The 137,044-nt window shown below is 41.0% G+C and overlaps 3 protein-coding genes across 7 annotated transcripts; 2 read left to right on the top strand and 1 right to left on the bottom strand.

The window, feature by feature from the left end:
• Positions 1-39,701: 39,701 nt before the first annotated feature.
• On the top strand, positions 39,702-49,657 carry ANKRD1 (ankyrin repeat domain 1). Of its 5 annotated transcripts, none has more exons than XM_084210098.1 (11): positions 39,702-39,805; positions 40,972-41,151; positions 42,855-42,992; positions 43,082-43,189; positions 43,820-43,918; positions 45,006-45,104; positions 45,246-45,344; positions 45,605-45,703; positions 46,911-47,010; positions 49,048-49,084; positions 49,442-49,657. In XM_084210098.1, exons 1-11 carry the CDS (start codon positions 39,776-39,778, stop codon positions 49,542-49,544), a joined length of 1,092 nt encoding a protein of 363 aa, XP_084066224.1. In that variant the 5' UTR covers positions 39,702-39,775; the 3' UTR covers positions 49,545-49,657. The 5 variants fall into 5 exon arrangements, with proteins under 5 accessions (XP_084066224.1, XP_084066222.1, XP_084066223.1 ...); XM_084210096.1 differs by having other exon boundaries at positions 48,976-49,084; XM_084210097.1 differs by lacking the exon at positions 49,442-49,657 and adding an exon at positions 49,173-49,314.
• Positions 49,658-49,848: 191 nt separating this feature from the next.
• Positions 49,849-66,051, bottom strand: RPP30 (ribonuclease P/MRP subunit p30). The gene is made up of 11 exons (XM_084210100.1): positions 65,943-66,051; positions 64,947-65,002; positions 64,693-64,749; positions 63,914-63,988; positions 63,319-63,390; positions 58,701-58,790; positions 56,498-56,614; positions 53,014-53,043; positions 52,551-52,588; positions 51,346-51,425; positions 49,849-49,984 (listed from the first exon to the last, which is right to left on the bottom strand). Exons 1-11 carry the CDS (start codon positions 66,022-66,024, stop codon positions 49,875-49,877), a joined length of 807 nt encoding a protein of 268 aa, XP_084066226.1. The 5' UTR covers positions 66,025-66,051; the 3' UTR covers positions 49,849-49,874.
• Positions 66,052-72,599: 6,548 nt separating this feature from the next.
• Positions 72,600-92,908, top strand: HTR7 (5-hydroxytryptamine receptor 7; the record flags this gene model as incomplete). Its single annotated transcript, XM_084210010.1, has 2 exons — positions 72,600-73,126; positions 92,158-92,908. The coding sequence occupies 2 exons, from the start codon at positions 72,600-72,602 to the stop codon at positions 92,906-92,908; spliced, it is 1,278 nt and encodes a 425-aa protein (XP_084066136.1).
• Between the last annotated feature and the right edge of the window lie 44,136 nt (positions 92,909-137,044).

Below are 137,044 nucleotides of genomic sequence, written 5' to 3'. Positions count from 1 at the left end.
TGCGGCCACGACTAAGGCCAGGGAGAATAACAGATGATAACACAATGATCCTGCATGATGTTCCAATTCTTCAGGCAGTAGAACTCTAGTGGGACAAACCCTTATGCTGAACACAAAGAAGGATGAGACAGAAAGCAGAAATCCATTTGCTTATGTCCCAGCAGGGCTGGTAGCAAACAAAGACCAAAACACAAACAACTCACCTTCTATGGTAAAATGGAAGCTTGTGACATATGGCTATGTACTGAGTGTGCAGACAGAAATGTGTATTTAGAGGCCCTAATATAGCCCCTAAAAGCACCCCATGTGGAAGGTGTATTTTACCCAAATCTGCACAAGTGAGGATTTGGTTTGAAACATCTACCACCCCGATCCTGATTAAAAATACCCCAGTACCCACAGATAGAGCAGGCAGGTTTAATCCCTCACTGTAAATCACACTGTACTTTTCCAGGAGCTTCATGTCCTCCAAGTATCTCTCACAAAATACTGCTGGGACTTGTCAGTAAGCTAACCATTATTAGGGAAGTGAAGCCAGAAGATGGACAAACTGTAGACTATGGATCATACTTCTTTCAAAAACCCAGCTGAACTCCAGTTAGATCTGGACTTCAGAAACGTAATACTAACCAAACAGTCTCCTATAACAATGGTTAAAAATCCAAACTGTGTCTTCTGTAAGCTGATGGTAAACATAGTGGTGGATATAATTGAAAGTCAAAGTTTTGAGAAAGAGCTTTAAGCAACCAAATTTACAAACAGCCTTAGTGACAAATAAGTAGAAGCAGGTGGACATCTAAGCTTAACATTTAATCTGTTTTCCCACAGCTAAAGCTGTAAATAGGAAGAATCTACAAGATGAATTGGTGATACTAAAAAAAATTTACGCCCCCAAATTTTATGTAATGAAACTTTCAATATCTCATCTAAATTCCTGCCAAATTCAGGATCCATATGCACTGCTATAGAGTTAATTTGAATTTTGGATGTAAGGTGTTACTTCTTTACTGGTGTATAGCATATTTGATAAAGACTGATTTATAGATGAAGAGATGAAACGAGGAAGAACAGCAGAACATGAGGAAACCGACTGGAAAAATAAAAGCCATAGAAAGAGGTTTCACTCAGGTGTCTGTGTAAGTTGTCAGCTGCACTGGCAGCTGCTCTGCCCATCAGAGGGTTAACTGCAGGTACCATGGCAGTGTCAGGCTTTTGCACCCTCATTGGTGTTTTCATTCACAAAATCTGCAGGGGGAAGTAAAGAGGCAATGCCACTTTTTTTCCCATCTCGTTGCCCACAGGATCACGTGAATGAAATATGCCAGTGATGTTAATGGCTTACCAGGCTGGATGACTGTAACCACTGCAATTTTGTTCTTCCTCCCTCAGTGTTCAGCTTATATTTTCTCAGCTACAACCTGCTCAGCCCCACATATCTTTAGTTACTGATAGAAGTCACTAATTTTAAATATATTAAGTAAATGCATTAGAGACTTGTGTAGGCCAACCAAAGGGGAAGAGAAGATTCCACAATTGCTTAGATATAGACATCATAGTGGAAGAGCAAATAAAAACATGGATGCACAACCAGCTGGTGAATCACAGATATGGATAGATTTTGTCTACCTGGGATGATGTCCTCGTTTACAATCTTGTATCTCTATTGTGATCCTGTGATTCAAGGATGCATTTAGGAAAGGCAAGAAGGAAGGGCACCAGTGGCACCAGTCAAGTATAAATCATAATTCACAAAAGGCATTCCTTCTTTAAAACACTATCTAGGTATTTTCCTAAAATCAGAGAGCAGTTAGTAAATACCCTTGAAACTTATTTAAAAAGCCCTCACACATTGGGTCTAAGATAGGAAACGTCTGGTTCCTGACTGAATTTATTTCCTGCTTGGAATGAAATAATTTTAATAATCCTATTCCACCACACAAAATTAACTGGTCAGACCTGGTTTAGAAACTGACACAAAAGAAAAGCTTTATCAACTCCATCTATGCAAATGCAAAAATAAAAACAATTAAAACCCCCCACCTTTTTAAAAATAAATGTCAAAATGTGGATATTTGAGTATTTCTATTAAATAGTGAACTATTTTCACTTTCAATAGTTTTACAAATATTTTAAGACTTTCTTTGACAGATAGAGCTGAGTATATTTAATTTTGCTGTGACTGCAGGACTTTGAACTTTGGGTCTTAAAAGACCAAATACAACTAGCTGGGCATTCTAAATGAAAATCCTGTGTGATAGAGGCAAATTCTAGTTTCTGTTGGAGATTAATTTTTTTCAGTTGTTAAGTACCAGGCTCAAAAATGAGTCACAGTATTTGTGAATCAGTGGAACAAATAATGAAAGGTTATCTGTCTAAATAAGAGCACACCCTGGCAGGGATAGTCTTTAGTGTTTCAATGTCTCTTAAGCCTCAGAAACCTGAGTAGGGCTAGCCCGAGACCCCTGTTACTTGTTTCACTTGGCACAAGAGTTCTTAAACCATTAGATGGAGCCCCTCCTCTCCCTGTATGGATGAGCCCCTCAGTGTTGTACAGACACCTCCAGTGTGGCCCCAGCCACACCACAAGAGGGGCTGGGAGAACCTGGGAGACTTTCAATGCAAAATACACCTTCTCCCTTATAAAAACAAGTGCTGATCTTCTATTTATCATCACTTGGACTCAGGAGCTTGGCTGAACAGCAAAGCCACTGAAGAGGGACAAGTGGAGCTGGGGCATCCCTGTGCATTATCAGATGTGCCTCACTCGCTGAGCTGAAGGAAGAAGCACACTGGTGTGACAGGAGCCACTTACACTGGCATTAGCTACGCTAAACCTGCCTGATAGATAGAAAACTTCTGTCTTCAGAACAGATTTTAGGCATATTTCATCAGCCCAAGTTTAATCCTGCTAACAGCATGGCTACTTTAATGCTATCTTTCTTTTCAGAAAATTTCACCCATCTTTTCCCAACAGCTTTTACCACAGGGTTCCTAAGGGTGTGAAGGGTGAGGAATTGTTAGCAAGGGGTCACATTCCTTTACCCAAGAGATTTTATGCAAGCCCTAGACTAAAGGTTAAATTATTAAAGTTAAATTACTCAGCTTCAGGATTAGGTAACACAGTTCACATGTTCTTAATGCTTAGCCAGACTTGAGGCCAGTAGTAACTCCTAGTAGTTGTTACAGATAATTTGTCTTCTGAGAACATCCATCCACTGCCAAACATTTTCCAGTTGTGAGGCACAAAATAAGGACCTTTTTTTTTCATTTAGCTGTAAAATGCCATATAGCTAACAGCTTAGAGTTGTTTTTGAGGGTTTGGGGTTTTTTTTGGCTGTGTTTTTCAGAGCTTTTCTGGTTGTGTGGTTTTTTTTCCTTTTTTGTTGTAATGACTTATATAATAGCTCCAGCAATTTCAGTAAGCTGCAGCATCTTGCCTTCTCTCACAATCTCTGAATAAGCATCACTGCTAGTAGCCCACACCTCTCCTTTTCCACCCCTGCAGCAGCTTCCGATTTATTCATCTTTGCTCTCTGCAGGGAAGGTACCTCAGCTGCCTTGCATTCATTCTTCATTCAGCAGAATGTGGAACAAATGTTCAGTGACAGCCTGTTGCACACCAGTTTAATAGTGCATGAAACAGAGCGGCTACCGCAAGCAGCTTTTGGAAATTCAGCATTTTGTATTTAAAGCTATTTGGCTTTGTACTAATGGGATGGTTCACTCTGCAGCTAGATTTCCAGAGATGTGTGGTTTATGTTAAGTAGTACTGATGTATTTTTAAGACACTTTTGGATTTTGAGTAGAATCCTTTGTAAACTACTATGAACATATGTTCCAGATATTCTGAGAGGAGGGGACAATAATGCAAATATCCCACTAACCTCAGCAGAGTACTTCATGTTCCATGTTCTCCAAGAAATCAGCAAGGAATTTTTGAAGATACCAAAAAAAATCACATCAAATTCAATCAATAATGATATGTTTCTCTGTTGAATATGTGTTTCTACCTAATGGAAAAGTCTTAAGTGCTCTTTAAGCACTTCCTTACCAGACCATATATCTTCTGACCACTAGTGAGGCTCTTTTGTTCAAGGGGAGAGGAGTTTGTATGTGAGAGGAAAACAGCAACCAATTTTTCTGACTTGAAATACAGACTTGGAGATACGTTGTTCCAAATTTCCTTTTTTCTTCCCAGCATCTCCCTCTGTTCTTGGTTTATTTTCCCCTTTAGAACTCTAAGCAGCCCCATTTTTTTCAGATTTCTCTCTCCCCAACACAGGTCATGCCTCACTGTCAATTCCTTTCTCCTTATATTTCTATCCCTCTGCCATACCTTGGAGGGGTTATACACTTTCCCTTTGTAGCACCTGCTACCTGTGGCTGCATGGAGGAAATCTCTCCATCTCTTCCTGTGTGACTGGCAAGCGGGCTCAGTGGGGTATGAAGAGGAGCAGAAGCACCTTTCCTATGAGCATCTCTGGCATCCCTGTGCCTGGGTTTCTGCCCTGGCTGCTAGAAGCAGGCTGTGGGAATCCCTCTTTAGCCACGTGTTCTGCCTACTACTTAAAAGACTCCATTTTTTCCGAGGGCTGAAGATGGCAGTGCAAACCTGTTTGTATCCTTTCCTCTTAGAGGGTTGTACTTATTTTGTCTATCACAGGATAACTGCTTTCCCAGCAAACTTTGCTGAAGGCAAAGCAATGGAGGCTCCTTTCACTGCTTAAAGAGCATCTCTGGGGTTGCAGAAGAACTTACTGGATCTTTCCAGTTGTTCTCCTTCCTGTTGCACAGGCTTCCCATTGCCAGCCAGCTCTTCTGAGCCAAGCCAGGAGATATTTTGCAAAAGAACACAGGGGAAGTAGCTGCTGGAGCCAAGAGCATCCTTTTACACATAATACTAAGTTTTATAAAAGCATTTGGTGGTCAAGCATCATTCTCTGCCTGCATTCAATCCCTGTGAATATTTTTAAGCATCTTTGCTCTTAGCAGAGCCTTCCTTTTCAAGCTGTACATTGAACATAAGAAATGACATTTGAAGAAATACTTTTGTGTGTGGTTAGTATTTAAGACTAATCTTCTAAGAATAAGCCAATCAAATGCAAATCTATTTCCCAACACCATATAACATGTCATCTTAATATAGATATCTTTCCAGGCACTATGGTTTCCCTAACAGCAAAAAATAGAAAGCTGTCCTCATGGAGGGGATTGGAAATAGTACAACACTGATGAAATAATTCTATTGCAACATAGTCAAGGAGCTTCCAGATTGTCACTTGCCACAAATCCTGATTGTTTGCAGCTGGTAACAAAGCTAACAGTGCACCTCTGAAAAGCATGCCACTTCACTGGTTTGCCTCCATTTACCCCTGGCACACCAGCAATGTTGTTAGAGGGATGCAAGCTGCACCACCACCAGTCCTTTATGAACGTGAAGTAACTACACAGAAAAAAAAAGCAGTCTCAGCTCACCTGGCATCCCTGCCTGGATTTTAGTGAGGCAAGAAAAGGTGACATCTTTAAAGAGTCACAACCTGCTAAAGAAAACCAGAAAAATCTGGGTGACTCCTAGCTAAATGTTGTTGCCTTCCATCAGTACTGGAACTGGGGGTGAACTGAAAGGGAAACATTTTCTGTGTGTGAGCTTTCTTACAGCAATAGGTGAAACCAGCACTTTTGTTTCAGGTATAAAATATTGAAACAAAAATTGAGCCTGTTTTCAGTTTTCCCTTTTTTCCTCAACAAGGAAATGATTGTAGAAACACTAACTTTTGAGTATAGAAAATTGTAGGAAAACTTTACAATTATAAGCTCTGTAATACCCTATGACATTAAAAATGTTTAGGAAGAAATACCATCTTTTTATAAGAAATATTATCTTGATTTCTGTAATGAAAATAGATTTAACATCTCAGAATAATAAAACTCACTTGCTCTACACAAAACTGGGGGATCACTGGGGTTGATTTTTCTGAGAATGACTGAAGTACTGAACAACAAAATGAGAATTCAAACAGCAGTAATGTGCCAAAAGGATGATTTCATTCACTGTTTCATATACGCAAAAATGGAGTGACAAATCACCTCCATCGAGACAAAAGAGAATGCAGCAAGGAGTCTGTATTTTTACCTTTGTTCTTACAAGAAGAACAATGGAAGGTTTGCAAAGTGCTTTCTGGTCTGTCAAAGGCACTCAGTGTTTGAGTCACCACAATGCCTGTGACCTGGAACGCCTACCACTTTTTCTGTGTTGATTAAACTTCATTAGAGGTGAAAGAACTATGCATGCTGTTGCAGGAGAGGGAAGGAGGCAGCACTAACAGGCCACTTTCCAAGCAGATTTCCCAGAAATAGAGCAATTAATAAAGGGCCCTAGCAATGCTTTTCATGCACTTCTATTTATTATGTCATGAAGTGCAAACTAAAAGCTTAATTAATCATAAAATGCAGCATTTTTATGATTATTTCTTCATGCCTAATCCAGATCTGTCTAAATAAACAAGGATAGTAATGTATAGGCAGAATTTGGATCTAGCTTACCCTTGGTCAAGGTCACATACACAAAATGAAGGGCTCTGTGAAGAGAGCTTACAGAGCCTGATTTGCCATAGATCTTGTCTGGGAACTCAGTTCGCTAGGAGCAAACTGTGTGTGCATTTTAAGTGAAGTTTTATCTGGATTTAGAATACTCATGACATAGTTCTTCATGTGGAATCTTTTGTATCTTGTAGGAGCTGAATCCTCAGTAGAGGCACTCTCCCTTGTCAGGGGCACTCTTAAAGCCTCTCTCTCCCCTTGGTAACGGGGTCCTGATTTTCATAAATATATAAGAATGTAAATTGTTTGGACACTGCTGCTGTTCTCCAATTTGGTTAATTTACTAGTGGGTTAAAAAGCTGCCACAGCAGGACAGACAGATGCAAACCACTTCCAAATCACATGATTGCATAAGCCCATTTCCTCAGAAAACCAGAAGAGAAATTCCAAGACCCACAAAAAGGAAATCACAAAGAAGGAAAAGAGCAATTTAAGCAATATATTGACAATACCTAAAAAGCACTCCCTATTCCTGTCCACAGGAACTCTACACACATAAAAGAAAGTTGTTGAGGCAAATATTGTTCACAGATTAAAAACATCTTAAAAACATTAGTTTTACCCATTTACCACGCTAGTTTTGATTTTCCTTGCAGCAAATATCACTGAACCTCACTGAGCTAACTACCAAAGAATGCATGCTTCATCACCCTAATATCAATAAAGCAATATAGTGCATCAAAGAAATGTTACCTAGTGAATGACATTTCTTACTGTAGAAGCAAAGAAACATCAATATAATTAATTTCTTAGGTTTTTCTCATAGACAAGAAGTCAGGTACAAGTCTCTGTTCAGATAAGTAGGTAAATGAGGATTTAATCCCTTTAAAGGTTTTGGGGTTTTTTTTATCCTGTAAACCGTACAGTTTTTGTTTTACACAGTACTTTTCACTATAAACAGGATCAAAGCAAACTTTCAGAAAACACCTCCTTGGTGTTTGCTCTGGAAAATTGTCTCCTTTGTTTCCTTTTCCCTCCCCATGAGCTGTTTTCAGTGTTTCCACCAAGTTGTTAGTCATACAAAGTTACCAAACCTGGAGGGTGTTGCCTTTGCAATGAAGCAGAAACAAGTCATGCATGAGGTTCTCTCCTAATAGCTTTATCTTAAGAACGACACAGAAATTGTAGCACCCTGGGCATACTGATGCAACCTACTTTGAATCCACAATTTGATCATATTTTAGAAGAAATTATTTCTGACAAATAGCCAAAATGGGCCTCCCTTACGCAAGAGAAGACAAATTTCTCTTGCACAGGTGATAGGGGACAGGGCTGCATGGCACAAGGAAGACACCTCGGCCCTAAACTGAGAGCGGTATTGTGTATTTGATGGAACCACGGCAGCGCTTGTAGCCCTCTCCCAGCTTTACGCGCACCTCCCATCCTGTTTTGCCGGTCCTCCCGGCTGTAGCCCTTGCTCGGTTCCCTCCCGCAGCGGAGGCCGCAGGTGCTGCATCGGCCGTGCCGGGGGTCGCACACCGTGTGTGCCCGCACGGAGGGACAGAGGGGAACACGGCCCGTGGGTGTGTGTGTGCCTGCACAGAGCGGGACACGGCCCGTGGGTGTGTGTGTGTGCCCGCACAGAGCGGGACACGGCCTGTGGGTGTGTGTGCCCACACAGAGGAGAACACGGCCCGTGGGTGTGTGTGCCCACACAGAGCGGGACACGGCCCGTGGGTGTGTGTGTGTGCCTGCACAGAGCGGGACACGGCCCGTGGGTGTGTGTGCCCACACAGAGGAGAACACGGCCCGTGGGTGTGTGTGCCCACACAGAGCGGGACACGGCCTGTGGGTGTGTGTGCCCGCACAGAGGGGAACACGGCCCGTGGGTGTGTGTGTGTGTGTGTGTGCCTGCACAGAGCGGGACACGGCCCGTGGGTGTGTGTGCCCGCACAGAGGGGAACACGGCCCGTGGGTGTGTGTGTGCCTGCATAGAGGGACAGAGCGGGACACGGCCCGTGGGTGTGTGTGTGCCCGCACAGAGGGGAACACGGCCCATAGGGGTGTGTGTGCCCGCACAGAGGGGAACACGGCCCGTGGGTGTGTGTGTGCCCGCACAGAGGGACAGAGCGGGACACGGCCCGTGGGTGTGTGTGTGCCCGCACAGAGCAGGACACGGCCCGTGGGTGTGTGTGTGTGCCCGCACAGAGGGACAGAGCGGGACACGGCCCGTGGGTGTGCGTGTGCCTGCACAGAAGGAAACACGGCCTCCGCTGCCAGTCTGCAGACTGGAAAGAGCTCGCTGGAGTTTCCACTGAAGTGCACTTGGGTGGGTGATGCTCAAGGTAAACAAATCTTCAGCTGGGGAGCTCATCCACAACAACTTTTACCATTTTTTCACTGCGGCTGCTGACATCAGTGCAGGAGCATCACTCATGGGTGCAGCACTGCTCCAGGGGCTCATTCAGGAAGGCAATGCTAATCTCTAGTACTTAACAAAGAGGATGTCTTTGTGAATACTTAGATTGGTAGGTAGATTACATTTGATACCGTGAGAAGGGTTTATAAAGCCAAAGATTTTATGAAACCTATCATCACTCAAAGGAGCAAATTACATCGTTTCCTTGCTTCTGAATTGGCTGCAGTCTCTATACTAATTTTTAATTCTCAAATTTGCTCCTAGCAATATATGCTGGTGAAATTCAAGACTTTAGTGATTCTTGTGTTTAATGGAGCACTCTTGCACTACAGACATTGTCTAACAAACATACTTGGAGTCTTGTTTTTCCTTGATGTGGGGTAACAGCAGAATTTTTCTTACTAATTATTCAGGTACACTTAAATAGCTGGTTGGGAAGTTTGTGTACAGAGACAAGCTAGCAAAGTGCCAAGTTCCAAGAGTAGCCCAATCGCTCGTTATGGAGGTAGCCTTTCTCATGACAATCATGCTTTGTCTTTTTAGCAGACAAGCTGTACCAGTTGCCACGTGGTTGTTTTTCTGATGGCCTCCTCTCCCAGGGCAACAAAATCCCCAGCAAGCAGCAGTGACTGCTACAATTTCTGAGAGCAGAAATAAATGCACATTCAGGACTGATCTGCTAAGAGCCTTTACTTTCCTAGCCCCAGCCCTTTATCTGTGTTTTGCATCAGTTACACAGCGCCCCAGAAGTATCTAAACAATTCTGAAACCCAAGCAGCTGAAATTGTTTCAGTCCCTCCCCACCACCAAGGAGCTTTATCTACCTCTGGCAATTACACTATGGCTTAAAAGTGAAGCTTTTTCATTCAACTGAACATGTATGTTTTTCAAAATACACACACTCTGGACTTGGAGTAACCCAGAAATAACAAGGAATTAATCCATACGAGAACTTTAATGCTCTCATACACATAGCATTTGTAAATTTCTTATCACTGTTGAATTGTTTTCTCATCTGTAAATGGCAGCTTGCCAGTGGCTTCTACCTCCTGAACTTCTCCTCAGGTCTGGCTCTCACTCCTCCTCCCCTTTCAGACAGCCCCACCTATATCAGAGTTCCTGCTTTTTCTTTTGAAGGAGACATAAGGAAGGGACTCTTTTGGCTGATATTGGGCAGGCAGGCATCTGATCCGTGCAAGTTCTAGAGCAGAAATGCAAGAAAATATTTTTTCGCACCAGCAAGACCTGTAACTTCACTGTTTTTTCAGAAAGAGAAGAGCATAACTTTTGGACATGTCCCATATCCAGAATATGTTCCACTGCCCTCTGCAGGAGTATCAAAACATGACTCAGCTACAGTGCCAGAACCTCTCAGTCACTTTATTGCTTCTCACTAAAATTTGAAGGGTGGCAATTGTGGCCCTGATTTCAAGGTGAGGACAGAAAATGTTACCAGTCCAGAGACCTGCAGTCACAGTTGCACTAGAGAGAAGCTCAGCCTTTAGTCAGCTGAAAGAGCTGCTATTCATAAATCATTTATTTGCCAGGTATCTCAGATCATTTCCTGCTGGGTAAGGAACTGTTCTCTCTATGGAGCAAGGGTAACTGTAGCACTGGAAAAGTGACAGGTTGAGATTACACTAATGGTCTGCTACCAAAGCTTCTTTCTAAGTCCCACCTTATTCCCTAGTAGGACCATTGTCCTTTCTTTTTCATCACAATTGGTCACTCTGGGGATTTGGTTTTTGGTGACTTCATGAGTGGAAGCTTCTGCTGACTTCAATAGGAGTTGGGCCAATACAGATATTTTTCAGAACTAGTGTCTGAAATACACCTCAAAGTTAAAAATAAAGTTTTCAAACTAAGGCAAATGAGGAAAAAACCATAGGAGTGTCTCTATCCCATGAAACTGGAAGGCTCACAGGAAGCCTTGAAGCATAGTATCAGTTACGATCTGGCTTTGTATTGGGGTTTTTAGCTTAAAGTCTCCTTTTCATGCAATGAGGCTGAGTCCAAGTCCCATTCACAATTTTCTCCTAGCATCAAGATTTTAGTTACCTTAGAATCTGAGAACAGGGGGAAAAAAAATCTAAGCTCTCACCTATTAACTTTTTTGGGAACTCGAAAGTACTGAACTTGCTGATAAATATTAAGAAGCTCTTCACTGTCATGATAAGTTAGAAACAAAACTCTAATTAATTTCAGGAGAGCACAGACAGTCAAGTCTGATAATTCTTCTACAGGTTCAAAAGAGACTGAAAAAGGCTTTGACTCATCTGTCATTTATGCTGCCCTAATATACACAGGCTACAGAACTACTTCTGAGAGCAAGCTCAGACTAAAGAAGAATTCTCAAAGCTCATTATACGGTACTTGCAAATGAGTTGAAGTGCTAAGTCTTTGATTTCTGGAGTCACCAAACACTGGCTGAAATACTGACCCCCTAGCACACAGCCTACATAACTAGGACATGCATGCACTGAGGAAATCAAGTGGGAGACTTTTTTCCTCCTTAAGAGTTTGAGGCAACAATAAAGCCAATTCTGTCTTTAACAGCTCCCAGACATATCTTTTCTCCACTGCAATGGCAAACATATCTCAGTGCCCCAGAGTGTTCTTTTGCTGGCCCTGGGGACACTCAAGCAGTTCCCTCCAGGCTGTGTAGTGTTGGTCTCCCTGTACAACAGACCCAGTGCCTGCCTGGCTCTGCCTGGTTGTTCAGAAAGAGTTGGGAAGCTGTACAACATATTGCACCTATCTGCAGAGATTACCTTGTAGACAAAGACAAGGCTGTGAAATGTTAAAGAGTCCCCAAACTCTCAGCTCCCTGCTGCAGCCCTCTCCCCATTACCATTTGTTACAACACTGTCCAGAGCAGGGCAGGAGCATTTGAACAGGAACATGTTCTCTAGCCAGGCTAAGGAGTGGGTAAGCACAAAAACTGCATCACAGGATTAGTTTAGAGGCAGCATTATGCACCTTGAATTCTGAGGCAGGGCTGTGCTGTGGGGTAAGCCAGCTAACATTGCCATTTCATTCTTATGGCTATTTGCAGTGGGTGGGGAGAAGGGAGAGCAAAGAAGCACTTTCTTAGAAGTGCTTTTCCAAAGTGGTGTCATCTGAATGCAGAGGAATAAGCCCTCTACTGACATAGACTGACATAAATCAATTGCCTTTAAGTACTGCAGCTGCATTAGATCTGGCCAAAAGCTTCTTCAAGTCATCAGAAAATGATCTTAGTTACTTCCAGCATCACTAGGACTCATTCATTTCATTCCCAGGAGGTAAAAACTGATACAGAGTTACATGACTGAAAATATCCTTCAAGTGGTTAACTTCTTTGTGATCACTGAAAACTCAAGGTATGAGCTCTGTACCTTTGTTATCTTTGTCAGATTGAGCTGCTGTACAATTCAAAAGCTGAGTCAAATTTTATAATAATGCAATTAAAATCCTGAGGAAAACCTTCTGCAGTCTCAACAGAAGACAGTCTGAGGTAATGGTTTGGGTGTTTTTCTTTATATCTTGACTACATGGTTCTGCTGTTTGGGTTTGACTACTTTTTTTTCCAGCTAAATAGACCCATACTGTGTGGGCTGTTTACAGAGTGCTGGTAACATCATCAAGGCTATGTGTGATCACTGTGCCAGGAGCATGCTAGATGGAACAGGATTTATGAATGTCAAAACACTTCAGAGAAACAGGCAGCTTACAGCCCAAGGGGGCAGAAATCATCCTTTTAGTTGATCTCTGCAGTGGGTTTTGTAGACACCACGTAGGACATCGATCACCAGGGGTTTCCAAGAGGAAAGGAAGACAGCGGGAGTGTGTAAGCAGTTGCATCAGTAGGGCTTAAAAATATAGGCCCTTCCACTTTGGGAAGGACAAATGGCCTAGATTCCATGTGATCCTTTCTGTCTCACTGGTTTTTGGGGGTTTTTTTGGTTTGTTTTTTTGGTTTTTTGGTTTGTTTTTTTTTTTTAACTCTTGTGGCCTAATATATTCCTTTAATCCATAGCAGACAAGCTGCAGGCTCCTCAAAGGTAAATCACAATCCATTTAGTAGTGGTTTTCTGCATTACATGAAAGACAAACTAGTCTCAGGAATTATACATAGCTATTGGTTTGATTTCAAAAGCTCTTAAAATTGAGGGTGTAAGTTATTTAATTAGTCTTTTGTGCAACAAACCTTTCCTTTCTTCTAATGAGGATAATGTGTCTTAATTATTGTCAAAACTGAAGGAAGAAGCTGTGTTTGTTTTGGGTTTGGTGCATTGGGAAGACTGTGGGAGACTCCCAGACACTCCAGATCACAGCTTAGCATGCACCTGGGAGGGCTGGGAGCAGCTGACCTAAGGACACAGCTGATGATGTAGTCAGTTTAAGTTACCCAAGGCAGTGAAGTTATTTCCTTTGATTCTATCCCTGCTGCTTTGCAATAGTCCCATATGGCAGCTTAACCTCCCTTTAGCATCGGTGGTAAGACACTGCTGAACAGCCTTTCTTATAATATTGAGTGCATTTAGAAGTTTAAAGGATAAATTTAAACAAACAGGACACCTGCATGCAAAGCTCTTCCTTTTGGGCTTTGTAGAACAGAAAATCTATTCAAAACCTTTCTTTTTCTGCTTCAGCAATTTTTTTTAATAAGTAGTGAAGTACTCTGACGGGATGGTATAATTCATATTATTCTTGACTAAAATTCTGTGCCAGCCCAAGTTGTGATTTTAACCTTCCTCATGAATGGGCTTCCACATCTACAGTCCAACATTGAAAGAAGTCTGTAGTTTTTTCCATATCGTCTTGTCTTACAGTAATCATCAGAATAGAAGCAATATTATTGAATCACTCAGTTTACAAATTTGGCAGCCACACCAGTAAATCTATAAAGCCTTGCTGTTAAATAAAAGCTAGCAGTAATTAAAGCAAACAACCCTTTCATCACTAAGAACTGCATGTGCATGAAGGCTTACACACAGAGCAAGAAGAGTCCTGTAGGAAGAATAGAATTCTTAAACAAATGAAAACCAACACTTCAAATGGATAACCCAACACTTCTATTTCTATCTCTTACAAAATACTTTTACTTGTGCATCTAGTGTGTGGTTGTGTGGAAGAGAGAAAGAAATCTGGGTTTGGAAAAATAATGCTGGCAAATCTCAGATCTAAAAGAAAACTTGAGTGACCATGACTGAAGTTTCCACTTGAAATCTTCCCCTTCCTAACAGAGAAATTCACTTCACACAGCCTTATGCCCTGTAGCTCTTCTTCTCTTGGCTGTATCAGCTGGTGCTTAGGAGAGCAAACCTGTTATTCTGAGGTGGCAGCATTCCTGATAGCTTCTGAAATTAGCAGGACTTGAACACACTGCCCTTCCCTCTGCAGCCTTTGTCTTTGGGGGATGAAGAGAAGGAAGTGAACATAATTTGGGCTGCTGTAAATTGACCTAAGAAGTTGCCTGAAGTATTGCCTCCTCTCACCTCCTTTCTCTATTTTTGCCTAAGGTTCAAAGATGATGTTAAAAAGTAGAAGACATGGCAAAACAAGCTATATTCTGTACTAGATGTTACCAACAGATGAACTATCAACTATCACAAACAAATAACACTTGGCATCATCTTTTTCAAAGACCTCATTATTTCAGCTTTAATATTTGTTTTCTAAGCAGATTCTGAAACACTTGTTTAATAGTCACTCTATTGGTGACCATTCCTGGCATAAAGCTTAGATGCAAGGACAGCTACATAAAACCAGCAACAACGTAAATGTAGACCTGAGTTTTTGCAACAGGAAATTTTAGAAATTGAATGAGCTGTCACAAAAGTCTGTAATGCATCTTCCTTATTGCTTCATTTTCACAGGGTGTCAGCACAAGCCTGCAATGCTGTGATGAACTTGAGAATGATTTTACAGCCATGATATTTTTAGGGAATTATGGCTGGGTATTAAATGAATTCTCCACTCCAGCCAGTCCTGGTTGCATTATTTAAGAGAAGGAGCTGCTATAAGCTTCAGGTCCAATTCTCTGCCTTGCTGTCCCACTGACACCCCCATCTCCTGTTCCCTGTTTTATACCCTGTAACTTCTTTATGAATTTGAGATCTACCTAATTATTCTGAAGTATTCAATAAGAAGTTTGCATACCTGTCACAACAGATGCAGTCAGAAGAGTTTTGAAATGAAAAAGCACAATGAAGCATGAAAGTGCCATTGGAGGGCACTAATTTTTTTTTTTTTCTGTAAAGCCACCACTTGAGAAACAGGAACCGTGTTTTTTCTAGCACTGTTTTCCTTCATATAGCTACAGATGCCATTTGTGAAGTTTTATCTCACACAGAACTGGAAGAGAAACTCAGTCTGTACTGTCAGCATGGGCCATGGCCCTGCAAACACGTGAGTACTCACACTGCCAGAGCAGCCAGTGCAGATGGAGCCAGGCAAAGCCACTGACCCTCCATGACTCACTAGCACTGCTGCACTTCATGCCACGATGGAGGGCCTGGCACAAATCAGCAGTTTGCTTCTGGCATCTTTTACAATTCAACCATCACAGGTAGAAGGCAGAGTAAAGACTGATTAACTAGAATTCAGGGTGTGTAATGATAACACAATCCAGTCTCTTGCCTAAAGGGCTGTGTTGTCTATGGGTAGCTGCATGATCATTATTTTGAGACTGCTGCAATGACTGTGCTTTGTGCACTGGAAGTCAATCACTCCCCTTACTGAAGGACAAGCCCTTTGCTCTCATCTTTTTGCAATGGCCAAACAACTACATGAGAACAGTAAGCAGAGATCATCAGCACAAATACATTACAACAAGCTTAAATCTAGAATTTATTCTTCCCTTGTGGGCTAATGGAAAAGGCTGACTTCTAAAACAATGCACAGATCACTATGATAATGTGCCGTTACTTCTTCACATGACTTTTGTACCCGAGAGCTGCAGCCAAGAATTCATGTTGCAGTGGCCCAGGCCTTGTGTGAGGGACTCAGCCAGTGCCAGCTGAGTGCTTTTCCTCAGTGCAGGCTGTCGTGTGCAGCAGGCTCAGGTGAGTAATTCAGCAGCCTGGGAATGTGTGGGTGCAGATGCACTACTGGACTGCTACAGCAGATGATTGTGAAATCACACAGGTAAAAGGTGTCTACAGGGAGCAAAAGGCAGAGGCCAGGGAGTCATCACAGCACTGAAATGAGCTTTCATTACTTTGAAAAAACTTGCATTTTAGATTGCTCTAGTTTACACTTGTCTCCATAAAATAGTATGAGGTAGTTGTATGGTGCAGTCACAGCAGGAGAAGATACAGAAAAATATTTCATTGTCAGGACTATGTCAAACCTAATTTTTAGTTGTCCATTTCTTTTCACTTTCCACTGTGATCATTTTCATTCGTGCTTGCTCATTTCCACAAGTTTTTAAAGTATGCTAAGTGGAACATCTGCTTATCACTCATTACTTTTCTGCTCATTTATGCAGGGTTCATTCCGTGTGATGGATGGGGTAAAACCAACAAGAAAATAGATTTAGTTTTAATTTATGGAAAGAATATACTCAGCTGGGAACATCTTACTTTGCTAAGAATGGACCTCTTTGGAACACACTACCTCAGCAGACAGCCAAGCATGCATCAGTAGAATAAACTGCCTTCCTCACAGTTATCTGTTCTTGCTGGGATCTTGTATCAACACTTAAAGAATGAGTGTCAAACAGCACATGTCAATATTATTAAATGCTCTACATTTCTTATCTCTTTAGAAATATTTTCAATTGATAGATGTACTTCCAATTATTCGTGTTTTTTATTTTATGTTTATTGCAATACTTTTCCTTGGCAGGAAAACAACTGTTATGTGCACATAAAAGAAAGCTATTAGAAGCAATTTAGCCCCATGAGCACTTATCTAGGTATTTGTGTGGCCCCTGGCTATATGAATGTGCTCTTATGCAATAGGATTTAGTAATCTGCAAACAGATTTAACAAGTGCCAACCAAGAGCTCCCTAAGCAAACCTCCACCCATGACAAATCAAATATACAATTCAAAAATAGAAACTCAGCATAAGGTTAGAATTTTATAGAAACATTATTGCACTGTTTTATTACATAAATCCCTGAAGAGTGAAGAAACAGAGGAAACTGCTTGGTGAACAGGCATAACAATTCTATCCTGGAATAATTCAGTGACTGAGGAACTTATCTGAGATACCATGTACCTGAGTTCACAACCTTACCATGTCCTACTCTGACAAGAGTTTTGCACCTGTTTCTCTTTGTCCAGGGGAAACCTCCAAATCATTATCTATTTGCTGCTCTGCTTTTGCATTCTTATGGTGACAAAAACTTAAGAACAAGTCTCCATTAAAAAATGAGATGAGTTGGTTTTAGTGAATCAATGTCTTTGTTTGGAAATATGGTATGTCAAAAAACCCAAAAAACCCCAAACCCTTTATCAGTTCTACTGCCAGAGACACTAAAGGACTTTGGAGCCAGAGTGTGCAGCTCTGCTTCCCAAGGGATCCTGCACCTCCCTGCATGTGGAGGTCCCTGAGGTTGGCCAAGGAGCTTCTGGCCAAGGTTCCAGCTTAGAAATTATGGGAGGAGCAAGCCAAAGAGAAACTTCTTAGGAAGACCTCAACAACAAAACAGAGTGAAATCAAGACAACCAGCAGAATCCATCTTAGTGGATACTTAAGATCTGAGCGCTGGAAGAAGAGAAAAAGCACATCATTCTTTATTTACAAACTCAGGTTACTTGATATTGTGTGATTTGAATTTAGGTTTGAGAGGTGGGGGGGGAGAGAAGTTAATGTTAAGACTATATTGCAGCAGAGAAAGGATCAAACAGTGGTGAATAGCTGGGTGGCTGCTATATGAAATTTGCTCTAGGCAGATGAGAAAATGAAAAGCAATCAAATTGAAACTGCCACATGTGCAGCAGCAGAACCTAAAATATGAGCAATAGAGCTACAAGGAGAAAAATGAGCTTAAGCTGGGAGAACTTGGAATTATGGAAAGTTGGAAAACTAGAATCTTATCCTCAGGATTTTAAAATGAGGGTGAAAGAAAATGAAATTATTTGAAATAGGAGAGAAATTGCAGCACGGTGTCTGTTATAGTTAAGAAATAAACAAGAAAAGCATGGAGAAGGGAAAGAGAATGAGTCACTCATGTTTACTTTCATGATAACTTTATCTTAAAGAAAAAAGATCATCAAGACCTGGTAGGAGTGCCCTGCAGATCATATTCTGTGAATTTCCTAAAGCCTTACATGAGCTCCCACTCAGCTTTAGACTAAAGGTTGTCTGTGAGCTGCTGACTGTGTTGAATTTGGTTTTGATCACTTCACGTCATTACCATAAAAATTACCTTCAACTTGACCTGAAAACAAACAAGACTGGCTTTTACTGCATGAGGAAATACTGGGGTTGGTCTTGTACTGATTCAGGCTTTGACAGAAGTTTTATTCCATTTTACCCAGGGGACAGCTTGAGACAAGAACATGAAAGTTTTTATGATCACTCTGATGAGTGCCACAATTTTAATATCACAGCTTATTCACACAATAGTACCAAGAGAGTTTTAGTACAAAATCACCAATTATTGTTGGAGTCAAAGCAGAGACTCCACATTCCACAGAGCAGTGTCCACTTGAAGCCTGGTGTTGGCTGCTCCAAGCTCCACTGAATTGAAGGAGTCAGGCTGCCATGTCACTGCAGCCTTCTGCAAAAGCACCAGCTGAGCTAGAGCAATGATATTTGTCCCATGGATATTTACTATGAATCTGGGAACACATAACCTGGAATCATGAGAAGACTGAAGGCATCTGGAGTGACTGAAGCAATGCCACAGGAAGAATTCCACTCTGAAAATGTGAGTGCTCAGAGCAATAAGCAGGTGAGCATCACACTTGTTCAGATTTATGATAGAAAAAACCCCATCTGCTTTTGATATGTTTGTTGTACAGTAAGTATAAAAGCACAGATATGGTTTATTATGGAATGATGCTGATGTAAGACAAGCAATATTAAAATATTTTCTTCTAGAGAAAATTGCCACAATGTTTCTCCACTGCAAATCCTTGGATCTGAGCTCTGAAACCTGTCTCTTGAAAATGAGAAAAATTCCCAGAGACGTTTGTCCCAAGAAACAGATCAGCATGAGAAGTTTTATCCCAAAGACTTACCTAAAGTTTTCTTATAATAAACTTTAACAGACACAGTAAAGAAGTGTTGAACTTATGCAAACAGCCCCATGAAGAATTAGTGGGGAAATGTCATTTATGAGGTATCTCTACTACCCTCAGAGAGCACCTCAATGACATTCCTATTTCTCCTACCTCATCTGGTCTATGCCAGATTATCAAAACCCCTGTAATATCATGAGATTAAAAAACAGAAAGAACAACAGAAGTTGTTGCAACTAAAGAAATATGGACAGGCCAAATTTGTGATGAAGACTGAAGTATTTCCATAGCCAGTTTTCACTGCTTCAAATGACCCATCCTTAAGAAGATGGATCAGTAGGTCTTAAAAACATGTTGAGGGGAGCCCAAAAATATTTTTGCATCATGAGTAACAGCCTCCTTTCTGACACCTACTCTGCCTCCTCTCTTCTTCCCTTCCACTTTAGACATCTGCTCACCATAGTTTTCACAGACAAGTTTTCTTTCTACTTTTTTCTCTTTTACCACACTCAAGCCTCATTTAAAAAGAGTGTGGGTGAGGGCATTCTTTCAGGAATCAGTGCCACATAGCAAATCACATTGTTCATCCTGAGGTAATGCTTGGAGCTGGGCCTTGAACAGCTAACGCCCTTGACCCAGATCTTCTCCATGTCCATCCAAGAAGATCAAGGCAACCTTGAGAAATCTCATTTAGCTTTCAGAGTTGAATCAATTGTTCTATCCTTCTTAAAACTAAATTTCTAAAAGGACTGAAGTAGACTGCTTAATGCCCTAGTAACCAAAGCAGAGTGATCCCTGGAAATCTCTTCAGCATTGCTCTGACTGGGTTCCTACACCCAGCCAACCAGCTGAGCACCTTCCAGCCAGCATTAGAAAACACAGCCAAGGTTTGTCACATGCTGCTTGTTCCAATCTCTGCTCCTCATTCTCACCTCCCACCCCCACTTTCCCCCAGGCTTGTGCAGCAGAGTCCCTTGTTTTGGAAGCTTTTTTTCCCCCTGAGAACATAAATCCTACTGTATGTTTGTGCTATAGTTTGGAGGATGTGTGACTTGTTCTTGGGATATTTCTTGTTGAAAGCTACAGCAGCCTCTAGCTTGCAGGAGAAAGTTTCACTGTCTTGAAGACTGTCCCAGAAAGATTCCTCTCCTTTCCAGGCTGCACGTGGAAGTGCACTTACTGACCTGCAGATTTGGCTGACAGCTCACCAGGACACAAAGCAGAGCAGTGGGAAATAGGTTAATTGAGAGTGAAGGACTTTTTAGACTGAGTGTAAATCCCTGTCCAGTGATACTTTTGCTAAAGGTGCTACGGGTGCAGCTGCTCTTGGCAAAGTCTCAGAAGTCCCTCTGTGCCCTGCTGGTGCAGGAGCACAGTCAGGTGAGCTTCCCCACAGAAGCAGCTCCTACATGGGGCAATGGTCAGGGCATCCAGAGTGCTGCTTGCAGCCCTCCTCACAGCTCCACTGCTGCTGGAGCCCAGGGCAATGGTCCTGCTGCAGCAGACTGCCCCACACTGGGTGCAGACAACGTCAGCAGCTGCTAAGTGTGCGTGGAGGAGTTTGCTGTGCACTGTTGCATAAAACAAATATATCCTTTGAGAGCAAAATAAGGGTATCTGCATCTGTTCCCAACACAAGACATGACCCCAGTCAATTTCCCAAACACTCAGAGGAGGAGCTACTAGGATTTTGCATGTTAAAAATGAGGGTCTGCAGAACCTTATAGAAGCAGCAGCAGATAGAATGTGGGTGTGACACAAGGACCACTCCTGCCCCCCAAGAGCAGGAGAGGTCTTTTCTCTGCAGTGCATTGAGGCATTTTGTTCACAAAAGAACACCCATTGCTGTACCAGATGCCAAGGTTGAATAACTTCTCACCCCCAGAGGCTGCTAACCAAGCTCTGTTACAGTTTAGTGCTGCTCTGGGAAAACCTGAGGCATTTTCTCTAGCACACTATTAAACAGAAGTCTCTGTCCATTTTGCTGCTGGCTGGGATGCAGGACCTTCCTGCTCATGCTTTTCTCTACCAAGAAGTTCTGCAGAGTCTAGCAGGGGTAGGGCCTCAGTTTTTCTGCCTTGGGAAGATAATACCGGCATACTTCTCCCCCCCTGCCATGTTGAGACACAAGGACTTTCAGCACAATAGCTAAAATCTATTTTGCTCCTCAACAGCATTCTTTCAGCACATTTTTTTCTTGCCTAGAGTAGTGAAGTTTTTGCTTGTAAAGTGTTTCCAAGTTAAACAGATCTAGCTCCTCCCTCCCAAGGCCGTCCATGATGTTTTTCTGCTTTGCACAGAAGTCCCACGGGGCACCAACTCAACTCTGCTCTTCTAAGATATCCTTTAAGGCATCTTCCCACAGATGATTGAATCTGAACTCCAGATGTCTGCAGGCACAACCTGCAGCAGCAGATAATTAAAGTACAAGCAACACTGTGTGGGTTTGAGTAAGGACCTGCAGAATTTCCTGGCTCATAGCCAGAGCTTAGTAGGCCCTGTCAAAGATGAAAGCAGTGTTTTATGCTCTCAGTGGTCAAAGCTGAGGACTGATTCAGAGACTGTTTAAAAAGTAAAAAATCAGTTTCTGGTAGGGAAATAAGAGGAGGAATAGTACCAGTCTGTTGCCATGAAATGAGAAGATCCCATAGGCACAGTCACAATGTGAGTACTTCCATGAGACACAGCCCATAACAGTCCCATAACACCTCAGCTAAACCCTTTTCAGAAGGGAATCACCAATATCCTACAAGCCTCCAAGGGGTACAACCAGTTGCACCAAGAGAAGTTCCCTTTCCCAGAGCCTCTGGGCAAGTTTACATAAGAAGTAAAACCAAGAACATATCCCCTTCCATCTCTTCCTCTGCTCCTGGCTATAACATTGCACATGGAGCACAAGAGCGTCTCCAAAGTGCCTTCACCTGCAAGTCCAGAGTGTGGGTCATGCTTCAATGAAGTCTCATGAGGATCACAGATCTGCAGCCAAGCTCCTGCCTAGGGAGCTACCAAAAATGCCATGCAGGATGCAAGTTTGTGTGTAGCCCCATCTTCCCATTTCTGCCACAGCCTCACCCTCCAGCCTCTGGCAAGACTCTGAATTTCCTTGTTTGCTTGTTCAGCTCCACCCTACGTGTGCCTCTCCAGAAAGATGGCAGAGGGGCAGAGAATGATTTCATTTCAAGGCAATGGCTTAGCATGAGCCTTAAAGGAAGACCCTCTTCCTCATACTTATTTCAGGAGCTAATATCAATCCTGATAAATCCAAGGCTATGTTTAATATATATTTCCTCTAACAAAACAACTCTAAAGCCATCTACTCCTTGTTAACAGTGCTGGTAAGCTGAGGCACTTTCTCAAAGGGTAGGTGGAAGATCACAGGGATATTTACTGCTTCAATAAAAGGAATTTTATCACAAGCTGCTCTTTCCTTTTTGTTCTCCATTCAGCATAAATGGCAATGTCACCTTATGCATTCACAATTAATTTCTGGAAAAGAGGTATCTCATTTTATAGCCTTGACAAAGACACATCGCATTGCCGTGTGCAGAAAACAGATGCATGGGATAAAACAAAAACATCTTGCAGCAATGGTCTTCTACAGTCATTGATTTTAGCTGGAACTCACTTCCACAGAGCTGCCTTCAGAGGAGGAGATCTCCACCCTGGAAGTGCACATGCTCTTCCTCCACAATACTGGCTGGCCAGGCACTGAAATGAGGGTCCACAGGTCCCATATATGAGACTTGCCAGAGAGCTGGCATGTGGGCAGAGGAGATGTAGCTAGTGGGAGAAGAAAGTATATGAAAAGAGGCTGTATTTTTTTTGCTGAGAAGGAGGAGTGAGGAGATGGTACTCAGGTCTTGTTTCATGAGACCCGCTTCTCCCAGAGGGAAAATTGCTGCTTACACCCAATGTCAACCACCTTTGGCTGCCATCCCACTCTGCTTCAGACTCTGAACCCCCTTTGCATCACATCAGCCTGGAATAAGCAACCCTATAAACTAGGACACTCTCAGATGGTCACACTGAGTTAGCCATTAAATGTCTCTATATGGCCAAGTCATAAACAAGGAGAACAAAAGACAGAAAAAGAGAAGGGAAAGATTCCTGCAGAAGTAGATGGCTACTAAAGGCTCCAGCCCAATTCTCCTTAGAGAGAAGTGCACCTCTCACTACAATGTTTACATCAGTACATGCAGTAACCCAGCTCATCTTTTGCCTTTTTAAAATCCATGTTGCCAGCTCAATACATGCACACAGGGCATTAAGCTGCTGCCAGACAAAGGCAGTGTGTTTCAGGGCTGGATTCAGCCACACCACACCTGCCAGGGTGCCCACAGAGCCACACTCCTCACATGGCAGCATCAAAGGGATGAGTCTAGGCTCCCCTGCCCCAGGGTACGTGCAACCTTGCCAAGGCCATGCCGAGACTGTTTAATCCTATTAAAGCATAAGCTGGAAGTACACGATACTCATTAAAAGAGAATGGCTTGCTTTGTTCCTGAGCTCTAAGCCCCACAGCAGCAGACACTGTGGGATAACCCACCATTATTGACCTCTGCAGGCAGGGCTTGCCATTCCCAGCTCCACTGCCAGCAGAAATCTCACAGCCCTGCTCCTTGCTCCCATATGAAAACACAGATTTAGGATCTCTACTCAGGACAGGTGCCAGAGCTATAGCACACATTTCCAAAGGGAAATTGCAAATATAAGGGTCCAGCTAATCCTTTGGGTGCTGCTTTACAGTCACACAGGGTCCATACAAAACCACAGCCAGTTGTCATTGTCCCCACACCACCCTTCTCACTGAAAAAGTACCAGGTGGGCAAAATCAACAGGTAAATCTTTTAAGTCAACAGGTAAATCTTTTAAGAACAGTAATTATTTAGCAAAAGGTTAAAAAAAGATCTAAGTAGATGGGCTGTGCAAACTCATCCACATCTCTTAATGCATGGAAGGAGCAGGAATTCAATAGCATGTGGAGCATGTCTGCAGCATCCAGCTTAAGTACAAATTCAAGATTTCCAATGGCTTTAGCTGTTTCCAACATTTGATTTAATCTGTTAAGCTTCTGAAATGTGAAGAAGTTTTCCCCCTTCCAAAACTGTTTCTTTTTAAGACACTTGTGCTGCAGTGCAGCACACACTGTTGATTACATACCACCTTGCTAAGGAAGTGATGACATCAGCCTTGCTGCTTTTATTCATTCCACCTATAATGGGCTGAAGCAATTCCTTCCAGTCTCGTGCCATTTGGAAAGACAGAGCTGTTTGTATCCAGGTAACCAGTGCTGGCACCACAGAGCTGGCTGCAGGTGTGTGCCCAGGGACTCATCTCCTCTGAGGTGAAAGGGCCAAGGGAGGGGCAAACCCAAACCTCTCAAAGCAGTGACACACCTGACCCTACAGAATCCAATTCACTTGTCTGCCTCATGCCCCAGAGAAGCCTGGTGGGGGTGTCCAGGTACTGGGCTGCTTTGTGGGTACAGAGAGCTGTGCAACAACCCCCCCACTCAAAAAAACCCCAAAAAAAAACAAACCAAAGAGGCAAAGAAGCAGAGCAGCAGCAAGGGGAAGACATGGTTACATGCATGTAACCAAAAGTTAAATGGCTTTCATTCCTTCATGCATATTTCCCATCTTGTTTCTCTGCATGTCCAAGTACTAGAGCATTACCTCCTTGCCTTCTGATAACAGAAAGTCCACCCCACAGTAATGACCACAAAACCTGTTACTTAAAGGGACTGCCAGCTGATCCTGCTTCCCTGCCCCTCAGTCCATGGAGCAGTCATTCTTCCCCTCCCCTTGGTGCTTGACTCAGGTAACTCTCTATCAGGTCTTCACTCAGGGTATTAAATTCTCTCTGTTGCTGAAGAATCACCACAGATTTTTCCATGCTCTCTGCATCCACTAACAGTTTGTTTAAAGCAGAAATCCCTCATTCTCTTTACCCAATAATGTTTATTTTTTTAAATGATATCTAAAAAAATCCATTAATATAATTTTTTTTACCATAAAAAACAAAACCAAAAAAATTCTCTACCCTCCCTTCACATAGTCAACTGTGGGTGGTTGGGATTCTTTTTTCTGAGCCCATGTAGTCAGTTATTTCTTAAGCAGGTGCTTTCCATGCTCTCTAAGGCAGCATTCATCCTATCCCACATATCCTGGCTGTTGCTATGGAAATCATTCCTCCATAAGCTGATGTGTGAATGCAGGTCTCATTGCTGCTCAGCAGAGAGGCTAAAGGTGTGCATGAGTCAAACTATTTGTTGTGCATTATTCCTCTGCAGCCTCGCTGCTGCCAGGGACAGGAAAGGAACAATTAGTGTCTGCACAGAGGGTGCCTGTAACAAGGAGCTGGACTGTCCCAGGAAGGCTCTGGCTGTTACCTGCAGCCAAGCACGACTCAGTTTTCCAGCTGGTCTGCCCTGGGTGCCAGAGGATACAGCTACAGGAGGTACAAAACAATTCCTGATGTTTTTAAGCGTACGGGGGAAGGTAAGTCAGCGTGTGCCATCACAGGTGCAAGGCACACAAGGCACAAGGTACCCCTGCCCTGTGGTCCCTCAGAGAGGTCAGTGATGAAATCAGGCTTTTGGCAAAGCCCTGCTGCTGGCTACAGAGAGGCAGAGACTGAAAAGTGCTGGAGATCCCTCTGACTCCGGTAAAGCAGCAAGACCAAAAGGGAAAAACCATTGACAGAAATCGAACTTCTTCACATATGCTGTTTGGCAACTTGACTAAACACGGTTTTTGAGCTCCTGACTACCTATGAATAGGGATTAAGGCAGATATTGGAGTACTCCCAGTCAAAACACAGCTTGATGCCAGCAGGCACTTTACAGAAACAACTGCTGGCCTCTCCCAGAGTAGCAGAAACAGAGGAAGCTGCTGCCTCCAGGACTCAGCCCCTGGCCACGAGTGCAGACACAGCCCTTGGAGCAGAGGGCACGTGGGGGCAGCTGCAGAGCTCCCCTCTGCCCCACCCCAGCCAAACACTTCTCTGCATGGGGGAGGCTGGGAGCATTTCAAGACAAGCATCCCACCCCCCTTTTTTTTCCCCTCTCCCCTGGCATACTTGGCAATAACTTCCATAGATACATTGCAACAAGTAGGAGGTCTCAGGGCAGCCCCCATGCCCCAGGGGTTTCTTAGTTCATCTCTTCTGCAGCCTGAGAGGAGGAACTGGGATCAAAGAGGGGACAAGGGGTGTCAGAACTCAGATTTACAGCAGGTTTGTAAGGGGGGAGAGGGCAGGGGTTTCTTTGGCAAACATTAGATTGGCCATCTGAATATTCAAGGGGTTTTTTCTTTCAAATGAGGAACTAAAAGGTTGTAGCAGGCAAAGGCAGAGCCATCAAAAAAGCAAACAGGATTTTTTGCCTTCATCCTCCTGAAGAAATTGCTCCTGCAGAAGAGCAACAAGTGGTCCATCACACAAACCTCAGGTTTCTATTCACATCTTAACTCTCTCACTGCTCTACAGGAAACAGGTGCTATACCCAGCCTGTCCTCTGAATTATCTTCTGTCTTAAACATTAGGGAACTCTTAGAAGCCAAGCCAACAGCTTCAATTACAGAATCACAGAAGTTGGTGAAGTTTTTACACCACCTTTTTTTTTTTGTCAGCTACCCTGGGGAAAGGCAGCTAGTTAAAGCACAGATTCCAAACACTCAAACAGAAGTCTAAACTTCTACAAAACATCTCAGAGCACAAAGACAATAATCTCAAAGCACAGCTCCTGTGGGGCACATTATAAATGACAATTAAACACGGTAAACAGACTGCAGCATATCAGGGTAAACAAAGCAAGCATATCTCCCTCAACAGTCACCCAAAATAAAGGGAGCACTTACCTCATTCCAGGGCTGAAAAGGAGCCTGCTGGCACCTAAAGCTGCTCCACTCCTGCTTGCCTTCTCAGTGGAGATGGTCTGCTCTCCTCTGCTCTCCTATGAGCTACCTGCCAGAAGGTCAGCTGGTCCCTGCTCCTTTGGAGAAACACCTGGCTCAGCACAGCTTGCTAACAGAGCACAGGGGTGGCTGGGATTTAAAACAAAGGATTTCAACAATCAGTTAATGAGTCTTTATAAAGATTGTTGTATTTTTAACTATCTGTGAGCCGTGATGGGCATTTTTCTGGTTAAAAACAGCTTATTTGGTCAATGCCTCCTAATATTCTAATAAACTCTTACACCATTTATTGAAAATACAATGATAAGCAAATAGAAATGTTTTCAATAGCTTCAAGAAGATATGGTACGAATGTGAATAAATTATGTTAAATCATACTACCATAGAGAAGTATCTTATGATTTATAAGTTCCTACCTTATGTAAATTATTGCCCCACAATTCTGCAGCCTGTGGATAGCTTTCTTTTGTGTTGTGAACACACATACTATGCCTCAAAAGCTTCCAATTATGTGGGTGGGATTTGGAGAATACAAATGACATAAAAAACTAGAGGGGTTTATTTCAGGAACAGCTCAATATGACAGAATATAGTATCAAGATTAGAGGTTATGAATGAGAGATTCACTTTCACTTTCTTGTTAGAAAGGGTATAAAAGAAACACTGAAGGAATAGCAGAGATATAGAAAACAGGAATGTGTACATATGCATTTAATACAGTTCATAATTCTTCCCTTTTTTAGCATAATGGCATCTCTGGTGAATCATATTGTGATTGTAATTTTATGTGATTTTTATGTGATTTTTAATGTGATTTTTAAAGATTTTTGGTATGACCTGCTTATGACATTCCTAGGTGCAGACACAATGCCACCATTAGAGGGACTGGGAAGGATTCTTCCCATGTACATGAAAGCCAAAACCTGTGTATTTAGATTCTGAACAAGTTCCTGAATTTGCTAATCATTAGGGTTATTTCTCCCTTTTCAGCTGCATCATTTCATGTAAACTGTTTATTTCTTGGCAGCTCAGAGCATGAATTTGAGCTAAAATTCTTAAAATATTTGGTGCTGTTCTGTAACAGATGTAAGTGAATTTAGAAATCCAGATCAATGAAGTGATAGATTGAATCCAATAGTTTTTTAAGATTGTTTTCTTCAACAAAACCCAAGTCAAACACAGAGACAAGATTCTTGCAAATGTTAAAAAACATAATGTTTTCAGGGATTGCTTCATGATGAAGTGAAGGATTAGGTTAGTACATGTCAAGAGGGAGGATGCACAACAGAGAAAGGGGAAGAGGTGCTACTGACTCAAAGTTCTGCTAACTTTTGGTTTTCCTGTGGGACAGACACTATTTTTCTGCTTTTGCTTTGCATGAGAAAAAGTTCTCTTAGCTGTGGCAAAACTCCTCAAAACAGGACTTTTACCCCTCATCTCTCTAAGAATTCCACTCTAATTTATGTGTGTGGTGACAAAAGAAGACACAAAACACACATCAGTGCCAAATCCTAAAATTAAACTGGAGTGGAGAAGGAGGGTTTGTCAGCAGGATCCTGTACATCACACTCTGGATGAGGCAGATCCCAAGACATCCCAAGCTCCCAGCTCTGATTAGCTCCTGCAGGAGTGACTCAGCACCAGGCAGGGGATCCGAGTGCATTTCAGGGTGAGGCCATTTACCTACAGGATAGCAAAGATTGCAGTGCTTCTTTAAACTGATTCTATACACATAAATATGGTGTAATAAATCTCATCCTCAGCACCTCATCAGGCCAGATTTGGTGCTCTCTTGGCTGGACATTATGCGACTTGGCTTCACTTGACCAGCAACACACCCTGAGGGTCAGATATAGGGGGGATATTTTCATCTGACTAGACTGTTAGTGAAACCAAATACTATCCATCTTTCCCTGCCACTCCCCTTTGTTGCTGGATTTATTTTGTGAGAACAGTTGTCCTGTAAACAAGAAAGAACTAATCTGGTTGTTTTTGTCATTTCAAAAATAATCCCAGAACCTGTTAAAGGATGATAGCATCTAATGCAATGTGTCCTGTCCTTCCACAGGAAAGGCACTGGGCTCTGATGTTATTTTCTCTTAACAAAGCAAAGAAAGTGAGTGATATTTCCAGAAGTGTCTGAGCCTTTGGCACTGAGTTCAAATCTCTGTCTGTCAAATCTAGATTTAGAGCTGGAAAAAGACAAATAATCACATATGATTATCAGATGCACCAATTCCACTGATTCAGAATGGCAATATGCAATTTACCACTTCAAGAGGAAACCTCTGGTTATTTGGCTATTGAACACAGGCAAACTGTTGTTGTGCACACAACAGAACTGTTCCAGGTATTTTCCCTGAGCCCAGCATATCCAGGATGTGTCTGAACGGGACATATCATCAGCTGTGTCAGAGCGAAGTGCCCTGAAGGCACTGGAGCCCACATGGAGCTGCTGCAGAGTGTCCTTACCAGCTCTGAGGTGCATTGTGCTTTGGGTCACTGGCTGCCACTGCACCCCTACACATTGCAGGAGTTTCTCTGTGCTTTCCATCCCCTCAGGCTGTTTGTGGCATCTCATTGTATCCTAACAAAAAGATTTTCCTAAGGTTGTGAGATCCTGGGGGTCGGAAAATTGATTGATTTATGGAAACACTATTTCTGGTTAGTTCTACAGTGTAAACCTGTAGAAGGGCATGCTCTTCCCAGAAGACTGACTCCAGATGACCTGAAGCTCAGCTGGTTGGAGCATGGTGCCAATAATGCCAACATCATGGTTCAATCCCTGTGTGGGCCATTCACCTGAGAGTTGTGATCCTTGTGGGTCCCTTCCAACTCAGAGTATGCAGGGATTCTGTGATTCTGCAGAAAGTTGTTTCAGAACAATCCAGCAGAAACTTCATGTTGGTCAGCAGCAGTTCATCCACCTTTGTTCATGAACAGAATAAATCCTCCTTGTGTTCCCTCCTGGTGATCCCCAATATCAGCACAAAAGGCACTTGGCCTTTGGAAGCGCAAGCCTGCGTCTGGAACGGGATGCGCATGTCCCTTGTCCTGCTCTAACCCGGAATGGAACCTGATTCACATGTAATTCAGAGACAGGGCTGCTACAGTTACACTTTCCCTCTTGCAGGGAGACACAGTGGCAGCAACTCAGTTCTGCTATATGTACAATGTTAGAAAACAGTAACTTGATACAAAGAAAACATCAGCAGGGGTCTGAATTTACTGCTCAGTGGCAGCAGTTCCTGCTCTGGGAGTACAGCTCCAGATGATGTTGGGATGACACATCCCAGCCATAGTGGAGACTACACAATTGTCCCCATATGACATGAAAGGTGACACTGTCCGCAGCACACAGTTTTAGCCATTAGACATTTGTTATGAATATCTAGCAGCTGCAGCTGGGAATCATTTCTAGTGTGAAGGTCTTGCCTTCCCTGTGCAGACACAGTAGAAGGGGCAGTCAACAGCTGCTGAGGTTTGGTCTTCAACCAAAACCCTGCAAACTTTTGACCCTACATGTTTTCCCTGGACTTAGGGGCTCCATGAACCTGCAGCTCCAGAGGCCGTGGAGGTGGTGTTGCACTTGCTGTGATCAAGAAGTGTGTTTGTAGCTCCATGTTCAGATCCTTGCTGTAGCTGAGTTTGTCCACTACTGACTGGTGCTTCTGACAGTTACTTGGCTCCTCTTTCTCACAACTATTATCACTAATAAATACATCCTGTCATTTCCTGAAAGATTCTCTTTAATCCCTTGTGCTGAAGCCATCTTAAGGAGGGAGGAAGTATGCAAAGATTGAAGCGAACTCTGCACTAGTTCAGCCCAGCAGAAATCTCACAGACAACTGTCCTTGCAAGACAGGAAGAGATGATGGTGGAAACTCACCTATGCTTAGAGCAAGAAGAAAAAAAGGATAAAATAAAACAATGCAATACACTAGAACAACGCTGACAGAGTGACAGAGTCAGAACTCAACCTGACACCCTGTTGGTCAGGGTGTTGGTATCAGTCTAGTTGAAGTGTGGCTGCAGTCCTCCTGGAGTGTCAGGCGCGGTTCTGTTGGAGCAGGGGCGTCCTGTAGAAAAAGGGTGTGTTCTTCCTCCGAAGATCTGTGGAGGAAGAGGCAGCTGCTGTTCCTCTGGAGAATCCAGTGGAGAAGCTGTGTTGGTGTTTCAGAACCTCCAGATTATATCTGGGCAGCAATTCTTGGCTCCTCCCTCTGGGTGGAGCATCTCACAATGGGATGTTATAGTTCTTATCAGCCATGCAGTGCCATTCAGTAACCTGTTATCAGCAGATGTCTCCTGCCAGGGGAGGAGTGATTATGATCACTCAGAGGGATAAGGAGAATTGCCCACTTGACAAAAGACAACTGCCATACAGATGGTAATAGGATACACCTCACCTCGCAATCTGGAACACAGAGGCACCATTTTACAGGTTCAAAACTTTCCATTTTACTTTTTCTTTACATAAAAATGTCATAAGGGTGCCAGTGAAACTCTATCCCTTGGTGATAGAGGGCTGCTTTATCTAGGAAAGCTCCTGCATGTCCCTGCCATTATTCCTAGGCAGTAACAAACAAGAAAATGTTTGAGATTTTTTTCCCCATATTTTAAAGGCTCCCTTAATATAGATAACTGAGATCTCCCTGAGTGGCAAATAATCATATTAATTAATGATCATGTGAAACAAAATACAAAGAAAACAAATACTTCAAAGGACTATTCATTTGTATGTGAGTGCCTCTAACCTCAATGGAGACAAATGGAAGATGCACATATAAACAAAAGGGAGAATAGGTTCACCATGATGGACAGAAAAAGGCCAGCCTGGAAGAAAGTGAAATGCATAGAGGGATTTTGAGAAGGATTACAGATGCTGGTGGCAACCACACTCAATAAATTCTAGTTAGATCAAAGAAAAATAGAATGCTTTGATAAGAGATTAAAAGGTGCCCTTCTCAAATGTACATCTGTAATTAAAAGCAAATAAAATTACATTTTAACCCCATACTCAAGGTACTGTTTTTTTTTCCCCTAGTTTCATTTATAAATTACTTTTGGCACCCAAGGAAAATGACAGCTTTTTCAATGTCTTCATTCTGTTACAACAGCCACCAAATAAACATGCAATCATTGTTTTCATGCATGGATCAAAAGTTCTGATGGGGGCCATGGGCTTTAGGTGCAGGTGGTATAATTTTAGAAAAACTAAGTGACATACTACAGCAAAAAATATGAAGAGATAACCCAGGCAGCAAGGCTGCTGCTTTTCTTGGGTTGAGAGCTAAGTATTTACCAACTTCTAACAAAGAGAAAAGCAAAAAATTGGATTTGCTTTCATCTATTGTCTAGAATAATTTCTTGCCCAAGAACATAATGAGCATGTGCACTATTGCTTATGCAGCTTAGTAAAAATAGTAGTTCTTTGAAAAGTCAATAGAAAATTAAGTAGTAAAGTCATAAGTTATCACAAATGTGAATATGCTTTCATCATGTTATACTAAGTGTAAAAGTTACCCTTTTTTTCTTTTTTTGTTAGCTTACAGCTAGCATGGGAAGATGCATTATGACTGTTTCCCTTCAGCAGCAGAGAAGCAGGCACCCCAAAATGCATTCTTCAGTGACTGGGACCACAGAACTATTTGCAGCTGCTTGAGTCAAGGCAATTCAAATCTGAGCATTTTAATGCTGCAGCTGTCTAGAAATTCTGTCTTTGGAAAAATCACCTTCTTATGACTATTCTTCATCTCTAAAAAATTGTTCATACAGTAGAAGTCAAATCTGGCACCATGGCCTTATGTTTTTCATCTGGGAACTGCTTCATCTACACATTTTTCATCTGAAGTTTAAATTTACCATTTTCCCACACTAGTTTCTGGTTGTACAAATCACAAGTTGAAAGTCCCCTGCACTTGCAAAGTGCTTTTAATAGTAGACTTGACTTTCTCAATCATCTGGTGCTGAGGGATCCGACATTTTACTTGGGATTAATTTGTGTGGTTCAACAGGCTGGAGGTCTGCTTCACAGCACTGTGCTACTGTGAATGATGCTGCAATGCCTTGAGAGCTCATTGCTCTGAGCACTTATTGCTGATGAGAAGATGCTTTTGTCCTCTCATCAATAATTTATAGCTGATATGGAGTGTGGTGCTCCTCCTGCCTTAGAAACCCTTAGTGAAAAGAGCAGAACTCCCAGACTCATCAGCACTGAGCCATACAAGTTTCCACGAAATCTGAGTCATGAAGCTGAGGGAAGCATGGATGCACACAGCTGGGATTCATTTCTTCAAGCTTTCCTAGAAGTGCCATTACAGAGTTTGTGTTTGTGCTTATGAGATAGAGGCTGCACATGGCAGTAGCCCTCAAAAATCAAATGGCCATTGTTGGACACAGAACACAGCTCTAGTGATCTTAGTGCCGGGTGGATGTTCAAAACACATGACAGTGCTTTATTTTGGTTCTTTTTGGCAAGTTTTTATCTTGCTCCTGATTTATTGATTGACTGGCTTTTGATCAAAGCGACATCTCTTCTGTCTTCCATCTGTGCAAATCTCTAGGTCACCTGGTAGGGATTTCTGACAGGAGGTAACAAATGTCATATACATCTCAAGTGAATTTTTTTTCCCCAAAAGACAGGGAAAACATTTCTACTGATATCTGTGATCAAACACTAAAAGAGGAAAGCCCAAAAGGAAATTGCAAGGATAATCACAAATTCACCTGCACCTGGCTCTAACCTCAGCAGTCGGGCATTCTGAGCCAGCACATGCAAACCTAAGAGTTCAGTCTGTGACCATGTGTTCGGCCTCTGACAAATCAGGCCTAAGAATATTGAAAAAGAAAAGGAAAAAGATTTCCATACCTATTGGAGCTGGAATTCAGACAAAGTTATAGTCAGTCAGAGATGCCCAACACTTCCTTGCTTCACAAAGCCAGGAGCCCGGTGGAATTCAGACATCCAATGTTTCCATATTTCTTTCCCACTTTCTGCCAAAACTAGGAATTGCAGAGACACTGTATGAAGAAAACAAAATAACTCGCTGAACTGTGCTATGTCTCACAAGCTGCAGTTTCTTGGCAAAGCCCCTGGTGATTTCTCATTTCCTCCAAACTAGTTCTCTGACTCATGCTGCTTAGTGGGATAGCAATGCCTTTTCCCTTCCTCATCACACACCACTCCATGAAAACATAAGGTTATTCAACAGAATTTACTGGCCACTCACTTGAAATGAAGACAACCCAGTGGTCTGAATGCAAGTGTCAGAGAAGGCAGTGCCCTCTTCATTGCCATCGAGGCAGGAACCTCTGGGAATGTATTCACTCCTGTGGTCACTCAGCCACCACCCTTGGCCATCTGGGCACTGACAAATGACAATGCCCTTCAGTATCTCAGTTTCTTAATTTTTATTTCTGGTATCCATGAGAAAAAAGTAAACTATGTACTTGTTTTTACACTTTTTCACCATGAAATTGAGTGTTTCATTTGGATTAATGCCATCCTGCATCTTCTCTATCGATGGGGGGAGGAAAAAGAAGGATCCTCCTGCTCTTTCTATGATTTTAGAGTGAGGGCAGCCTATGCCTACACTGTCTTTGCCACACAGGTGGCAAAAAACACGAAAAAAGAAGCAGAGCTCAGAAAAATTCTCACAGAGTATGTGAATTAGATATGGGCAGAGCTTCAGGAAGAGCTGGCTGGTTCTGGTCACAGCCTAGTCATCTCTCCAGCTCTCTGGATAAGAACAGATTTTTTGGGAAAAGGCCTACCCCATGGTCTTCTTATCCAGCTGGCAGTGGTGTGCAGATGCCTTTGCTGAGACAAAATAGCTATGGGGGAGATTTTTAGTATTTTCCTTTGTGAAATAACAACTTCCTAAAAATAGTGTCTGCAGATGAATACATTGGAGTTTGCAGGCCCAGAGAAACCAACTTAGATCATTCACTCCTCTTTCCTCCATTTGCGTGCACTCCCTGCACTTTCTGAACCTGAAACGAAACAGAAACCCCATGCCAGTTTCATCACAGACTCCTGTAAAACTTCTGTGTTACAAAAAGACACAAGGTTTTTCTCCAAATTCATCAGAGACATAAATTTGTCTCTGATTATGGAACTTTAGAGGAAAAGGTGCATTTGAGGTTTTTTGCTTACCTTTTTTTTTCTGTTGGTGTTTTACTTACTCTCTTCTTTAAAAGGAAACTCAAACTTCTTTAATATTATATGCTATACACCTATAATAAACAGAAAAAAAGGAGAAAAAGTACTTTCTTATTCTATTTGCAGTCACAGAAGTATCTCTCCTCCAGCCCCTAGAGGATGACCAACATATGATGTAATGTAATTCCAAATTTGCTTCAATGCTTTTCCACCCTCACTGGTATTATCAGAATCAAAGGAGATATTTGTTAAACATAGCTTGGATAAAAATCCAGTGATATCTTACTGCCAATGAAACTTCATGAAAGGGGAGAAATAGCTTTTCAGCAAATTTAATGTGAAGCAGATTTACACATTTACATTTTAATTGCAAAATGTTAAAAGCAAAAACAAACCCTGAAACAATAAAACCTCTCTCCCCAAAATTAAAACATAAAAGGGTTATTTTTTCCAGGTAATAGGGATTTGAAAATTCTCCTCAAGCTGTTTCTAACATTATATGATTCCAATAAATGAGAAAGAGAGAGGCTGCCTGCGTGGACATCTTATAACAGAGTTCTGACACACTACTGTTTTGCTAAGAGATTACAAAATCGATGCTTTATGAAAACATTCTTGTATTTTAAAGCAAAATCCATCCACTTCTTTATCACCTTGGTTCCCTGAGCTCCTTTTTATTCACAAGAAGCAGGAATCTCCTTCAGGTAGAGCATCCACTTGGGCTGCATCCAAAGATATCCCAGGCCAGCTTCAGTGCCAGTAAAGCAGAGAAGCTCCTTTTCTTTTTTTTTTTTTTAGCTCTCAAGATGTTTTGACTGGCTGAAAACGATGAAAGAGTTACCAGCAGGCTGGCTGACATGACTTAGTTCTGGGAACACAGGGGGAAGAGTTAACCAAAGCTTTATCAAGACAGAATCAGACAAGTTACATGAAATGGATGCCAATCTGTATTGGGCTAGATGCAAAGCAAACTTTTTTTAAAGTGTCTTTTTTCAGAATTAAAGGTCTGGTTGAGAGTGGTATTCATGTTAATGCAGTTTACTTGGGTCTTGCCAAAGGCATTTCATTTCATGGCATATGTTGGTATGATTAAAAAGCATGCATTGTATGGAATTAAAAGGATGCACTTTGGAAGAACTGAAAGTTGGCTCACTGACAGATTGCAAAGTGGTGAGAGTAATGAGTGGAACTATTTCCAGCAGATTCCCACAAGGATCAGTTCCTGGTACAACACTGTTTTGTATTTTCATCACGTGTCCAAATGATAGTGTAAAATCATAGTTAACTCATTCCCAAATCACTTTACTTCTTGACAAAAGTATTGAAGAGAATATGTTAGACAAATAAAAGTGTTTCCTGGAAAACCAACAGCTAAAAAAGAAAGATGAGGAAATGAATGCATTTCTTGCAATGTGCAGTTATATACTGCTCTGTTGCATGTGGACACATAAGGTGTGCTGGGTGCACACACACACTGCAAAATAAACAAGCCATTGCACACTAAGACATCACTAACCCAGGAGGAGTCACCTGTGGTTGCTACTTCTTCTGTCTACCCTGGTTACAAATTTTTCTTTGACTGCGCACATGGGGCACAGTTTGCTGGCTCAGTAACCTCTTAGGTGCATTACCACTCCTCAGCAAATGATTTTTGCACTCCTTCCTTACTTAGCAGCAGGAAAAGGACAACAGGCAGCCAGGCACAGTGGCATCCAAGGGCAGCATCGATGGGTGCATGGACAGAGCCAAGGGCAGAGTGCTGGAAAATGTAAGACAGACGAGTTGAGCAGTGACACCACTGAAAACACGACTGCCGCACACTTGACAGGAGGTGGCAATATCATCTTTATCACACATGATACTTTCACTCTACCATTAATCACTTAGAAAAATTAATTACAAACATTCTTTACTCTAGTCAGTTCAATTTTGGTAGCAGGGAACAGGGTGTGCCACAGTTTTCTGCCTGTCATGCTGAGCCTGCTGTCCTTTGGTGTTTTCTCTGTGGAGGATTTTTGTGACAATATCCAGTTGCCTCACACCTTGCAGATGATTGCTCTGCCCTTATCCTTCAGTGGAGTGGCAAGAGTTTTCCAGATTCCTGTTACACATCGCCCACTGACCATCTGCTATTACCACCTTAACGAGAAATCACTTGATGAAAGGTGATTGAGTGGTTACTGTCCAGTACAAGGTTACAAGCTCATTATACTACTTCCCCTCCAATATTAAGCAACAGTGATAAGCCAAGAGTCTTAGCTGATACAAACTGGTGCATTTCTGCTATTTCAATCGTGTTGCCTTTGTTTACATGACATTTAGCTTAAAAGCATTTACTGTTAGGTTAATTTAGATCTCAGCCTTTGGTTAAAGTGGATTTCTGGGTGCCACTATTTCAAAATAGAAACTTGGGATAATTGAGGAGTATTCTATTTTTTAATATTCTTTTAGCCATCATGGATGGGATGCTTTAAAGATGAATAAACTGTGGTGTTTCGGTAGCACTCATGAGAATTGGTTTGTTTCCCCTCAGAGCACTGAGGTTTCCTGTAAAGCTACTCTAGCTCTGAATTTATGTATCATTTGCAGAGGAAGATCTATCTCCTTAAAGCTTCCACATTAGGTTTTGCTGAGTCAGTTTTATATATCAAGCTGTTAAAATAAAAAAAAAAAAAAAGAGGGAAAGCAAAAAAAGAGAAAAGTAAGCTTCAAAAAAAAAAAAAAAAAAAGAGTCCAGAAGAAGTTCACAGTTCCTTAAACAGTTTTTGTTCTAAAAGCAAACCTCTACATTTCTCTTTCTGCATCAGCTCTCTGCTGTGATCTGTTTCCACTAAACTCGAGGCATTCTACACAGCCATCCTGTTCAGGTTGTGGATTTCAAGACAATCTCCCAAATAAAAATCAGAGAACTGAACAGATTGAGGTAAGCTGTTAGAACACAAGAAAATGCCATAGCTGCCTCTTGTTACAGAGACATTTAGCAGGAGTACAAAACTGCAGTGAAAAAAAGCCTGGCAGTCTGATTCAGAACGTACCACGAGGGAGGAATGATAGCCTTGCTGTACTTAAGTTTAGAAAAAAATGTTCTGAAAGGTTGTGCTGCTAGCACATACTCTATTTTCGTTCTGGGACTCATTCTCTAATGTCATATATATTCTGAGGGGTAAAGGAACCACCTGATGTCCAGCTTCATTTCAGGGAAAGGGAGGGCATAGGTATGATGGGCACTGGAAGACAAGTTTGGATGTACTCGGATTACTGGAGACAGTTCAGAGGAGAGACACCTTGAAAGGTCAGTGTCAGGAATGCAGCATGCTAATGATGCTGATGGTATAAACAACACCCGAGCTAGGTCTCCGTTTGGTGAAGCACTCGTGTACATGTCGTACTTGAAGCACCTGAGCTGCTGTATTCATTTCAGCCAGGTGACCTGCGTGCCTCAGCACACAGGACCTCCAGGCATCCCACTGTCACAGAGCTGATGTGTTTGGCATTTACCCACACTCTCTGAATGCAAAGATTAGTGTGTCTTCCTCTAATAAAACTGCCTTCTGCTGGTGATCATTCTCCTGATTCCAGACAACTCTGATTCATAGCATAAGAAAAGCTTTCCCAAAGGATTCAATAGCTCTTTTCCCCCAAAACACACACATCATCTGATTATATTTGTGTGTATCTCATCCTAAAAGATAAACAAATCACTTCTGGGCCCCTATTTTCTCATATATTGCCTGAGAAAATAGTACTAAATTTTCCCCCTTTTTTTTCTTTTGCAGAAACATAATTTATTATTTGGCTTATAATCATTGACAAGGGTCCAAAAAAATGCAAATCTTACTGTTTTGATATCTTACACTGATTGTAACTCATCATGTCATAGGCCCTTTTAGCACCAGAGACATCATTCTGGTATAGTAATCCCTTCAGAGAATTCCTTCCAACAAATATAGAAGACTGTCATCATGACGAGAAAAAGCCTTTCCCCTAAAAGTGTTTATCATCCAAGAATAAATAGCAATGAAAATAATGGCTTTTTGAGACTTCAGGGGTAAGAATCCATTTATCAGGAAGATATTGCTACGAGCATCGTACATAAGCCAGTTACCCTTTCCAGTGTCTGACAGTCATCTGAATGTCAATTAAAAAAAAAAAAAGAGAGAAGAAGAAGATGAAGTTATAACGCTGCATCAACAGACAGCTGTCCTAGTGGGCACTGGGAGCCCAGCACGGCATTGCTGAGCGGTGCAGTCACTGCCACAGGAATGATGAGCTCACATTCCATTCTGGTTCCCAAGCTGTGGGGCCTGGGGCTGCCAGCCCTGGCGGCCCCTCTGCCCGGACACCAGACCCGGCTCGTTAACGCGCCTGGAATGAGCGGGAGCCACGCTCGGCTGGCAAGCACAAGGGCAGACTTGGATTCCCAGCTTGGAAGATTATCTCATTCAGGCACAGCTCTCCCGAAGATATATAAGTGCTGTGAGCGTGGTGGTCCCTGCAGAGCCCGAGCCCGGGGAGCTTTCAGCCACACAGGAGCACAGCCTCGGGTCACAGCAAAGATGACGATGATGATGAAAGTAGAAGAGCTGGTAGGTGCAACCTTCCTTCATTTACTCACAATGAATTATTTTCTAGACTGTCACTGGACCAGGCAGAGAAAGACAGCCTTTGTGGATCGCTGATTTAGCAGGTTACCAGCACTGCTGTGCTCTAGGTGCAAAGCTTTATATACTGTTTGTTATGTTATTATATTTTCATTCTAAGTTTTCCTTGGGAAAGGGTCTCACCACAGATACAACTATACAGCTGTTTGGATTTGGCATCACAGCACAGTTCACCAGGTAAAGATCAACCAAAATTTAGCTACTTGTTTGACTCTGTCCTTGATCTTAATTCATATATATTTTTAGAATCTTATGATCATACAAAGTAATTCCTATATAATAAGGGACTGGGACAACATATTAATGCTTAGAAATGACAGTATTTTATAGCACTAAATTAGCAGCTTAATAATAGTATTTTTTTCTAGTAATAAACTAACAGTTCCTACAGCCACTGCTGTTCATGATGTAAAAGTCTTTGAAAAATTAGGTCTAGACCACAAGTAATGGGACATTCCACTGCAGGATTCAGACCAAGAATGTCTGATCTGATGGAGAAACTGGGAAAACAGGAATGATTCAGTAAAACACTGTACTTGTTTGCCCAGATGGTTTTCTTAAGATACAAGTGCCTAAGTAGTTAATGCTGTTTTAAATTCCTTGGCAAGGTTCTCACAGTTTCCTCTGCATTAGACTCTATAACAAATAGAATTTTACAAGGTAATCAAGCAGAAATGCAGCCTAGGCCACTCTCAAAACACACATCTGCCTCTACTAAGTTTAACAAGTTATCTCTTCATACACACTTTATTGGGCATCAGAAATATTTCTGAAAACTCTTGAAAGCTGTGCTGCTGCCCAGCACCACAAAGCTTCTGCCATTCTGCTATGAGTGGGACTTTGGCACTGCCAGCAATGGATAAAACCAGCCTTGAAATGCCTCAGCAGCCCAATTTAACTGCATGGGAGATGTGCCCCAGCCAGCTGCATGCCAGCTAGGCAGGCACAGGCAGCATGGCCTGTCCTGGCTGTCACACACTGAGAGAGGGCAGGAATGAGGTACAAGCAGCCCTAGGCAATCTGTGTCTCCAGGTGGTGGCTACTGCAGTCAAGAATCCACTGATTATATTTTATCGTGTTTGCATGTACAGGTGACTGGGAAGAAGGTGGATGATAAAGAGACTGGCAGCTTCCTCCCTGAGGACTTCAAAAATGGAGAGTATGAAGCTGCTGTCAGATTAGAGAAGCAGGAGGACCTAAAGACAGTCCCTGAGCACTCACTGACCCGAGGTGATCTGGATTATGAGAAGGAGAAAAAACTAGAAGCAGAGGTAGGCTCATGGGTTTTCTGCTTGGATTTTTATCATCCTGCTGCTGTCCTTGAAATTCTGCCTCTCTCTGAGTTAGAAATACATGGTGAGCTAGAAAAACTCTTGGGAGGCCACCAGGACAGGAGGTTGGTCTGAAGTCCACTGAAGGCCACGGAGATCTGCTCACCTGTGCAGCCTGTGGGTGCAGGCAGTGACACTGAGGCAGAACCTCAACCAGCCCGACACTGCCTGGAACCCTGAGAGCTCCTGTGCCCAGGGGTCAGCTGCTGCTGGCTGTCAGTGGGGGGGAGCAATCAGAGCCAGGGAGACACCTGCAGCTTGCACACCTAATGACTGCTACCAAAAATAACTAACCCACCAACAACATGAAAATGTTCTTTTTATGAAAACAAGCACATGTGGGAAGAACTGTTACAAATGAAACTCATGCTGGTCTACAGAAAAGTACTAATTTCAGTTCCTGGAGCATGACAATTCTCCCCAGATCTTTAAGAACTGATGTTTTTCCCCCCAATAACACAGTAGCTGTAATAGCTTTAATTTTTTTTTCTTTGTGAATAAGCAATCAACTGGCCTAAAAATTTAAAGTGATTTGGAAATGATAAAGTTTAAGTAGCAGGGGAAATAATACTTTGCTCTAAAACATGAAGAGTAAGAAAGTCAGTCTCAGAAACATTAGAATAAAAACTACTTATTAAACTTCAAGAGACATTACCGGCTACAGAGGTTTTTGTGAGTTCCTTCAAAGCAGGTTCCTAAGAACTTAGTGGGTTTCCAGTTATCCACAGTCAGCACAATTATTTTCCATTAGGCCAATGACCTGCAGACCAAACCACAAATGCAGAGAACAGTGAAAAGTAGAGGTGGGAATAGCTTGAATAAGAACTCAGTTGACAAAACTGGGTACCATATGACCATATACCAGTGTATTCACCCTGATCACACCGTGGGACAGAATCTGTCATCTGTGCTCCCCCTGAGTTAGCCCCTGTTTGTGAATCTCCTGAGGCCAAGGACTCCTCATGGGATCAGGCAACACACCTGCCCTTGGTGTCAGCAGCACCCCACACTCACTTCAAGCCCAGATGCTTTTTACAAGCAGGTCTGGAGAAGTCTTCAACATTTATTGAACTGCCCCATCAAGGACATTGAGGACATTCTTTGTGGCTTCCCAAAATGTACAAACACTTGTGGACTGAAATGCTAAGATCATTCTAAACCTTGTTCTTCTCTTGAGGGTATGTTTTTAAGCAAAGAGAATTAAGTCCCAATAATTTAGGGGCTGCATCATTAAAAAAAGTGATTAAAGAAAATCACTTGGTGGAAGTCAGTAGAAACTTCAGGAGCTTTCCAGCTTTCATAAGCTGCACATGAGATTTTTTAAATTGTTGTGCCAGAAGAGACTGTAGTGCTGCTCTGACTCCTGGCTTAAATTCATGTCACAACATACAACTCAAGAAAAAGTTAGGAAGAGGTCTAATGGTATATTAAAAACTATAGATGAGGTAGAATTTTTTACATAGTTAGCAACTTATTGTAATGGTCAATTATCTCTATCAGGAAAAAAAATTAAAACTATTTATTTCAAAGTTCATCCAATCTTAGTTGAATTCAGCTGAATAGTATCACACTGCTGTCCTGCCACTCTGAAAGAGAGAGGAGGTCACACAGCTCAACTTGCTGCTTTCCCTGATTTGTTCCAGCTGAAGAAGAAGAAATTACAGGCCAGGTCAAAACTTGAAAATTTGGAGGATCTTGAAAAAATTATCGAGCTGAAGAAGAAGAAAAGATGCAAGAAAGTGAAAGTGCCTGTTTTAAAGAAACCTGAACCAGAAGTCATTGTAAGTTACTTTAAAGTAGCTTATTCTGGGAAAGTATTAATGGGGGTTTGTGCCACACACATTTATGCTCTCTATATTCTTTGCTTCAGACAGGACCTGTGGATATTCCCACATTCTTCAAAGCTGCACTGGAGAATAAGTTGCCAGTAATTGAAAAATACCTGTCAGACAACGGGGATCCAAATGTCTGTGATAAGGTACAGTCTTCTTCCTAATGCAAAGCCTGCTACTGAAGAGAACAAAAATAACTTTTACCACGAGGTTTTGTAGATTCCACTCTCATGAGAGGCAAAAAGGGGAGGGGGAAAGTAAATAAATGCTGGAAGTTTTGTACATCAAGTTTTCTAGTGGCCACTGAGACCCTTCAAAATCATTTTACTTCAAAGAGTATTTATATTTAAAAGAAGGCTGTTGGTGCCCAGGAGAACCTGAATTTCTAGAAAAGGTAATTTTCCAATGCTATGGAAAAAGAGATAAGAAATTTTTCTGCAGAACAACAGAAATAAGTGTCTGCCCTCATACTCCACGATGCATGAGCTGCACTTTCAAAACACAGTGTAGCATGTTGGATGAGGAACTCAACAGGCATCGTTTTAAATCTGGATGCCATACTGCAGATACTTCTCCCATCCTTTAAAATGCTGGGTAGGCAGCTCTCAGCTATCAGGTTACTATTAAAATGTAGCAGATTTCAGGTCTCAAAAGCTCTTTAAAAGGAATCAGCATGGAGTATGTATTTGCCATCATCCTAAGGAGGGCGGGAGAAGAGATTTAAAGATCGTTTGTGCCATATGTAATATCTAACTTTGCACTGCTTCAATTGCCAGTACAAACGCACTGCGCTGCACAGGGCATGCTCTGAAGGACATCTAGAGGTGGTGAAGAAGCTGGTGGAAGCTGGAGCCCAGCTTGAACAGAAAGACATGGTATGCACATCCCCTCACACCTCTTTCCAAAAGCTGCTCATTGTTTTACATGTGCCAGGAGAACCATTTATAGAAGTGCTTCTTACAGAGGAGGAGCGCTAAAAGGCCTTGCAATGTCTTTGAAGTTTATCCTTAAAATAACATCGCTGAGAAGAGGTTTCAGGAGGGAGTGTCTGCCTCCCTGTGCCAGAATGGTTGTTGGAAAACACAGAAGTGCTGGCATGCAGAAAAGCCTGGGGTAGGGTAGGGTAGGGTAGGAGAGCTGAGGTCAGGCTCCCAGCCCAGCCTGCGGGCAGGTGCTGCCAGCACTGTCCCTCGCAGGTCCCCAGGGTCAGCAGGAGCACCAGGATTTCAAAGCTGTGCCCGGCAGAGCCCCCTGCTCCTCGGCAATGCTGGCCACGAGGGGTCCTGAGCAGCCACAGCTCCTGCAGCTGTTCCTTTGCTCCTCTGCCCTTGGCTGCACTGCCAGCCTTGCTCCCCCTGCTAACCCAGCAGGGTTCACAGGGGGTGAGGAAGAGGAAGAATGACAGGCAGAGTGTGAGCATCAAGGGACTCCTTCCAGCACAGCTCAGGGCAGAGATGCTGAATCTCGTAGAGGAGAGGGGTTTAATTCACTTTGTGGACTTGCATAACTTGGGAATTTGTTTGTTTTTTAAGAGAACTACTCTTTCCCTTGAGTTTATTTTTCTATGCATTTTAGAATCTAAAAGGCATTAAATAAAAAATGTTAACTTGCACATACCAGCCACATAGCTGGCTAAAGGTAACTTCTAAGCTCAAGGGATAAACAAAACACATCCTCCGTCACAGCAGCATTGCCAAGATCCCTGTCTTTAGGAGTAATATGCAATGAATGTGAAGAGTGAGAAATTCACAGTACTGCAGAAATTAGGGCAAAATAAGAAAAGCTGCTACTAGAAACAATTTATTTTTTACTAGAAACTGTGATCACTGTGTGATCACAGTAAAGTGCTCTAGGTTAAATCACATAAAATTAATTTGGATTAATTTAGAAATTTGGTTAAAATAGTGAGGTTTTTAATATAATGATGTATTAAAATACCTTAATTTGCTTTTCGTATTAAAGCTTCATTCTACAGCTCTGCACTGGGCATGCCGGGGCGGAAATCTGGACGTTCTGAAATTCTTACTGGACAAAGGGATAAACATAAATGCAAGAGACAAGGTACGTGCTTCTGGAACTCTGCAGCTTCTTAAACTGGAGACGAAAAGCTGGCCCTTACTCCCAGCAGATAACTTCTGGCAGCTGCTTTTGAAGCGGCTTTCGCCTGTTCCATGCCACTGACCATCTCCTGCCGCCCCGCAGCTGCTCAGCACGCCCTTGCACGTGGCCGTGCGGACGGGGCGCTACGACTGCGGGGAGCATCTCATCGCCTGCGAGGCCGACCTCAACGCCAGGGACAGGGTAAGCGCCTGCAGCTCTGCCCTGCCCTGCCCTGCGCTCCGGCAGCGCCGCCCGCCCGCACCGCACGGCTGCCCGGCCGTACCGGGAGCGGCCCCAGCGGCCGGGGCAGCGCCGGCGGTACCGGGAGCGGCCCCAGCGGCCGGGGCTGGCCGGGACTGCCGCTGCCCCGACTGACAATGCCGGCGCTGCCGCTGCCGCTGCCCCAACTGACGATGCCGGCGCTGCCGCTGCCCTGACCGTGCCGTTCTCCGTCTCTCCAGGAAGGGGACACGCCGATGCACGACGCCGTGAGGCTGAACCGCTACAAAATCATCCGGCTTCTGATCCTGCACGGAGCAGATCTGAGTCTAAAGAACTGCGTAAGTAACAGCACAAAATCCAAGTGATTTGAAAACGCTTTAAAATGAGTTTCCCACCACAGGAAGGTTTCGAGACCGGGAGAGACTATTTTGAACAGGTTTAATTAGATTACTTCAGAGCTAATTAAAGCTGAGCTGAGACAGAGAAAGAGTACCTTGGGGGAGGTCAGGAAAAAGAGGAAAACCCAGTACCTCTTTTAAAACCAGAACCCACTATCTGCTACATCACACCTTTCTACTATTTACTTTAATTAATTATATCATGAAAAGATGTAATAGACAGGACATTTACTCTGCACAACTCCTGGGCTTCAACCACCACTGAGACAACAAGGATCTTAGCTTGTAAGAAAAATCTTTTTGTTAAGCCCCCAGCTGAGGGCCAGCCCCAGCACTAGAGCTGGAAGACCGGCTGTCAGCCTTACTGCTGGCCAACAAATCCCTGTGGCTGAGCAGAGACACGTCCCACAGCCGGCTGTGCCCAGAGCCACTGCAGCAGCAGCAGCGCTGCTCAAGCTCTGTGACCACCGGTTACAATACAACATTTGACAGACCTTTTCTCCCAAATCCAAATCTAGCAGCAGTAGCACGGGTTTTACCGTTGTCAGTCAATGTTCTGACTGACAATCAGTCAAAACCCCAGGGGACAAGGAGGAAAACAGTCACTGGAGCACTCAGTACTCCCTACTCTCTGCCCACCTCCCTGGAGTTGGAGTGTGGCTGCTCTGGCGTTATCCCTCATCAGGAGTATGACAATTATGGAAAGTACAGCCCCAAAGGCCAGAGACTTGCCCTCTCAGACATTGTCTGCACACAAAAGTTGGTCCTACTTAATTCCTGCAGCTCATACAGGAATTAAGAGTAATTAAACTATCTGAATTTTGCATTAAATGAAAGAATGTCTTACTGAGATTTCACCTAAATATATTTCTAATCACTTGAAGATAAACAAAAGGAAGACCTGCATGTTCTGCTGGTCACAGCATTTGCCTAAACCCACTGAAACCCAGGCAGTTTTCATCATGGGGCTGAGCAGGACTGGGACTAGATCAGTAGAGCAGAAGTTCTCTGACCCCAGGGGTGCAAGAATAAGTCTAAGCATGTGTATGTATCACACTTGTTCACACACTGAACAAGTATTTAGGAAAGAACAAGGACTTGGCCATCACTGGATGAAATTAAATATTCCTCTGTTTCTTTTAACCAGGAAGGGAAAACCCCTATGGATCTTGTTCTTCAGTGGCAGAATGGCACCAAAGAGATATTCAACAGCCTGAAAGACAATTCCAAAAAGAGTGCCCGTCTAGGTAAATTCTGAAGAGAGAAACCAGACCACATTTTTTTTTTTTTTGCTGCTTTGAAATGCTTCCCACAAACCTGGATGAAAATGTCCTTGAACATCTATTGAAAATATTTATGGCACTGGATGACTTGACGTGCCTTCACTGAAACTGCAAGAAACCTGCAAAGAAATTATTTTAAAAGACAGGTTGAGTGTTAAAATTCCACTAGCTCTAAAATGGCTTTATTTATTTCTATTTATTATTTATTTATTTAAAAGTAATTTTTAATTATGTTATTTAAGCTTTTTTTTTATAGGTGCAATTGGTCTAAATGCAATTTTTGCCAGCAACATAAATCCTTTGGTCTTAAATGGCAGAATTTTCAACTATAGTAGCAAGTTTTCCAAAGCCTTACAATAGCTCTAAATAGCAAATACTTGCAATTGTTGCCTTGTCTCACTACTAAAATAACCTGTGAATTGAGTGGTGGTATGTGGAAGAGCACTGGAAGGAGGCGTACTGAGGTGCCAAGAGGATTTAATGAAGCAGTTGAGTAATGGTGTTTACACAGGGTTTGGCAATCGTGGCTGATAACGAGCTCGAGGACAGAGCTCCAACCACCATGTACCCCTTTGGACTGAAGGATTCAGATAGAATGTTGTGATGGTGAGAGGAGACTGTATCAAGGAAGTGAATTTTTTAAAAACTAGACTACTACAAAGTACGATGATAGAAGAATGCAAAATCAGATTATGTATATTTGTAAATTTGTACTGCTTTTTCTGTACATTTTGAACTGATCCATTTCAGATTAAATTAACTGAGTGGTTCTTTTTACTTGCTGGAGTGGATGATGGAGTGGTGAGCATACATGGGGTAATTTTGTCTCTCTTTAAAGGAAGTTCACACCATGTCTGCTGCAAAATTCTTAAAAACTTTAAAGTCTCAGCTGCCAAGAGCAGCCATCCCTTACACTACCTCCCTGCCACTGTTAGACAAACCCCATCTCACTTATTTTGTTAAATGGAGGCACATATGAAAGCAGAAAGACAGTATTTCAACTAGCTAGTAAAACAAAGTTACAGTTCCATTACTGAGTTTGATTTAAAAAATATCATCTCTTAGTTAGTCACTGCTGTATGGAGCATGAGACAACTCCAGTTATCCAAGCCAAGAGAGATGCCAAGTCTTGTTAGGAAAGGCAGACACTTCTGCCTTTGCTCTAGACAAGCAGAAGCAGGACAACCTTCAGGGCTGCCAGCCAGGGCATGATGTCCCATGTCACAGAATCACAGAACAGTTGGGGCTGGAAGAGACCTTTAAAGCTCATCTATTCCAACCCCTCTGCAATGAGCAGGGACCTTTTCAACACCATCAGAGCCCTGTCCCACCTGGCTGGCCTTGAATGTTCCCAGGGGTAGGATATTTACCACCTCTCTGGGCAACCTGTGCTGGTGTTTCACCACCCTCATTGTAAAAGACTTCCTTCTTGTATCCTGACTAAATCCATCCTTTTTTAGTTTAAACCCATTATCTTTTGTCCTATCACAACAGGCTGTGACGAATATTCCGGAGTAATCTTGCTTATAAGTCCCCTTTAAATACTGAAAGGCCCCAGTAGGGTGGTGCTGGAGCCTTCTCTTCTCCAGGCTGAACAACCCCAGCTCTCTCAGTACTTCCACACAGAAGTGCTCCACCCTTCTTCCCAGCTTTGTGGCCCTCTCTGGACACACTCTAACAGCTCCATGCTCTTCCTGAGCTGAGGACACAGCACTCCAGGTGGGAGAGAGCAGAGTAGAGGGGTATTCAGGTGCTGCACTCAGTTAAATTCCTGATTATCCACTGGGTGGCCTGGCAGACAAATATTCCAGAGGTCTCACACTCCTTCACCAACCCATGTCAGCTGGCTTTACAGTCTGCCAAAGCAATGTCCTGGGCACTATCCTGAGGTGGAGTCAAAAGTAGGCAGCAATGAATACCTTTTCCCAGAATGCCAATTTTGGAGTGAATTTGCACAAAACCCAGAGCAGCAAGCAGAAGAACCACCTATTCAGTCTGCAGGCAGCTCTCCTAGACTGAGGCCAACAGCTTCAGGCAGGTAAGACTTTTCTCACACAAGCACCATAACTCACAAGTGCCACCTTGCCAGCCACAGGCCTGATTTGTGCTCACATCCTTCTCCACAGAAATCACAGTTCACCTCCACCTGCTGCCCTTCACTGCAAACCACAGCTTCCCTGCTTCTTTCTGCCCAATTACCTGCACACTAGCAGCAGGCCTGGCAGGAAACAAAATGACATCAGTGCTGGCTAACTCAGTCTGTTCATCACCTAACTGAGCAGCAGTGCAATCATTCAGGCACCCAAGTGGCCACAGCAATGTGCTTCAGGAGACTGGGGGAGAAGAAACTTTATGATACAGTGCTTCAGGAGCTGATTGAAAAGTTTCTTCACAGGCCACTTGAAGGTAGACTTCATCTACAGGCTTGCAGCTGTACAGAGATGCGTTTAAAACTTGAGAAACCAGAAGAGCTAGACTATGAAGGCATGTGTTCTTAGATATGTTTTTAATAAAAAAGGAATGCACGTGTACAAGTGAAAATTTCCAGGTTAGAAATGTTCTGCTGAGTTTGCACTAGCTCCAGGACACCTAAGAGAGGGTGAAGTCAGTCTCCTGCCCTTGGCCATAAGCCCAGCATGACCTTTCAGATGTGGTGAATACTATTCAGTCTCATTCACACAGTTTTCCTCACTTGAATGCTGGAGGAATAATTCTTCTGCGGGCTGAGCAAGACAGTAAGGGAAAAATTAGGTTGTCTGGAGGTTGGAGGAAGACTCAACACTGGGTAAAGAAGAGACGGAGGCTTCTGTTGACAACTTGTTCAGTCCTCAAGCTTGAGTCTTAGCTTTTTTGCAGGCTGGCACTGCTGTTTCTTCCTCCTCAACCTTGCGAGGCTTCTTCACCGTGTACACCACGCCACAGGCACTCTTTCGAGTTTCTGGAATACACAAGCAGAAGCTGCAGTACCAGTTCCTCAAATGCTGAAATAAAATGCATTTAAGGCATACTCAGTTCAGGTGTCCATGCCCCAAACCACAGCTGGACATGATGAGCAACCAGCCAGTCAGCACACACGGCAGGGAAGCAACCTGCACGGGCAGGAGCTTGGGATTCACTGCATTACAGAGTGGAGAAAATACTGGGGGAAATACAATGGTGGGTGTAGAATAACAGCAAACCAAGGAAAACCAAGGTCTGCAGGGGGTGAGGAGCTGCAGAGACACAAAACCATAGGAAACCAGGCTTAGTCAGTTCAATAATCACACAAGGACATTCTTGAAGCACTGTTAAAAGCACTTCTGAGCCAAACATACTGTTCTTAAAAAATCACTAAAAAATGCATTCACATACCCCAGGATTCTTAGACTATGTGGGCACAATTGTATTGGCAGAAGATCCCCTACATATCACGGAAGTATTTTATGGTATTCAAGAATTTTATTTACCAAACTCTCAACATTATCATGAAATACTGGTCAAATAACCTACTGAGCCCAATCCAATTTTGTAATTACTGGTGGGAAGCTTCTCTGCAAAATTTGAGTTAGAAGAGATTCCCTACTCCCTACAAATACTCTATTAGCAGAGAGGCTCTGCAAGAACCTTGACAAAATATATTGACTTATTCTGGGCTAGTATCCTCTCTGGGACAAGGGAAATGACACTTGCTATTTAATTTCACAGATAAGATAGATGACAGGCTTGAGAAATCCCACATAAATTTGATAAACTCTGTATTTCTATGCAGATGAGCAGCAGGCTGGAGGAGAACCTGTTGATTTTGCCGTGAGTTTGAAATGATCCTCAATGAAGAGTGAGTCAGAAATAGTCCATGTATTAAAGCATCAGAAAGGGACATGACTAAGGTTGCTCCTGCACACATGCTGCAAAAAGGCAAATGCAAAACACATGCATACCCATTTTTTTGACATCAATCACTGAGTTTTTGTCAGTGTCACCAAGATCAGCATTCAAAGCTTTCTGAAATGGGATAGTTTCACTATGAAGCACAGCAGCAGGTTCCTATTTTGGTTCAACCCTTTATGACTCAGTAATGTGACTGCACGAGTCCTCCAGCACAGACAGCACCATCAGTTCAGACATTGACTTGCCAACACGGCAATGAGGGAAAATAAAACAGCCTTGTCACACAAGCTCCTCTTCATGCATTGCACAAGGAAGTAAAACCCTGATCTGACTTGCTCTTTAAGGTCTCAGATCTTTTGGAGAATATGCATCCACAAGAACTCAGTTTAACAACGTTTAACACGTTACTTAGAGGAGCTTACAAGCGCTCACCTCCATGCAGCATGGTGGCTCTGCAGTTGGTGGACACGGCTGCCTTTGCTTCACCTTCTGACAGGCCAAACAGCAAACCTCTGTCACTGCTGCTCAGGATCAAACACACAGGAAGCAACACACACACCAGGGAAGGCTCTCTGCACGACAGGCTTGCTTACTCTACAAATAACTGGGAATTAGCAAAGCTGTAACTCAAAGTGACATTTTGCATAAGGTTACCCAGAAGCAGAAATGAGGCACCCAATTTTCCTGGCTGCAGTTCCCCAGCAGCCCTCCTGGAAAGCTCCGGGCAACGTTGCTTCTTTCCAGACAAGAAGCTGTACTTTTGAAAATAAAAGTCTGTCAGCACAGAAACATTTTAGATATGCATAATCAAGAGAAAAAATTACCCCTCAGAAAATTTCAGTTTTGGGGACAGGGTCCTGTCTGATACAAAAGCATTATGCTGAAGTTTCCAGCCACTTTTAGCAGGGATGACACCACCTTAGCTATGTTAATTTGGCTTGAGCCTGACTGCTCATTTTAAGAGGGAAGAAAAAACATTGTACATAAAATCTTTCCAGGCCACACAGTCTCCCACATGGTTCTCATGACTCAGAGCACACTCCTTCCCTTCCAGGGACAGGCCAAATACGTGCTTCAGGGGTGGAAAGACTAATAAAAATGCATCTGAACTCCTAAAGAAGGGAAGAAAAGACACTCTCCTTTATTTCTAGAACACAACAATATTATTGAACATTACATGTATAACTAAGGACTGGAAAATCCAGAAAAGAAGTAGTTACTAGTCAGATAGGAACTTCTAATCTTACATAAAATCAATTTTATAGCTTCTGCTACCAAAAATGTGACACTTTGGAGATACTAAGTAATAATTTCTCGTTTGGTTCATAGTGTCCTTAGATTTTTATGGGTTTTATTAATTTCTCCATTTACACCCACACACATTAATGCACATCACAATAAAACACTCCTGTAGCTGAACACCAACATTATTAGTTACAGTGACTTCTCATGCCACCCCATGAGCAAGACCTGCTGCTCCTTCCACACACACTCAGAGCCATGATTCACTGAATGGGTCACCAACAAGCACCACTGGGCAGAGTTCAAGGACTGTGAAGGATGAAAAGAATTTCAAAACCACTTTGAACTTTCCAATGCTACTACTAACTGCTGCCTTTGACTTTGGGAAAGGATACAGATTAGCCACATCATAAGGACCTCGGAGCTCTAGAGGCTAAAACAAAACAAAGAAGTTTGGATATGTGAATGCCTTTGCTGTTAGGCTGACAGTGGGAGCAGGCAGGGCAAGGCTATCAGATAGGCAAGATTAAATACTACATAATAGCAAGCTACTGAAGATAACAGTACATCAAGCAAATACCACTATTTTGGCAAACAGAGTGTCCATCTGGGACACAACTGTCATGAAAAATACCACAGCAGCAGCAAAAAAAAAAAACCAAAAACAACAAACCCAAAACCAATAAAACAAAACAACTAACCAAAAAAAAAGTCTCAAAACCCACAACACAATTATTTGGTAATGGCAACCATATTTAAACATACATTTTTATATGTTTAATGTGCAATTAAAGCTGTATTTTCAGCCACAGATAAATCTTCAAATTGTTCTGACATAAAAAAAAATCTGGGACTTACCCTTTCAGCTGCACTAGATATAACTATGTTCTGGAAAACAAAAGAGTACAAACAGTCATCTGTCAGACAGAATCAAGAAATGAAAAAAAAAATCAGCAAGATGCAAAAAATTTTTGAGCATTAGCTAAGTTCAGGCTCAGAGCCCAATTAAACAGCAGAGTATCTGATGCCCTCAGATGAACTCTGTCAGGGTGAGAATCTTAATTTGGGGACATGATAAACTTAGTTATTGCCCTCTCCCCTACACAGACAGGGGCACAGGCACAAGTCCTCCAATTACAAACCTCTCACAGCCAGACAGGAGATTAATAAGTACATCTCATTTTAGAGGGATAAGCTAAGCAGTGTAAGTGTCCAGAGTGATGGCATTAAGCAATCACCTAACAGCCTGTATCTCTCATAGTGGACTTCAAAGTCCCCTTAAGGGTAAAGAAAAAAAGCAGAGCTGCAGGCACTGTGTTAAGAAGTGTCCCCTTTATTTACACCAGCTGAAAAAGGCCCCACATAAACAACAACTCACCCTGAGCTGTAACACAAATAGATTGAGGAGTCCAGGATCCCCCAGCAGCAGCTACAGATAGTGCCTTGAGACAGTTTGGTGTTCCCAGATTTTCAGCCTATACTGTGGCAGTACCACTCAATGCTAAGCACTCATGTTAGCCTTGACCACAGCCACACTGGTTCAGGAAATGTATCCACACTTAGGCAGTGGCTGCCACTCAGTGCTACGCACTCACTTCCCTTAACACTGGCACCCCTATGAAAATCACCAGGCAGAGAAATCCTTCTCCCTTCTCTTCTAAAAGGTTTCTGCAGAACAAGAATGTGACCACACTGGGGCTGGCAGATCCCACAGCTAAGCTGCTAGAGCTCTTCTGATGCTAAGCTCCAAGGATACTCACCTGAGGGGGGGTCTGTTTAGCTCAGGTTGTAACTCTGCAGCAGCAAAATCTCCTTGCACCTTTTATTATACTGAATAAAAGGCTTTGGGAATTCCTGCTTGAGTGGGTGAGAATTAGAATTGTGCTGAGGCAGAGACAGACTTTCCCTCTCTGACGTCAGTACCACCAACACATCACCCATCTCTGGTTTCAGGGTGGGGTTTCCCCACACTGCTTTGCTTCCCCTGCCACCTCCCCAGCACAAAGAACTGGGCAGGCACTGGCAGAAAATGCCCTGTGTGCAGCTAGAAGTCACCAGCTGAAAGACCTGTGTAAAACTGACTGAATGCTCAGTTGTGCCCAAGGCTTCCTCATGTGCTGAGGAGAAGAGGATGGGACAGATGACTCTGCCTCACCACAAGGAAAGCCAGAAGCAGAAGCAATATGTACACCAAAGTGACTAAACAGCACACATCCTGATGGAGCCTAGGACATTTTTCTTTCTGAATACTTCACCTTTAAAATGACTACACTATGGATTCCAAAGGTGCTTTTGGGCATAAGTGGTGCTGACTGCAAGGGTTTGCTGGGAAAATTCAAGTTTCGAGCTCCAAACTGTAGCAACTAATGCCTGTCACCCAGGCTCAGAGAAGCTCCCAGAGCAGCTGTATGAGCATCTGAAGCCAGCACAGGACTGTGGATCACTGCTGTGCGTTGGAGATACACTCTGCTGGGTTCAAAGGCTTTCACTAGGGGACGGGTAAGATGGAGGAGGGAGACAAGAGCAGATAAGAAAGGCACTGCTGACAAGTGAAGGAGCAGCAGGCAAAGGCAAATCCAAGGCAAGAGCTGAAGGCAAATCTAAAAGGCAAAACACTATCTCCCCAGGTAAAGCAGACAGCAGCTGTTCAGTACATTGCTCCAGGCAGCCTCCAACTCAGTTACCAAAACACGGCAGGTGAGGGACTGTGGCTATGCACACCTTCTGTCTGGCAAGGCAGGGGAGTTTCTCCATCAGTCCCTGCACATTTTAATGTTTGAAAGACACTGCTCAAGGCCAGCTCTGAGAACACAAGTAAATTTCTGAATGTTTCTCTCCCTGCTATAATAGAGGAGCAATAAAAGGATCCAAAAGCTACTACAGGTTGAGCAACTACACGTTACAGAACATGAGCACTGCATGCCAGGTGCCAGCAGAAGCAGCCTATGGACCAGCCATCCCACCTTTCATTGAAACAAGGGCCTCTACCTCACTGACAGAGGCAAACTCAGTAAGGCCTAATAACCATCCCTGCTGGTCCACAGCCTACTGAGTCTGGAGGCAAAGAACAAAGACAAGCTAGCAGTCCTCTTCCAGTGCCTGACAACAACTTGTCCTGTGCAGCTCCAGCTGATTTACCTTCCAGTCACAGATGAAACCCTGACTGACAGATGCAGAACGAAAGGGCACCGTGCACAGACTGAGAGCCTGAACATCTTGCTTGCCCTATCCATGACATCAGCTCAGCTGGTGCTCTCCAGTTCATCAGCAACCACATGAGAAGCACATCCTGAACTGCACAGAGGAAAGAGGAGCAACATCAAAAAGGGAATTCCAAAGGAAAGTGGTCTGGTGTGTGTAAAAGTCATGTCCAAGTCATTACTTCATGTCATTAACTGCTAGAGCTGGGCTTCTCAGGACAGGCTGTGCAAATACTTACCTCTTCTGTAGCACCAAAGAAATGAATCTGTTTGACCCACCCTGTTGTTCTATAAAAGCTGCCATGCTTGAGGAGAACTGATGTAATGATGGATCTACTTGTAATTTACCTTCCAAGCCCTACATCCCACTTCAGATTTTCCAAATCCAGCTTCTCTAGACTAGCTACATGCGGCAGAGGCCATAACAATACAGAAGGGGGAGCTACAATTTCTCTTAAATTTGATATGACCCCCTATTAAAAAACATGGCATAAGAGGACACAGCGTAACAGACAGCTTAACCTGGTAGCCTGGGAGGAGGTAAGTTACGAGAGCAATGGGTTACAGGCATCTCAAAGTTACTTCTTCCTTGGGTTTCAGTAGCATGGAAGAATGCAGCTCATCTGACTGCAGCAAAGCCTTAGCTGACAGCCAGCTAGCTGTTTGGTCTATTCTGGACACAGAGAATTTACTTGTTAACAAAACAAGAGTTCTACTTTTTTTTTTTTAATTGTTTTTTAGCCCCCATATGCAAAGTAGACAGTCAAAAGAGCTTTTGGTAAATGAGAAATATGAAGTGAAGGATTTTTAAGAAATACATGAATTTCAGTTCTAGTGCAAATCTTAGCTGCCTGGCACTTTTATCTCCCTCCATCCCCTCCCACCTTTGTTTTGGGAATTGCACACCATAACAACACATGGAAAAAGAATCTAACAGCTTGACAGCTTAAGAAGAAAGCATGCAGTGGCATAAGACTGGAAGTACCAGGAGCTACAATGACTGTGTCCTTGTGTTAGTAGGCCAAGATTTAGTCCCAGCTTCAGATGTCCCAGCATCAAACCCATTTAAAATGGCTCAGTCTGTACAACTCCAGAAAAATTTGAACTGATTTAATTACCTTGTTTTCACTTTGAGAGCTTACCTTTCCTTTGCAGATCTGCATCAGGCTGATGGCATTTGAAATTGTGTATCTTCTCATAGTAGAGTCTTTGATGGCAGGCGTGTAAAGAAGTTCAAAGTAAATGCCTCGATCTATCGCCTTCACATGAAAGAGAGCGATCAAAAACCAAAAGGAGAGAAGCCTAACAATCTAACAACCACTGTCTGCTATTGATGCAGCTTACTCTCAGTTTAACTGTGTCACATACAAAAAAATTAAGGCAGAACTGTTCCAGTAAGAGCACAGCATAGCATGAAAGGAGAATGGGGGAAGGCTTCACTGTACACCAGATACGAGGATAAATCTTGGACAGATAGATGAGGTTTAACAAACAAATACCAACCACTTATTTGCTGTAATTTGCTATCACTAATATATACACACAATCAGAGTCAAGGAGACAGACAACTATTGCTGGTAATCTGCTGTCTTGAAACTTTGAGGACCCAACTCCTCTAGTCCCACTGTAAGAAAGATCATCACTTCCCTCAGCAGCCATGTATTGCAGATGAAGAATTCCTCCTTGCACAAAAGCAGCAACGAGGACCCTTCTCCTGTCTCACAGCATACTCTGGTGTTTGTGACAATGTTAGAAAACAGTGAGTCACAGAAGAGATTTCAAATAGTAATACTGGTTATATTTTCAGCTGCTTTGACATCCTCTGCTATCTGTCACAGTGCCTCACCAAAAGCCCAGTATTCTTGTTTTTGCAAACACAGAAAGGTTAAGCAACTTGCACACAGTGTGCTAGCAATAAAGACACAATGTAAGGCCAGGGATTCTTTGTTCCGTGGCAATCCTACATTTGCCTGAAATGATACTCTACTCTTACACAAATATTATTAAAATATGCTGCAACGGTAATACTGTAAGAGAGTCCAGTAACTGAATACAGCTGGAATTAATCCAGCTCCCACCCATGCATGACCTCTGTATGCAAGCACAACAGAAGCTATACATGCATCAGATGTTTTACACAGATCTGGCCTGATAGCTGCAAGCAAGAGAAGCCTGAATTTATCAAAACCAAACAGGTGATGGCAATACACCAATTTCCAGTCAAGGTGACTTTTAACCTCATCCCTACCACTTCAGCTGCCTGCCAATCTGTCTGGCATGGTAACAACCAAAACCCACTGCCCCAGGATGCACAGACCGGTCCAATAGACAGACTGCCTTGAAGCTGGGAGTGTGGAAGATGAGAAGTAGCTTGCAAGGAAAATATCTCCCAACACAGGGCTCTAAGAGCCACACTGCTCCTTACCTGGGCCAGCTGCTGTAGTTTTAGGCAGCTAAGGTACTTTTATACAGTGTTTCATAGAAAATTGTTATTCCAAGTGGAATGCTAAAATCCTCAGTTTACTAGAAATGCCAATGTATTATTGTTATTCTGTCTCAGAATTAATTCTAGTTCATTTTGAATTTTTATTCTAGGTCAACTTTATAAGAGAAGGAAGTAGGATTACGAGACAATTCAAAATTTAAATTTTTGAGAACTAAGTTCTACATCAGCCAAGAATGCCCATGTGGAATCTTTACATATATTCAGAGGAGAAAACAAGTTCCCATAAGAGCACATTCAGATTAAGTTTTCTGGCAAACTACCAACAGCAGGCAGAACTATATTTAATCCACACTGATAGCCATCTTGGGTCCCACAGCACATATCTAGCAATGCTACATTGGGTTCATTTACCAAGACATTCTTTTATCCAAGTATGGATTCAATACAGTTGTCTTTCAAGTAACCAGCACAACATCCTTCTCCTAAATTAACACTGCCATTCACATTTCCTGTCTTTTAAATCAAAGAGCTGTTTATCTGTTTTGACACAGCTGTACCATTTCTGGTTTGGGAAGCAGCTTTGTCAGCAACCACACCATATCTCCCTGCTTAGCAGCACAGTGGCCCTAAGGCTCTGCTTCCACTCCTTAGGAACACCACTTTTGCCTTCTTAAGTGGGGGACAGGAGGAGAAAAAGAAAGAACATACATCACTGTGTATTAAGTGCTGCAGTGGAGGCCCTGAAGTGAAGGACATTTGAAACAAAACTATACATTATGCAAGAAAATAAAAGAACCACTTGGATAGGAATGGTGGGTGGAAAGCAGTAGGGAATTCAACTCAAATTTTGTATTTAATGTCAGTCTAACAGCAAGAATACAATTTAGATGTAAATTTACCATATTCACAGGGGGCCTTCTGAAGTAGAATGGCAGCTTTTCTGTTACATTTATGCAGACCAGATCCACATCTAGTGTTGTGCAAGCAATCTACAGCAAAGAAATAGGAACAGATTATTAGATATACCAAAAAATGCATAACCAGCTTAAGGTGCACTAATATTCTCCTTCATTTCTTAATGCAACAAATGTCTCTCCAGGGTGAGTTCAGTTTTAAAATTAAGAGGTACTATGCATTGCAGGTATGCCAATACAACAGCATCATTTGAGACTTAAAACCCAAGTCTTCCCTTTCTTACAGAACTAATTTTACAATAAAATAATGGTCAACCCCAAAGCAGTACTTTGTTTTTCTCTGACAGAGGACATGCAGGAGCAATGTTGGCTTTTGACAAAAGAACAAACAGATAATAAAGACCAACCCCAGTTTAGAAAGGGAAGAGCCCAGGAACTGCCCCGTGTCCCATCATGCTCTGCTTCCAGAGCAGCACCTGTTTGTTTTCAGGAATAATTACTTTTACCAGAAGAAATAGAGAAAAGAATGAAAAAAAAGCAGAATGTGACTGTTGGTGCTGCATGCCATATACTGGAGACCAATCCTCAAAGCCTCCCTTTCCTGGCTGGGTGCAGCTCCTCCTGACAGCCATGCCTCTGGCACAGTCTGGAGACAGCACTGAAAACTACAGTTTAATACAGCTTTGAATTCATACCTCAATTTACAGGTTGTATCAAGAGACAGAGGAAATAAACAAGGGGCAGAGACTCCTCACACTGAGAAACAGGGAAAATTAAGGGTACCTATAAGGGAGTCCTTGATTTACATTAATCTCATGTATCCAAGGTAGGAATTATATATGCCTACTCTGTAAGGATGATTACACAGGGCCAGACTAACATCTGTAAGCAGTGTTGTAACAAAGAAGGTAAGACAGGATGGAGAAGTTGAAAAAGAATTTTCTGTGTGTAGGGGAACTCTCTGCACTCAGAAACCTGGCAGCACCTGCTCCAAATACACCTGGGCCAGGTGCCAACCATTCATCCCTCCTCCCACCGGCACAACAGCAGTGGGGGCTGTGAGGAGCCCCAGGGGTAAGGGCTGCTCTAACACAAGGCACACTGCTGCTTGGCAAACTGGTCTTCTACCAGTTTGCTTACATGGAATTTGGATGGAGATGAGAGCAGAGGCCCAGCTTTAGGAATGTTTCTTAGCTGTTGATAGCACCCTCTCCCAGCCAGCCACAGTACACATGCAGGTAAACCACAAGGTTTTTGAAGTTGGAATGTCTTTGCCAAGGACATTCAGACTAAACTTTTTCTTCATGCCCTACCTTTATCTTTATCCTCCACTAGGCAGGACATGGGCTGCCTGTGGAATCTATAGCATAGAACTAGATTTGCAAGAGGAAGTTCAGTCCTACTATAGTCAGCTTCCCTCCCTTTCTTACATGAGGTACAAACTACAACATAGAGGTGATTTATGGGAACATGCACAGAACAAATAACTCTGAACCATGCCCTAGAAAATATGTCAGTGAGGTCATAAAAAATTCAGGAAGAGATTATGGCAAAAATTAAGGCAAGCAAGAATAGACATCAGACACATGCAAGTGGTCCAATTTGACGAGAAATCAAGCCTTCCTAATCAGCTCCAGAAACACTGGAAAACTCTTTTACTGTTTTGCAAATTAAGCACAGTGGGACAGGGAGTGACTCAAAAGCCAGGATATCTACAGGATTCCAGTGACATGAACCTTTCAGAAAATATTACCAAGGAAAAACAAACTGCGAGTCATATTTCTCACATGAGGAATTTCCGCACTGTATGAAAAACTGGAGAGCAGATTTCTCCAAAAACTCTTATTCAGCCTAGCTCTGGCTCCCAGACAAATCAAATAGGCAGTCAAGCTAAGGCTACCCTGCCTGCTGAAAAGATCTGAAGTGCAACAACTTCATCCAGAAAATGACATGCAGCAAGTTGCACAGCCCAGCGGCTGCCTGCAGCACTGCGGGCAAGAGCCCCATCTGCTGGGAAAACTCCAGCCAGCCATTAATAAATACATCTGCCACTGTCTGGATGCTCTGAAGCAAGCTTTGGCAAATATTTTAGGAACAAACATTGAAATTTGACTTTACACTACATCTTCAGACGTATATATATAGGGTTTTTAGATACTAGTGATGTGCTAAGTGCTTACAAACAGAGCTAACTAATATCATTAAAGCAATCAGAAATCTTAGAAAGCAAAATTTTTGAAAAGCAGCAAGTACCCTATTACCTGCATGGGGTGGGCATTCCTGCTGCAGGCCACAACAATCTTTTGGGGAGACTTGAACAAGGAGCCCATTCTACAATTGGCAAACATGGCTTCCTCATCCCCTAAAGGATATAAATTATTTGAAAAATTTGAGCACATCATTCAGTACATCTCACTGCCACACTCAGCCACAAAAGAGCTTCCCTGGCTTGTGACCAAAGGGCACAGACTAGTTTTGGGCCATGCTGAAATTGGAGCACATCTCCAGTGGTCATGCAATTTTTTCACAAAAACATGAAAAAACTTGTTCTATGGAGAAAATACAAGTGCCAAATTGTTGGTGAGAAAGATGATGCTCTTGACTTATCCTAAGTTACCAAAAGCCAATAGAAGTTAATTTGACATGCAAGACTCACTCTTGAAGGCTTTATTCTTAATAATGAGATATCCATGAGTTGTAAGAGGCAAACTGTATGTGCTGAAACCCCCTGTGTAAAGTCCCTCTCACCTGTGTGATACTTCTGTGAAACTAAATCAGCTCTCCACAGCGAGACATTCTAAAATCTCTAAACAAAAGGCAGCCATACAAACCTGCCCTGAATGTGAAGGATGAATGAAGTCTTTCACCTCATGCACTTTGCAAGAAACACGCCTGGGTTCCATCCCCAGCATGGAAGCAATGGAGATAATCTCACTGACAATCCTGCTTCTTTCCTCACACCCTGTCCATCACCTGCCAGAGTGTCAGCTTAGCCAGGCACTGTCTGCGCTGGCCTGCCAGAGCACAGCACCCGCTCTGCGCTGGCACAACTCCGCGTGGCTGGCTGCTGAATCACTCTGGGAAAGGGGATCTGCCTGGAAAAGAACTTGGCAAAACCTCTGGTTACTGCTCAGCCAAAAGCAGGCTCCTCAAAGCAAACTGCCATGCAGCTGAGCAAGCAAGCAGCCTCAGCAGCAAAGCAGACAGGGACCTGCTAAAAAGAGTGGCTGTTTAAACACTGCCACAGCTGGATGTGCAACTGCAGCAGGAGGCGCGATATGGCTGAAAATACACACTAATAACCCTGAAGTGAGAGAATAACCCTTTTCCCAAAAAAACAACACAGCACACCCCAGCTGATCACCTAGTTTCAGGTGCTTGTTTAAGCACGCTTGATTGAGCTCACTTGAGAAGTGAGATTTTACACTATTGTCAGAGATCAAAAGAAAGAGGTGGAGAGTGGCCAGTAAAAAATATTTTAAACCATTTGCCTCTGTCACACACTGAAGAGTCCTAAAATCTTTCAAGGGAAATAAAATTCAGAAATTTGTTTCATTTTGCTGTAACTCTTATAATTAATGCTTGAATTCTGCTGAAAAATTCTCTAAAGTTCATATTCTTTGACAGTCTCCTGCTTTGTTGTTTACTTGGACAAGACTTGAAATAGGAGGAGAAATACTGTAGAAAAACAGAATAATACAATTTTAATGTGGCAAAACAGGTACTCAGCAGTACTACAAAGTGGCATTAATTTATTTTAAAAAAGCAACCACCAGACTCAGTTTTAAACTGAGAAGCTCCCTTTGAAAGTAAATTCTTCAAAGAAACTCACTTTCTTTTTCTGCTGTCCCTGTCCCTCCTTCACACTGCTTTAAACTGCATGTCTGCCTGCCAAGGCTAACAGAGATGGAACACTTCCACCTACTCACCCAATTCAGACTTAATATTTACAAGCTTACAACAGGTCAGACATCACAATTTCAGGTTTTGTAAGAAAAATTCTGAGAAAAGCATAACTTGTTTCAAGGTGCTCCACCCAATCAGAACATCAACATCAGCTGTTATCAAGTATCTGAGAACAATTTAAATAAAAATATGAAGGAAATGGAGGTGAACAGCCATCAGAACCACATTAGTTCCACTTTAAAATCCTCCCTAGCATTTTTGAGACCAGGAATAATTAGTTCTAACAGAAGATCACATGTGCATTTCAGGGAAGTTGTCAAGAATTTGAGAAGCTAAAACTGAAGACAGAAGTTTTCTACATGATGATACTACAAATATATTAAGGAAAAAAAAGGATGTTTTCTCTCCTCACTAGAGTACAAGGCACATAAAGGCAACCACAGTGCAGGGCATACAAGCCCCTTCATCAGGTAGACAAGGTAGATGTTACAGACTTTAACCTGTCACCTCAGGGTCCTGAGGTCTCCTGCAAATCCTCCCAAACCCCTCAACCTTTGAACTCACCAGGCAGTGTTTGATTAACTCCATGAGATCTTTATAAAATGGGAAATAAAATCAAAACAAAGCATGTACTTAAATTAGCACAAGGCACAAAAGGCTACTGAGTTTGCATTACTGATGAGATGATTGTACTTACATGGAACAGTTTCTCGGTTTTTGGAAATACTGCTATGATGTCATATAACCTTATGTTTGCAGATGTTGATCTCTATAAAAGGAGCAAACAATTACTACTTTGAATTCTGACAGATGACAAAGCCATGCACAATGATTACAACCAAAACAATGAGAAGAAAAATCCTTTTTCCCTGTCAAGTACTAAAACAAAGCCAATTACACAGCAGGTTTCTACAGTGAAGTCATTCATTCTCAGTTTGAGGCTTGTCCCACCAATTTACTAAGACACTCACACTTTTTGCTTTGATCTTGTAGCACGAAAACACAACCAGACACAAGAGTTGCTCTTGGTCTTCTACTTTATGCACAGAAGTCCAGAAACCAAGGAACAGAACTGTTGTTCCATATTGACAAATGATCAACAGAAGCCATATACACTCTTGTAAGTCTGCATCTCCTCACGATCACATTACTTGTTAGAGATGCAATCTCAGAAACCACTGCTGAGTGCCCTATAAAGTCCAGGATGTTGTCACCATAGAATTTCCAAAGTTTCATTCATTCATTGAGAAAAGGAAATAAAAGTTTCAAAATTGCTTTCTGAGTACACTTACCAAGAGATTACAGTGGGAAGGATCAGAAACAACAAGTGTTAGCCGAGTCAAGACTTTAATTCTTTTAGATGTCCCCTACAGAAAAAAGAATAACATAAAAAAATTTAATAACCCAATGCAAAAATTTGTGGCAATTTCCACCCAGTCTGCTATAAAAAGAAAACGGTGTCATGCTTATAGTCTTGCTATACTAATTTTCTAAAGTCTGTAGTTACACTTCCCTATATAATAATTTACACTACCTCTTTGATATTATACCTGTTCTTACAAAGAATGACTTACTGTGTTTCTCTGGGGAAGGATGAATAGAAAGAAAAAAAAAAAAGAAAATAACCATGCAGAAAAATTGGGTGTGTTTTACAACTGCTAGGATTCCCCAGGCAGGCCACAACTGCAAGGCAAAGCAGTTCTTGAATTAATCAATGTAGGTGACCCAAAACGCATTATTGTATTTCTTTATATCCAAATTTTGCTCCATCAAAACCACAAAATTATTTTCAAAACTTAAATTACAAGAATTGTACTGTAATTATTCAACTACAAGAAGATTCAAAATTCACACAAAGCAACTTCTTTAATAATTTCAAGAATAATGAATAGAGCCTACCCTGATGTGAGTTTACCATTCTTCCAATGCTCAGAGTTTTAACCATGAAATAATGGAAAAGTTTTTCTTTTTTGATTAACACCTCATACACAAAATCACACGTACAAACACACAAAGGTAAAAAAGGGTAACTCAGAATAACAGTATATATATAGAATGTAACTAGACATACTTGTACAATAGGTAAAGATGGAAACAACTCTGAAGGGGATACTGGCTTCATGATTTCCTTGAAAGAGAACAGAAAAAAGTTATTAAAAATGTCATGGGTTATGGTACATGTCAACAAAAGCTTCCAATCTTAAGAAGAAATCTACCACATTAAGAAAACTATTTACCACATTAAGAAAGCTACCTGGAAACATGCAATAAGGCAGCAGGTTTACTAAAAAAACACAGTAAGAACAAATTAACAAGAAAAATTACCTGTTTCTTTTCTTTAAAGTCAATGACATGATTAAGCGCAACTGCAGAATATCCCACTGAAAAACACACAGTAAGAATATTTTGTCCAGTAAACAAAAAGGAAACAAATCCAATGAGAAAACTGTAAAATACTCATTACCTAAATGCCTTACAGTTAATAATCACGTGCATGTTTAGATTTCACAATATTTTTTAAGACCACTGGTTCACCTGAAAAGTGCTTTAAAATAGGAAAAAAAAAAATCTGTTTGGCTTTTAACATAGCCAAGGCCTGACAACTCTTACTCAATGGCAGAGCTTTATGAGCACAAATACATGGGTTTGGTGTCCCCAAGGGCTGGCCTAGCTTGGCCCTGTTTATGACTTTCTTTATGGAAAGCTGCAAGCGTACTCAGCACAGTTGGTAAAACTGCAAACAACGCAGAGCTGTGGGAGAAGGCAAAGCGAGGAATTCCAAAGGACGCCGACTGAAGGGAGGAGAAGGAAGGCATGGCTGGTTCCAGGGCTCTGGGGAGGATGACAGACTCGCCAGGGCGTTCAAACCTCCCGCCCCAAACACCGCACGTGGCTGAACAACAGCTCTGCAGGAAAAGAGCCGGGCCCGACGAAACTGCGGGCGGAAAAACTTGTGACCGTAGGGAAAAAATCTACTGTTCCACTGGGACCAGCAGGCAGAGACAGAGCTGCAAGGCGCAGCAGGAGCTTTCCCTAGGACCCCGTCCCGGGCAGAGCCAGCCCTGGGCACTCGGCGGGCAGAGAGCCGCGGGCTGAGCGGACAGAGCGGAGCTGGGCCGGGAGGAACGGAGGGAAGGGAAGGCTCATCCCGGGGAGTCCGGCTGTGCCACCCCGGCCCGCAGGCTCCGGCAGCGCCTGCCGTGCCAGGGGAGCCGCCGCTGGCGTCCCGCTGCCCTCCTGGCCGGGGCCGGCCCGCGCTCCCAACTCAGCCCCCCCGAGCTCCGGGCCGGCCCCGCCGCCCGTCCCGCTCGCAGGACTCACGGTGCGCCGCGGCCTCCAGCAGGCTCTGCAGGGACTTCTTGTCCTGCCCCTGCGGCAGGTTCAGGTCGGCGAAGCCGGCCATGCTCTCGGCGCGGCGGGCGGGCCCAGCCCGGGCACGGCGGCGGCGCACGGCGGCGGCACCGCCCTCCCTCCCGCGGCAGCCTGGGCCCTGTAGTCCCGCCCGTCCGGCCGGCGGCTCCCGCTGCCCCCGGCGGGGCCGCGCTCCACATGGCCCTGGCTGCCTCGCCGCGGGGCTGCGGTGGCCGAGGAAGGGCCGGGCTCAGGTCTCGGGGGGTGGCCCTGAAGGAGATCCCCCGTGGTTCGTTCCCGGACAACGCACGCCGGGCTGGCTCTGTGGGGCATGCCCCGAGTCAGTCAGGGCATCCCCGGCTCTGCCGCTCCCCGCGGCCGCTGCGGCGCCGGCCGGGGCTCGCCGCGCCCCTCGGAGCCGCCGGGTGCCCGCCAGGTGGAGCGGTAGCCCTGCTTCAGTGGCGTGTTATCCCCTGTGAAATGGTTCGGCTCTGTCCGAACGTTGCCAATAAAAGTCAAATCCAATCTCTTCTATGGATAGTTTCATAGTTATTCTCTGTCCTACAAAGCCCCGAGCTGCCATGTCAAAGATATCTCCTGGCACCGAGGAGGACACAGGGATTCTCACCTATGAATCAGATACAAGTTCACTGTCTAGCACAGCCGCAAAAAGTACTGATATTGTTCTACTGTTGATAAATAGCACACAACAGGTAAAATACAAATGGAAATTCTCAGTAGGTGGTTTTGGGTGACTTAGAGCAGCTGCTGAAGACAGCAGGTCTGCAATTTCTGTCCAACTTCAGGTGGCCAGACCAGGGGGTCCTTTGTCTTTTCTGTCTTCAAATTGGGCTAAAAGCTCACCAGAGGAAGTTTGTGGAATATCTGGAGCCCTGAATTCTTAATAAGGCAAAAATGTTTCTAACCAAGGCGAAGGCTGCTGCTGAACTCTGAACATCCCTCCTTAAAGGGTCAGACCTTGACGCAGCTTGTTCCAGCTGTGCGCACAGGGCTTGTGGGGACCTGGGACTCATTTCTACCAAAGAGATCACTTGGTTAACAAAGTATGGCTGAGAAACAACAGCGCCTTCTTGGTGTGTTTCTGGACATCCTGTGTCATGAGTTACAAATACCTGGGATGGTGGTAGAGAAGTAGTGAAATACTTGTGGGCTGCAGACCCTGGACTAGGAGTTGAAGCAGCTTTTAGGGTCAGTAGAAAACAGCTCCCATGTCTGTATGGCAGGAAAAATTCCACATCACTCTGAAAGGGGTAAAAACCCCCAGCTGGTAAACCATTGTTGTTCATGCCACAGCTATGTATGGCAGCATTTTTTTCTTGACAATATTAGATCAAGATATTTCAATAAAGCAGCTCTGTTTGAGTCCATCTGCATCTGTAAGGTGCTTGCCTGTTAAATCACCATCAGCCAATACTGCTTCTCTGCCAGCCATTTGAAGGAAGAGCACAGCCTGAATGGTATTGCCAAGGTTTTTCTTCGATGTGTATGCAAATGGAACAGCTCGAGATATTATTCCAGGTTTTCTTTGGCTCAGTGTTTGATGGAACTTCATTTGTCTTAATGAATGTAAAAAGCGATCCAGAAGCATGTATCAGTTGTTTCTGAACAGCCTTACTGCAGCAGTGTTCAGAGATACCAAAGAAGATTAAGCAGCCTTTGTGATTGGCAATATACAAGCAAAAGAAACCTTTCCTTGAGGGGCTTAAAATGGAGGACATTTAAACAGATCTTCATGCAGAAGATCTGCAGAACCCTATTTGTTGTAATGGTCTAAGAATCTGAGTATGCAGCACTTTTAGCAGCAGGTATCATGAATCAGGTACTCAGAACTATGCACAGCCTTATTTCCTATGTTATTATTTAGTTATGACTGCTTTTATTTACACCAGTCCCAGTGGTCTGTGGAGAGCTTCCTTATGGTCCTCACTGTTAAGCTGCAAGCTTCTAACATGCTTTTTTCATTGCTGTCCTGAAGTTCTCCTTGGTGAAAACAGATCTCTTCGCTCCAAGTGTTTCTTCCTCAATACACTTAGACTTCAAGACAGTTCTTTCAGTAAATTTTAATGCAGAAACTGCCACAATTCTTCTAATATGTTTTCAATGGGCAACCCGTGGTAGCAACTGTTAAGGTTTTTTTTTTTTTTGCTTTAGTTCTGCATTGGCACTTTTTGGGTGCTAAGATTTTATTTAATACTATCTACCTCAGCAACTCAGAAACATGAATGTCACAGTCACTTTCATCAAAACCTCATAGCCTCCAATGTAAAGGTACAGATGGAGTTTTCAGAGTTGGGAGCTCTCATTTTGAGTGATACAGAATTTTAAGCATAAATGTCATCTTAATTGTTCATTTTCTTTTCAGATGCCAGCTTGCTGTTGTTAGTATTTGCTGGTTCCAAAAAAGGGAGGATATAATTTCATATTTAAGTTACACAGATGAAAGTATTTATTTTGACAATGGTAAGAAATGGCCAAATATGGAAATAGTTTCCTCTCTGTTTTACTGTCACGGAGTGATGAGGATTTATCTTCACAAAGACAAGAAAAGGCAGAAAAGAAAAGTGCAGCTGCAACATATTTGCTAGAAATTAGACAAGTGTTAGTTGCTAAACAGTACATGCTGGGAATAAAAATCAAGGTTTCAGTAATATCTCTAGAAAGAGAAGAGAAGAGAAGAGAAGAGAAGAGAAGAGAAGAGAAGAGAAGAGAAGAGAAGAGAAGAGAAGAGAAGAGAAGAGAAGAGAAGAGAAGAGAAGAGAAGAGAAGAGAAGAGAAGAGAAGAGAAGAGAAGAGAAGAGAAGAGAAGAGAAGAGAAGAGAAGAGAAGAGAAGAGAAAGACCAATGAAAACAAGAGTTTAAGGAGATAAGCTCTCTCAGGCGAGGAAGGACAAAATGATAAGAAAGAACCAAAGAACAAGAAAATTTCTGATCTGATTGTTTGTTACATTGCATGCTCATGTTACCTTCCTGCCATGTGTACAATATTGAATGGTTTAAGAAGGGAAATGCAGCAGTGCCTTCAACTTTTTCGGCTAAGATGAGCAGGGCTATTGTTTTCTAGAGGCAGCTGTGTGAGGGAAGGTGTTACCCTGCTGGGCTGTCAGCGTTTTCTCCTCTGCTGCTGAAGCTTGCATTCCTTGACCCATTTCAGTCAGGATCCTCCAAGTTAGCACAGACCTGCTGTCTGCAAGCATCAAGTCCTCCAGGGAGGATGGAGAATCCAGGATTTAATGCAGGGTTTTTCAACATAAACACTTTGATAGATAACAGTCTGGCCCCACTAAATCAAAATGTGCTTGGGAAACTGTATAGCCTTAATGACCTGTCTTGCCTTATCTCACTAACAGGGCAGCAAAGAATTGATAGCAACAGCCACTGCTATAGAATACACTTAGTATCAATAACAAATGCTGAAGATGTTATGTGATTAGCACAGTTTCTGGAGGAGGGGAAAAAATTAAACAGAGGAGTTAACTACTTTGGCAGAAGGAAAAAATCAAAGTAAAAAGTTCTCTTGCATTTTTTTCTTTTTATAATCTGAAATTTTTCTATATAGCAATAATAAAATACCAAAGATGAGGTTTGTAAATAAAGTACATTATCAAATATTAACAAAATAGTTTAACTTCACTAAGTGCAGAAAGAATGGGGGACAAAGGATTTAGCACAGAATTGGAGATATATGTAAATGTTAAGAGGCTTTTATGCATAGAGAGGCTAAATTACTCAAAGGCCATAATTTTACTAAGCCCAGCCAGAAAAATTATTTGATTATATTTTTTGAAGCCTGATGGAAGGTGAAAAAATAATTTCTTGGGTAGAGAACAAATGTCAGCTTGTTATTCTTGACACCTAATTGCACATTAGTTTCACTTCTGTATTCTGTCTGGAACAACGTGTTAGAATTTTTAAACAGGATCACTGAAGACAAAAGTGGGATGTAACCTTGGAAAGATGGAGTCCTACTTTCCTTTGTTGTTATTTTAAGTACCTAGAATAGATGTCATCTCATGGAATGATGGATTCTCTCTGCCTTTCCAGACACTGGCCATGTGAAACTCTGTAAACCCTCAAAGAAAGCACTTCACCAGATTCAGCCCAGCCTGGGAACTGGAAGTTATTTTAGGTGTGTCCTAGTAAAAAGCTTTTAAGGAGCATATTTTAGAGAGGTGTCAGCTGCTTTCTCTTGCTAGGGTTTTTCACATCTTCTCTGCAATAGTACATAAATCCCTTTCTATAATGGTACATAAATTGATTTAAATTGCTTTGTTTCTCCAAAGGTAGGATTACAACAGCAAAATCAGTGAGTGGTACCATGGCCTTTGAGAAGGAAAGAATTATCAGTTGATTAACTTGGAATGAACTGTAAGGGAACTTAAGATACAGAACAAAAGACAAGGTTCAGTCCTACTTTTGGGTTGGAATGGGTAGGAGTGATCCCTACCCTACCAAATGATCCTGTGTATCATCCACTGAGAACATTTAGAGAGTCACATCCCATAAGTGTATTGAAAAGCTGTCAAGAAGAATGACTGATTTAATGAACTGTGTTAACGCATTTGCAGGAAGCATCAGATTATAATTTGCTCTGCCTTAGTGACATTTTAAGCAACTGAAAAATTGCTTTTAACGGGAGTATTAAACTGTACAATTTTATCAGCTTCTGTGATAAGAATCTATTTTGAACAAAATTTACTAAGTTCCTAACTCCTTAGCTGTGCTTCAGACACTATTTTTGAAAAAATATGTTCAACATTCTCTCTCCAAGTTTTGCCTTAATGTTTTAACTTAGATATATCCTTGCAATTTCTAAAGACCTTTTTCCTCCTTATATGTGCTTAACTGAAGAGGCCAAAATACTTCATTTATCACCTGGTGGGATAACTCACCAGAAGCTCAAGGTTCATGGACACATTTTGGAGGGTTAAACAGGGATTTTTATTTTGTGATTTTGTTGCTTTTGTTGTGATTGGACACAATAAAGCAACTAACAAAGTGTGGGGAAACACTTGACTGAACAGGAAAATGCTTTCAGCTTGGTAATGGTCAAGGAGCTGCCCAACAAGATTTCAGCTTTATCATTGCTTATTTTATTATCTTAGTCAAATCAAGATGTGGGGGTGGTAGGGGAGGGCAGCAATTGAACAACCAAACCCTGCATTTCTGACCACAGGAGGCTCTGTCTGTGCTCAATCTGTGTTCTTGTGAGTCAAGTATGAGGCCTCAGTTGCTATGGATTTGTGTTTCACTAGTCTGTAGGACTGTCAGCTGAGGGTTTTCTTTTTTGGTTTTTTTGATTTTTTTTCCCCCCCAATAACTGGATACTTATTAGGTTTGTCTTCAGAGCAGATTTTAAAGTCGGTATAACGTGCAACGATCCTCCAACCTTTCTTACTACTGAGCCTCACAAACAGTTCTTCCCTGTGCCATGCATACTTCAATAAAACTTTCTGTGTTGTTGCAAGATGTCCCCTCATTTAAACCTCAAGATTATTGATACATGCTTTTCACTTCCCTTCCTTCTCTAGTTCACCTGTCTCATGTTGACAATGTGAGGGGCACTCAGGAGCAGGTGTTTCTTGGTTTTAGTCCTTACTGTCTGGCATGTTACTATATCAAGGGGTGTGATCTTTTGCTGGCATCCCATGGGTAACTCACAATTCAAACAGTTAATTTTTACCCCACTTGGAGGCAAGAATAGGACTTAAAGAATTGAGAAAGCTAGTGAGTCCAAGAAATTGGCTTGTATCTAAGAGTCCAGGGAACCTACAAGAAAAGCAGGTCATTCAAGCAATAGGAGTTGGTTGTTTTTAGCTTTACGGAAGGAATTACACATGGAACACTGAGTAAATTCAAAATCAGGGTATAAAAATATGAATAAAAGAGCTGGTGGTATTCACATCAACTTACTATAAAGAAGATCCTGCGAGCTTGGCTACACAGAGAAGTGCTTACATACACGGGACGCGCCGCAGGGCTGTGCCGGAGCCGGCAAACCGAGAGGTTCCATCCCCGCTCCGGCCGGGCCAGCTCCTCCTGCGGCCGCCTCTGCGCCAGCCCGCAGCTTCCCGGGTGAGACCTGTGTGCATATAACACATACACATAGATACATATATATACATAGATACACCTATATACAGAGATACAGGGGGTTCCCAGAGCGCCCCTCGCTTGGGGCGGCCGCGAAGGAGAAGCCACAGGAGGAGCCGGCTCACCGGCCTGCGGGGAAGGGGCGCACCCCCGCCCGCAGCTCAGAGCGCAGGAGGGAGAGGGAGGCGGAGCGGTTCCCATCCCGTCGCCTTCGGAAAGCGGCCGCGGGTGGGAGCGGGCGATGGGCGCGGGTGGGAGGGAGCGGCCGCCGCCCCCGCCCGCCCCTCTGCCCGCGGGCTGGGGGCGATAGCGCCGTGCCCGCCCCGCGGCCGCCCGGGATGCGCCGCGGGCGAGCCCGGCTGGCCCGGGGGAAGTTGAAGGCCGGGCCCCCACGGGCCGCTCGGCCGGCTGCGAGGGGGCGGGCGGCGCCGGGCGCCCGAGGAGGAGCCCGAGCATCCCGGCGCCGGGAACAGCCGGAGAACGGGCGGCGAGGCTTCATGGGCTGCTCACGCCAACATGGTGCTCGCCCTCAACGGCAGCCACCTCTACGGTAACCTGCGGCCCCTGGCGCTGGAGGAGCCGCGGGCGCTGAGCGGCGGCAGGATGATCGCCGGCTCCTGGCCCCCGCGCAGCCTGGCCAAGCTCGGCCCGTCGCCCCCCCCGTCGGCGCTGCCCACGGCGAGCTCCCTGCCCGCCAACGACTCCCAGTGCGGGGAGCAGATCCTCAGCTACGGCAGCGCGGAGAAAGTTCTCATCGGGGCCGTGCTCTGCCTCATCACCCTGCTGACCATCGCCGGCAACTGCCTGGTGGTGATCTCCGTCTGCTTCGTGAAGAAGCTGCGGCAGCCCTCCAACTATCTCATCGTCTCGCTGGCCCTGGCCGATCTCTCGGTGGCCCTGGCCGTCATGCCCTTCGTCAGCGTCACCGACCTTATCGGCGGGGAGTGGATCTTCGGGCGCCTCTTCTGCAACGTCTTCATCGCCATGGATGTCATGTGCTGCACGGCCTCCATCATGACCCTCTGTGTGATAAGTATCGACAGGTGAGAGCGCCCGGCGCCCCGAGCCCTGCCCTGGCCTCCCGCCGCTCCGGGGACCGGCCGTGCCGCTGCCCGCAGCCCCGGCGCGGGGAGCCCGCGCTCAGCGGTCCCACCTGCGCTCTCCCGCCTCCTCCGCCGGGTCCCTTGGAAATGAGCCGTGCTCAGAGCAGGGAGCGAGGCGAGTGCCAGCCCGCAGCCTCTCTGTTCGGAGGAGCCCGCCGGAGCAGGGTGAGCTGCCGCCCGAATGCCAGCCCAGGCGCCCGGTTGTCCCTCTGGGTAACTTCCTTGCTGCCGCTCGGGAGCCAGGGTGTCAAAGCAAAACCGGACCTAAACTGTCACCGTTTACCGTGGCTCTATGCAAGTAAATAGGGCATTTCCAACTGCTTTAAAATTGGGAACGTATGTCTTTAAACTGCTTTATACCACAGGTAGATTTGAGCTGATTCTTTCAAAGTGCCAGTGCAACCTCACTGGGTTCAGTGGAGTTTTACCAGACCAGAGAAAGCGCAGTAATTATAGCTTCCTACGGTTTTATCTTTATTCTAGACAATCCCAGAGTAGCTCAATTAAATTTTTGACAAATAATGTTTTGTTTGAAGGAAAAATTACTTTCAAACGTTTGCTTTTTAAAAAATTTGCACCTGCTGTCTTAAAAGCCAAGTTATGCTCATTGGCATTTAGCTTCTTCCAAAAGATACAGTCACTGGGGCAACAAGGAGGTGTGTACACACTGGAGAAGAATATCTTGAGTGTTTAGTTCTGATGTAAATACCATACCAAAGAGCCCACATTTGCCTGTGTCAGTCCTCTACAGAGGAAGGCTGAAAGATTCCTTTTTTCCATGCAGGTTCTATTCTAAAGTAAGTTGCAGCCTGTAACTTCCCTTTTCCACAGCCTAAATTCTATGCCAAGAACTTTACCAGTTAGAAAGTAATTTTTCATTAAAATTTCACGCAATTGGCTGAAATTGAAAAACCTCGTAACTAGATTTTAGAAGTAGTTTACCAACTCTGATATCCACCAGCAGCCTTGACTGTTTACTTCAGAAAGTTTTAAGAAAAGCTCTGCATTAGGTTTCTGCAAAGCAACAATCTTTCAAAAGCGATTCCTACAGTAAGTGGAGATTGTTTCGTATCAGGAAGCATCACAGTTTCTGTTAATTTCAGAACTTTAATTTCTGTACAAGCATTCTCTGCTCTAGTACTTTTTATTTTGTGACTTCTATATTGGCCAGCAATTATCTGAATGCTGCAGAGCATCTTGTAGCAATGAAATCCACATGCAGATTTTGACAGTGTGAAACGATCTGTGTTCTTGGTGTTGGTTTGATTTTTTAAAATTGCTGTTACATTGACATTTGCTTAATTTTAATTTATTTAAGTTGATTTTTAAACTTAATTCCTGTATTGCAAGAGAATATGAATAGGCTTATCTACTTTCCCAATGTTATTCTCTGCTTTTCTATTCTATTTGTAAGATAGGTGATTTCATTTTTACACTCTCTCCCCATTAAGTATTTCTATTCTTTGATTGTTCTTATATCCATCTCTGAGCTCTCCATCTCCATTTCTACCAACCTTTTGAAAACAGGTTAACATGATTAAGCTTTCTTAAGGATGTGTGATGATTCACAGCGTAGCACTGGGCTTTTGCTCTTTTCTATTTCTTAGTTTAACATTTGAGGTCACTGCTGTGTGCTGAACAGGGGCTTTGACTGAACTGGTGACACTGATGACTGCATCTCTCATTGTTCTCTCAGTTCTCCCTCCAGTCCCCTCTCCCCCTAAAATACTAACAAGAGATATATCTCTGTATTGAGAAAGAACATACCCTCTTGTAAATGGCTGATTTTCACCAGCTAGTGCTGATTTAAACTAGAATTATTCTCTTGTCTTTGTGTTCTCACTTCTTTCACTGAATGTTTATTGAACACCATCTCTTCATAATTCATTATTCTGTTGTCTACTACCTACTTGAAATTAAAATTCTGTGACTTATGAAGCTTAACCCCTGTCACCCAAATCCATTATATAGTTGAGATAGTGGGTATCATAAATAAAAGGAGACAAGCCAGCAATTCAATAACAAAATGTCTCTACTACTCAGCAATAAAGAATTTAAAAATCTCAATGATTTGTAATCCTATTTGAAAATAATTAATCTTATACTGCTGTAATACTGCTAAGCCAGCCAAATATTAGTTTTGGATATTAAGAAATCTTTGAATAGTGCATATCTACAAAATAAGCAAAGCAGGGAGGCAGCATGAAAATCAAATGTGAATGATGAAATGTTGCCAGTATAGCTTTGATGGTAATGGTGCTGTCATTTTGGCAGTTGTTCTTACATGTATATAATTAGGAAATCCTTGAATGATCACTGAGGAAAATTCATCTCTGAAAACACATACCTCCAGTTTAAGTTTTGTTTGTGCTTCAGGAGCAGCAAATCACAATGTATACAGGGCACGAGAGGGTCAGACCATTTTCACAAAGTCCATTTTGCCAAGGCTTTGGTGAAACCACATCCATGTTTTCTGTTATGTAGGAGGAGAAGATTACCAATGATACCTCCCTTACCATCCTAGGGCAACTAATACAAATACAGGACCAGGAAATTTCAATCAGAAGTTCCAGAAGCAGAGAACGTGAATGAAATTCACTGTCCTTCAAGTTGGCCACTATTCTCAGAGGCATTTAGATGTACTTAAATCTTGAAGATCCTGAGGTTACACAGGAGACATTTCTTTAGGAAGCAGGGTTAAGACAGGACAAAGAAACATTTTCTAAATGTAATTAGGAATTGCACTGTCACCTGTCTCTTTAGGGCACTATAGGAAACTTTTGTTGTGGTCCAGTAACATCTCTCCTGAAGTAAAAGATGAGGCTGTTCCAAGCAGTGCAGAGAGAGCAAATAAATTTGCTATTTTAAAATTTGTTAAATCTCATCTCTAGGTTCTTCCTGAAGCAGATATGAGAATCAGGTATATAGTTGAAAGAATGCTACTATTGAATTAATCTTAAAGAACCAAATTTGTTACAAACTGTTAGGCAGGGTTTGTAAAGAGAAATAATACCTTTTATTAAACAAACAATTTAGTTAGTAAAACAGAGGCACTGAGGAGCTACCAAGAAGGATAAAATGAGTAAATTGAAAAGGCTTTTTGATTTGTTTACCTTGCACAAATATGTGCTACTCAGCTTATGCCACTGAGAGCACTGAAATGCCAGCAGCTGGCAAGCCTATTGCTCACAGAGAGATTTTGCTGCACAGCCCTTAGTGGTGGATGTGGTTTTTAGCTGAATATATCAGCTTCTGAAAGAAGCATATTAGCATAGGGTGTACAAATGGGCTGGTCTCATTCTGTTGGAAAACCTTGCATTTTTTTCCTAGTTAGCACTTCTTGTACGTTTTAGGCTGCTTCTCTTCTGTGTTGTGCAGACTATAAGGGTGCAAAGTAGATGTTAGTGTGCTGTTATGGGGATATCTAACTTTGCACAGGGTGCACAAGAAAGCAGCTAGGTTGGACAGGTTGTTTGATTATCCACAAAAATCTAATTTGCAGAGATTTGGGCTATTGTGCTTTTCTTCAGATCATATCTTCCCTTTTGTTCCACAACATAAAAACCTTCACAGATCTTTGCCAGAGGGACATGAGATGAACATATATTTTAGGTATCTGTATCTTATTTAAGCCCTCCCTTTGGAGGAAGGCTATCTGCTTACAGGCAGGTCTGTCAGAACTAAAACAGATATGACGGAGAGACAAGAGTATTTCTGCCTTTTCAAATTTTTAAAGGATTAAACAGGCAAGACAACTTGATACTCAGCCAATGATTACCTTTACTATTCTCTCCATCTGTGATTTGAGTATTAGCTCTGTAGTAGGAGCTACAGAGGCTTTTGTGGGATAATTGAACAGAATTGAATTCTTCTTTAAGAATTTCCTATTAGTGTGTTGGGATATTTTTTTCTTTTGCTCTTAAGGCTCCACTTTCCTGGTTCTGAATTAAATGGATTTTATCACATCACAATTCCTTTACATTCTTTACATTTAAGAGTGAGAAAACATTGTGGGTGAATTATGAGGGATGGATACAAACCCCATCTTAGTGGGGAATGAAAAAAAAAGGGAATTAATTGTGTTTGAACTGGTGGTGTTTTCATGCTGATTCATCATGCTGTTCTGACCCAAGTTAGCTACAGAAATGCTGTTTTGGAGAGTATCCACAAGATAACTGCATAAGTAGCAATTTTTAATTCAATTTAAAAATAGTTCTTTGGCTTAGAAAGTGATAAAGAAACATAACTACTCAGATACAGTTGAAGAATTATAACACTTTCCCCACACCCACACAAGTAATGAAACACTTTTTTGGGAACTTTTCCAGTCTGTATCTTGGCCAACAATTCACGAGTATACCAGGCTTCCATTAAATTGATGAGGATATAGAATTTCTATGCAAATAAGTGGGCCTTTTTGTTGGTCCTGAGATGTTTATATACAAGGATCAGCTCTCTCTCCCTGCCTATGTTGCCACACCCCAAGTATGAGTACTTATGCTTCTCCTTAGTATGAGTCAGTCCCAAAAGTTCACTGGCTTCTTGAGTCCTCATCCCATGTCTAAGAAGCGTGCAGACCTCAAATTTCCTCAAAGGAAGAATTTGGAACAAAATTTAAATAAAGATTTAGGCACTTTCAATAGAATCCAGATGTCTAAATTCTACCTACATCCCAAGCTAATAATATGACCTGAAAACTGTTAGCAATTTGCTAAACCTAGTAAATTGTAGCTGGTAGTCCTGTGTAGCTTCCTATTTGGTATGCAGACTTTTTCTGCCTCACTGCCATGGGTGGAAAAGGCAGCAGTCTGTTCTGCCAACTCTGCTCAGATCATTCACAAAATCCATGTAGAATATATATGCAGAAATAGCTATGAAAAAAATCCTACCTGTTATATATTTTGGATCTAGAATAAGCATAGACAGCCACCAGTAGTGCCACTCATAAGATTTTGTTTACTATATATATATATATATATTTACACAGGATTAACTGACAAGTGAGGAAAAACCTAGAAGGAACTATAGGAAAAGAGCGTGGTGAAGTTATTGCAGTTAAAGTCTGTATTGTAGAAGAAAGTTTTGAGATCAGTAGGGCAGCTAATTGCTAATAACAGCCACCCCCAAAAGAGCCATTTTTTTCATTGTTTAGCCTGATAAACAACAGTACTCTTTTTGAGCCTATAAATAACTTGTCTAGCTTATGAAAGGCACAGCATTGATAAACTAAACTAAAATGAAAAAGAACAGATTTGGTCTTAGTCCTTTCCATGAAGTTTTTCTAATGGAGTCTGTTTAAAGAATGTTCCTTAAGCTGATGTAGTTTCTTTTCTGCAGAGAATTTATTGCTGAACACTTATGCAATCTCCATTTCATTATTTATGTGTAAAAAAACATACAATATAAACTTTTGCTCCAAAATTCAGAGATGAAGTTCAGTTGGAAGTTGGATGCATTAAGCAGTACAAAGCACTGTTTATCTGTCACTGAGAACCCCCTCCAAAAGCATAAATTAATCTGGGGGGTTCTGTTGCATTACCATGATCCCATTTCTTTAGGTACCTTTCTGTGACGTCCTTGGGTATTGTTTCCTGTGTCACAGGCACAGGAAAGAGATGCAGTTACTTACAGAGTAACCAGATTTTAGCCACAAGCATTGTTTTATTATGTCTTTGCAGAGAAATTAAGCTTCGTGAACACGCTGCCAGATGCACAGTAAGCAGGTGGGAAATAACAAATAAAAGATATTTTATAAAGCAGATGGACTATTTTGTGAAAACTTTACCCAGGAAAAAAGTTTTAACATCAAAACGAGTGGAAGTTTTGTCCTTTTGCAGAGGAAAAAGGCATAAGATCTGAAGTTTGCTGGGTGTCTGCACAGTAGAGGCTGACAAAGTTTGGGAAGCTAAAAGATGCTGTAGAAGAAAAATCTATAGATTGGTTATTCTCTTGCTGTTCTACACCAGGTGCATTTAAGCAGTGTTACTGCAAAGGGCTCCCGAAGTGTGGAGATGCAAGATAACCCAGAGGTGGCAGTGCAGAGGGGACTGCAACTGGTGATTTTTCAAGGTGCATGAATGGGGACTTATAGTTCACTGAGCAGCAGGAGATTGGAGATTAAACCACATTTACCTGAATGCCTTTGCTTGAAACTGGATGTTGCATTTCCCCCCCACATTTGAAACTATCTTCTGTTTGCTCCTACCAGGGTTTAAGACTGGATGAGTTTTCAGAAGTGATTTTGGGGTCTCTAATTCTTGGGGGTTCATCCAGACATTTCAAAGGAGCCTGATAAGTCAGAGGTAAGGGAACATTAATTCACATTTTTGCCAAGCAGGGCACTCTGGAGACATTTAAAAAGTTCTTTCTTTCCTATCAAGGTAACAAAAATAGTTTCTGCAAATAAGGTTGGATTTGCTTCAAGATTCACAGCAAAAATGCAATTCTAGAAACACTTCACTTTGTTTTTGAAGGGAGCTTTCAAAAATATATCCAACTATTAAAAAAAGGCAAATGCATATCATACTGGCATGATGTGTAGTGTAACCTGATTACACTGGTATCAAAATATATTTTTGTAGTGTTTTTCTTGAACTGGATGAGTATCATCGAATGAAGCATCACAGATTTTGTAGTTTTGTACACTGAAACACGATTACTATAGCAGTAGTAGCATGCTCACACAAGAGTCTAGAAGAACAGAAATTAATCAGGGAATGTTTTCACTTTCCTGAATTAATTTTCTCTGAAAATTATTTCTAAAACTCCCTGAAAATTATATAACACATCTTATTCCTTTTAGTGAAACACAGTATTATATTTGATATTGTTGTTGAGTTTGAAATATTTAATTGGAAATATTTGTGGCAAATTTCGAAACTTTCTTCATCTGCAGTTGATAAGTACATATGGCACTGTCTGTCAGCTACAAACACCTCTTTTTTTTTTTCCTCTCAATATATAACACACAGATCTGGTCCTTCCTCTGTGGACCAGAAAGTCTGAAGAAAGCTGGCCACTCTAGGTCTTGTATGAAAACAAAGAGCTTGAGAAATAGTTGAGTCTGCTGAGGTGCAGCTGTCAGAAGAAAGACTGGGGAGCAAAATCACAAGTTCTGCTATCTGCATGCCCAAAGCACAAGTATCATGAAAGAAACTGTGCTCACTGCAGTTCTGTTCTAATGGTCACAACTGTCTGTAAGGTGAGGATAACTTCTTTCACCTGGAAAGCTTACAAGTTTAAGTTTTTCTTGTTGTACTGGATAGCCAACTATTTCTAAAGGATTGAATAGTGTATATATATATACTGGAAAGAGGCAAAAACCAGCTGATTTTTTTAAAACAATCTCTTGCTGCAAATTTTCATTTTCAAACATCCCAGGATTAAATATGCCATAGTGAAAATTTGTTTTTATTCTGTTTGAATAGAGCAAAATTAGAGAGTGAGCATCATTGATTTTCTTTTTGTACCTTGCTGTTGATTCAAGGCTTTGTATAGAAATCCAGATTATCTGATACATCTGTGTGGTTCTGTACATGTTAGCATGTATGCAAATCTGGTGGTGACTCACTTCTAACAATAAACATGGCTTTTGGGTAGTGCACAGACAAGAATGAATTCTCTGGTAGTGCAGAACAGAGATGTGCATGGAAATCAAATCAGAACTGAGAATATTCTTTCTGTCTATTGTGGCCTTTGCTATCAAATGGGAGCTAGCACAAGACACCACTGAAGGGGGTTTATTTCATCCCTGATAGCTATTTCACTGCTAATTGTCATAATTGTTTAAAAACCAAACCAAAACATGAAGCCAAGAGGAATATTACAAAAATAACTTTTTTAAGTTAAGGAAAACTGGGGTGAAGTCTATTCTTAGAGCTACATTGTGTCTTGAAGAGAAAATTGGCAGCAGAGTTTTTTCCTGAGATACATCAAGGAAAAGGGTGGGATTTTGGTACAGTTAAACACTAAACCCAAGTTTTTTAGTTTGTAGAAGTATAGCCACAAAGAAAGTCTGTAACCTCACAAAAATCCATTTTTTGTGTACAGTTCTTACATCTCTTAAGGACATTGTGGGAAGTGCAGGCAGACCCATATGAAAGGTAACATTTTTCTTGCACTGGAAATTATTGGTCCTGCAGGGTGTGGCAGATTGAGGGGCAAGCAGCAGTTTGCCACATGTTAATAGTGGTGGAAAAACTGGTCAGGGACCAAGGGAGAATGGACAGAGCTTGTTGTGTCTCAGACATTCACCAGGCTGGGTACAATCAGAGAACTGGCAGCAAAGGCTTTCCTGCAAGAACACTATTTTTGAGGTAGACTTCTGTACAAACCTTTTACTTTTGATTTTTTTAATTGAAAAATCTCCATTCTTTCAGGAAGAGACTGTAATTAGAGATCCAGGCAAACACATCATGAGCTGTGCCACCTTCCCTGCCACTGAATAATACTGATGCCCTTGATGGCATTTGAATCATAATTTCTTGTCAACCATACAAGTATCTGTAATCAGAAATATGGCCTATAGCTGCTGCAAGAGAAATTGGGCCACCAATAAGGAGCTTTAAGTACCTTATTTATAAACTGTTTGCTTTTCAGGAGATGTGTTGGAGACTGGGGACAATGTATTTCAACATATGGTTTGCAGATCTCTAGAGAGGGGCACAAAAGGTAACGGCAAAAATTCCAAGTCTGCGGCAGCAGCATCTGTTCCCTAGAGGACTGTTCCCATGTGAGAAAATACAGGAATTTTTAAATCAAAGTAAAGAATAGTGCCCTAGAAGATTTACTCTGATAACAGGTGTTCATTCAGAAATTGTCAATCAGTGTAAATATGAGAAGGTAAAAATGGAAGGCATAAGTACAGATAACAGAGGTATATGCTATTATCTAAACTTATTGCAGAATTTACAACCTGTCATCTTGAATATAAGCCATGAAAAGATGTTGTGATTGTCATAAAATATTTCAGATATACAGTACAATTTGCCAGAATAATTTTCTGTAAGCAGCTCTCCATGTGGGTTGTTAAATTTTGTTTATTTTCTGTAGAAGCGGACATTTAGCAAATAGTTGAAATAATAAATCGCTGAACAAAGAATTTGTTGTCTGGCCATAAATTACTTGGAAATATTTATACCCATGACCCAAAAGAGCTGCTGAAAAGATGCAAAGCCTTCCTTTAATAGTCTAATAAGATGTTTTGATGCTAAAAGTGGTACAGCTTTGGCTCAAAAGATTTAACTTTTGAATTGTTATGTACTGCAGTTTCCTTTTTACTCTAAATATCTGCATCTGAAGATCCACTTCTTATCATAAGCAGTTTTAGCAACAATAGTGATTGTTGTGTCTCAAGAGTGTATTGTCCCATATGAAAAGGCTATTTTTGCAAAATGAATATGGTCATTAACAGAGCACAATATTATTTAAAAAAAATAACTGAAAATAAAATGGCGTTGTGGACCATTTGTCTATAAATTAAATAGCACAAGAAGGAGCATAACATTTCCAAAGCCTGCTGTTTAACACAAAGCTTCTGCACTGCTACTGTTGAAATAAAGGGAGGACCTTGACAAATTTCTCAAACAGCTGCAGCTTGCAGTGAGCTACCTGAGATGTCCAGCTGTGGGGATCCAGCCCCCACTGATGCCAACGTTCTGCTCCTAAATTCAAATGAGTGTTTGAGGTTTTCTGCCTGGCAATGAAGCTGTTATCATTGGAAGCTGTAGTCACAGAAATAAACCTTAGGTATTTTACTTTTAATCCACACAGAGTTGATGCCACCATATCTCAGAAGAACCTTAGAGTGGCTAACTTGTTGCTGAGGAAAAAAAAAAGTAAAGGAAAGATATACTCAGTGAGAGGTGAGAAGGAGGGCTGCTTTCTGCTGATCCCACTTGTGTGGTGTAGCATTTGTAAAAAGAGAGTTCTGGGGTCCTTGATAATCTTTACATCCTGCTATCTTTAAAGGTTTTGGAGGAGGAGATGATCTATCATCAGCTGTATTTCTGTTTTAGCATAAATATGTAATTCTAAATTCAGAGGAACACGAAAAGGTGTTACCAAGGTGTTGTGACACAATGTGAGGTATTGTGACCACATATTGAGCTGGAAAAATAGTTATTTGTGAAAAATCAATAGCTGAATCTGTCCTCAAATTTTGTCATTCTATATAGAAAGCCCGGGGAAGAGAGCCAGCAACTCATTTGTTGAAAAGAAAAAAGCAAGAGGTTCATTTTGTAGATTAGATGTACTATATATTTTCATGCCTGTGAAGTTGGTGGTAGCAGTTTGTGTTGAAATGCGTTCTACATTTTAAAAATATTTAGTGTGGCAGATTTCACATAATTTTAAAAAGAAAGAAAAACATGAAGGGTGTTGCTGATAAAAAGAATACACTGTAGTGGAGATTTGTCGTAGGCAGGCCTGTGTTCATCTAGACAGAGAGGACACACTGTCCTGGCTAATCTTTCCCCAGGTTTCCTGTCTAGTGGTCTCTGAGCTTACTTGCAGCTACCTTCACAAAGGCAGAGCTGGTGACACCTTAGATGGGGAGTATGGACCCCTGGAGCTGGATCAGATGTTACTGGTGCAAGCTGAACAAAGCCATCCGTGTGGAACCACAGCCTGGCAGGTCTGAGCAAGACCCAGGAGATGCAAAGGTCGTTAGAGTGGAGGATTTGTCAGCTAGGAAGAAATAATGTCTGCTTGGCTATTACTTTCTTCATTCCAAAGGCTGCTGGCAAAAGTGAATAAATATTATGACAAATGAACTACTAAATACTGAGGTTGGGAAAAGGTGAACTAACAGCTTCACTGACTGCAGTTTGGGTTTTGCTGCAGTTACTTGTCATCACTACATCTTTCTCTCCTTTAACCTTCTCCTTCAGTTAAAGGGCACCTGGAGCTCTGTATTTAGGGATTCTGAATGACTGCAAAGGGAAAAAATATTCATAAAATAATATTAAATTTCCCATTTATATAGCAGAGCTCAACCTGACCAATTTATTTATTGATACTAAATTCCAAAATATTAATGAGACATTTTGTGAGGAAAATGACAGCAGGCAGGAGAATTCCAGTGAAGGGAGAACTCGAGCCTGGGTGTTGAAGCATGCTGTGAGTGAATATGTTTTTAAAATGAGTGCTAAGGAAATAAATGACATACTGTTGAGGAGTGTGGTGGCTACAGTAAACCTTACATTCGCTGGCATGAAAGATGATAAGACATGATAACCTCATTCTGTACCACATACTGAGCAGAAAATACACTGCTAAAATATCAAGACATTGCACAAAATCACTGTTTATATAAGTTATATAAGGGTAGGAATCACCTTGTTAATGATAAGTCACTGAACCAAAAGTGTCTGCTGGAAAGGACTGTGAGCAGCAGTTTTCTAAAAGGCTCTTGAATTGTAGACTCACAATTTGATCTAACCTCCTGCCTTCCTTCCTTGATAACTTCCCCTCATGCTGTGCTCTCTCCAGCCCACAGCCTCTCTTCCAAACCTGGATATGATTTTTTCTGTGTTAAGGCTTACTCATACTAGGAAGAGAGAAATGATTTTATGACTGCAGGGGAAGCAACTCCAGTGTGCATCTTTAAAAAACAGCCAGATAAACCCTATACAAGATGCTTCATATATCCCAAAGTTTTTTGGGAAAGAATATTCTTAATTAAACCTGCTTTAGGCTTGGATTTTCCTGTGTATCTAAAACAATTTATTGATATAGTTTGTTTTTTGTCTGGCCAAACTTGGGCGAACAAGTAAAGCTTGAGGCCAACATTTGTAATTTTCACATACCTGATCCAGTGGAACACAGCAAAACTTTTGTGTGATCTAAAAAAATTCAGATCTGTTTTCAGGCCAGTACAGCTATGGACAAAGCCAAAAATGCCCAAGTAAATTGGGTCTGTACTAAGATTCACCCATAATGACTGTACAAGTGTTCCTCAGGGCTCTTGCAAAATTACTGTCAGGAAGAAGCAAAGAGGAGAATTTGGACTTGGTCTTTCCAGCATTTTTCCTGTCTCTTCAGAGAGAGGAAAAGAAAGAAGGGGGAGGAGGGAAGAAGTATCCCAGAGGGGGTTGTTCCTTAAGTGCCTTTTCTGGAGATTTTATGTTTAAACTGTTTGTATTCAAGGAAGGAAGAGAAGGGACGTAATAGCAGCACACTGAAATAGCTATTCCCTGAGGATACTTTGTTTTAATATAGTGGTATTAGCAGTTCAGTGGGCTGTGGTTTTTCATTTCATTCATCACTTATGCGATGGAAATTTCTGAAATGTTTAATTTAATTGTACTGAAGACATCAGTCATGATTTTCTAGTTAAAGTTGTGGGAGGCTTTCATTTTGAAACGCTATTATAACTTTCAAAATAATTCCTTTTAAGCTGATGTTTAGTATCAATCCAGGCGTGACTCATGTAGTGAAGTTGGAGAAAATCACCTTAGCCGTTTCTGCTTGATGGTAGTCATTGATTAAAAAACAAAAGACAGGTTTCATAGCTCTGAAATTGAGGCTCCACACATTCTCTGACAATTCCCCTGGGGGTGAGGGACGAGAGGGTTGAGATGGGGAGAACACAAAAGGAAAATGAGGATTTTCCTGTTCCTATCTGCAAAACATTTTCTTTTCCATTTTTCTTTGTTCAGAAACTGCCTCTGTTGAAAAGAGCAGGGATTTCATCTGAGCCGATGCTTCAAGAAACCAGATCTTTAAAGGATCTTTAAGTCCCCTGTAACACTATTAAGCAAAATTTCCAGTCAAGCCTCATCCTTGCCCAGTAGCTTTCAGACTGCTGCTCCTCAAGCTCAGGGACAGCACCACCTCCCTCCAGCCATGCCACATCATTTACTCAGATTCATTTTCCCTTTTCAGAGTTACCCAGTTCTCCTCTAACATACAAAAGGCCATATGAGATAAAATCTCTTTCCTATCTTTTTCCAATCCATTTTCCTGTGTGTTCAATTGCTAATGAATGCTGCATCACAACCAGACAGAAACAAACAAACAGGAATGCAATTCCTCTTTAATTCTTTTTCTAGAAAAGAGTTTTTCCTATCTTAGTCTCCCAGGTAGTATCAGAAGGTTAAGCATCTTCTCTGTCCTCTCACAAAGAGGCCAGGCATGTTGTAATGACTGAATAAAATGGAGTACTGCATCATACACATAAAGATAAAAATGAATGTAAAAACCCCATGTAGTTGGACACTCGGGCACAACAGTTGACATGATGCAAATGCACTGCATTTGTTTCTGTGGGCCTACAATATTTTGGGATAATAAAGAGGGTCTCAATGTGGAATAAGCTGAAATGTGAATTGTGATAGAAATAGTGTTTTCTGATAGAAATCCCCTTATTGAAGATGGCAAAAAACTGCTGTCTTTGAAGATGTTCCTATTTCCCTTTTCCTCCCTGATTGATAAAATGACTTAACAACTACTCTGAATGACACCACAGAGTATGAGCCTGTATTCACAAGCTTCTGCACTTGTGAAGCAGCTTGTGTGTACACTATGATGAATTTAATGGAGAAATTTTCAGTAAATTAGATATTTCTTAAAAAGCCTGAGAAGTCTTTCCAAATATTCCTAAATGAATATTCCTAAAATGTTACTAGTATGTATTGTAAATCATACTTTATTCTATATTTCGATTAATATAACTTTTTACTTAGGAAAAGAAAAAAAGAAAAAAATTAGGAAAACCATTTTGACTCTCTTCTCACTTCTTCCACAAAAATAAATATATCTGTGTTAAATAAAGGAGCTTGCAGATCTGGGAGGGGGAGCGTGTGTGTGAAAAGGCAGAAGTGGGTAGGTAGTATGTCCCTGACACAGTTATGCATTTTCTTTTAGAAAAGCATGAAATTATTTTTTATTTTCCCTCATCCTTCCACATTGTTGAACAGAGTAAAGAAAAATGATTCTTCCATTGTGTGGCTTGCCCGGATTTGGAGAGCTTTTGAAGTGTTACAGATTATCTATCAAGAAGAGGGGTGAAAAGCACTTTGGAGCTCTGTATATAATTAATCCTGTTGCACTCAGTAAGCAAACCACACTTGTGTACAGGAAACAAGTGATGATGAAACCCACAAAGCTGGAGTTCAGACACTTTTAAAACATATAAAAATAGTAAGTCTTCCATTACAGAATGCAACTTAATTCTAAATAATTTGTGTCCAAAACCTTTCCAGTTTTCAAATGTATCTGGTTTCTAGGAGGCTGGTGAAGGATTAAACAGGCTGAAGTTCACTTCCCTCCTTGTATCTCCTACACTAATGTCACTGGTGAAAAAGAAAAATACACAGCTACAATTTTCTTCCAAGAGAGTTAATAAAAGCATTTGGTCTATAATTTAGAATATTCATAAGGGCAATTGCAAAATATTGGGTAGGAAATACATATTATCTAACATTCAGGCAGTGCTGCAAGGTAAATATCAGCGACTGCATTTTGGGACTTTTCCTTCCAAGCAATGTATAATTTGCAGTGGAAAATGAAAGGTTAAAGAACTGGTTTGTCATGGAGCTGAGAACAAGATGTGACAGGTGATAAATGCTTTGACAGGCATGCAGGGGGAAAATGAAAGGCAAAGGGTGAGGGCAGGTAAAAGAAATTTGCCAAGGTCTGAAAAGAAAGAGTAATATGGTTTCAGAATTACAAGTAAGGTAACAGAAGTTGAATGGAAAGATGCTGCACATATTCTGGCAGTGTTGTGTATTTCTTAGAAAGAGAACAGAATGCATCCCCCTACCCAAGGGGAATGATGTCTAAGATTAGTAGGCAAAAATGAAGAAGGAAAAATTCAGAGCTAACAGAGAAAGACAAATAAGACAGCAAGAAATAAAAATGAGTGAAATAAAAGTACGAAAAATGAGCTAAAATAAATAAGAAAAATATGAAGCTGTAAAGCTATACAATATGAAAGGAAGAAAGCCCAGGAAAGCGCAGAGAAACTAAAAGAAATGTATGAGAGGAGAAAGCAACCTTCTACTATGCAAATTACATTCCTTTATAATGAAGTTATTTAATTTTGATTGACTTAATCCTCCCCCACTGCCAGGAAAGCCTACACTTCTTGAATTCATGAAAAAAAAACAAACCGTACAACAATTTTTGAGAAAAAGAAAAATCAAGTCAGAACATTTACTATGTAGAATAAATTAAATATGTGCCCACTATAGCAGTAGAACGGAAGGTCATCCTGTTATAAAAAGAACTTAAGAAAATACATTTCATTAAGAAGAAATTAAGAAGAAAAAGGGGAATAATTTAAAGTGTTGACCTTAAGAAGAAAAAGAAGGAGAATGTAAGAAAGGAGAAGAAAAAGGGGAATTAAGAAGAAAAAGAAGAATAATGTAAAGTGTTAATCTTACTGAAAGCAAAAAAAGTGTTTCATTCTCATTTTTTCAAATAGCAAAATTAACACATCACCATTTCAATTATAATAATGTTGAAATTTTATGAAATGGGAAGCATAAGCATCTAGAAGAAAAGCTATCAAAACATACATTTGAGATCTTCTTTGTTTGTTTATTCACCACCAGGTGAGCAGGACGAAGTAGAGCTTTCTAGGATTTCTAGCAATTAAGATGTGGAAGCTGACCACTGTGCCAAGACTTATATAAACTGTGTGCTAATTCACAGCACAGGAAAGATGCAACATTTAGCTAGATAGAACACAGAGCTAACCAGACTATTTTTCTCTCCACTGAGTAGTGTTTTGATTTTGTTAGTTCTGCTGTCTCTCTATCCATTAGACAGCAGTGCCATATTCTTCCTCCTCAGTGTTTTCCACTCAGCCAGCATCCTTGGAGTGGCAGCAGAACGTGGCTGCTGTGTGTGCTGTGCCTCTTGTAGGGCTGGAAGAGCATCCTGCCCTTCAGTGTTCTGCAGGCAGCATCAGGCAGTGCTGAATGGAAAATGCCATGACCAATTTAGAAGAAATAAAGGCCATTCATCTGCCTTTTGGGGAGTAACCCAGATACAGACCTCGCTGTGCTGGGTGTAACATGGAGAGATGCCCTGTCTGGCAGAACCATTGAGTCAAGAAATTCAGAGCAGGAAGAATACAAAATAGCATTGCCCTTCTTTTAAAAGTGAGAACCCAGGCACAGTTTCTTCTCCAGCAAGATCAAAATGAACATCTGTGGCATGTGAAAGAAGCAAATCTCAGAATAACAAGTCTGAGACGCTTCTTTCTTGTGGGGGATAGCTGAGACACATTAAATGGGCTTTTTAGGGACTCTGACTTAATTCTTTCCCAGTAATAAAACCTCAAGGTGTTTCTTACACTTGCATATGTTAAGTTTAGCTGATTTACCTAAAGTATTTTTTATTAAAGTACTAGTTTAAGATTAAGCATTAAAAAGCATATTTTCCTACTGAATTTGACACAATATTTTTGAAGTTCATGAATCTATTAAGCCCCGAACACTCTCTGGTGTATTAGAAAACAGTAGTGATTTACATTATTTTGACATTGCAAATGAGTTTTCAAGGGTAATGGATTTCATATAGAGAGATTAAAAGATAACATTCCTTCATTTGTGCCTGCTGACTTCTTTCCCCCTATCATACTACATTTAGCAAAATGAATAAGGCACAGGCAATGCTGGTGTATTTTTATGCTAATTAACGTATTTTAATTTCAAATAGCATTTCTGAAGAAAAGATACACTCCAAAAAAAGTGATGCCAGGGCAAAACTAATGAATTTTCATTCTTTTCAGTATACTTATGCTTTCATGAATTCTTTTTGTTATATTCTGGTGCATGAGAATGCATCAGTAGGCACTCAGAATATGCAGCCCACAGATCTGATTTTTACAGAAATCCAGCTTAATGTTTTTAGCTACATAATAAACTTCACCCTAAAAGTGTTATTTTTAGCAACCAGTTGGGTAATAGCTATAGGAGTACATACTTCAGGAAGGCAGATAAGGATTTTTTTGAAAACAACACATTGTAAATGCCATGAAGTCTTTGCGCACAAAGGATGTAGTTAACTGTTTTGTACCTAAACTGGGCTACTCTTGGACAAATTTTAAGGGTAGGCCACTCTTGTCCCTGAAAGTCTGCAGCTGAGAGCTCACCCTTGCTGCAGTTGCACAAATTAAAGCATACTTCAGTTAGTTAAACTGAAGTTTCACTGCACTAATTCCTCTCTTCCATATCTTGGAGCACCTCGGGAAACCCTTGGCTCCTTGGGAGTGAGAATGGTTTTGGCCATGGTGCTATAAATCAGAAATCTCCACGGTCTCTGCATGGTGCCCATGGCTGCTGGGCCAGTGGCTATATTCTAATGCTGATGGTGAGGGGCACAAGAGGCAGCCCTTTTTAGCAGCACAGTCCATGGATTACACTGCTCTGATCCCAGACAATTCCAACAAGAATTAGTAGTTTGTGGCCCCTCCAGGCAGAGATTCACTGGCAAAATACTGACCTGCTGTAATTTACTTGTGCATCCAGTCAAGAATAGGGCGCAGTAAACCAGTCTGTTCTTCGTGTAACACTTGTCACAACAGCAATATAAAGCCAATGACATGGTTGAACAGGATTGTTGATACCCATCAGGACAGATCAATAAATGATGTTTCTTTTACTTCCATAACTCTAGCTTACCCGGGTGCTTGTATAAAGCAAGAGCACTGGGCATGATCTACTGCGCTGCAGTAAAGTCAACAATGCATTCCACAGTGCCAGGCAAATCTCGTGTGTGTTCTGCTGAGTGAATAGACTGAGAAAACATGCTCCTCAAAACTATTCTTCATCACATTGCTATAGTTCTTGATTGTAATGCTCCAGAATTTTCACTATATGAGTAAACACTGGTAGGTCTTGAAACCAAAACATTATTCAGGAACTTGATATGAAAGAATTTCTTTTACAAGTAACAAAATGAATCACACTGATTTTCTCTAAATTCTTCTGGAGGAAGTGAAAAAGAACAATTTGAGAAGTTAACAGTAACTGATAGATAAGTTCCAGTTGAGCAGAAGCCAAAATTGGAACTAAAAAGCTGAAGTCTAAATAAAGGCATGTGATTCCATCTAAGAGAAAATTCCCATTGTTAGAGAGGAAATACAGAAACTTTCTATAGTTGAAAGTAAATTCAAACTTGGGATATTCTTACCCAGCCATAGAGCCATAGTACTACTTTTGTAATTAGAAAAGGATACTTATTAAAATACCCCAAATTAGGAAATATAAAGTTGTCAACAGACCTATTTCTTTTTCCCATGAAAAACTGACCCATTATAAGCATTTTTCTTGTCTGTAAAACTGTGTTTTCTTCCCCAGGTCTTCTTGAACAGATTTTTACTTTGTTCAGTCAAACTTTGGACATTGAATAAATGTATTTTCTTTCTAATTAAGTGATGATAAAAATAATTATTTTAGTACTGAAATAGTCTACTCTTGGTATAAGTTTGCAGTTTGTTGTTCCTGCCTGAAACATGAAGGAAAGAAAGACAGCTCATCATCTCAGCTTAGTGGCAGGGCTCTTCCTAATTGTTGAATAGATAAGAAGAATGAAGATGAATGCTTGTTTGTTATAACCATCCAATACAAACAGTGATAATCTTTGGGGAGTGAACATTCTTCTATACTCCAAGATTTCTTAAGGTAGCAAAATAAAGTTTAGGTTTCAGAATTTCCTTAAAAGCTGAAATATGCTTTATGTGCATGAAAATTGAACAAATTCATAGAAATCACAGCCTGTTGTGGCCAATGGGAGATTTCCTTCTGGAATAAAAGACCTCTTATATAGAATACTAACATTATAAATTTTAACATGAAAGACACATTAATTACAAGTTAGAAGAACATGCAAAGAGAGGATGGAAAATTATGAAACGGAAGGCTTAGCCAAAGATTTTGGTCTAGGGCACAGCACAGTAAGTGAATGACTTTCAAAAGTCAACCCCCACCCTCTGTAGTAACTCTGTGTTGTCCTTCCAGGTACCTGGGAATTACAAGACCCCTTACATACCCTGTAAGGCAGAATGGGAAGTGTATGGCCAAAATGATCCTGTGTGTCTGGCTTTTGTCCGCCTCTATCACCATCCCCCCGCTCTTCGGCTGGGCCCAGAACGTCAACGATGAAAAGGTTTGTCTCATCAGTCAAGACTTTGGCTACACCATTTACTCCACAGCAGTTGCATTTTATATTCCCATGTCAGTGATGCTTTTCATGTACTATCAGATCTATAAAGCTGCCAGGAGGAGCGCTGCTAAACACAAGTTTACTGGCTTTCCCCGTCTGGAAGAAATGGAAGGGATTTCTGTGAATGGACTTGTAAAGCTGCACAAGGAATCTGAAGAATGTACTAATTTTTCACGACTCCTAAAGCACGACAAGAAAAACATTTCCATCTTTAAAAGAGAACAGAAAGCTGCCACCACCCTTGGGATTATTGTTGGGGCTTTCACAATCTGCTGGCTGCCCTTTTTCCTCCTCTCCACTGCAAGGCCCTTCATCTGCGGTACAGCGTGCAGCTGCATCCCCCTCTGGGTGGAGAGGACATTTCTGTGGCTGGGCTATGCAAACTCCCTCATTAACCCTTTTATCTATGCCTTCTTCAACCGGGACCTGAGGACAACCTATCGCAACCTGCTGCAGTGCAGATACAGGAACATCAACCGCAAACTCTCGGCCGCGGGCATGCACGAGGCTCTGAAGCTTGCAGAAAAGCCAGAATTTGTTCTGTAAGGTCCCTCATCCTCTGCTGTGGTCATTTCTTGTTTTATCACATTGGCTTTTCCCCCACAGGTTCTAAAGAAGTGTTGTAGGAAGGACCAGTTGGGCGCTGTTAATGCAGGCATCAGGAAACGGGGTAGAGCCCACCAGTCCTAGTCAGCCTGGAAAAGCAAGACCACCATCTAAAGGATTTGGGTGTAAGAGGAATATAAGAAAGGATGGGAGTGAAATGTAGCACAGGATGCTTGAGCTGTTAGTGAGGGAAAAGTGAAGTTGGTCTAACCCATTTGTTTGGCCCAAAAAATGTTTACTAGATCTGAATGTTGGATGCACCTTATGTCACAGAGATTCTTTGCTGTAATAAAGACCTAAGAATGGTGAAAAGTTAATTTCCTTCCACTTCAGTATTACAAAAATAAATCATTAAAGAAGAAGCTGAATAAAAAGAACTTCTATTCCTTAGAAATATTCTTTATGACGAAACCCCATATGTTCATTAAACATTAATTTACTGGATTGCCTGGACATGAACTATGTTGTGAAATTCCATATTGCCTTTGCACAGCAACTCTGGCACTGAAAGAATATGTCACAATGTGATTAAAAGAGTTTGAGTAAAGTCACATGGACCAGCATCCTCTGCTGCATACAGCCCTGCAGCACAGTTAGCTGCAGTGCTGCTGTGCAAATCCCACCAGGTAATCTTGTGCTATATTTCTAACATAACAAATGTGTCTGATTACAGTTTATTTCAGGATCTGTCTGGTCTTTGTCCATCTCTTCATTCTTTAATTCTCTTGGCTTTCTCAGCTGAGCACTTCTCTAATCTAGATGGAGACTGTCTGTGCACAAGTCATTTCTGTGATGTATGGCTAGTCCTTGGTCCACTTCAGTAATTAATTTACTGTCTATTTGAAAGCTCTTCTACTTTCTGGGACTTCTTTCTCTTCTGAAGTCAGTAAGGAAAAAACAAATATAAGACCTTATGACTTCAGAGACATCTGGACTTTATCCTTAAAAACTGATTTTAATCATGACTTGTGCTTAAAGTGATTTAAAACCTCGCCATGTGTATGAATAAAGACAATTTACTTTTTCTGGTTCTAGCTTTTTCTACCATCACTGCAGTTTGTCCAGGTAGGAGATCCCACTTCTCCTGACTTTGGTAACAGATCTCTTCTGTCAGTGTAGCGGGGCCAAATAGTATAACAAATTTTTATTAAAAAATTAAAAATAATCATATCGGTTATGTTAATATATTACTAGTAATGTATTAATATAACATGCAGTGATTTTGTAAGATACCATTATAATAAAATGATAATAAAACAACTCATAAGATGGAGACGAGTTCTTTGGCCCAAGTTTGCACTGCACACCACGTTCCAGCTGGAGCAGAGGGCAAGGGTGCATTACTGAACAAAGACTTCAAGCTTCAGAGCTTGATCTGCTGTTTCAGATACTGGGACACCAGTGAGGAAACATGCTCATTATCAAATTGCCTCAGCATCAAATCCCACTTTAGGCTAAGTTTTGTCCCTGCTTTCTCAGGTCTGAAGGCAAAGTGACTTCAGTGATGTCAGTGCTGCTCATTTGGGCTAAGCAGGGAGCAGTCAGTGCCAGAGCCCTTGTTCCAAGCTTGCAGATGTCACTGCAGACACTTGAGCCTCTCACTGGCACATAGCCAAGGGCTGGGCGATGTGCTGAGCCACATGTACTGAAACAGGCTACAGCAATTTTAGATGCATTCATACACTACAGTCAGGAGTACATTTTGGCCTCATTTTCACAACAGAATTGTAGAGTAAGAGGCTGTATTCCAGCTTCAAAACAGTTTTCTAAAGCAGTTTCAAATTGGTTTGGGACAGTTCTATTTCTTTTAAAAATTCCAATATTACGCACAGGGACAAGAAGTGATTTGGGCCCAGAAGATCCACAAGCTCTGGAGTACAGAGTTAACTCAAGCATATTTTCCATATTGAACATGAAATGATTGTTGTTTCTTTATTACTTATCAGAGTAGCTTTTGTTTGTTTGTTTCCAGCATAAATGAGAAGTTTTCAAGTTTTTTTCCTGGATAAGGACATACATGGGAATATACAAATAGATGTGTCTGGGAAGACTCCAAGTGGGACTATGAAACTCTGAAGGGGATTTTTGAAATCTGGACAGAAGTTTCAGCATTTTTATTCTGCAGGAAAGCCTGAGAAGCTGTGTTTCCTCCAAATAAGATGATTTTTATTATTATTTTTTTTAATGGAATGTGTGTCTTGTGAGTCAGAAATTGACATTTGCCCAGCTGTTACTAAAGGCAATTGCTTTCCTCTGGGAAAACATCCTGCAGGAGTCCAGCTTTCCTCTACCATCTGTTTCAGGTAATGAGAGCTCAGGAAGGAATAAGAGTTGTTATGGTGTATATACCAATCCTTGAAATTTTTGGAGATAAACATCCATATTTGATCTCTGGATGTGTTTGGAAAGAAAAGAAAAACCAAAGAAAAAATACCCCAAAAACCAAAACACTACAAAATTTCTTCATACACCCAAATCAAAATGCAGACAAGTGCAAGGTGTTTCTAGATGGAGTTGTATTTGAGGGGAAAAGTAAAGAAGTTGAGAAGATTAGAAGAAGATCCCACTGCCCAAGCACACAAAGAAGTTGAGAAGAAGAGAAAGTTTGCAGACGAATTTCTAATGGAGAGAGGCTTTAGGAAGAACAAGAAGGACATGATTGTTTGGGTTTGTGAACAGACATTTCCCTTTTTTAAAAGATAAATAAATAAATTGAACTGCACCACAATATCTAACTGCAGCAATAGCAATTTCTTTCCCTTAGATAATTCACTAGGCATCTGACAAGGGGGAAATACAAAAATGGGTGTATGAGAAATCTATGTCAACATGTGCTTGTAGCAAATCCAAGAAGAGACTGCCCTCATGGTCTGTGTGTTCCTCCATGTGTTTCCTTCCAGAGGAAAGCCAGAAGGGTGAATCCAATAGATGGGGTTGTGAAAGAAATGGAAATAAAAGACTCCAGGAACCAGCCAGAGCGCAGGCAGGCCAGCATAACACAGCCTAAGTGAAGAGGCAGAAAGTGAGAGTTGTGCACGCCCTGCCCTCTCAGCACAGCTCTTAGGAGGGAGACTGCCTGTGGTGGGAGCCTCATTCCTAACACTTTTCCCAGCTCCCACCCCCTACCAGCCTGTACATCTAATACTGCAACACACTATTGGCACTTGCCAAACTCCTATGTTTGGCAACAGCCTTACTGGGGAGTAATAGAAATAGCAGAGTAGTAAAACATGTGACTTGATGGTAGTATCCTATTATTATTATTATACCTATATTGCTTCACATTTCAGTTTCATAAAAAGAAAAACAACGTTTTTCATGCTCTGTTCGAAGCTACCACCACCTGCAGAAAGAGGTGTCAAAGAGTAGCAAATAAATCTACTGCATTGAGAGAAAGCAGGGAATTATGTATCAAATTAATACTATAAATAATGCAGACAAAATCCACTCACTCTTTTCCCTCTGCTCCCTGGCAGGAAAACAGATTTCCAGGCAGCCATTGCTCCAAAGAGTGCAGCATTATTTAAAGAACATTACTGATTAAGTTTTTTGATTACTGACCAAGATGATGCACTTACAGAACTGGAAGGTACTGGAAGCAATGCCATTGGTTTTTGTGCCATTGTAAATTTTCATATTACTTTTTTAATCTTTCAGGAAAAAACCCTATTTAAATTACAGTATTCTCAAATAAGTGCAAGATCAACGTGTCATCAAATCCTCTTCACAGTTCGCTTAAGCAGTAGTTCTTGTCTTTTAAAATGTTTCTCAGGAAGACACAGAGAAAGAGAAAGGAGAAAATTAAGACTTGGGGAATTGTTTTAATATGTAAAATTAAAAAATATCCTGGAATAAGAGACACCTCTTATTTCAAATGCTGATGAGGTAGGGATTGTGAAGACTAGTTGTTTTGGGTTTTTTTTTTACGAGAAGGGCTCAAGCAAGTAAATTTAAAAATAGCGTAAGAAAAATTGAATCAGATGAGTGAGCTTTAAAATTTGCAAGAAATACAAACTCAGGTCCCTCTTCATGGTTTTTAATCTTCTAAGATTTTTATCACCACTAAAGATTGGGTTCAGCATGAGTCTGAAGTGAATTATACTTTCTATATCTGCTTTCTAAACATTTGCCAAATGAGCCTGTCATTGTCCACACCCAAAATTCAGCTGCTCTGCTCCTTCACTGAATCCCTTCTCACACAGGGATTGTTCCAAAAGGACAGAATGGCTTTTATTTGCTGAAAACTGAAAAGATGCTCATGATTCCCAGATTCAGTTCTCAGAGCTCCAAGCTAAAAACCCCCATTGAGCTATTTCTAAAGGATATTAATATATGGTGATTGCTGAGGGTAATATTTGATGATTTGTGTAACGCTGGGACTTTACTGATTGAAATTGTAATTTCTGCCTTTTGCAATCTTCCACAGAGAGCTAGTTGAGTTACTTCAGAAAAAAATGCCTACAAATGTATCAAAGTTTCCAGAAGAGTTCATCCAGTTTTATAAACCAACGTACCAGACTGAATAAATATTTTGCCTTTAGTTTTCTGTCTACTCAGTCAAAATCAACGATATTTCATTAATTCAGTAGTTGTGTGGTCTTGCTAGTTCCAGGAAATTGTGTTTACAGTATACTTATTTTTACCTTTTGCAAGAGAAGAGAAAGCAAGTCACTGAAGTATACTTAGTTCAGCCCTTTTGAAAAATCTCCTTTGAAGCATGGAAAAATATAAAAGAATGCATCTGGATAAACTCATTATTGCCTCAGAAAACTTGGCATCTTTTGCTGAACTAACCAGGTCTGTTTAAAAACAGCAGGGATTCCTCAGTCAAATCTACCATCCTGAAGATGGTTGCAAGGAAAATATAAAATTAGGCAAATTAAATGAACATTACTTCTCAACAATAGTTGCAAAAGCTGAAAAAAATCTATAAATTTCTGTCTTCAAAGAAAGTAGTAAATGCAACAAGCAAAAGTCATGCTAAGAACCTTTCATTTGTCATTACAAGAAAAGAAAAATCAGAAGTTCAATTATGCATGTAAAGTCACTGCTGCAAAATAACAATTTTTTAAAAAAATATTAGCATACCCTTTCTGAAATAATCTTCTATCAGCCCAGAAAAGAGAAAAAGAACATTCTCTAGGGCAAATCATATAAAATCCAGAATTTTATTCTGGCATTAAAAGAAAATCTACAATTGCCTAAAGCATAGAATTTAAAATGTTTTTCTCTTTCCTTTATATCTAGTTTTGAGCTTTGATATGATTACCAGCCCTTCCTTTAATTTGGACAATGTGTTACCAGGATGTGTTTTCATGTAATAAAATATTTGAAATAAGTGACAGCGCAGGTTTGTCTGTAAAAATGAGAGACATGGATAATTCCATGGTTTGAAGAGGGAGGCTATAACAAGACAAAAGAGCCCCTTGCTGCAAGACTGGAGAGGGATGCTCCGAAACCCTGTCCTGTAACCTTGAGATGTTTGTGTTATGACATTTCAGCCTGACTGCTGCACAAGAGCGGCTCTTCCCTTCTCCCAGCTCGAGGAGAGAGGCAGGAATTTGATCATTCATATAATTTGATTATTGTTATGCAAAGATTCTGCAGCAATCCTATGTCTACAGCCAGTTTCATGGAAGCAGGGCAGAGTTCCTCATCCCTGCCCTGGCTCCTGTCTGTGCCTCCCATGCGCGCGGTCTCCACGAGCAGGTGGAGGTTGGTGCTGCCACCAGAGCTGGGAGCTGCACCAAAGGCAGGGTTCCCATGAAGTCACCTGTATTTAGTGAAGGATTTAGGGCTTTTGCCACTGAACTGCCTAAAACAGACTGGGAACTTCCTCAGTTCTCACAACAGTATGATGAGTACAAAGGGCTGAAAGCCCCAGAACGCTCCACTTTCCCCCAGCTTCCTCATTTGTATGGGATTTTAGAGAATTAGCTCAATAGACATGATCTAATTTCCTCTTGAGAAATGTTTCCATTTATTTCAGTGGTGTATTTGGTCAGAGCTTTTAGTTGCTCCAGGATATTTCTCATCTAATTCATCCACTTTTTTAACAACAGGAGAAGTTCTGATTTCTCCAGGGAAAAAGAGTCATGACCAAATGTGCTTCAAAGCAGCCAGAAAAAGTCAAGCCAGACCAGGAAGAAGAAAAATGAAGAATTGGCTTCTGAAGAACGGGATAGATTTATAAAATGTGCTTCATCTTCCTCTGATGGAAGTGTGCTAAAAATATTCCATGAGCTCAATACATTACATTAGATACATTTCTATTGGAAGTACTCACATCTTTGTTATGGAGGAAAATGCTGTTACATACAAATGAAAATTGTTTTCTGCCTGAGAAAGCCAAATAATTTCAGCAATAAGTTTGACACGAGGTGGAGGGAATGCCACTAAAACTCAAAGGTAAAGCCTGGTACAGATTTCCACCACACTTAACTATGTAAAAGAACATTTGTATGTTTACCATGCTTGTGGACTGGTATTCATATTCAGGGACTGTCAGTGACACTGAATGTATTTTGCTGTACTAAAAGAGAGGTTTTCAGGCAAATGCTGTCTCTGTGGATGCTTTCAGAGCTTGTGTTAAAGAGATGCTGTACACCTGCAGTGGGATTGAGAATGACCACAATAAAAGACCAATTTTTGTTAAAGATTTCTGTTGTATTAAGTAAATGTCTGTCACTTGTTGCATACATGTGGCTGGTTCTCCCAAGCTTTTGTAAAAAACTGCTTTCAGTGATGAAAGTTAAGGGACCAAATTAGAATGCACATGTATTTCACCACAGCTAATTTACAAATATGATTGCTTTAATGTAATTTTCATGACCTTCCAATTTATAAACTTCTGTCATTTCAATTCAAATATGTATAAAAGGCCAGAGAATTTCCACAGCACTTTGCTTTTTGTCTTACTGGCTAGCTAGAGAGAGATTTTTTTAAAAAATGTGTTTAAGAAGTGTTATTTCTGCCAGTGGTTTGTTATAATTAAAACAGATCTCTTTGGCTAAAACTAAATAGGTGAGTATAAATTACTGTTTTTCCCAGGGAAAAATTGGTTCAAGGCAGTGTTCCTTAAGCATAGCTTTTAACGTTTTTTTGTTTGGTATTTTTTGAGCTTCCCATATTAATTTCCCTTCAGAGTCTCTAAACTATGCAGTTATACAATGCACAATGCAGAAACACATCCCATTGCCAAAGTCTGTCTTCTTTACAGGTTCACCTCAATGAGCATTTGCCTTATTTGCATAGCTGTGGGATTTGTGATCATTTAATCCCTTGCAGTTTAACCAAAATGCTGCTGGTAAATCATCCCGTGGCTACGTGTGCCATTGGGGCTTCCACTTCTTTTATTTAAATCAAAATTAAAGTTCACCATAGCTGCCTAAATAAGGAGTCAGACATACCAGAACAGGCCAATTAATTTCTCACTGGCAAGGAGTCAGCATAGGAAGCAAATCAATTATATGTTAAACCTCTGTAAAGCCTAGAACAGAGAGCCTAATCCCTATTCCACACCCAATCCTGACACCCTAAGGTGACTCCTGTGGTTCCATGAGAGCCCCAGAGTGGCAGATTTTCATGTCACTGGGTCAGCAAGGCTCATTTCAGTGTCTTACTGATATAACCACTCACTGTGAGCTCTGCATCCAAAACAACATGAGTCTTACAGTTTATTTTATTTTCCAAAGGGAATGACACAGAAATGCTTTTTACTTGGTCAGCCTGCAGTATTTACCAGGAAAAGGGACAGGTATTGGCAAAGGCCAGTGGACCAGTTCTGCTTGCATTTTATGAGAGTACACTCAGAAGAACTCAGCTGAAGGCAAAGTTACATTGGCAGATTATAACTGAACCTAGTGAGAAAGGGAAATATTAGTTTCACAAATGTAACCAGAAAAAAGGGGAGGAAAGTGGGGGAGGGGTTTTAGTTCTTAAAAAACCCCCTAAGCCTTAAAATGAAGGGCAGTGGCATACTCTGAAAATAATTTTCAAGCTTTATGGTCTCAGTTGCATGTCCATTCCACAAAGGCAATGAAACAATTTTACTTTGATGAATTAGACTGTCATTTTCCTTGTTCATGATGCTGTGTCAAAACCTTAACTTGAAGTGAAACAGAAAAATTATAAGTTTTATGAATATTTTAAAGGATTAAAAAAATACCCAAATAAAAAATAGCCGCCACTAACATTTTTCTGTGAAAATTTATGAGGTTTTTGATGTCATTATTTTAAGCCTAAGGGAAAATGTGTGTTTTAAGAGGAACTTAATAGAGGGCAAAAGAGTCAGAAAGAGCTTTTGGCTGCTAGGGAGCCACAGTTCCAGGCAGATGTATCTATAGATATATATAAAACACACACACTTATGTCCCTTGCATTTTAGGGTGATACTTCCTCATGAAAAGAAGGTAGTAAATCTATTATTACCTGCTAAACATTTGCTTATTTTACTACCCATTACATTCCCAGAATCTCACAGCAATTATGAGGCTATCTTAGGACAGGCTGTGGCACCACAAAGCTATAAAGCAGCAGTTCTACCTGTTTTTCCAGAAAAAGTTTTTTACCCAGGATCTTTCAGACACATAAACGCCACAGGGAGCTTTAGGAACTGCACAGTTCTGATACTGTGCCATAGGAGATGAGGCTCATTTTTCTCCTGCTGTAACTGTCAGGTCTGTCACCTCTCAAACCAGTGCACAAACTCACACAGCAGCCAGGAGAGAGACCCAAGGCTAGGTGCAAATACCAGCAAATGATGCACAAATATTTTAGAGGATTAGGAGAGAAATAGGGCTGATCAAAAGAGGTCAGGAGATGAGACAGCCTGGTGGGATAAGGAGCTGAGCTTTCAGCAGTTCCTGCAGCCCCACTGCCAGGGCAGCACAGGGACCTGCTCACACTGGGATAATCCAAGGCTATGGGCACAGGGACAGCAGAGGGGATGATGCCAGGAGCAAGGCTCAGAGCCACTGTGCTGGATCAGCAGAGGGCTGGGTCTCTCTAGCCCTGTCACTAAAACCTGCTCTGGGATGGGACACTGAGCAGCTGGCACTTTCACAGGGCTGCCCTGTGGTAGTTCCCATTGCATTTTTCAGTTACCATTGTCATTTAATAAAATAAATGACTTAAAAAAATTGCATAGCCCTTGATCTTTCACTATCCTGTCTTTTCCCCATGTACTCTTGTGGTTAACAGACCACTGACACATTTGGTGGACAAGCCCACTACACCTTTATTATATCTCTCCTGCACTTCCCTTATCATCTGGGTTTTTTTCCAGATTAATCTTTTTTTATTCTAAAAACTTAAAGCCTTTTCCTATCTGTCCCCTTGAAGCAAAGTTCTTACTAAATGATGTGGCTTTATCAAGATGACAAAGTGATTCATTTGCTTCAGACATGAGCAAAAAATAAATTCGGTGATAAAAGAAGAAAGTGTTTTTATTGTCACAATATACACTGATTAAAATGTTATGTGGAAGCACAAAAATAACATGTAAACAGTTAGATGATCTCAATTTTAAAAGATTAAAGTAAATTCTATGTGTTATTTCAGCCAGCTGGGACTTTTAATATGCAAAATTCACCAGAGGATTGAGATGGAACTCCATTTTAGGTCATATAATTTACCTTGACAAGGTCTGGTAAAACATAAAGATGGGTAACACAAGAGAGTCTTTTCCCCAAATAGCTCACCAAGAAATGCAAACTCTTCACCTTCTAATTAGCTGAAAACACTGAGTATCTTTTGTCGTAATACGAGTTTTATTTGTAAGAAAGAGAATTGCTGTCACTTACATTGCAAATTATTCAAATTTATACAGCAGACTAATTTAGCAGAGAAGGAAAGAGGGTTCTTCTGTATTAGGTACCAAGTTATATTATGCTTTTAAAATGTATAAGCCTAGAGGAATATTAAAATGTTAATTTGGAGAGTATTTAAAAGGTAATTACTTTTTTACAATAAAATAAGAAGTCTACTGAATACTAATCCCTGTTTCATGTGCTTTTTTGAACTAATGCTACATTAAATAGAGAATCCATTTGTTTAAGTGATTTTAATTTAGATACCTGAAGACATTATCATCTACCAAAATGTCTGGGTTTTCTCAGCTCAGCTAATGGAAAATCCTTGCTGTATTAAATTCAATGCTGAAGAAAGTACCTATACTTGTTGGAGAGTGGTGAACTGAAAGAATAAGAGATTTTTAATGACTCTCCTGAAGAAAGAGTGGTTTGGTTGCTCAGCACAAGTGCTGCTACAAAAAGCACTGGCAGGGGCCATATGGAGCAGGTTGAGACTGATTGCTCCTAAACAAAAGCTGATTTTATCTATTCAAGCCTTTTCAGGGAAGGGTGAATGTGGAAAAATTTTATTGGCATTTCAGTCCAGAGAAGAGTGCTCAGACTAGCCAGTATATTTTGTCCAACTTCTTGAATTATATAATCTAGCCCCTTGTCTATGATAATCTTTTCAATGCATAGAGGGCATCCACCTTGGGACATCCTCAGAAAATGATATTCAGGTGTTTTATAACTTATTTCGTTCATGCTAATGTTTTTTTAATTTTATTTTTAAATCTGTTAAATCAATGCTTATTTCTTTAGCCAGAATATTTTCCTATGGTTGACAACCTATATGAATTTTTTTGTTAAAAATACCACTTATCTAAGTTGGGTATGTAGCCAAATAAACAGAAATTATTTCTAGAATCAAAAAAAGCCAGTAATGCTCTTTAATTTGTGAGAAAGCCAGAGATGATATTTTGATTTTTTTTTTCCAACATATTATGAAAGAGATTTTTTAGAAGACAGTGTTTTGAAACTGCTCTCAAAAACTCAGTTTTTGGGGTATTCCCAAACGAGGGCTTACAGCTGTGTCCTCAGCCTGGGGCATTCCCAGTGCCTGCATGCACACGTGGGGAGGATGCCCCAAGGCAGGATCCCTCCCCTGCAGCTCCCTGGGCCAGGAGCACAGTGCCTAGGTGAGGTGTGGCACACAGCAGCACATCCCTGCTCTGGGCACAGTGCCCAGGTGAGGTGTGGCACACAGCAGCAGCAGCACATCCCTGCTCTGGGCACACCAAGGAGCACAGGTGTGTGCCCAGGGCTCAGTCAGCTTTATTCTCCTCAAGCTGGGCATCTATTGAACATTTCTTAATTTTTAGCAAGAATACAGAGCCCTTTTAGAAATGATTTCTGGTCAAGTTACAGCCAGTGCAGATTAACCACACAAGAGTCTTTCACACAGTGAAACTCAGGTTGATCTATGCTTAAAATGAGAAATGTTAAGAACCTCTCTGCTCTCCTAGGTCATTTACATATGCCCACTCTATATTCATTAGTTTGACATTTACTGCTTTTATTCTGTCAGCAGAAAGATGAGTTGATTTTTACTGTTGCTATTACAATGTCACAGGTATAATAGCACTATGAACAGTGTAACTGATTTACAGAGTGTATAAAATATGATTTCTGAGGAGTAATTGCTGGTAGGAAACTAAACTTTAATAACAACTTACAACAAGTTAGCAATTAACTAAATAGAATTATTTTATTATCATGATTTAGAGATGAATCATTAGAGACAAACCCCCAACAAAAAGCTTATCTCTCATCTAAAACATTATGAAAATAAAGGTAGGTGAGTGATCATTTTCTCGAAAAGGACAGCAAAAGCAAGAAGCAAGGCAAGAGAAAAATGGTAGAAAATTCAACAGTAATCAGACCAAAATGGATGGAACTGCAGGAATGCATGACTCCATAGCCTACCACTTCAGATGCTAATTTACATTTAAGGGGTTCTTTACCCAGTGAATGTATTGTGGAAATACAGTCAAAGTTGGGAATAAAATTCCAGGAGCAGAAAAGAGGAAAACAGTTTCCCAGGTGAGCTTTATGTCATCCTACAGAATCATTAAGCACATCCTGAAAAATAATAACTTACTGCTCCCCTAGGGAGCAGAGGCTGTTCAGCCATAACCTAGTGATGTGATATTCCCTGCCTCAGGCCTCATGAAGGATGTGTGCCCTCCTAACACTCAGCAGCTGGAATTCGTGAGAACCTGGGCAAGCTCCTTTATTTGGATTTGTCCTAGTGAATTTATCCCTGATCCCCAGCCATCCACAAAAGTTTAGATGGCAGAAATACTTTCACTTTTTAACCTGAAGGTAAAAAAGTACCTGTTGCATATAATAAACTATTATTTTACATACTATAAGCTTGGATTTGGCAGGGGAAGCCTATGTAACACTCAAACTCAAAATGCAACATTGAAAACCTGTGAAATTAAAATGACTTTTATGATGTACACTCTCTTACTCTTCTGAATGAAAGATCTTCAGACCATTGATCATACAAGCTTTTGTATAAAGCGAGTTTTAAAATGTTATTCAAAATTACCCTGTTGCCACAAAGGTACATTCTAGTCTTTATAATGCTCCCTTTAGAACAATCCCAGATAATTGGCAGGATAAAATTGTTGTTTGTTAAATTATCACCTAGAAGCGGTGGTGAATAGATTATAATTTCCTCTGTTTCTATGAATTGGCCTACTTAATTTACTGGTTAAGCAGCACAGCAGATTGCAGAAGAAAATAACCTGAAGGAGCTCCAAAAATATATTTCTCTTTATCTGCTACGGTTCCATAAACTGCAGCTCATATAGATAAATCTTTTTCCATTTAGACTTCAAACTCTTATCTTCATGTTACAGTCTGTAGAGCCTGAACTGTGATTTAGTGAACAAAGTAGTAGAAAAGACTGACTAGTTCTGATAAAACACAGAGAAAGATTAAGGCTTTATTGGGGAAAATGGTCCTGAGATTACTTGGGACACAAACTCATATGGGTGTCTCTGTCCTCCAAGTGACATTTGATAATATTTCAGCCTTTCTAATTTGCAGCACAGATTTTACTTCTTGGCTAGCAAAGGCTTTGAAAGGAGCTGGAAGGCATTGGCCCTTTGTGGATTAGAGTGGAAACAAGCAGCTCTGCCTCTTGCTGGTGCCAAACAAAGATCATTGCTGCCTGCCTCTTTTGGATCCATGAGCATCCATGAAGCAAATTTTTTCCGGTTGTTGTTTATTAGAAGATGAAAGATTAATTTTTTCCCTACAGGAAAAAATTACAGAGCATATTTTTTTTTTAATATGGATTTTCCCCCAGCCCACAGCCAGCTCAAGTTGATGGGCCTGTGATTAATAAAACATCCTGGGGGTTGCACAGCTGAGTCTGGGTGCACCTCCCTGCATCCTGTACACCAGGATTAGGAAATTTACTAAAATTAGTAAATTAGTAACTTTTAGTGTATTTTTACAGAAAGGTCACAAAGGTCAGGAAAGTTTCTTTGCCTATACTTTCTGGTTTTCCATGATGATTATTCAGCACAAAAAAAAATTTATACGCTCATAAATTCACTTTCTCTTTTGAATTATTTTTAAAACAGTTAGACCAATTCTTAGCTGTGGTGCAGTACTGGTAAACTGAAAGTTTCAAACAGTCTTTTTACTCAAGATTTAAGCCAGCAAAAAATAACCCCAAAGTTAACAGATCAGTTTTAGTCTTTACATTTGTACTTCCTGCTGTCTTTGAAAAGGACTAATTCTCATTAATTAGAAATTATTAATATCTACAGATTCACAGATAAATTTACTTTAAGTAAGCCTTTCCAGTAAATTTGATATTTGCCTTTGCTGACCAAAAGGTTATGATGCAGATGTTCAAGAAGTTATATAATTTAATGCACATGTACTCAGAATCTTAAAATGCAAGTGTTGTAACTGGTGAATGACATTTTAATTAAATACTAGCAGATCTGAGCTACAGATTAAAGGTGTTTTAACTGGTGGATGCATCCAGCTGTTTTTAGAATGGCAACTGAAATTTAATGGATTTGAAGAAAAACAACATTTTATAATTGATTTGTTAAGTAACACAAAGGAAAAGGGATTTGGCATGTTTTGCACTTCAAAAACTTTTATCCAACACTACACATTTAATTACCTATGGTAACAGGACCAGTATTTGAATGAGCTGAACGAAAATTTTTTCAGTCCCTCCGTTCCTCAGTGTTTCAGAAGTGATTAGTAACAAATAATTGAACATTTTATCTGCGTATTCAAGTAATAAAGAAGCTTTTGTAGTTTTGCAGAGAATTCAGCTGAGAACACAAAAACCAGGGCATCTTGTCTGAGATCATATTTACTAAAAGCTGACCTGGCAGTTAAAACCACAGTGGAGTCAGATTTGCAGTTTGATACTTCAAGCAGCTCAATAATATGACCCTTCAAGCTTTGATCCTTGATCAATGGTTTTTTTTAAGATGCAACTTAGAAAAAAAAAAACAGCAAATGTTTTGTCTTTAGTGTTTTTCAGAGTATTTTTCTTTCTCTGTAACCTTTTTGCATGTATCAGTTCACTTCAGAAAACCTTCCACTTGTAGTTTAAAGCGTTATTCAGGTTTTTCATTTAACCTGCAGTGTATCAGGTACCAGTGTATCTTCTATGTAATTTAACTAGCAGTGAAATTATTTTAAATATTAACTTAAATAAAATCCAATATTAAAAAAGGAACTTATTCATATACATGAATCCAAACAGCACAATTATAATAGAAGAGATAGTCTGAAATATTTTGTGAATATTTGAGAATGGATATAGAATCAGGAAGATGTAAAGAAAAGCAGAAAGCCCATTTTTCATTCAGCTATTTAGGCAGGAGTGACTATGAAATTACATTAGTGGGGAGGGATAGTGCTGGCTGTCAGGAGAAGACAGAGCCATGACTGAGAGTCTGATTGTTGCATTTCTCCTAGGAAAGTTTTCTGTAACTAAGCTGACCAGCTGGTGTATTACTATTAGCACATTCCCAAAAAAGTTTAATTATGAGATGTATTTGAGGGCAGCTTGCGTGCGCTGAAATTAAATAGTCTCAAAGTATTTCAGATAAAGCACTTTTTGTTTGATTTTGTAAACTGCAGGTACAGTCTGCTCTTCTCACAGAAGCCTTAGTGTTATTTCACTGGTAGGTAATCAGCTCAGATAAAAGGCCTTTAGATCTTTGAAATAAATCAATTTATATGTCAAGAATGCTGATTTAGACAAAAAAAATTCTTCTGATTATGAGAACACATGTGATGAATGATCAACCCTAGGCATTTTGTGACCCAAGTGCACTAGTTCAGATGAAGAAGTTTCACTACTATCACAAATATTTTATAAAATTCTGGAATTTCTAAATTACTCTTCACTCAATTAATAATTTCAACAAGCCCTCTGGGGGCAATACCCCACTTTCAGGTTATTTTTGAGATTTTGCTGCTTTCCTTTGCCTAGTATTCAGACTGTGTCATCTTTCTGTCATTCCACCCACACCTCCAAAGCCTCAAGGTATTACGTTTAAATTTGTCTTTTCTAAACCTTGACTCTACCAACACTTTTCTCTCTATTCAACACAACGCCACTGAAACAATTTTTGTAGATCCTCTTTGCTCCACCATCTAATTCCTGTGCTGGTGGTCCCAAAAAGGCAAATAATTGGAAGTGCAATGCCACAGTGTCTGAAGAGCCACATTAGCATTAATTAACAGGAAACACTACAGAAAGATTATTTTAATGTGTATCTCCTCTAATCACCATTCAGCTTGGGGCACAGTTACCTTGCAAAGGAGCTTTAAGTTCCTTTTGACAATGTTTAATTAGAATTTAGATTGGAAATAAAAAATTTAGTTGCACAGAAAAAGTTGCACCGAATAAACATTTTATCCATTGTACTAAAACTTAACTCTTGCTTGTGATTCTTCTGTGCTGTACTGATCTATGCTGAAATGCCAATACTGGGAGCACCAGGACACTGACAAGCCAAAGGAGAAAAATAATGGACTTGCAATGGATGTGATGCTGAATAGAAAACAGTCCAGAAGAGAAACTTTAATGCTAATGTTAGTCCACTAATTAAACAACTATTTAAAACCATTTATTCTGGTCACATTTGTAAAAAAAGAAAAGGCAACATTTAAGAAGTTAGAAGTTTAATTAGAGCTTTAAAAAAAAGCAGTAATATTTATCCTGCTACATATTTACAAGAATAGAGCAATGCTAGAAAAGGCTCCAAGTTTAAAAAGGCTCCATTTGGTTTTTTGGCTTCATTTATGACTTTACATGAATATTATCACCAAGGGATGCTTTTTTTTCTAAAGCAGGACTTCAACTTCTTCAATCAAAAGAGCACAAACACCCTGTTTCCCTGTGCTAGCTATTTTCAGGAATTACTGACTAATGCCAATGGCAATAGACCCCCCATTACTAATTAAACAACCAGCAGCTGTGAACCAGAGGAAATCTACATTGAAAAACTAGCTGACAGTCCCCAGAGAACATGCTTTCATCAAATAACTTTTAAAACATGCTTTTATCAGTTTCCGTTTCCCTGATGCCACTAGAAAATATTTGAGGGGGAAAATGTCACAAATCCAACTAGAGGGGCTATTTGCATCCAAATTAATTTGAGTTCCAGAGTGTGACCATTCCAAGAGCTCTGCAGGTGGAGCAAGGGATGCTTAGCAGATCTCCACCAGCTCCCAGCTCTGCCCAGAGCCCACAGCTGGTGGAACCTGTGCTGGGGGCTCTGCCTCAGCTGCCTGCCACAGGGAGCTGCAGAAAAGCTTCTCTTCTCAAAGCTCCTCTACCTTCTCGTTGGGTTTCAGCAGGTGTCTGCTCCCAGAGGCAGCAGCCCTGCCAGAGGGGCTCACGTGCTGGACCCTGGGACCCCCAGAAGAGAGAGTGACTGCTGAGTTCACTGCAGCAACAACAAAAGCAGGGAGGCAGCGTTTTATGCATAATCCGTACGCAGCGCATCTAAAATTAATCCAGCAACAAAAAGTACAGATGGAAAGGGCCCAACTGTTGCTATTCTGATGCTGACAGCTTTCAGAAGAATATCAGCAATTTTTGAAAATCATCCTGGCTCTTTTGATTGGAAAGCGTTTTCAGGCACAATCTGAACCTGCTGCAATGTGATCAAGGTGGATAGGCAGTGGTTTTTCAGTGCAGAACACATTGCTGGCTTCCACCTGAAGAAGGTGCACTACTAAACCAGCAAGTAGGCAGCATTCTACAGCTTTGGTTTAGAAAGCAGAGGAGCACTTCTGCTTTCAACTAATTTTTTTTTCTGGTATAGATTAAAATGTTGGCAAATTTTAGACATACCAAGGACTATTTCTGTCCTGCTCTGTTCAGCCAACCTTACTAACTGCTGCTTTGGAAAGTAAAAAATGTGAGTGGTTGGCAGAGGCAGTGACAGGGAATTACATGATTGTCCCTGTCTTAAATCTATGCAAGACATAGAAAGCATTGGTTATTTGTCAGGCATTCGCGTCAAATTCACAGAATGCTTAGAGCACAGCTTTGATTGATGTATTAGAGCTTCACTGCAAAGCTGGGATAGATCCTGCAAAGAAACACAACTGGAAAAAGCCCAACCAGTTGCAGAATAATTGTACTCCTGGAAAAATCGAGAGAATAGCTCATGGCAGAAAGTTACAGAGGTAAAAGTAACTAACTTTGCACTTACTGCTTATTCCATGAGGAAAAATTAGAGAACATACATAAATTTAAGAATGTCACAAAGTTACAATGGTCTACAAGAGCAAAGACTTCTCTTTTACACCCTTTTCCCAGGAGCTATTCCGAAAACCAGGGCGAAAACCAGGGCAAATGCCCCAGTGCCCCAAGCCCCTCTCAGCCCAGCAGAGGACAGAACAAACCATCCCTCCTTTCTGGCCATCCCTCCTTTCTGCCAGCCCAGCAGAGTCACTGCAGCACGAGCAGCTCTGCCCCATGCATACCCTCAATCCCTTTCCATAACCTGAGGAGAACTCATCTGTGCTAAGCCTGGCAGCAAGGAGCAAGAGCTGCCTTCTGCTCTTCCCCATGATTCCTTAATGTTACTCCTGCTGGTTCAAACATTTGAATTCAGCAACGTTGCTGTGGTACCTCCTGAGTCATACAGCTGGCTGCCTTCTGATCTTCCCCTGAGTGTGCCAAGCCTTCATGCACTTTATGTTTCCATGCACATGGCAAAGGAAGAGAGACACATCTGGGAGTGCTTCTCTGAGCATCTCTCAGCTACGTGGGCCACAAAACCCCTGAGATGTGAAGAAAGTAAAACATGACTCCTACAGAGTGCTACCCCAGCACACTCCACTTGCAGAATCAGGGGAGCCTTCTGCAAGCACAAGAAGCAGAAGTTGCTGGGGGGAAAAACATAGCCAGAAAAATACAGTTTGCCCAGCACTGGTGGTCCCCTGCCTCCCACACAGGGATCTGCAGCCAGGGAGGTGCAGCTGGGTTTTCCCTTGCTCAGAAGGAGCAGAGTCAGGTTCTGGTGCCTTTCAGGAAGGCTGCCATCCACTCTTGTGTTGTTGTGTGTTTGACCAAGAAGTCCTGAGCTTGAGAGGAGCTGAATCATTTGGACTGTCCTTCACCTCCTTCATGCCTGGGAAATTCAGCTGAAGTCTCATTCCTTTAGCAATTATGTATGTTCCTAAATCCCACCTCTATTTGCATACATATTGCAGACTGAATAACTTGTTAACAGCAGCCATCAAAGTTCATGTGAAAAGGCTGCAATTGGATACTCTGTTTTCCTTTTGTGCTTTGTTATTATGACTAGCACTGCTATGTAAATCATGAATCACTGCACGGCCTATGGATGCCATGCACACCCACAGTCAGCCATAAGCAGTTTGAACATATTTTTCCACAGGCAACAGACTGCTTAGCTTGGAGACCTCTGCTCTCCACAGAAAGTCTGACCTCAAATAGTGCTTGTAAATCTCTGAACTTTCAAAACAAAGCTCATTTACAGTGATCTACACTATCATGTTAGAGATACTCCAGTAGTAAGAAGCCACATTCATGTTTTTACATTCAGCAATTCTAGCAAAATTATTTGGTTTACTGTATTTTATTATCTGGGAATTATTCCAAGTGAATAAATGTTGAGGAGCTTAATTAATTTATCATTCTGCAATTAGTTTGATTTTGTAAAGATTTCTAAATCATCCCCAGAGGGATTTGCCCAGGCAATAGTAATTCAACTTTAGTCTCAGGGCAAACCAAAATAAGACATTATTAGGATAAAACATTAATGGTCAAAATGAGAGTTAGAAGCTTCAGGAATGTCTGGACAAAATATAAAAGCTTATTTAAGGGATTGTCATCCTACTTTTGCAGATCTGCTCATTATCTTTTTGCCTCCAAACAGAGATTGTGGAACACATTCTACCAAATGATTCTGTTTTTAAATGACTGAAAAAAAATGTTCATCAACCAACCTTCTTTGGATAAAAATGTCTTCATTTAAGCAAATAATAATGATAATAATTTTTTAAAAAGCAGGTATTCTGCTCAAAATGTATGATCTCTTCTTAGGATTGACAGAAAAAAGCTTCATTTTTCTATTTGGTCTGTCAAGTCCAGAACTTTAACTGAAAACTGCAGCATCTCCAAATGCCTTTAAAGGCTGTGTCTATGGGTGAGTACCAGCCCTCAAAACACACAGATCCCCATCAAGACAATTAAGAAATGTTATTATCTAAATCCTGGTCAGTTGAATCTGAGAAGTTGGCATTAAATACAAATTACTTTCAAAATAACTTCTTTCAGAGAGAGCCAACAATCTGCAATAAAACAACTTCTTTGCTGCAAAATGGAGTTCTAAAAAAAGAAAGTGTTCTGATATCATAGTGGTATTTCCAGCTTCAAACCTGTCTCTGTAGAGGACAAACATGGTAACAATCCTTGAAAAGAATTTAGACTGCCTTAGTGCAAACCCACGTGCATTCTGTAAATAGAGATTTAACCTGTTCATCCAACAACATTTAATTTTTTTCCAGTTATGGAAACACAGATACATTTTTTAAGCGTCTGTGTGGAAGCAGGAAGGGATGGCAGGCATGAGCATGGCTCAGGAGCTCACTGGTTAGTCACTCCTCCAGAAGCATAGCTTATGTTCTAGGAATGTTTAATTGAATTTCCAAAGAAGTACTCCAAGAGGGAACTAGAACCAGGGACTCTTGTCTCCAGGTGGATGCCTGCTGGTCTGCAATGCTGGGATCTGACCTGGCTGCCCTTCCAGACCACTCAATGATTTTCTGCTCAAGAGAACTGAAAGTGGACAGGGGAGGTGTTCCCTCCTTGCTGTGTGACCTGGTGCTCTGACAGATTGAAGGAGGGGATTGTAACCATCTGAGATTTATTCTAAAATGGAACTTCTCTTTCCCCCATGAAGGTTCTGGGATGCCACATTAATGGATTTTGTGACAGGGAGGCAAGGAGGGGGATGCTGCTCCAGACTGTGTTGAGAGAAGCCCAGCTCTGTCAGCAGACTTTAAAGCATTTTCTGAGAATGATGTATAGAGAGATTTGCAGGACCTGAAAACCACACTATACATTTAAAACACTTTTAAACAATCAAGTAAAAATGTTAATGACTTGCAAGGCAATTTGATTTGGGAAGGGGGAGCTCGATGAGACATGCATGGAATTGCTGTTAATGAATCAAAACACTGTGCTAGAAAAGTTTCACTCACAGAGAAGCTCTGAAGCATTAAATTAGCACTCAGAGGCACTTGGAGATGTCCCTGGGTTGGTTTTCCATGAAATGCAATGTCCTTTGCAATATACTGAGCTGTCAAATAAAAGTCAGTGTATCACTTTTCCCTAAGGTTCAGAACTTCTCTTCCTCAAATATTAAGTAGATAAATGAGATTAAACTGCATTTGAGAGACAGATCAGAGATAAGAGCTGCTTTAACAAACAGCTCTAGTAAATGTGAGCTCTGCTGAAGGTTCACAGCTCAGAGCTCAAAGATGAGCTATTATTTTTCTCACTTCATCAGCTGTACTGAGTATTTCTGTCAATCCTGCAGTCCTCAGGAGAGACTAGTAGACATGGCCCTGACATTTTTCTAATTTCTCTTGTATGGTTTTATTGTTAAAAGCTCATTTGCAATCAGAAGTCAAAGACAGTAATCAAGAGAACGAACTCAGTCAGAGCACAATGCTGGTTGTGATTTTATTCCCACAGAGACTGAAGTGAACACTGTAATCAGATGCTCTTGGGGGAGCAACCAAAAAGAAAATATAAATTTATGTAAAAAATGACAAAAGCGTTATTTTAAGCTGAACTTAAAGAACTATTTACAAGAATAAGCTCAAGCAATCAATCCACGTGGGAGACAACTGCAGAAGGGCTGAACTGTAGCTGTGTTACACATCCTCCCCATCCAAGTCCTTCAAAACAACCCTAAATCACACAATTCTCTCTGTTTCCTAGGTTAACTCACCCCAAACTCCCAGAAGCTCTGTCAGCTCTCCTGTGCTGCCTGGGGCTGCCAGGGAGCCTGCAGGCAGCCCCAGTCAGAGGGTGACCATCCCTGCAGCAGCCTCCAGCACCCAGAGGATCAGAAAACAGGAGTGCCTCCAGGCCACAGCAACCCAGGGACATGAGCAGAGCTGCTCCAGGAGACAATTTAACCTGCTGGAATCCCAGGTGCACAGTTTTCTAACAGGAGCTCATGAGACCTTGTGAACTCAGAAAAAGACTTGGAGTTTATTTGTGTGTCCTGAATGCCTCTGTTTCTGGAGGAATGGAGATTAGTAGCCTTGAGTTTCAGAAAGCACATTGTGTTTTATTGTCTCCATTTATTCTGGGGCTGGGGATGTGTGTGTGGGGGTGTGGAAAGTAGGTTACAAACCTAAGCTTTACTTCCTACAAACTATAGAGGTGTTGCAATTAAATTATTCATATTTCAATGCCCTGGTAACAGAGGGCATTGAGATTCATAGCTGAAATCATGGTTAATCATGAGTCTCAAATCTTGCTCTTGTGGGAAAGACTGGACCAGAGAAAACTCCTTTAGCTTAATGCTGAGATCAGATTGGACAACTTGAGGTGATGGAGCAGAATAAAGTCTTGCTCTGGAATGTGCCACGTGGCTGAACTGGATATTGCTTTCTGCTTCTTGGGAAGGAACGAGCACAGAGAGCTAACCAGAATATGCTGACAAATCTGAAGTGCCTGCCTGGCAGCTCTACATCCAAAGGGAATCCAGCTCTTGGGAAAAAAGTTCCAGAAAAGGTCATAATCTGGGGGTTATTGAGTGTTATCTTGGGTATATAATTCATAGGTCTTTTAACCTCACATATAGATAGCTGACATAGCTAAATAATTCCCACAGTGTGGAAGTAGGTACAAGAGAATGTTTAAAAATTATTAGGAAAGGATTTTGAAAAATACTGAAGGGCTGAAAAAAAAAAATCTTGTCCTGATTTACCTTTGTGAAAGAATATACTAGCTGTGCCATTCCTTTCAATAACTTGAAGCTTTCAGCTAAACAAACACGTAGTGACTGTTTTCCCTTTCTGTTCTCTTACTTTTTTTTAGTAAAAATACCCAACCAACCACCCAGAGTCCCCACATTATTTGGGAACAAAAACTCAAACCCCAGGGCAGTTGGCAATGTGCAGTCCTCTGATGCTTTTGTTTGGCAGTCAGAGAGGTGTGGTATGATTTGTGCTAATTCTATACAACACAGAGTTTCCTAGCAAGCCAGACACACCAACATGTGGAACATGCACCTGTAGGGGTCTTAGATGAAGTCTTTCCTTCCATAGCCATGATTTGAAATATTTGGGTTTTGCAAATGCACACATGCTTAAGTGCCTTTATATTAACAGACTAGAGTCTTCTGCACACCTTGGGCACTGTGCCAAACACCTTCTCTGCTCCATCTTTCAGTCCTGCTGACTTTGGGAATGAGGACTGAGCTTCACTCTTCACTAATCAGCAGAAGACTTGCATCCTTGAAACTGCTGGTGATAACCATCATTCATTCAGCCCTCAGATAAAAGAGAAGAGACTTCTAAAATAACAGTTAATCTGGCAACATCTCACCCATTGATCCAAAAAAGCAAGCAAGAAAAAATAGGAAATTTAGAGCAAGTGTTCTTGCAGGAGGTTTCAAAACATTCTCCACAGATACTCCTGTAATAGAAAAGCCCATCTGCTTCATACAAAGCTAATGAAATCACTTGGCATTATGTGTCTTTACTGCCCTCCTCATTGCCCAAGAATTCCTTCTCAAATGATAAAGAGCCATTTTTAACGTAAAGCTGGCATCCATTTCCAATAAATTACCTTAACAGATGAATTCTATTAAGATCTTAAATATTTCGAAAATTTTCTCATTTTAAATATTAGCAAAGAAGGGAAGTTAATACTTATTTATCATGAGATCCAGGTCATTATAAAATCAGATCTATTAACAAGGATAATAGTTTCTTTTTTAGTCTAGATGAAGGCAATTTATGAGTGCTAGGAAATTTTGCAGATTGCCTGTGGGTAGAGCTTGGCATCTATGTAATTATGTGGGATCTCTGAAGGCATTTAAAGGCCAATTGACTGCTTTTAAATCATCTCTTTAAACTGGTGACAACGAGGATATAAAGATTTTGTGGCCAAATGAAAGAACATTATTTCAATGTTGCCAATTCTGGCCCAGCAATTCACGAGCCTTTAAAGTTCATACCCAGATATATTTGATAGGATTTATATTTAAAATTAATCATAAATTGATGTTGAAAAAGACTAATTTTAAAAGAAATGAAAATATTCCAGAGCCATTGGAGAAAAATTTGAATTGGTGAAGGCTTTAATTATAGGAAGGAACTCACAAAGCTTGCCTGGTTACAGGGATCAGATCCAGGAAAAGAACATTTTCTTGGCCCATTCTTCATTTATTTCTTCGTGCATGCCTGCCACTATTAGCATTCTGGCTATCTGTCAGAAGGGAATTACTGTGCATACAACTGTCAATCTGCTCATAATTTCAGACTTCCCACACACTCTCTCTAACACATGCACTGAATCATTCCCAGCACCCAGGTTTGCTGCCTATTGTATTTGAAAAGACAGTAGAAGCCATTTCCTTCCTTCCTTCCTCCATGGAGTTCATATTTCATATAATAGAGAGATATGTATCACCTCCCTGTCTCCTCTGGATTACAATAAAGCTATATATTATGAGGTTGCTACATTGGTTCAGCTCTTCTCAACTGCTGCATGACAACTGAGCTGTGCATTTTTATATGGTTGCTAACAATACCTTTGGTTACATACATTAATTAAAGGGTAGTAAGGTGTGACTCCAATAGATTTTCAGTAAATGCTGTTCTGAATGAGTGGTTCAGTGCACTAACAAGTGGAGTTGCTAATTTCCTCACCCAAGAAACCCACTGAAGGAGATCATTTCTGACTGACCATTCCTCCTAGCCTTGGCATAGCAGGAGTGACAGCATTTAGCACTGCACAGCTCAGGGACACAGAAGGGCAGAGCTGGACTGCTAAAGGAGCACATCAGACCTTCTGCATCCACTCAGGACATTTTCCTGCTTTTCACCAGCAGTCCCAGGCAGGGGGGCACAGTGGAGCAGCCACAAATCCACAGACCCTCCTGGCTGAGCCGGTCCAAAACAAACCAGAACACCAGGACAGGTCTGTGTGATGCCAAAAGGGAGGGGAGAAAACAATCCCTGGAGGACACAGTCCCAAAAAGGCTCTCAGTGACTGTGTCAGACACTGCTCTCCTGCAGCTCTCTGTGCTGTCTGTTAGGAGCTGCATCAATTCCTGTCTTTCATGCATCACAAATCTGACGTAGCCAGAACATTTTCCACCAAAATGTCAGCAGAGAAGACTATTACAGAAGAGATTTTTCTTCACAGGAAACTGCAAATGCCCCTATTACTTCTGATTAGAGCATAAAAGCTAGGGCTCAGCATTTGGGGAAACGAAGAACTACAGTGCTCTTTGCAGTAAGAAGAAAAAAACATAGTTACTAATATTGCAAGTAAAGTTTATTTCACTATAACTTACAGAAAAAATGTATCCTCATCTTTATGCAAATCAAAAACCTTTACTTTATTGAAGAGCTAGGTTTTCAGTTCCTCCCACTGATCTATTAGTAATTTAATCACAGAATTACAGGATTGCAGGCAACAATAAGAAACTGTTGCATGAATTCTACTTGCCTTGCTTCTGACAGATTTTTCTTCATCTTGGTTTTTAAAGCCCCTAATTATGAGGTTTCTCTATCTTTCTTAGGCAAGGTGTCCCTATGCCTAATTGCACCCAGAGCCACAGAAACAACAGGTTATGTTTACACTGTCATTTCTGTCTGCTTCCCTTCACCAGTTATTTAACAAGCTGAAGGTTGATACAAAGACTCTCATCTCAAATTCAGGTAATCAGTTTGTTTCTCTCCTAAGAAACAAAATCCCCTCCTATTACCAAAGTGGTAATTTTTACCATTACACATCATAATTTGCAAAAACAAACCGCAAACAAGCTGGGGTTTATAAGATGTGCAAGTTGCTAAATGGCAGAGTAGCTATCTAGCAGGTATTTACAGAAGTCAAGAGCATAAATCAAAGAAATGCATAATTAAAAAGAGCTCCAAGGTAAGAGATTTCACTCAAGCTCAGAAGTACACATTGATTTAAAACAGCTCAACACCTCACTCAGGTTGTTCCTTCGGCAGTGATACTAAAACAGCAAATCTTTTACAGGAATTGAATTGGAGACGATATCTGTCCACTGTGGCAGATACCATTGGATCTGCTAATGCACCTTTTGTTTCTAATCTTCCTCTTTGTGTCATGTTCCCAATTCCTACTGGAAACACTTGGCCAAAACATTCATCAGTTGAAAAATTGTCTAAGTGTTGATTAAAAAAAATAAAGATGCCTAGATTCCAAAATGAAGTTAAAGTTTCTCTCCCTACCAATTAGAAAACTTTAATTCATTGCCCTAGATGAAGCAGATATTGAACAGTGTCAGTATTTATTTATTTGGAAAATGATGCAAGCCTTCAAATAAGCAAGCATTGCCCCTCCTTCAGCTCAGTGTCAGCACCCAGGATAGGCTCTCCAGAAGTACTGCTTGTACAGGTGAGATCCAATTTCTGATCTTATCATACTGTCTGTAGAAACAATCTTAGAATGGCATAAAATTTAAAAATGTACTACAGATTTTCAGTCCCTTCCTATACTCATGACAATTTCCTGACACGAATTGACCACAAATCATTTTGAGGCACAGATGTTTCTTTACTGGGAAACTGGCAAGAGCAGGTTAATATCTCTAAACAAACAGGAAGTTTGACTATTGAGTTCTAACTGTACCCTGGGCAAAAAAAAAAAAGCTTCGATTGCAGGTATTACCTACTCTAAGTTGTGGGATGGTCCTGAATTAACCAAAATTATGATTTCTTTTAAAAAATGGAAAGGGGGTCTTCAAATTTAGCTTTATTTGCCTCCTCTATCGTTATAAATTTACCTGCAAAATAAAAAAGCTCAGGTATAAGGATAAAAATAATTATTCAGAAGTTTTTTTGGTTCCAGTGAGTACCTTTTAAGAAATTGTGTTAAATATTTATATCACTAACACAGTTCCACAGCACCAAGTAATCCAAATTGTCCCTAGAAAGTGTTGTAACGTCTCTGATATTAAATAAAGTTGAGAAAGTTGTTTTTGTGTGATATACTGAGAAACAGGAATATCTTGCTTGGTAAGATTTATTGCATGTAAATCTTAGAGTTCTCAGACACACCTCTTTTCTGAATACTCTAAGATTTCCATGCAAGAAACACCAGTGAACACAGATCAGAAAGGTTGCTACATTGGCCAAATGTCCTGCCCAGCAAACCCTAACACTCATTTCCTCAGCTCATTTCAGATGTTTCTGTGCCCTGTTTCTGCCTGCAGCCTCCCAGGAAATTGGGAGTGCTGCCTGTTTAAAAACTTCCTGCCCTGGCTGAGGTTTGGATCTGTAGGAAGCCTGGCTTAAACTGTGGCCATGCAGAGCAGCTGCCCTGAGGATTCCATCCCTGAGACTGACCAGGAGAATCCCTGGGGAGCAGAAAGGCACCTTTGGGGAATGAGGGCATCCAGAGCCTGCCCTTCATCAGGGGATGCTCTGAGAGATCCCAGGTGCCCTGACTGACTGTATTTGCTAAGCTGAGGACTGGCCCCAGCATGAGAATTTGCAATAAAAAAACAAAGAAAATGGCACATAAAGAACTTTTTAAAACTAATGATGTGAAAAAAAAAAACTATTTAAAGAGCTCATGCTGGAGAGTTCTGCTTTCTTCTTAAACTCTGAATGAGACCTCAAGGAGCTTTGGTGAATCTGGACCTTCTGAACCAAATGGGCAATGCACAGACGTCAATCATGTGCCAACTGCTCCAGAAAAGACCAAGCATGGAAAAATGGGGTAAATAAAAGGTGCTTAATAACATTTGACAGATCTGCTCTGGGCATTTACTGCATTTTCTTGTAAACACAAACCCTACAGAGCAACTCAGGCATGTTGCTGCATTTCTGATGTCAATTATTCTGTAGTAGCACGTTCAGTTCAGTAATGTTTTGCATATACTGAAATAGAGGTAGCAAAATGCCCATTGTGCCAGAATATTCCATATTTTTGCTGTTCCACAACTGCCTGAAAACCAGAAAAGTGGAAACTGGAGTAATAGCACCTATAGCTAGCATAGTATATTTTCTTTCTGGAAAGAGTCATGGTATAGTTGTAGATGAATATTCCTTGTTTATATAGCAATAGTATTTCTGTGGGTATTGTAATGTTTGGTTTATTCTTTTCCCTATCGATGTAGAAAAGCTTTGCTATTTAAATCAGAATTCAAAGCCTGTTCAGATTTTTAAAATATGAAGTAAACTACTAAAAATGACAGAGGGATGAATTAAAAGCAGATCATTCTATCAAATGCCTAGATATAGAGCTACTCTTACTGCAGAATACAAGCTCAGTGGGGAAAAACTACTTACTTATGAATAAATTTGAGTGTTAGAGAAACTGAAACACAAGAAGGAATGCTACAGAGCAGCTACCATGAAGTTCTGACAGCAGGAACTTATGGGCAGCAAATAGGAGATTATTCCCTCACCACTGTTCAAAAAGTTTCACAGGGGACAAACATTATTTAACTATTCCTAAATGAGGTTTTAACAAGCATTTGCTCCTGAAGTAATGCCCAGTGCAATGCAGTGATGCTCTTCAGTAACCAGAGTGGACCAGGAATCCACCACTAAGACACGCTCCTCAATAAGATCTTGAGTAGAACATGCCACGCTCGGTTTGCTTGCTAGGAGTTGTCATCAATCACAACTTACTCTGAAAAACATTCCAACGTCTCACTCCTGATTTTCCACAGGCACTCGGCTCATGCTGACTGCTGTGGTGTTTCTCTTGGAAGTGTGGGTGGGAAAAGCTGTGCCTTGGAAGGGTCATTATCTGCCTGAAGATGTAACTAGGGAGATTTTCAGGTGCTTGAGTGTCTTTTAGGCAAGTAATGAGCTCTGAAAAGCTTGCCTAAACATTTTACTTACTGCTTGCTTTTTTATTCCACAGGGTCAGCTTCATCTACATTTCAAATTAATTTGCATCTCCTTTTCCCTTTCCACAGCTTTTTTTCCCCTTCTAGTTTTAGACACTGATATCTCCAGAAAAGACCAGAACAAATGCCACATCGGTAGAATAACTCATTTCAGGATTAGTCACTCGTGTTCCCAACAATATTTTCCAAAATATTTATAGCCATCAAAACCTCCAAAAATATAGAAACCGTCAGCTTTAGATGCTTTGGATTTTTTTATTTTGGGCACAGAAATTCAACTCTGATGCAATTATAGCACCTGATAGTTAAAAAAGATGCCCAGCTATTAGCATTCCCACTCTCATGAGGCAGTGCCTTAGAGAACCTTCCTCTGATTTCAGCATTTCACAGCAGAGTGCTGTAAGAAGCCTGGGGGTAGGATTCACACACTCTGCAACACAGAAGAATCAGCATCCTTTTCAGAGCTGTTCTTGCTGATTTCAGATGAGAAAAGGTTGGTCTTAGGATCAGAACTTCCACAAAACCTTCCTTCTCCACTGACTCCTGCTAGGAGTTGGTTCTTTGCATTGTTTCCACACTGGCATTTATGCCAGGCTTCTCTCAGAGTTCAATTATGCCAATTTTTCCCCCCTGAAACCTGTTTTTTTCCTAAGTAAGCTACAATTTCTCTGCTGCAGCTTCAGCAGCTTCTTTTCCTGGCCTTCCATCTGAAAGAGATCTAATACCTTGTACTGAAATCCGTCTCTGGTTGCCTTTGGAAAGCTACTGAGTAGGTTTGATGGCAGCAGCACAGAAAGCTGCACATGGGAACACGAGGGGAAATTCTCTGCTGCTCTTGCACATGAGACTCGGCACAACCTCGGGGCCAGCCCACCAAACAAAGGCAAATCAGCCTTCAGCCCTGCTGCAGCAAAGTTCTACATCCTAGGGAGCAAATAGGATATTCAGAGAATTCCTCCCTCTCCTTTCAGCTTTACAGGGAGACCCGCCATGCCAAATATTCCTATTTCTAGAGTAAAAATAGAAAAGAGCAGAAATGTTCTGAGCTGTGGGACAGAAAATCTTCATAGCTCCCAGCTTGGATTGGTGCTGAAAGAGCTCCTGTGGTGGAGAAACAGCCTGAACTGCTGAACTGCCAGCCTGCTGCAATTAGACTTGCAGGGCAGGGTCACAGAATTTCATTGCAGCCCAAGTAGATGGAAGACTAAGTGTTTCTATCAAAACTGGTTAGCTGTTGCTATTAATTTTTAAATACTGTAAAGATTTAGTGTTACTTTCTGTTTATTATATTGTATTGTCATGAGTCAGACACAAGAACAGTGGTCTGGTTGTTGATTACCTCTCCTCCAGCAGTTTCTCCCTGCACTCCTGTGCTACATGAAGCTGCTGATATGGGTGCCAGTCTATGCAATGTGCATTTTGTGGTACATCATTCATAAAAATGCACAAAGCCATTTTCTTCTGGACATATTCCTTTAAAAATGCTAACAGTGCAAAGTGAAGGAAAAAAAAAATCTTTCATTAAATAGCTTACAGCAATTTTTCCTGCATTTTATTGACAGAGCAACGTTAGTAGAGTGGCAGCACAATCTGGCTGTAATAGAAAATTTATCCATCAGAAATTTTCTCAAAACCCCAGAGTCTTCCATGCAGCACCCTATTTCTAGGTGAAAATACCAGAAAATAAGAAAGCTCAGAGATCTGTGATTATCTCCTGCTATCAACGTTCACAGTGTAAAATGGGATCACTCAATTTGGTAGAAACACAGAGGGGACCAACAGGGTGCTGCTGCCTCAGACTGCCAAACACAAACCTCTGTTTGGGTGCTAAAGGCTGCAGAGAGACTTCCACTGTCAGCCAATGTTTGAGGCAAAACCAGGATGCAATCAGCAAAATAAGATAAATTGCAAATATGCTAAATTCTATAGGAGTAAACAGAAAACTGTTGAAATTAAAGCATATGTAAAAAAGAAAGAAAAAAATATTCTTGCTTTTAAAACATTGAGAGAGGAATCCTTTAACTTTTGTTCAACTGGTTCCTCTTTCTACAAATACAGCATGTGCACTTTTTCAGTTTCCTAAGCATTGCATGAAATGCACACACTGGAAATTTGGGTGAAGGTAAACACTGAAAGAAATACCAAATATGTACCAGGCAAAGACAAAAGTACTGTTCCTGACAGTATGGGCAGAACTGTAAGAAAAATAAAAGACAGAATTAGTGATGAAATGGGCAGAGGATATTTCAAAGAACTTTGCTCTTTGTAGTCAGATAAAACTTCCTGGGAGCCCCAGAACTGCTAGTATCATGTTGTATGGTACAATTAAAATTTTGATAAGTGTCAAGTTACAGTCTCTTGAAACTTCTCTCTTCCACATTAAACATAGTTTATATAAGGTGACCACTTCAGTCATTTTTGGCAAGTTACTGGAAATTTTCAAGAACACTTTCTAGACAAGACAAAAGAAAGGTTTCTCAAAAGAATAAGAAAGCATTGTGTCAGTGACAGGAGAAAGAGCAAATGCAGCAATCATTGCTGTCCAGCAGGTGCTTTAGGTGTGACCCAAACAGGGAGCTTGCAGCAAGGCTCAGGCAGCATCCTCCCTGCCAGGCTCTTTGCTTTCCAGTCACAATGCCACTGAATATTGAGCTGGGACAGAGGAACAGCTCCAATGAGAGACAATGTTTACCTACTGAATTTGTAAATATTATTCTATTACCACTGCTCAACTGCCTGTTAAAATTTCAGGCACTGTGGTAAATGACCTGGGGGTTTGCAAACAAAACAAAATGCCATTTATCCACATAACACAGGCTGCAGCTGCATCAGGAAATCTATTTGCCAGAGGTATTACTGCAAGCAATTCTGAATAATAAGAGGATGCCAGTACAGATGATACTGGGCCCATAGGGAAGAATCATTTATTTAGTTTCATATATCTCCTACAAAACTCTCTCAGTCTTTCATAAATCCTGTTCAAGATGCACATTGTCTGACATTGTTTCACTGTGCCTCATCAGACACCTTGTGTTTGAAATCCCAGTTATGCCTCTGGATAGGTAATTTTTGAGGAAATTTTTTTATTTTCTTCCATTTAATTTTTCCATAAGCACATTTCACACTACTCCAATAATATGCAGGGAGGACACGATTTATAAGTCTACATAATTTTTAAATTAAGAAGAACATCTAGCTCAGGAATGCTGAAAAGTTTGAAAAACAGCTGAAATACTGTTAGGCTACAACAATTTTATTGATTTTTTTTTTTACCTGGTACTATTAAAGTGTTTAAATTTTTCTTTAATGCAAGCCACTCCCTTATCATATTGAAAAAAAAAATCAAGAGGGCAAATCAGGTAAAGAGCAAAGTGGGAAGAATACAGGATATCCACAGAGGAGCTTGAACAAATGCCCTTGGTGGATTTCAAACAGTGCCTTAGGAAAATGAGAAGGGAAAGGAATGCATTCACAGCAATTGCTGCTCAAGTGTTTCTCCATTTGATTTCTTAGTATCATTGTTGATATTAATAAATGCTGAGGATTTGCTGCAGTGATAGCTCAGACAAACAAACACTTTGTAGCACACACCTCAGGCAGTCAGCGCTGCTGTTCAGTGCTACCCCTGCTCCAGAGTTAATCAGCAGAGATCCAAACAAGAAAGCCTTTAGAAATATCATTTAAAGGTCTAAATTCAGCTGTTGGTGCCTTACAAACTGCATTTAATAGTGGACAGGTACTCAAGAACTTCTTGTCTTAAAGAAACGTGTCATGGCAGCCTATTTGAGGTTCCTTTTCTTTCTTTTAGCTTTATCTGTCACGTTGTCACGTTTTGGACTTGCTTCATGAGACACTGAATGTGAGATAGATAGGCTGCATCCTCCCTGGTCATAGTCTGGATAAGAATTACAAACTTTCCAATCAGATGTCTAATGGACTCCTTAATAGACTCTGATACTTCACTGTCAAAATTGGAGTGAAAAGAGGAGAAACAAAGCCCCATCAATCTTTTTTTGACAGAAAATTGCGTGAGAAAGATTAAAATTAATTGTGTTTTGAAGAGTATCATGTCAAAATTCTCCCTGAATGCATAATTTGAGCTATGCAGCTGCTTTCATTTAGCTCAAAACACACAGAAATAGCTTTGTGAAGAAAAAAGAAAGGGTCTTGTGAGCTACAGCCTCAGTTCTCCAGCAAGATGGGCAGATTTTCAAACTAAGGTGAAAATTTACTGTCTACTACCATAGGTTGCAGAAGTTAACTGTGCTGAAGCACTCAGTTATTTTTCCACTGAAAAATACTGTTTTCTGCTGAAGAATGAAAAAGTCAATTTGTGGTAGAGGCAGATCTACTTCTAAAAATGTGAGCGTTTCTGCTGAACCCTCCTATTGCAGAGCATAGAGAAAACTCCTTTCTGTTGTTGTTTTGCAGTGGACAGAGTGCAGATGGAGCTGATGCAGTTTCTCAGGTCAGGTCAGGGTGGTCCAGGTCCTGTCCCTGCCACAGCAGCAGGAACCTGCCCTTCTCCACAGCCTCTCCATCTGCACACTGCATGGACCAAGTTCACCCCCTCCAGAAAATTCTGAGCCTTATTTGGGCAGTTTTACAACATCCAGAGGCCAAAGGGGATCAGTAAATGAGGGGAAGAGGAGGAAGCCACTGGGAGACAATTACAACATCCACTGCATGACATAAAATCTGATTTTATGGAGTAACATAAAGATGAAATGGTGCAATTTGATATTTGTGCTTACTCCCCTGCCAGCAGTCTTCAAATGTTTGCCATGCATAAAGAGATATACATTGACTCACTGACAAACTCACAACTAGTGGGTTCACCTAGAGAAACTTGAATTTTAGCCATGTAATAATATATTGCACAACTACACATTAATCCCACACACAATTATATTGTGCACTCAGTATGGCTTCTGATAAGGATTTTAGTAAGGATTAAGTTTTCTCATCAATCAAAAATCCAGCAATGCCTGTGTTATGGGGAGATAAGAGTAATGATTGCTTGTCATGCACTGGAAATATTTTTTACACAGTATTTGAATAAATTCAATAAACTCCTAAAGGCCAAAGCTAATTTGCATATAAGCTTGTCATCATATCTGTGTTCATCAATACAAATAAATTTATAATGGCACATTGGAAGTGTAAGGATACTGCAAAAAAGTGAGTGTGTATGCACACCTAAATAGACAAACACACACAGACTGTGGATGCATGCCCAGATTCTATATAAATACTGTATGTGTGCTTGCATGTGTGTGCATCTCCAACAGAGTATTAGGTGTCTTTTTACACAGACATTCCAGACCAGAAGCAAAGGATTGCACCATTTTGTGTCCTATCCTGAGCAATTAGATTCTAAAGGAATCCAATTTATATCACATTTAAAGGTTTTATCAAATCTGTTCTAATTCTAGAAGACTGTTCACGAAAGCTGGCAACATCAGCAAGTACCACTGGCAGATACAAAGCTCTATTTTCTCAAACACCAATTAAATTTTTAAAGGAAAAGGTAAATATTTTGTATTTTCTCTAGAAGTTATCAACAGGCTCAAAGCAGAACAGACATTTTCCTGGCTGGAGGGGATGACCCACCACCAAAATGGCCAAGGTTTGAAAGCTCTATTTTGGGCAGCAGCTGAGAGGTGACGCTGCTCAGGGTTAGTAACAGTGTGGGATTGCAAAGTTCAGCTCCTTGCTCATCCATCTCTGCCATGCAGGACAAAAGCAGGGGGTGCTCCTCTTCTCCTGAGCTGCCAGGGGCACACTTGGACATCCTGGGCTGCAAACATTTAAACTGCCCAATACACAGCTCCTTTGCACTTTGTAAACATGGATAATGCTGCTAGCAACTCTGATCACCATTTACAAATACTTGTAAAAGTCTCTTTGAAATGCCCAGATGGAAATATATAACCTGTGACCAACATAAACATAACTGATAATGATTTAATAAACTCTCCAAACACCCGTGCCACCACTGCCAACTCATCCCCCAAGGCAGAAGGGAGAGTGGGAGATTAGCTAAAATAAAAAGAATTGGCCCAGCTGCTCTGGCCTTTCAGGTCTTAATGCCACAAAAATATGAGAATTGTGGTGATCTATTATTGGTTATGGAAATAATTTTAAACCTTTTTTTTTTAACAAAATTTTGCATCAAACCAGCACATGGTTGTTTTCTAAATGGGCATATTTTATCTTAGTTAAATTAATGGAACCCTTACCACTGGCATCAAAACAGGAAGATCTAGACCAATATCCTGAAAACTATTACTGCAGAAGAATTCACACAGAACACTAGGCTTTGCATAATGGATTATACCCAGATGGAAGACTACTGGGAAAATATCAGGAGAAATCTAACAGGAGGAAACACAACCACTAAAAAGTAATTATAAAAATGGGATCAATTTCAGTAAATGTTTTGTTGATTCTGCTACACCTCAACTTCAATTGTTTAGCTAAATTAAACTGCTTATACAGAATATTCAATTTGCACCTTTTTTTACTAAGTCTAAAAAGAGATATTAAGTAGATATTAACTTTGCATTAAGTCAGGGCTTTCAGTAGAAATGTCACTGGTACAGCAGAGAAAATTTTCCTCTTTAGCATTGCTAGAAAAAACCTCTACAGAGAGTAAAAGAGATATTCATGTTAATAAATCTCTGCCTGAGATTTCTGTCTTAGTTTTGTGGCTCTCACCAAATCAAAGAAGCAAAACTCAAAGCTAAATCAACCATACTTTTATGTACTGTATGCAATTATTAATCTCTGTGTGTATATCTTTTATTGATCATCCAAAAAAAAAAAAAAAGAATGCTTTGCATTCCTTGTCAGATAATTAAGGCAAGACTTGCTTATCTGCAAGCCCAAATACTGCCCATTTAACTTACCATGTTCTATCCATCTGTTAATTGAGTTTAATCTATTTGTTGCCATCTATTTAACCACATCATTTTCAAGATGAAATTATGTCATTCTTCTTAAACAGAACATTAAAAAGCTTTTGGAAAACTACTGCTTTCTAAAATGAGCATACAAAAAAGACAATTCACTATGCTGCTGTATCCTAGACCAATACTCATTTATTCACCGTTTCATGGGATCATACACCATTTTAAGTTCACTGGACTAGGTAGATCTCACCTAGACCAGTAAATCAAGAAGATTTACTTGACCTTTGGCTTTCATGCCACTGCTCTGTCCATTCCCAGTGTGGGAACATGCAGCCTGGATAAGATGTAGGACCCAGGTACACAATGAAATTGAAATGAATATCACTAGTGGCCACATATTTATCTTATAGAGAAACTCATGTTGAAGAGTTATTAATATACTCAACATCTGTGGAAGATTTAATCCACTCATCCTGTTATTCTAAAGGGAGCTTTATCCCTGATTTATGATTTCTTTTTTAAACAAGGCTTATAAATATGCATAATAAAGTAAGAATTTAGTGTCTTTGTAGCAGAAGAAGTACAATTAGAAATAGATTTATCATTCAGAGGTTGAATGAGACTTCTACAAATATTTTCCAAATCTCAGAGCTTTCATGGCTGTGCAGAGAAGAGCTTTGCTTCAAAACAGATTCCCAGGACCTTCAAGAACTATAGATGTTTTTATAGCTACAGCTGCTTTAAAAGCTAAGGGATACCCCTTTTAAATAGATGCCGCTTAATTCAAGTTAATCTTAAAAATACTTTTAAACCTTTTAGAAAAAAAACCAAAACAACCCAAAAAAACCAAGCATGTACTCCTTTCAGCAATTAGTAAAAAGACAAAAGAAAAAAACCCACCAACCAAACAATGACACTTTAAATCCTGAAAATTTCAAGATGCAATGAGCTCTGCACCATGGTAAATCTAAATTTTGATTTCCAGAAGAAACAAAATTGTTTTGCTGAGTCACACAGCATAAAAAATTCCTAGCATGTCAATGATGAAATCAGATCAATAAATTATCTGAAACAGGTATTAGCACTCAGCAGTAGATAATACTTTTTTAGTATCATTATTAAAATAGAATAAAATCCAGTGTTTTAATGCCTTCAACACTGGCCAGTCCAATTCTGAGTACACAGAACCCCTCATTGCTAAGCTGTAGTTGAAGGTTTCTATATGCATGACAGCATTTTAAGATTTATTAAAAAAGCAAATTTGATTACTAAGACTTTCTTAAAAAGAAAAAAATCAAGAGAAATTAAAGTTTCTGTTTTATATCCTTAATGACTAATGGATTAAGACTATGAGCACACATCAGTAAGGGGCAAGGCTCTCATTCTGGCCCAGAAAGAACCATATCCTATAATCCTTAAGAATCAGGTAGAACCACTCTTCTGGATCAACTATTTCCTTTGACTTTCCAAGGGCTGCTCTTGACAAAAACCCTTCAATTTCATGCTAGGAACGGGCCATGGTTTGATCCAAAATCCTACCTATAGCATCATTTTTACATCAGCCTTCAAACTAAAAGGTAAGAAGGAGATGGCATTTTCCCAGTTAAAAATAAGTTCTTTTAAGGACTTAAGTCCCTTAAAGTCACAAGGGCCAAAACTTTGGGAAGAAAAAGGATTTCATTAGAAATGGTCCTTGCTATTCCCACCAACTAAAATGGGAGACATTGCTTTCTGAGAGCCACTGGGAATGACAGCCAAAACTGTATGCAAATATAAATGCACTAAACAGCTACAAATGGTAAACACACTCGTGGCTAACTTATGAAACACACTCAGTAATGAGTTAATGAGCATTTTAAGCTTCACTCTGGTAGCACTGCAATGACAAATCATGTGAGTGAAGCTGGCACTACGTCTTTGACCTTGGAAATTTTGTTTCAGCAAACTATTTAAAATGCAGATTACCTGAGGCCAGATTACATCATTAATTTTAACCTGGCACCAGATATCAGCAGGGCTAAACTTAAATCCATGTGTTTATGATTAAATTACTTTCCCTCAGGCATATATAAGGTTCTACATACTTCATGTTTTGATAACTGCTGATAAATTCATGAAACAAGAACTGCAGATGCAAATGCATCTGAGCATTTCCCAGTGAGATGAAGGTCCCATCCTGTGTGGACATTCACCTTTTATTCTGTAGTTTTCTAATAAAACAGATTAACAGCGTAAATTAATGACAAAACCCAATCAAATTGGGAAAAAAAATCACCACTCTCAATGCACAAAACAGTATTTACCAGGACAGTGGAATACCTTTCATTAGCTTAAAAGTCCTGACAGCATTCTAGGAGAAATTAATGGCTTTCAAGATAAAGCAAATATTTTGAATTTGAGTTGCCGACTCTCAGATCACATAGTTTCAAAGATACCTCCTCTTAATTTTCTTAAAGTGAGAGTAGATAAACAGGCAGATTGGAAGGGAATCAGCTTTACCCTAGACACTAAAGAATAAGCAGCAAAATAATTAAATAAAAACCCCATTCAGCTCCTCAGGGCTTCAGTCCTTCTTTTCTGCCAGAAAAGAAAGTAAATGCACCTCCCAGCTCCCAGCACAAGGACACACACTTGGGAAAAGGTTCGGTGATGTACAGCTGAATTCACTCCACTGCTTCAAAAGTAGGCAAACACATTGAGTACATCCATTCCTGAAGCACCTTTGGAGTAATTGGCAGTATTTATCTTTAGTGCTCCAGGATCAAGGCTTGACACCTGTGTTCTCCAGGGACCTGTTTCCTGGGTTTGCTGTGCACCTGCAGGAGCTTTTGGACCACTAAATCAGATATTTTTTCACTTCATTTCTTTCCTCAATTAAGCTAATAGCAAGTTTTGCTTAGAACTGCTGGCACAAGGTATAATTACAATGACAAAACAATTTTAGAAAGTTGCTGTAGCTGTATTGTGTGTGGTTAGCAAATTAGTTATCTCACAAATCAGAGTGCCCATCAAGTATAAGCATTTCTGGATTTTCTGCAGTAATTACCATTTTCTTCTTGCAGCAATTTTTTTCCAAATATAAAAACTTGTCACTGGCATTGCAATTATTAACATCAGGGGGTTACTTGAGTGCATTTCCTCCTGATTTATCATAGGAAATGAGTAGTGAAAGTGGAAAAAAAATTAACTACTGATAATGGCAACTACAGAGACATACCATCGTTCACTCTCTGTTTTAAGTAAGGACTTAAAGATTCTTTGGGACATTCTCAATTCTGTCTTGTGAACATTGTATGCTTAGCTTGCATAATACCTGCACAAAAGTACAATAATTGCAGGGAAACAACTGTGTTGCAAATCTTCGCAGATCAAATCTCACCTGGAGCAAAGTAAAATCATTAGCAGCTTTCCCAGCCTAATCTGTATTTTGACCTTTTAATACCTGAAATCCTGCAGACTGTGCTGCTCTGTTCTTCTCCACCAGTTCCAGCACCAAGCAGGTTCCCTTATGAAAGGCTGTCCTTATCCAAAATCTACATCTCTTGATTTTGTTATTAACAGCATGAAATCCTCGTTAGAATGTTTAAACCTGTTCAGCATTTCTGAGCAGAGGATTTAGAGAAAGATTCTTTCTTGATATTCCTCCTGTACTATTATATAGATAAACAGATTCTATATTTATCTCAAGGTGCAGCAAATGTACATGGCTAAGAGCTATGCTATGGAAGTCCCTTTTCAACAGCATATGCAGGATTTAATCAATGGGGAGAATACTAAATCTGAGCCAATTTTAAGGCCCATTTTTGCCAAAGCAGTTGATCTTTCTCAGAAGAATTTAGTTGTTGAAAGCTGAGAATTCATTTGCTTTTTTGAATAATAGTGGAATGAAATCCTGAAAACGGGGCTGGTTTCCTTTTGCATTTAGGGAAGAGCCTGCATGCAGAGGATTCCCCTGCTGATGCCCCTCAGTAAATGCAGCACAGTGGCTGGCCCAGCTCCCTGGGCAGTGGGGTTCTCCCAGTGCCACTGTGGTCCAAGGCTGCCCTGTGTGCTGCAGTCACACCAGACCAGCCCTCGGTGCCTGTCCCCAGCCAGCTCTCCTGACTGCTGCACCAGGGCCCAGCTGTCTGAGCCTTTGCTCCCCCCAGAGCTCTGAGACACTGATTAATTAATGCATTTCTGCACCAGATTATCCAACTGCCACCCTCTCAGCATTCCAGTTCTCAGGCATCTGATGGAAAGCTGCAGGGTGTTTCCTACAATACAAATCCAGGGTGTTTGCTATTCTTGGCACAGCTGCAACATCTGGGGACTTGGACCTGGTCCCATTGTGCATGTCCACAGGAATACTCTGTCCACTGCTCTGTGGCCTCAGGATCAGATCTGGTGCATGGTTTCCAAAGAGCAGGTGCTACAAGTGCTTACTGATTTAGCACATCACACATTTGCAGATTTGCCCATTTCTTCATAACTGCTTTCTTCCACTTTCACCATACTGCGTCTATCTGCACTTTGAAATTTTAACCTGCCTAGTTTTTTCCACCTCCATAGGAGGGAGGAGATAACTGTCTCTGTCATAAAGCAGAAATCAATAGCACCATGCCATTCCAGATGGATGCATGATTATGATCTTCAAGAACGTGTCAGACATCATGATTTAACAGCCTCCCTCGGCTGGTAAATGAAATACTTTCCTTTTGTTCCTTAGAGCTTTTCTCAGGGCCTAATAAAATTGCTCCTGTTGTAATTCAAGCACCTGCTCACTATTTCTACACAGAGAGAGAGAGAGGCTTAATCCCTTCCTACCTTCCACTTGTCTGAAAAGTGCAGTGACATAGACCAAAATTGTCTTTTTGTCTCTGGACAAATTTGGAATCAATTCCTGTAACATTTCTTCATAAGAACATTCTAGAACAGTTTCTAGAAGGCCTTTGCCTTTCTCAACAGCACAACATTGCAGGTTCCTCTTCAGCCCTTCACCCACTGTAGATCTCAGTCCCTCTGCACAAATCCCATCAACCAGAAAAGAGGCAGAGCAGAAGAGTTTGTGAAATCACTTCCCTACCAAAACAGCTGCACATGGATGGATTTTTACCAGACCCTGCTCATAGGACAGCTCAGCTTAGACAGTTTGTACACAGCCTTCTCCAGCTTCAGAGACACAGCTTCATTTTAAGGTACCAGTAGTATGGGGTAGGCAAAGTACACATCTACAGACTGCAGAGACAGGTGGGTGTTCTCAGCAATATACAGTACACTTTGTACACACACCAAAAAATCAATGATGTTGAAGTGAAAAACAGAAAGCATTGAGGTATTTTGCCTTAGAACAGAATATGTAGTAATAAACAATTTTTTTTTTTTTAAATGCATGTTGTAAGTATGATTTCAGAAACAGACTGAAGGGTAATGCAATTATTGTTCTTAATTAGAGAGACTGAAATCTTCAGAGTCCCTGGCTACAAGGTGATTTCATCTGTGGAAAAAAATACAATTGCATCTTCTCTGCCAATGTCTGTCATGGGCAACTAGACTTTTCTAAATGAAATGTGTATCACTGCTCCACAATCAAAGAGTGGGATAAAGCAACTTGGTCAGAGTGTATGGAGAAGTTTACAGATCAGTTTAGATGTGAACCAGATCTGAAATCCAGAGAGCTCAGCTTCCTTATAAAATGCTAAATAATGAAGATCTTGGAGAAGAGCATGCACACACAGTTCTAATAGACATTAAGCATCTGGAAAAACCTAACTCCAGGTAAGTTTGGCCAACCAGCATTACTACAAGATCCAGCCTGGAAAAAAACCCATTTTTTACTTCTTATCTGACAGCACACTGAATCATAGTTTCCCCTAAGTCTGATGAAAAACAGTTTCTAAGAACATATCTGTGCTTTGTGTTATTGAAATCAACAATTTCTTAGTATGTTCACATGAAAACCCAGCTTAATGGAAAATTCACTGCTTGAGGAAAAAGAATCTTTAACTACTTCAGAATAGAAAGTTTTGCCCTTTGCAGGCCTTGGAAAAAGAAAAGTTTTCTGGAGCTTTAAGTCTGCACTTTTACAGCTGATGCCCTTCTCAGCCTCTGAAAGGGAGTGCATGTTCAGCTGTGTCTGAAACTCCACGCCTTGCAGCAGCATCTGATGGACGTCCTGCTTCTCCCTAAGCTCACATTCTGTCATGATAGAACTCCCCAAATGTTCAAGGTGGAACAGGACCTCTTCTAAAAGAGAACATGGAATTTCCTTACATCTGTGCTGGTTTTTACAGCACTAGTCAGCGTGGGACCCAGTGGAAAGTTGGAGACTGACTGGCTCTTTGAACTAGACCCCAAAATATGCTAGCAATACTTGTTATTATGACATTCAAGGGCACATTCTGCTCCCTGCATACTGTGCCTGCCGTGGCTGAGTCTGCCTGTCAGCTACCAGGGCAATTATTGGGGTCACTGCTGCTTGTAGAACATCATTTCCCTTGTCTCTGGCAGTGTCTATATGTGTTTATTTCAATAAAAGTCATCAAGGATGAAAGTAAACAGCATTTTCTGTTTTGTGTAGGGAAAACAAAGCCATTATGAGACTGTCATAAATCAGAGGATTTAGTAGCAAAGCAGCAGCTGGGCAAAAATGCATATACATAAACACACAAATATTCAATTCCAAATAAAAAATGGCTCTCTCAGGAGTAAAGAGATGCTGATTTCTATTGAACTGATCAGCAGGAGTTTCCATGGAATTGATCTGAATAGGAGTTTTGTGGAAATTCGAAATACTGAAAATATTGAATTAAATGTATTGAGGTGAGTCTACAGAAGTACCTCAGTATAATTAAGCAAAATACAGCAATTGTTTTTGCAGATCTTAACACATGGAGCTCAAGGACATAAGGGAGAAACATTCTTAAGAGATTATTTTTCTGGCCAAAGAAAACAATGATCTTTATTTCTCCCTATTTTATGGGCATACAGTCAGGATAGATCTTGACAAACAAGCATCCCAAATGAACTTGGTCAAGTGTAGCAGAGCTAAGGAAACACAGCATGGTTTAAATGTATTGCACTAACTAGCACAGGCATTCTTTCCAGCTTTGTTTTTCAGTCAACTGCAGAAGCTATGTTAAAAACAAATGATGCCCAAGCCTGTCAGATGTCACCCAGAGGAGAGAAGAGCAAGAGGAAGATCACTAATGCCTGTAGCCTTTTGTTTAGTCAAACACTGAATTACCCTGAGATACAAATCAGCGAGCCAGGCTTTGGCAATTTATCCTCTACATTCTCATATTCTGCTAGAAACTGCTGAAAATTAGGTAAAAGTTAAACCCCTCCTTGTGCAGGGTTTCAGCTCTGCACTGATAGCAGATATTAACTCCTGAGGCCATGCAGCATTTGCAGGAGTGATGCTGCCACTGCCTCACTGCCAGAGATATTCAATACATGCTTCATAAGGCAACATCTGTTCTGCCCCATGGATACACCAGAAATGCTTTTATATTGAGGTTTCAAGATTTATAGCCTGGCTTGAAAGTGCAATTCATTTCCTCCTTAAAGCACAAGTATGTCTTCTGACTTCAAACCTCCTAAGTGCTGCCCCTAATACTTTTTCTTCTGAGAGAAGGACAAGGGAAAAAATAATTATGTGGATCATTGCAAACTTATCTGTTTGATCAACTAAAAAGGATTATAAAGACTTTTTAATGACACTGGTTATTAAATATTTCCATGTTTATTGATGTCTATCTCTGCAACATAAACTAGTCCTTTCATACCACAGCCTAGATACTTCCAGGTAGTTACTTAGAAACTTCTATACAAACTCTCTACTTATAGTTTTTTTTTTCTGGATGTCTTTAAGATTATGATCTGTTTGAAAGGCCACCAGGAGGAAGAAGAGAGTAATGACAAAAGGAGGAAATGTTTCCACATACCAAGCATGTCCAAAGTTTAAACTAATCAGTGTTTCCCCAACAGGGATGCACCAGGCTGCCCATATTAGGTTACCCTGGGTGTGCCAAGTTCCCACTCATTGCATTTCAAAATAATCATTTGAAAGAAGTATCCTCTTCATACACACATTGTTAATGATTCATGAATATCCACTGGGTTGCTTTACAGCTCACTATTTTTTATGCATCTACAGGCAGTAGTAAGTTCAGATAATAGACAATATGCTGAGGCACAGAGCTCCTGGCACTGAGCAGCTACTGTTCAAAATTGGCCACAAAACTCTACCAGACATAAAATATTCAGGATTGTTTTATGTTTTTTCTTATTCTGCCATTTCAACTTGAAAATAGTCTCCAAAAGCATTTCCAAAAGCCATATGAAAAAGTAAAGTGCTGTAAAAATGTCTGATAAGCTGAAGGTCAATTGGGCTCATCACCTCCTGCCCAGAATTTTACTTCTGTCTACTCAGTTTACCCTGCACACTGAATAGTGACACTTTTGGAAGGCGCTGCAGTGAGAAAAACAGGCAGCAAACCCAAATCAATAAAATTTAAGAGCTGTAAGAAGAGAATCTTAAGGATATTCCTGCAATATACTTTTATTTCAGGCAGCTCTCTGCTCTCCATTTTTTTTCTACAAGCACACACGCCACACTAAAAGATAAACATGCCTGACCAACAAGGTCTAGTTGAAGAGAGGTTCATAACCATGAGAGGAATAGTTCCCATAAGTCAG

This window comes from Fringilla coelebs (assembly GCF_963513975.1).
Source record: "Fringilla coelebs genome assembly, chromosome: 8".
Classification (NCBI taxonomy): Eukaryota; Metazoa; Chordata; class Aves; order Passeriformes; family Fringillidae; genus Fringilla; species Fringilla coelebs.
Note: the sequence above shows the minus strand (reverse complement) of the source record. Positions and strands in the feature narration are given on the sequence as shown.

Excerpts from the sequence above, each read along its gene's own strand:
- RPP30 (XM_084210100.1), bottom strand. The coding sequence starts at position 66,024 with ATGGCCGGCTTCGCCGACCTGAACCTGCCGCAGGGGCAGGACAAGAAG. Across the intron at positions 65,003-65,942 it reads GCTGGAGGCCGCGGCGCACC|TGGGATATTCTGCAGTTGCG; the intron begins GTGAGTCCTGCG and ends TGTGTTTTTCAG. Across the intron at positions 51,426-52,550 it reads CCTTATGATGTGGCTAATCT|AGGTTTGCTGTTTGGCCTGT; the intron begins GTATCCTTTCCC and ends CAGCAGTGACAG.
- ANKRD1 (XM_084210095.1), top strand. The coding sequence starts at position 39,776 with ATGACGATGATGATGAAAGTAGAAGAGCTG. Across the intron at positions 39,806-40,971 it reads TGATGAAAGTAGAAGAGCTG|GTGACTGGGAAGAAGGTGGA; the intron begins GTAGGTGCAACC and ends TTGCATGTACAG. Across the intron at positions 45,345-45,604 it reads ACCTCAACGCCAGGGACAGG|GAAGGGGACACGCCGATGCA; the intron begins GTAAGCGCCTGC and ends CCGTCTCTCCAG.